At 46.0% G+C, this 144,179-nt stretch overlaps 2 protein-coding genes and 3 pseudogenes across 2 annotated transcripts; 2 read left to right on the top strand and 3 right to left on the bottom strand.

Moving 5' to 3' along the window:
* Positions 1-886: 886 nt before the first annotated feature.
* LOC133628647 (post-GPI attachment to proteins factor 3-like) lies at positions 887-2,625 on the bottom strand (annotated as a pseudogene).
* An 11,934-nt stretch (positions 2,626-14,559) lies between these two features.
* Positions 14,560-16,170, bottom strand: LOC133628648 (migration and invasion enhancer 1-like). The gene is given in 5 exon segments (XM_062017056.1): positions 14,560-14,964; positions 15,106-15,194; positions 15,794-15,889; positions 15,891-15,969; positions 16,140-16,170. Coding segments are annotated over 5 exon segments (429 nt in total). The 3' UTR covers positions 14,560-14,830.
* Positions 16,171-27,177: 11,007 nt separating this feature from the next.
* Positions 27,178-30,397, top strand: LOC133628532 (growth factor receptor-bound protein 7-like). Its single transcript, XM_062016830.1, has 14 exons — positions 27,178-27,317; positions 27,440-27,581; positions 27,668-27,824; positions 27,916-28,037; positions 28,142-28,219; positions 28,427-28,564; positions 28,666-28,776; positions 28,913-29,011; positions 29,263-29,343; positions 29,427-29,543; positions 29,636-29,696; positions 29,803-29,890; positions 30,080-30,173; positions 30,251-30,397. The coding sequence occupies exons 1-14, from the start codon at positions 27,181-27,183 to the stop codon at positions 30,395-30,397; spliced, it is 1,572 nt and encodes a 523-aa protein (XP_061872814.1). The 5' UTR covers positions 27,178-27,180.
* An 879-nt stretch (positions 30,398-31,276) lies between these two features.
* Positions 31,277-35,355, top strand: LOC133628668 (retinol dehydrogenase 8-like; annotated as a pseudogene).
* A 1,851-nt stretch (positions 35,356-37,206) lies between these two features.
* Positions 37,207-102,999, bottom strand: LOC133628521 (zinc finger protein Aiolos-like; annotated as a pseudogene).
* Between the last annotated feature and the right edge of the window lie 41,180 nt (positions 103,000-144,179).

Genomic DNA, 144,179 nt, shown 5'->3' on the forward strand with positions numbered 1-144,179 from the left:
GCAAACCTCTGAAGGCAACCGAGGGGGAGGGGAAATGGGGACAACCCATGATGGAGGGGGAGTCCAAGGGCACGCGGAGGGGTCCAGAGGGGCTCAAGGAGTGAGGAGAGTGACATGGCAAGGAGCCCCCAGCTCCCCCATTTCAAGAGGGGAGATGCTGGCACCTCCAATTTCGGGGGGGGGGGGGGCACTGAGCACCCTCATTTAAAGGAGAGGCACCCAACACCCCATGGGAAATGGAGAGGGGTTCACCCAGCACCTTGATGGGGGCACCTAGCACCCATTGATTTTAAGGAGGGGAAATCCCCAGCACCCATGCGTTGAGTGTCCCTGAGAACCTTGACTTCAAGGGGGGGGACCCAGCATCCCATGGGAAACAGAGAAAGGGACACCCAAGCACCTGAGGAGGATGATGGGGGTACCCAGCACCCACAGATTTTGGAGGGAGGACTCCCAACCCCCCTGTTTTAAGATGGGGGGAGGCACTGAGCACAGCAGGGAACAAAGAGGGGCCTTGAGCATCCAGATTTCAAGGGGAAGGGGAAGTTCCAGCATCCCATGGGAAACAGAGGGGGCACCCAACATCCATAGATTTTTGGGAGAGGGACCTAAAACCCCCAGTTTCAAGATGGGGGGCCCTAAGTCCCCTAATTTCAAATGGGAGGGAGTCCAGTACCCCATGGGAAACAGTAAGGAGAGAATCTATCACTCCATGGGAGATGGAGAGCACTCAGCACCCACAGATTTTTTGGGGGGACCCCCAGCACCCCCCATTTCAAGGAGAGGGATCCCAGCACCGCATGGACAAGGTGTGTGGGGAGGTTCCAGCATGCCACAGGAGATAGAGAAGGGAGTACCCAGAAGCCCACAGGGATGATGGAGGCACTCAGCACCCACTGATTTTGCCCCTCCCTGCTCCCAGCCCTGTTTTTTGGGAGGGCACAGACCTGTAGAAGAGCACGGTGAGGGGCATGGTGCCCAGGTGCCAGAGCGTGTGGGCATCCAGCACCCAGAGCAGTGGTGGGAAGTCAAGCAGCTCAAGCAGCGCCAGCGCTTGCAGCAGCCCCACGCCCACACTGTACTTCCACGCGTGGGGCAGGCAGTGGGGCAGGAGGCAGCGCAGGCACCAGCGCAGCCAGCAATCTGTGTTCAGCAGCCCTGCGGGGAGGGGACATGCAGGGGTGGGACACAGGGGTGGGGTGAAGTCCCTCAGGAGTGGGGAGTGACCCCCTGGGCATGGAGCAGGCAGCAGTGCAGGCATCAGTGCAGCCAGCAGCCCATGTTCGGTATCTTGGGGGGGGGGGGGCAGGGACCCACGGGTGTAAGGTGAGCCCCGCAGGAGTGGGGAGAAACCCTGGAGTGTGGAGAGAGTAGCTGCCCATGGGGAGAGCACCCAGGTATGGGGTCAGCCCCTGACTGGTGGAGTGAGCCCCTGAGAGACTCCCATCCATGGGCTGAGCCTCTTACCCATAGGGACAGTTCCCCCACCTGTGGGGAGACAATCCCAACAATGGGGTGAGCCCCTAACCTGTGGGGCCAACTCCCCACTACTCATGGGGTGAGTCCCTGAACATGGGGACAGGCCCTCACCCTTGGGGAGAGACCCCCCCCCCTATAGAGAAAGCCCTCAGCCATGAGGAGAGGCCCCCTACCCATGGGGCCAAGCTCTCACCCATGGGGTGAGTTCTCCAACCCTCACCTCATCCATGGCCACATCAGCATAGGGCAAGCCCCAAACCCATTAAGTGAGCCCCTCCACCCATGAGGAAAGGCCCCCAACTATAGGGTGAGTTCCCCCAACCCGTGGGAAGAGCCCTCCACCCATGGGGCCAGCCCCTCAACTCCCCTTGGGCTCTGCCTCACTCATGGCTGCATTGGCATGGAGTGAGCCCCCCACTCCTGGGGTGCCCTCTCAAGCCCCCTCCCCCACCCATGGCCACGTTGGTTGCCATGTTGTAGCCGTAGTCAAAGCGCACGAGGCTCAGGTAGGAGATGTGGGCGGCGAGCACCAGCAGCAGCAGCGTCTGCAGCACCCCAATTAAGGTTGGGCGCTACAGCCCCAGCGTCCTGTGGGTGGGAGGGCACTCGTGGGTATAGGGACAGGTGCCCCATAACTCTCAGCCCCATGGTGTTCTACCCCACAGCTCACATCCCCACAGTGCTGCCTCACCTGACACAGCACAAGTAGAGGGAGTGCAGGATAACAGCTGAGGTGCAGAAATAGTCCAGTTTCTGTGAGGTGAAGGAGATGGGGGGGGGGGGGGGGGCATTAGGCAGCGTGAGGTGCCCCCACAAGCTCCCCTGGGACAGTTCTGGGGGGTAGAAAGTGCCCAACTTCGGGGCCCCTCCCTCATCCACCAGAAGGGCCACTGTGGGGCATAGCACCTTGTGGCAACCTCCCAGCCACCCAATGGCCACCCATAGCCTCCCTCCATGGCCCCCATGGTTACCCACAGCCACCCACAGTCATCCCATGGCCACCCCCATGCCCACACTGGGCATCCCATGGCCACTCTGGCCCTCTGTGGCCACTGTAAGGCCCCCATGGGCCCCTGTAGCCACCCCCATCCCCATACTCACCCCATGCCCAATGGTGGTGCCCACCTTGCTGTGGAACTGGGGCATGCAGTGCCCACCCTGGGCATCCCATGGCCACTCCCAGCCCCCATAGCCACCTCCATCCCCCTGTGCCCCATGGCAGTGCCCACTTGCCATGGAACTGGGACACATCATGCCCACCACAGGCATAGAGCCACACAGTCACCCACATGCACTCAGGCGCAGTTGTCATGGCAAGTCCAGCCTGGGAGGGTACTAACTGCCCTAGTGTCTCCCAGTACCCCTCTGGCCATCCTCTTTGCCTCCCAGTCTGGTTGCAAGTCTTCCCAGTGCCTCCCCATCCCCTCCCAGTCCACCCCAGTTGATTCCAATCCCTCCTCATCCCTTCCCACTCTGGCCCCAGTTCCTCGCAGTGTCTCTCTCTCTCTCCATCCCCTCCCAGCACAGCCTCAGTGCTTTTTAGTACCTCCCAGTCCATCTCCAGTCTCTCCCAACCCAGCCCTAGTGCTTCCCCAATCCCTTCCAGTGCATCCCAGTCCATCCTCATTCCCTCCCAGCGTCTCTCCAGTCCCTCCTTATCTCTTCCCCAGTCAGGCCCCATCCCTTCCCTAAACAGCTCCTCCGCTGCGTGGGCGGGGCCTCAGGGATGGGCGAGGCCTCTGATTGGGCGGGTCCGTCGCTGCAGCCAATGGGCGCGGGAGGGCGGTATCTGTTAGGCCCACGTAGAGCGGCTGTTAGGCCTAGAAGTGCTGTAGTGCTGCTCCTGAGTAGTTCTGGTGCTCGTAGTGGCTTAGGCACTCCCAGTACAGCGGCTCCCGGTCTCCCTGAGAGCCTCGGGCCGGGCCCGGCGCCGCTGCCGCCCCCAGCAGCAGTGCGGTCCGCGCCGCCCCGCCAGCCGCCATCGCTGCCCGGCCCCGCCACTTCCGACACACCCCGGAAACGGAGGGGGGGGGGGGGGGCGCGCAAAGGGCATTATGAGATACAGCGCCTCCGCCGGCCGTGGGGATGATGTGATACAGTCCCCCAGTGCTGGAGGCTCATGGCATATGTCCCCCTGCGACAGGCCCTACGCAGAGACTCATGGGATATATTCCTTTACCGAGCACCCTCTGTAGAGGTTCGTGGGGTATATTCCCCTTACCACATTGGCAGGATATATCCCCTCCTCTGTGCACATCATAGCCCGGGGGCCTGCCGGTCCTTGGGGATGGACATGTGGCGACCCCGGCGTGCAGTGGGGCCCGGAGCCAGCATGGCCTGGCCTGCCTCCACCTCGGTCATGCGGGAGTCTGGTCTGGGGCCATGCGATGAGCACCTCGAGGTGGCCAAAGCCAGGGTATGGGGGGCATGTGGTGGTCCAGTCCCTCTGGGCTTTCCCCTAGGGTGGCCATCGTCTTGGCTTGGGGTGGCAGTGATGGGCTGGTTACCTGCTCCTGTCCCCATGGAGCCATCACCCCTATGCAAACATGAGTCCCCCTCCAGCACTGGGGGTCCCTTCCCCACTCCCCCTGGGGAGCTGTGGGTAGCCATGGTGGCACGAGTGGATGGATCTGTGGTGGGGGGGACTAGCCTCACGCAGGGATCTTGTCCTGGTCCCACAGCTCCTGTTCTGTTTAGCTGGGGGGGTCACTGTCAGGGGCTGGATGCTTCTGGGGGACCCCACGTTTCAACCTGTCTGTGCACCCAGGATGGCAGATGAAAGTGCACCTGTAGTTTGTGCCCAGGCTGTGGGACAAATGCCAGCCGTGGGCCACCTTGTTGAGGAACCACTGAATGTTGCCAGCCTGTCCCCATGCCCCAAGGCTGTCCTCATACCCCAGGACCTCACTTGTGTCATGTACCCTCCTGCAACTGTCCCCTGTGTCCCCAGACCCCAGAGGGGCATCACCATCCCAGTGACAGTCCCAGTCCCAGGGGGTGAGGGGATGGGAGTTCCTTCCCCCCCTCAACCAGGTGACCCCACAGCAGAGCATCTGCAACCCCCTCCCCAGCAGCCAGTGCAGCCCCCCTGGGATAGGGGAGAGGGGGGAGCACTGTGGGAAGGAGCACTGGAGAGGTGAAAGCACCGGGATGGGGGAACACTGGGACTGGGAGCATCAGGGAGGAGGGAGCACTGTAGTGGGGGAGCACCAGGGCAGGAGATGGACCGGGACTGGGGCACCAGGGTGGGGGAGCACTGGGGTAGGAGAGGGACTGGGGGCAGTGTGGGAGAGCACCAGGGTGGGGGAGCACTGGGGCAGGAGAGGGACAGGGGAACTCTGAAACAGGGGGAGCACCAGGACGGGGGAACACCAGGGAGTGGGGGCCACCGGGGAGGGGGAGCACAGGAGAGGGGATAACATGGGAACTATGTTATAACTGCGGGACCTGAGGCTGTTTAGTCTGGAGAAGAGGAGACTGAGGGAGGATCTCATTAATATTTACAAGTATATAAATGGTTGTGGTAGTTTGAGCCTGGCTGGATGCCAGGTGCCCACCACACCGCTCTATCCCCCACCTCCTCAGCAAGCCAGGGAAGGGGAGAAAATAAGATGGGAGTCTCGTGGGTTGAGATAAAAGCAGTTTAATAAAGAAGCAGCAAAGCCACGCACGCAGGAAGCGAAGCAAAAAGCAGATAAAGTTGTTACTCTCTACTTCCCATCAGCAGCGATGTCCGGCCACCTCCCGAGAAGCAGGGCTTCAGTACACGTAGCGGTTGCTTTGGGAAGGCCAGAAATGAATCTCGCCTCCCCTTCCTGCTCCTCTCCCCCAGTTTATATTACTGAACTGACGTCATATGTTATGGAATATCTCCTTGGTCAGCCTGGGTCAGCTATTCTGGCCATGGTCCCTCCCAAGATTGTGCCCACCCAGAGCTATTGGTGAAGGTGGGGGAAGGAATGCTGGAGGGACAGCCCTGATGCTGTGTGAGCAGTCATCCTAATATTGATACCAACAGTAAGCACAGCACTGCAAGAGCTGCTGTGGAAAATTACTACCATCCGAGACCCACTACAATGGTGGATGTCAGGAGGTTGGGACATCCCTTTTTTCTATTGTATCTAGCAACAGGACAAGGGATAATGGGATGAAGCTGGAATACAAAAAGTTCCATTTAAACATAAGAAAAAACTATTTCACTGTTCAGGTGAAGGAGCCCTGGACCAGGCTGCCCAGGGAGGGTGTGGAGGCTCCTTCCTTGGAGGGCTTCAAGACCCGCCTGGACATGTTCCTGTGTGACCTGATGTAGGTGGGAGCTGCTTCTGCAGGGGGGTTGGACTAGATGATCTCTAAAGGTCCCTTCCAACCTCCACCATTCTATGATTCTATGAACACCGTGGAGGGGAGAGCACCGGGACGAGGGAGAACCGGGTCAGGAGGGGGACTGGGGGAGCACTGGGACTGGGAGCACCGTGGGGGGAAGCACTAGGACAGGGGAGTACTGGAGCAGGAGAGAGATAGAGACTTGGGGAGCGCTCAGACTGGGAGCACTGGGGAGGCGGGAGCGCGCGGGGAGGGGGGTGTGGGGGGAGCGGCGGTACGCCCTCCCCCCGGGGCCAGTGCCGGCCGGGAACGCGGCGCGTCCCCGCGAGGTGGAGCCCAGGAGAGGCGGAAAGCGGAGACTCCGCACCGCAAACTTCGTCGGAGCGTCTGGCGGGGCCATGGACCGCGGCCCGCGCTGAGCACCATGATCCCCGCCAGAGGCTGCCTCTGCTCCGGCCTGCTGCTCGCCACCCTCTGCTCCCCTGTCGCCTCCGAAGGTAAGTCGGAGCGGACCGGTACGGCGCGGGGAAACACCGGCAACCGGGAGGACACCGGGCCCAAGGAACGCCCCCTCGGCGGCGGTGGGACTTTGCGCAGTTTTGTACGGGAGTGACCGGCACTGGAGGGGAGCGGGGGACACCGGGGAAGAGGAGGCGCGAACGAGGGGGGAGGGGAAACACTGGTAGGGGACCGGGGAGAGGAGACCCGAGGGGGCACCAGGCTATGGGGTTCAGTGTGCCCCGACGGGGGCTGCTCGGTTGAAAGTGACGGGATCGTGTGTTCCTACCGGTCCGTCTCGCCCGTTTAGTTTGCCCTGGTTTTCCAACTGCGATCTACTGCTTCCGCCCCCCCCTCCAGGCCCCGACTCCTCGGTCAGAAGCTGTCGGGGTCCCCATCCCCACGGTGTCCCTCTCTCCCCACTCATCCCCTGCAGTGACCAAGAGCATCTTCCACGGGTGCCCACGCTGCAAGGGCAGCCCACGGACTGTTGCCACGAGCTGGCCCCAAGCACTCTGACTGCCTGGTGCACCCCGGGCATGGGGAGGGGGGGGTCACCCCGGGAGGAAACAGGGCAGGAGGACAGCCCAGAGAGTGATGGGCATTGGGCCAAGGCCAATTATGAGGTTGCCCAAGGGCAAGTGCTAGGTCCTGCACTTCACAGAATCATAGAATGGTAGGGTTGGAAGGGACCTTTAGAGATCATCTAGTCCAATCCCCTGAGAAGCAGGTCAACCTAGATCAGGTCACATAGGAATGTGTCCAGGCGGGTTTGGAAACCTCCTGAGAAGGAGCCTCCACATTCTCCCTGGGCAGCCTGGGCCAGGGTCCCTCACCATCACAGTGAAATAGTTTTTCAGTGAAATAGTTTCCAAACCCACCTGGACATGTTCCTGTGCCCCCTGATCGAGGGGAACCTGCTTTAGCAGGGAGTTGGGCTGGATGAGCTCTGGAGGTTCCTTCCAACCCCCACCATTCTGTGAATCTTGCATTTTTACCCTCCCTATAAGCAGCTCCTGCCCCTTATACCATGGCAGCTGAAGCCAGGAGGGACAGAGGGATATGCTAGTGTCCCCTGGGGCAGTACCAAAGAGGAGGAAACCATACAGAAGACAAAGGGAGCAGAAAACAAAAACAACCCCCCCCCCCCAAAAAAAACAAAAAAACCAAACCCCCATGTACAAGTATCAACTATACATCTGGGTGTGGGAGATGGCTGTGAGAGGAGCCCATCTGCTTAGTGCCTGTCCAGGGTGGAGGAGGGAGGGAGGGCAGCAACAGGAGCACAGTGTTGCCTGGGATCCACCCCCCACAACGGGTGGGTGGACTCTGTCCGTCATCCCCGGGGCTCTCTGCTCACCCCTCCAGGAGGTTGCAGGAGGCGACGAACTCCTGACCACGCAGGAACTGCTCGCAGGTCCTCACTGGGTCAGGCTGGGGCCCCAGCAGTGCCCTTGGGTGCAGAGGTGGAAGCAGACCAGTCCCTCACTCTCTGGGGGGAGGTCCCATGAACAACAGGGGGTCCAATCAGCAATAATTGAGTCCCACCACCTCCATGTTCCCCCTCACCCTCCCCACACCAGATACCCCTTATCGCACTGCTCATAGGGTTTGTTGTGGGTCTGGAAGAGGCGCTGGCGGAGGTTACAGAAGATGCTGCCCCAGGGCACCTTCTGGAGGAAGCAGAGCTGGGGGTTGTGGTGCACTGGCATCATCCCACTGTGGAGGAATTTCTAACTGATAAAGGCCACAGCCTGGTAACAGCGAACAACCCATGCTTTGACACCTGTGAACAGTGAATAACCCATGCTTTGAGAACTAACGTGTGGATTGTCCTTGAGCAGCTCTGGACTGTGAGAAAAGAAGAAGAAAGAATGCCTACATGATAACAAGCTCGAGCAAGGAGGAGGCTGAAGCAGTATGTGAAACCACAAGGCTTATCATAGAAAAGTGCAGCTGGCTTTTAGAGAAAGGACCAATTAGAAGTAGTGTAAACATGCTAGCTTTGCTGCTGATTATAAAACTCTGATGCTTGTTAGTAAAATTGGAGTTATGACCTAACCATATTGGTGTCTGTCATTTCTCCGGTGGTGCTCTCTCCGACATCTCACTGCTGATCTGCAGTGTCTGCAGCCCCAGTGCCCGCACTGACAGCTCTTGCAGCGTCAGCGAGTAGGCACTGCTGTCGAGACACCCCCTTACGGCCCCCTCCAGATCATCCCGTCCCCCCTCCCCAACTTGTGTCCTCCTCCATGTCCCCACATCCCCCCCGTGTCCTCTTCCATGTCCCTATCTCCACTCACTTGTGCAGCACACAGCTCCAGATTATCTGAGATGCTCCTCACATCCCTGTGTCCCCCTTCATGTCTCCATGTTCCTCCTCCATGTCCCTATGTACCCCCTATGTCCCTGTGTCCCTGTCTGTGTCCCCACATCCCCTTCCATGTCCCCACATGCTCCTTCATGTCCCCATCCCCACTCACTTGTGCAGCACACAGCCCTGGATGATCCCCCATGTCTCCCCTCCATGTCCCTATGTCCCTCCTCTGTATTCCCACACCCTCCCCATATCCTTATGCCCCCCCCATGTCCCCACATATCTCTCTGTGTCTCATTCCCCCCCCACATCTCCCTCATGTCCCTATCCCCGCTCACTTGTGTAACACAGCCCCAGATAACCCCAGACCTCCCTCATGTCCCTGTGTCCCACTCTATGTCCCTGCATGTGTCCCCCCTCCATGACCCCGTCCCTTCTCACTTGTGCAGCACATGGCCCTGGATGACCCCAGACCCCCCTCATGTCCCTGTGTCATCCCCTCCCATGTCCTTGTGTCTTCTCCATGTCCCCGTCCCCTCTCACTTGTGCAGCACACGGCCCCGGATGACCCGCAGGTTCTGGAAGACTCCCAGGTCCCTGGTAGCCAGGTGGCCATGCAGCAATGTACAGGTAGCCTGTGGCAACCCCAGTGTCACCACCTCGTGTTCCCCCACCTCACCCAAAGCCCCCAGCCCCCCCTTTCCCCCCTTCTTCCCCCCAGTCCCTCATCTCCCCCTTCCCACACCTGTCAGCTCCTCCAGGCTCTCAAATATCCACAGCAGTTTGAGGTCCAAGGGCAGTGTGTTGGTGCTGGGATCTCTGCCAGGGACAGGAGGAAGGGGTTTAGGGGGGAGTTCCAGTACCCACCCACATTCTGGAGGGGGGAAAATAAGGCACTTACCCTGCAAAGGTCTTGGGCAGGAAGGCTAAGCTGCCGAAGATCTTGTACAGCTAGCAAAATGCTGGATGTTGGTGGCATTCACTGCATGGACATCCTTCAGGAAATCCACTCCAAGCCCATAGCATACTGCGGGGGGAGGGTGGATAGCAGGACTGGGGGGCTCTGCCAGGACTCCTCCATCTTCCCCCAGAAACACTTGCTGCCTTCACCCTGCCAGTTACAGAAGGATCGGACCTCACAACCAGGGGATAACCAACACTCCCCTCCACCCAGGGGTAACAAGTCCCCTCCCCCACACACCCCTGGAATCCCCAGATGCCACTCCCCCACCCCCCCCAGGTGCTGGGAGGGCCACTAACCCTCTGGGCAGGGCTTGGTGCACTTCTCAAACTTCTGGACATTGTGAACTGTGACTTCTTGGCGGTTCTGAGGGCAGACAAGGGTGCTGGACCCCACCTCCGTAGCAAGGTAGTTATCTGAGGGGGGGGCAAAGGGAGAGTCAGGGCCACAGTGGCTCATCCCCCTCCCTCAGCGAGTGCTCACAGGAGCACTGGCTGATGCAGCTGGCACTGAAAGTCTAACGGCCATCGCAGTTGGGCACCGACTTGAAGATGTCAGAGTTGTAGATGACAAAGGGGAAACAGTGCAGCTCACAGATCCCACTGGGGTTGAAGTTCAGGCATGCCTGGAGGGGGAAGGTTGGTGTGAGATGCCCCATCCCAGAATCCCAGACTGGTGGGGGTTGGAAGGACCTTCCAAAGCTTCTGCATCCCAACCGCCTGCCAAAGCAGGTTCTCCTTGATCAGGGGGCACAGGAACATGTCTAGGTGGGTTTGGAAACCTCCCGAGAAGGAGCCTCCACATCCTCCCTGGGCAGCCTGGGCCAGGGTCCCTCACCACAGCATCAAACCAGTTTAAGTGAAAATTTTTGTGTTCCAGCTTGGGCCTGTTACCCCTTGTCCTGTCGCTGGCCACCACAGAACAAACACTGGCCCCATCCTCTGGGCACCCACCCTTTAGGGATTTCTCAGCACTGATAAGATCCCCCCTCAGCCTTCTCCAGACTAAACAGCCCCACGTCCCGCAGCTTTTCCTCATAAGGAAGATGCTCCAGTCCCCTGATCATCTTGGTGGCTCTGCGCTGGCCTCTCTCCAGCACTTCCCTGTCCCTCTTGAGCTGGAGAGCCCAGAACTGGACACAGGACTCCAGATGAGGCCTCACCAGGGCAGAGTAGAGGGGGATGAGAATCTCCCTCAACCTGCTGGCCACACTCTTCTTGATGCATCCCAGGATGCCATTGGCTTTTTTGTGCCACGAGGGCACACTGCTCCCTCAAGATTAGTTTATTATCAACCAGCACTCCCAGGTCTCTCTCTGCAGAGCTGCTCTCCAGCAGTTCAACCCCCAGCCTGTACTGCTGCGTGGGGTTGTTCCTCCCCAGGTGCAGGACTCTGCACTTGTCCTTGTGTCATGGTTTGGCCCAGCTAGCACAGAAGCACCATGACAGTCTCTCGCTCGGTGCCCCTTATCCACCCCCACCCTCGTTAGGATGGCAGAGGCCCCAGCAAAATGGGAGGAAAAAGATAAGCAAGGTTGTTGTGGATTGAGACAAGGGCAGGGAGGGCTCGCTACCAATTACGGTTCCAGGCAAAACAGACTCCAGTACTCGACTGAGAGAGGAAAGTAGGAAAGTTTATTCTACAAGAAACAGAACGGAATAAAAGCAAAAAGAGAGCAGGATGATGAGAAAATGACAACTAGCACTTTAAGATCTACCTCCCTCATCCCTCCTTTCTTCCCGGGCCCAGCTCACTGCTCCCCATATCTCTACCTCCTCCCCCCTCAACGGCTCAGGGGGGCAGGGAATGGGGAATGTGGTCAGTCTCTCACAGATGGGCTCTGCTGCTTCTGTCTTCTCAGATGAGGACGACTCCTGGCATTCTTCCCCTGCTCCAACACGGTGTTCCTCCCCCGGGACACAGTCCTTAACGAACTTCTCTGGTGTGGGTTCTTCCCAGTAGCTGCAGCTTCTGCCTATACAGGGTCCCTCACACGGGACACAGTCCTTGGTGAACATCTCTGGTGTGGATTCTTTGCCATGGTTGCAGTTTCTGCAGTTAGAGGGTCCCTCTCAGGACAAGACCTCTTCTGGGCATAAGTTTAATGAGCTGCTTTGTCATGGGTTCCTTCCCACAGTTACAGCCTCTGTGGGCATGGGGTCCCTCCATCAGGACACTGCCTCCTCTGGCCATAGTTTTAATGAAGAAAATCACTGCCCCTGACTCAGGGCCTATTAACGAAGTGATTGGGTCCCTTCCTCCGGCCACGGCCTCCTCTGGCCATAGTCACTGCCCCTGGCTCAGGGTTCTTAGCAAAATAAGTCTCTGCTCTTGATGTGGGGTCTTTAGCAAAATGCAAACAAATCTCAGCTTCACCAGTTCTCTCCATAGAATGCAGGGGAGTCTCTGCTCCAGCACACCTCCTCCTCTCTTTCCCCACTGACCTTGGAGTCCGCATGGTTGTTTCTCTCACTCTTCCCACTACTTGCACCACCACCAGCCAGAGAAGAAGGGATGGAAGAAGGAAGGAACAGGAATGTTCTGGTTTAGCAAGGAGCAGCTTTTGCTTGGTAACAGAGGGAGTGGGTTGCAGTGAAGACCCGGTAAAGAGTTTTTGGACTCTCCCCTGGCTCCTGGGTTCAGACCCACCTCCAGCCCAGCTGGGCCAATCTGGCGCCTCTGCGATCACTATTTAGGGGACAGGAATTTGAAGTGCTGGCAGGAGGTGTATGAGTGATACAAGATGGAGGTGACCACGCAGACCCTACAGTCAGAGAAGGAGGAAGGAAGGAGAAGCAGTAGACCAGAGACCCCTCTGCAAGCCGTAGCGAGAATGCAAGCTGTGCCCCTGCAACCTATGGAGACCCACGGCAGGACCGAGAGTTACCAGCAGCTCCGTGTGAGTGAGCCCGGACGGGCGAGGGATCGTGTGGGGAGGCAGCCATGGCGCAGGCCGTGCTGGAGAGCCTGCGCGCCGCAGAGCAGCCCCACACGAGAGGCAGAGAGGAGCTGCAGCCTTTGGGATAAATGCGCATCGGAGCAGCCCGTGCAGGGCTGCCGTGTGTGTGAGGTACCCCACGGACTTGCAGGGAGGATGGGTGCGGAGCCCACCTGCCCTGAGGAGGGACAAATGGCAGAAGCTAATGGGAATAGACTGACTGAAACCCCCACTCCCTGACCCTCTGGGCTGTTCAGGGGGGAGGAGGTAAAAAACACCGGGATCAGGGCTCTGAGCCCGGGAAGAGGAGAGGAGTGGCAAGAAGATGTTCTTAAAAAGGATGGTCGGACTCTTCATTGTTGTACCACTCTGTGTTGTTTTATTTTTGTTATGTTTTGGGGTTTTAAGGTTATGTTTGAGTTGGTGTTCCATTAAATTATTTTCTGTTTTCTTCCCCAAGCTGAGTAGCCTGGTCTGTTTTGTCCTGAACCTTAAGCGGCAATTAAGCTCTCCCTGCCCTTTGGCAATCCTCAGGTCATTGGTACTTGAGGCTAATCGTGGTATTTTGTTCCCTGATGGGCCTAAACCAGGACAAGGAAGAAGCCTCCTCTTCCAGCTTCTTAAAAAGTGATAGTGGAGGCATCTAATTGGCTCAGCCCCAGAAGTGAGTCTGGCTCAGAGCTGGGGAGAGTGTGGAGCAACTTCTTACAGGAGCCATCTTTACAGCCCCTTCTCCCTTACCAGAAACAGCTTCATGTCACACCATGACACCTTGTTGAACCTCATGAGGTTCCTTTCTGCCCAACTCTCAAGCCAGTCAAGATCCTGCTGAATGGCAGCACAACCTTCTGGGGAATCAACCAGTCCTCCCAGTTTGGTGTCATCGGTGAACTTGCTGAGGGTATCCTCAGTCCCCTCATCCATGTGGTTGATGAATATGGCAAATAAGATGCCCAAGAACCAACTCCTATGGAACTCCACTGGCCACAGGCCTTCAACTCAATTCTGTGCCATTAGAATCAAGGAATCACAGAATCATTTGGTTGGAAAAGACCTTTAAAATTACCAAGTCCACTCCCTGCCCTCACAGTGCCCAGCCCACCACTAACCCATGGCCCTCAGCACCGCAGCTCCATGGCTTTGCAATAGCTCCATGGCTTTGCAATAGCTCCATGGCTTTGCAATAGCTCCAGGGATGGGGACTCCCCCACCTCCCTGGGCAGCCTGGGACAAGGGCTGACAACCCTCTCAAGGAAAAAGTTCTTCCTCAGCTCCGATCTAAACCTCCCCTGGGGCAACTTGAGCCCATTTCCTCTTGTCCTGTCACTAGTTACCAGGGAGCAGAGACCAAGCCCCACCTCACCACAACCTCCTGTCACGGAGTTGCAGAATGCTCATGTCTCCCCTCAGCCTCTTCTCCAGGCTGAACACTCCCATTCCCTCAGCTGTTCCCCATCAGACTTGTGCTCCAGCCCCTTCCCCAGCTCCACTGCCCGGCTCTGGCCAGGCTCCAGCCCTTCAGTGTCCCTCTGGCAGTGAGGGGCCCAACACTGAACACAACCCTTGAGCTGCAGCCTCACCAGGGCCCAGTACAGGGGGACACTCACTGCCCTGGGCCTGCTGCCACACTGGGGCTGACACAGGCCAGGATGCCCTTGGCCTTCTTGGCCACCTGGGCACACTGCTGGCTCATGTTCAGACACTGTTGACCAACACTCCCAGGCCCTTTCCCTCCAAGCAATTTTCCAGCCACACAAGCCTGTAGCATTACATGGGGTTGATGTGGCCCAAGAGCAGGCCCCAGCCCTTGCCCTTGTTAAACCTCATTCTGTTGCCCTCAGCCTGTCCAGGTCCCTTTGAAGAGCCTTCCTGTCTTCACACAGATCTACACACCCACCCAGCTTGGTGTCATCTGCAAATTTACTGAGGGTGCACTCAATTCCCTCATCCAGACCATTGATGGAGGTGTTAAATAAAACACTGAGCCCTAGGAACACCACTGGTGACTGTCCACCAACTGGAGTTAACTTCATTCTCCACCACTCTGGGCCCAGCCATCAGCCAGTGCTCCTCACTCTGACGCAAAGTCTGTCCATCCAAGCCAGGGCAGCCAGTTATGGGCATAAATCACAGCCACAGCTCCAGGAATCTCCTCCAAGCAGAACCACAGGCCTGAATCATGGCCACATCATGGCTGCAAGTCCAGGAACTCCCCACCAGCTCATGGGATTTAGGAGGAAGAGGGGAGTGTGAGGCTGTGCTGGTGCTCAGACACAGGTGAGGGGTGTGAAATGGAGATGTTGAGGGAAAAAAGTCACTCCCAGAGAAGCTCAGAGGGTAAATGAACCTCCCCAGGGGGCCTTGTACTCACATCCTTCTCATAGGGAAAACCTCCATTCTCCAGCTTGGAGAAGACCAGCTGCCCATTGATCTCGATCTCAAAAGCACCTTAAAAGCATATGGGGCTGAGCTGTGCCCCCACCCCACAGGCTGCCCCCAACTCCCCCCAAGCATCGAGGAGGCGGAAACCTGGTAGATCCCCCACCCCTAGGCTCTTCACCCCTGCACAAAGCACACCCAGGCCCTTACCCATGCCCCTTGGCCTGGACTCGATCTCGAGGTACTCCTTCACAGCGCTCGCCAACTCCTGGTACGTGGGCTCAAAGCCACAGGGCTCACTGGGGGGTGGTGGGGGAGAAAGAGTGAGTGCTGAGTCTGTGTTAGGAGAGGGGAAAGCCCCCAGCAGCACCCTGAGTCCACACACCCTTCCTCCCCTCCCTCAAATCTGTCTCAAGGTGAGGAACCCCCCAGCACTCATTTCCCCCCCCCCCCCCCCGCTGCTGGCTGTACCTCCACATCCCTCACAACAGCCCCCCATCCCCAAAATCCTCCTAACCCACTCGCACTCCTCCCCACAAGCTCCCCGGCTCCTATGTTACCCCAGCCCCTCTCTAGCCCATTCCCCTACGACCCCTTCACTCCTCAGCCCACCCCTCCATCCCTCCCCAGGCACCTGAAAGCCCCTTGAGTGCCCCGTACACCCCATCCCAGTTCCCCCAGTTTCTGCCCCCGGCACCCCACTACTTCTGCCTAGCACCCTCCCACATCCTCTAGATCCCTCCCACCCCCTCCTCGGTCTCTCACACTCCCCCGGTCCCTCCCAGTCCAGAAGGGCCCCTCGCCCCCCGCCCCATTCACCCGGATTCTTCGTCTCCGTCCCCGCCGCGATGCCTCGCAGGCGGCGGAACGGCACCCGGGAAAGGATCCTGGGCCTCACCAGTAGTCCACCACGATGCGGACCCTCTGCTGGGTCTCAGCTTCATCACCACGATCCCAGTGCCGCCACGCATGACCACCGGTGCCACCACTCGCTGCCACTTCCAGGTACGGCCACGTAACACGGCACTTCCGCCCGCGCCTCTTGTCTGCTCCGGACGGGCCGCGCGGTGTCACCTTGTGGCGGGAGGACCGTACAAGCTGCTGGGATGGCCTTCGCCTGTCGTGTCCCAACGGATCCGCACCGACCCCCGCGAACCTGCGCCCACCGCCGTGGAATCCGTACCGACCCCCGCGGACAGGCACCTACCCCCGTGGGACCCGCATCGACCCCCACAGAACCGTACCGATTCCCGAGGTACCCGCACCGATACCCATGGGACCCGCACTGACCCCCCATGGACCTGCACAAACTCCCACGTACTCGTGTTAGCATTACTGTATATGGAAAGTTAGAAGTAGTTAGGCTAAGGTCTGTATCGAGGCCTAGTGAGCAGTGTGGGATGTTGATGTAACCTAGCAGTCTAGGGAACTAGTGGGGCATGCTGAGCTTGTGCATTCTTGCTTAAACAAAGCAAAGAGATTAGTGAAGAATACTGAAGGCTGAATCTTGTTTTTCTCAAAGAAATCGTTATCTCGAATGTTTACCTGTTTGTTATCTATGGAAATTTCTTGTTGTGGATTCAGATAAGCATAGTCTCAAGTAACTACATGAAAGAGCACAACATAATCCTAAAGTCTAAGAAAACTGGTAAACATCACGGGGACCTGATGAAGTAATCATTTGTGGAAAGTATATAAACTCTGTGAAATTTTCTGTTAGTGGGGGCTCTGACTTTGGACACTAGTCCTCAGGTCCCTAGGGCCCTCAATAAAGCACCGCATAAAACGACCTCGGTTGTTTTGTGTTTTCCTTCGGGAACGGGCAGCAGTTTTCTGGCGACCGCGGCAGGACTCCGAAGGTGGCTGGGGCGGTTCGCGTGCTGATTTACTCCACGCCGGCACCGAGAGATTCTCGGGGAGTCATCGGTTCGTGCCCGACCCCCGCACCTGGCGGACGACTGCTATAAGGTAAGCTCATAGGTGCTTTATTTTCTGGTATGGGTGCCTGCTCATAAGACGAGGCAGCGATCCTCGCTGAGTTGGGCTAAGACGTCTTGGTGGATGCCTAGGCGCCGGCTGTAAGACGCGGCGAAAGCTGTGCAGGTCCGGCACTTGCCCCTCGCGGCGTCGAGAAGTGGCAAGTTGGTTTGGTACTGGTTATTGGTTTTGTGGTTTTTGTTTGTATCGTTACAGTGTTTGTGTTTGCTGTTATTTTGTCTGCTGTTATTTTGTTTCGTGAATACTTGAAATGATGCCGCTTAAAACTTTTAAGCCGTTAGTTCAGTCTAATAGTAAAATCCCAGGAAACACCCCATTAGGATGTTTGCTGGGAAGATGGAGGAGTGCTGGATTTTATCAGGATTTGAATAAGGGTAAAACGATAAACTATTGTAATCATTGGTGGCCTTTATATGAGTCAGAAGGGGGACCTGCGTGGCCCCTAAACGGTACGGTCGATCCGGGTATTATATCGCCTTTGATGCAGTATTTACGGGACAATGAGAAATGGGATGAGATCCCGTATTTGGATTTGTTTTATTATTTAGGGCGAAAACTGGATTGGCAGAAGGAATGTGGTATTTTAGTTTTGGAAACAAAGGAATTAGGGTGTAGTGAATGTAAGAAGAGATCTATGTGTGTTAAGTGTTTAGCTGCCTCCTCTGGTCCAGAGGAAGATTTATCGTTATTAGTTGCTCATAGTGGACAGGGTCCCTCTGCTCCACCCTATGTTCCACCTCAGATGGAACAGGATAGTGAGGACGATGATAATGAGGAGGAAGAAGAGGATGAAGATGAGGACACCAGGAACTTGGATAAAATGTTAGAAGTTGCGTGGAAGGTTTATAATAGTAGGGGAAAAAGAATCAGCTAAGCGGCAACAAGCAGGTATACTGGCTGTAATTCAACAATCAGGAGGACAAAGGGGCCGAGGTCCTGGTAGGGGAGGCTCTGCCCAAGGAAGAGGTGGTTATGGTCAGGGAAGAGGGGGATTTCGAATGGGAAACCTTAACCAAGGAAAGCTAGGTTCTAATCAGTGTGCTTTTTGTCGACAGATAGGACATTGGAAAAATGAATGTCCTGTGAAAAATGGAATGGGGGGTGGCACCGGGACAATGGGTAGTTATCCTATGCCTCAGGCAGATGTCGCCTAAGCCCTGGTTTTGGGGAATTACCAAAATCAGAGCTGACTAGAGCAAGGGTTAAAGGTAAGGTTAGAAATAAATGGTAAAGAACAGGAATTCACAGTTGATACAGGAGCTACTTATTCAGTTCTCAACAAAAGACTGGGAACAATAAGTGATACCACCGTACAGGTGGTAGGGGCTGTGGGTCAGCTGGAAGAAAGACCATTTTTGCAGCCTCTAAATTTGAAATTTGGGGGAAAGGAATTGGATCATCAATTTTTTGTATATGCCCAATTGTCCCAAGCCCCTGTTTGGAAGGGATTTATTGTCTTTGTTAAACGTGAAAATAATATTTGAAAATGGGAGAGTAAAATTGGAGATTCCAAATGAAGAAATTGGGAAAATTTTTGTAATAAAGGAAATAGAACTTACTCCCATTCCAGAAGAAATAGATCAGGCAGTTGTACCCTGGGTATGGGAAACAGGGACCCCAGGAAAGTCAAAAGCTGCCCAGCCTGTTGTTGTAGAACAGGAGAAAAAAAAAAAAGAAAGAAAAAAAAAAAAAAAAGGAGCCCAGCCGGTTAGGGTTAGACAATATCCAATTAAGTTGGAGGCTAGGAAAGGAGTGGCTCCACTGATCACCCAATTTGTGATTCAAGGAATTTTACAGGAATGTGAATCTGAGTATAACACTCCTATTTTTCCTGTAAGTAAGCCTAATGGTAAATATAGGCTAGTGCAAGATTTAAGGGCCATAAATGAAATTGTAAAGGACATTCACCCAGTGGTTGCTAACCCTTATACTCTGTTAACATCTGTGTTGGAAAGGTTTAAATGGTTTACAGTAATTGATTTGAAAGATGCCTTCTTCTGCATCCCGCTGGCATTACCAAGTAGGAAGTATTTTGCATTTGAATGGGAAGATCCAAATTCGGGAAGGAAGAAACAACTGACATGGACATGGCTTCCGCAGGGTTTCAAAAACAGCCCCACTATTTTTGGAAATCAATTAGCCAAAGAGTTGGAGGAATGGAAGACCGAACAGGTAAGAGAATCTCCATTCTCTTATGTGATTTTGCAGTATGTGGATGATATTCTGTTGGCAACTGAGGAAAAGGAAGTTTGCCTGAAGCTTACAATTGCCTTACTGAATATGCTGGGACAAGCAGGATATCGAGTATCTAAGGAAAAGGCCCAGCTCCTCAAAGAGAGTGTTCTTTATTTGGGATGTGAATTAATGCAAGGTCAGAGACGATTGGGCACAAACAGAATTGAGGCAATATGTGCCATACCCCTTCCAAGGAATCATCAGGAACTGAGATCATTTTTAGGAATGACTGGTTGATGTAGACTGTGGATTCTAAATTTTGGATTGTTAGCCAAACCCTTGTATGAGGCTTTGAAGGAGCCCCAATTGGAATGGAGTCCACAAAGGAAAAGAGCCTTTCAGGAGCTAAAACAAGCTCTGAAAGAAGCGCCTGCCTTAGGCTTGCCGGACTTAAATAAGGATTTTCAGCTTTATGTAAATGAAAGGCAGAATCTGGCTCTGGGAGTGTTGACCCAGAAAATAGGGTCATGGAAACGCCCAGTGGGATATTTTTCAAAACAACTGGACAATGTTAGTGCTGGTTGGCCGTCATGCTTGAGGGCAGTTACGGCCACAGTGATCCTCATACAGGAAGCCCGAAAACTGACTTTGGGAAGGAAAATGGAGGTCTTTGTGCCCCATATGGTCTTGGCTGTCCTGGAACAAAAGGGGGGTCACTGGTTATCATCCAGCAGAATGTTACAATATCAAGCTATATTAAGAGAACAAGATGATGTGGAATTTAAGATAACTAACCATATCAACCCAGCAGAATTTCTTCACAGCAAACAGGAAGAAGGGGAGCTGGTTCATGATTGTGTAGAAACAATTGAACAGGTGTATGCGAGCCGAGCAGACCTAAAGGACACACCGTTAGAAGATTCAGATTGGGATCTCTTTACCGATGGATCCAGCTTTGTGGAAAATGGAACCAGATCGGAAGTTCTCACCCTGTTGGATGCGGTACATAAACCAGAAAAGGTAGCAGTAATGCACATCAGGGGACATCGTAAAGAAGAAGGAAAGATATATCGAGGGAATGAACTAGCAGACATCACTGCTAAAGAAGCTGCTCGACAGGTTTGGACTCAGATGGCTTTAATACCAACCAAGGTGAGCCCTGTTTCTTGTTATATGATTCGGGGACCGAGCTATTCTGCTGATGATGAGAAATTGGCGACATATCTAAAGGCCCAGAAGAATGCAATTGGATGGTATGTAACGACAATGGGACAAGTGGTGGTGCCCAAAAATGTTATGAAGTCCATATTAGAGACTGAACACAATAAATGCCATTGGGGAGCAGAGGTGTTGGTAAAATTTTTGAAAAAGGAAATAATTTCCAACCAAATGTTAATGCTGGCGAAAAGGGTGAATGCCATGTGCCCAGTTTGTTTAAAGAATAATCCTATTGTAAGGAAACAGGTGCAGTTGGGAAAATTACAAATAGGACCAGAGCCTGGAGATTATTGGCAGGTTGACTTTTCAGATCTTCCAAGGGCTCAGGGACTTAAATACCTGTTGGTGTATGTGTGCACCTTTTCGGGGTGGCCAGAAGCCTTCCCTTGTAGAACAAACCAAGCAAAGGAAGTGGTGAAAACATTGTTGAAAGAAATAATACCTAGATTTGGAGTACCACTGGGATTATCATCAGATAGAGGCCCACATTTTGTGGCAGGGATAGTTCAGGAGGTGGCTAGGACGTTAGACATTACCTGGAATTTACACACTCCATGGAGACCCCAGTCTAGTGGTCAAGTAGAAAGGATGAATCAAACATTGAAAAATCAGATCAAAAAGATATGTCAGGAAGCCAAACTTCAGTGGCCCCAAGCTTTGCCGTTAGTGTTACTTAGGATTAGGATAAAACCTAGGGAAAGGATAGGAGTAGGTGCGTACGAGATACTGTACGGCAAGCCTTATCATGCCACCGTGTTAAAAGGAGACCCGCATGTATTGGGAGACCAGGTGATTTTAACTATGTTATGTTGCTCAATAGAGTTCTCAACGCCTTACGGGGTGCCCTTCAATGGAATTGGCTGCTCCTGCTGGAAAATCCAGTGCATGATATTCAACCGGGAGATCAGGTCTATGTGAAGAATTGGTTCACAGACTCACTGAGAGAGACATGGGACGGTCCCCATCAAGTGATCTTGACAACTTTCACAGCCATAAAGGTAGTGGGAATCGACGCTTGGATCCACTACACTCGAGTCAAGAAGGTTCCAACCGAATGGGAAACCCAAGTGGTATCCCCCACTCGAATGATATTTCGAGCCAAACAGCATTCTTAACTGTTGTACTGTTGATATTATTGAAAATGGTATCGGTCAATGGATTTGTATTTGTCACTGTTACAGAGCCTGTGGTTACTGTTATGGAAGGGATGGATGTCAATTTAACCTGTGACATTACTGATGACCAAGGAGCTGGAGCCGAGGAAATAATTGCGATTTGGAAACAAGGACAAACCAGATTGACTGCAAGTATTGTTACTGTTTGGAATAAGGATACCCAAAAAAGGAAGTGTTACCTTGCAATTGACTAATTTAACGTTAGGAGAAGCAGGAGTATACATGTGTTTGGTGTTAATTCGGGAAATTTTGATTATAAGCGAATAGATTTGAGAGTGGTACCTTGGTCCCCGATTCAGTGGGGAGTAGAAGTAATACCAAAATAGCTTCAATGGATATGTGGGATGGCCCACCCTTGAGGATAAAACTGCACTTTTACTTCACAAAGAGAATGTGAAGCCCCGGTTCAAGTTAAATGGTGGAAAATGGGACCTCAAGGATTGTGGGACAGGATCGAGCAAGGAATCAGTTGGTGGAATGTGGGGAACAGAGGGATAGGATGGCTGAATTATACTCAACCTCTGTTGGGTAAGGTGGATGGACAATATCTATGTGTAGTTGTATGTGGACCCTACTCTAATTATGGAAAAAGAAATGTGCAGGGCCGACCTCATTTGAATCAAGGAATTAGGGCCACACAAGGGGTGTATCAGGCCAACGAAGGGAAAATAGTTATTTTAACATGTAAAGTGAATCCCAGAATGAGTTTTTCAGATTTTGGGTGGCGGTTTGGAGATAGCAGTATACAGCCTGGAAGGAAATATCGGATAGAGAAGAGGTTAGGCGGCACCATAGTATTAATAATAAATGACGTACAGTCAGATGATGAAGGGATGTATTGGTGTTGGATAGCCAAAGATGCGTGGTGGGCCCACTCTAGGATGTTAGTATCATTAATTAGAGGCAAATATAGCCGAAGGAGAATACGGGATCTAGGAAATGGGACAATAAACTTCCATCGAGATGAAGGACAGGAAAACTTAGTGGTCGGGTTGATTAGAGATTTTGGAATGATTCAGAATGTATCTAAGATTACAGCATGTTTGCCACTAGCTTAGGCTGCAGGTGAACCTATACCCTGGGGAATTATTCCAATAACAACCATGCCAGAAACCTCTGTTAATTTTACTTGGAACTGCAAGCAAGTATCAATAAAGTATGAAGAGTGGATAAATGGGTGTTTAATAAAGGGGGATTTAACGGAAAAAGAGTGTAGATCATTGCCGGAGTATTATAGATGGGTTAGAACAGGTCCTTATGGGAGAGGTGGCAATATTAAAGGTCGCTGTACAGTAGATAGTACTCTTCCAATAATTGGATATTGGTGTAGTAGCACAAAAATAAAAGTTGAAAAGATTAGGAATGAAGAGATCTGCCAGAATGTTACACAACAACAAACTTTCGAGGATGAATGGGACACAGTATGGGGACCTGGTTTGTTGGAATTATATAGTTACCTAGGTCCAGTACAATGGTGTATACAATGGACAGGGGAGAAAGATCAGACTCACGATAGTGTGATGGCTACATACACTTCCGTGAGACCATCCAGAGATCAGAAAGAAATATGGAACTGTACGAAAGTTTTTACTTGTGACTCTCCAGAGAGTCAGATAGGTTTAGTCCCTGTTAGAGTTCTGCTGAAATGGGGGTGTGAATGTCGGGGATACAATCATACGATTAAAGACTAAATAAAGGGAGATGTACATGAGAAAGGGATGTATGGAAAAAGGGTCATTAGTTGCAAATCCACTACAATCAGAAGTCCAGGAAACTTAGTTTGGGTTATGGGTCATGGGCAATGGACCACCCATTTACCAGTTGATGGTCCAGTAACTCAAATAACATTGGGAGTTCCCACATTATGCCCATTTTGGAGACAATTATAGCTCGGAAGAAAAGGGAAATAGGTGATGATATCAAGGTAGAAGATGAGTGGCATGAACCAAGTGATGGAGTAAAATTTGGCTGGGCTTTAGAGTCTTTGTTTGCACAGGTTGCATCTTACCGTAATAGGGAAATGTTGTATAAGCTACTGGGCCAGACTAAAAGATTAGCAGCAGCCACCAAGAAAGGGTTTAAGGATATGAATTTGCAGCTACAGGCAACTAGCAGAATGACTTTGCAGAATAGAATGGCCTTAGATATGTTGCTGCTGCGGGAACATGGGGTCTGTGGTTACCTGAGCAAAAGAATTGATCACTGCTGTATCCATATTCCAAACATGACAATCGAAGTAGAAAAAGATATTTTAAAATTGGAAAAGGTTGAAACCGAAGCCAAAGAAATTGAAAAAGAAGCTCAACATAATTGGATAGGAGCAATATTTGATTCATTGGGGCTCCAGGTCTCTGGGTGGATTTCCTCAGTCATCCAATATATAATTATGTTTGTTATACTATTGATGATAATTTATATAGTTTACAAGTGTATTTTAGGAACCATTACCAGAGAAAAGCTCAACACCTGCAGATTAATGAATGCGATGACCAGAAATGGAACTGGAAATGGGTCTCCTCCTCCATCATATAAGGAAACCACTACTTGAGACACGGACAATAAAGACAGATGATGTTGAGCATCCTTGCAAGATAGAAGAATGCTCAAAAGGGGGGACTTGTTAGCATTACTGTATATGGAAAGTTAGAAGTAGTTAGGCTAAGGTCTGTATCGAGGCCTAGTGAGCAGTGTGGGATGTTGATGTAACCTAGCAGTCTAGGGAACTAGTGGGGCATGCTGAGCTTGTGCATTCTTGCTTAAACAAAGCAAAGAGATTAGTGAAGAATACTGAAGGCTGAATCTTGTTTTTCTCAAAGAAATCGTTATCTCGAATGTTTACCTGTTTGTTATCTATGGAAATTTCTTGTTGTGGATTCAGATAAGCATAGTCTCAAGTAACTACATGAAAGAGCACAACATAATCCTAAAGTCTAAGAAAACTGGTAAACATCACGGGGACCTGATGAAGTAATCATTTGTGGAAAGTATATAAACTCTGTGAAATTTTCTGTTAGTGGGGGCTCTGACTTTGGACACTAGTCCTCAGGTCCCTAGGGCCCTCAATAAAGCACCGCATAAAACGACCTCGGTTGTTTTGTGTTTTCCTTCGGGAACGGGCAGCACTCGTACCAACCCCCGTGGGACCCGTAGGACCCATACTGGCCCCCACAGGACTCGCACCGAGCTCTGTGGGGCTACATCCTGACCCCTGCAGCAGTTCTATAGTTCTCTGAGGATCCCCACAGACCCCCGCTGACCACCCCTAATGCCCTCATGGGAGTCCCATAGGGCCTTGGGTTCTCCCCAGACCCCAGGGGATCACCCACAATCCCTCTGGAGACTTTATGGCCTTATGGGATGGCAAGCACCCCCTGGGGATGTTCACCTGGGACTCCACCCTCTGTCCTCCAAGGGACTCCCACATGTCCTACTGAGGCCCTCCATCCCACAGCCCCCCCCTTCCCCCCAGGGGATTCTCATGTCACTCCAGACCCAGGGGTTATGGCCCCATCCCCCTGACGTGGAGGGGTTTCCTAGGAGAGCCTAAACCCAAACCCCACAACAACCCACGCTGATGTGGGGTTGTGTGCCGGACCTCCACCCCCAGGACCACCGTGGGAGGCCCTCAGTCACTCCCCACCTCTGCCCCCCAACTTTGTCCAGTCCTGGGGTCACCCCAGTGCATTGTGGAAGACTCCCCATCACCCCCTCTGAGTTGATGGACTGGGGTTTTGGGGGTGCTGTCCTGCCATGATGTCAGATGGGGGCGGGGGCAGGTACGGGTAGATAAAGGCGGGGAGAACAGGAATCCCTGGTCTGTCCGGCGGGATGCAGCAGGCGTCTCCAGGTAGGAACTGGGCTGGGCCACGGGCTTCCTCGTGCTGGGGGGTTACCATCCTACTGACGGGACCTTGAGACCCCTCACAGCTGCCCTTGTGCCTTTTCCCTTCCTCCTAGCTCTTCCTCCTCCTCCTCTGCTGTCCTGCCATGGCTCAGCCTCACCACCACACCCCTGGCCCTGTGGCCACCATGGCCCCGGGAGCCTCAGCCCAACACTTTGGTGCCCACTGGGACCCCTGCCCACAGCTGGAGGCCCTGGGAACCCATCCCTTAGCCCTGGTAGCCCTGTGACCCCATCTTGTAGCCCTGGTCAGTCTAGGATCCTGTCCTATAGTTCTGATTGCCCTGGGACCCTGTCCTTTATCCCTGATGGCCCTATGATCCTGTCTCCTAATCCTGGTGGTCCTGGGACCCCATCCTATAGCTCTGGTGGCCCTGGGACTGTGTCCCCTAAACCCAGTAGCTCCAGTCCCCCTGTTCCATGACCCTGGTGGCCCTTGCCCCCTTGTCCCAGGGCCCCATAACTCTGAGGCCTTGGTCCCTCTGTCTCAGACCCCAGGGACACCCTGTCTCATCTCTCATTGTGGCCACCACAATAGGGCTGGCACTGGGGTGACCTGAGGCCATGGTAGTGGGACTGCAGGTTGGTGGCAGGGCTGTGCTACCATCCTATGGCCCCAGGGGGTCCTCATCAACCCCCTCCAGTGTCCCCTGCATGGGTTGCGGTGGCCCTGCACCGTGAGCAGCATCACCCCTGTGCCCCATGGCCATCTTCTGTGTCCACCAGCTTGTCCAGGGCCCTAGTCCCTCGGGCACAACTGGGTCCACAGTGGTGGGACAGACAGGGTAAGGACAGGAATGAGATGGGGAGGGTGGTGGCAGCCATCATATGGTGGCATTGGTCCTGCCTGGCCATGGACTTAGACCCTGAGCTGGCCCAAAGTTGGGGCCAGTGGATGAATGATTAACCTGGGCCTGGGAATGGAAGGGCCAACAGGCGTGATGTGCATGTTATGTGTGCCATGTACCCTGTCCTGGCCCGGCCCAGGGGACTGAACTGTGCCATGCCATAGTAAGGCTGTCTCAGTGCTGTGCACATCCCTCATCCCTCTCATTAACTATTTTGGGGCTAAAACCAGAGCCCTATGCCCTGTGAGCCCCGTGACACTACGTGGCCCCTGGTCCCGTGCCCCAGTAGCCACAGCAGGGCGAGAGGGGGAATCGGTGGCATGGGGGGTGGCTGTGCCAGCAGGTGGACTAATGGCGGTTCCCATAGTGGGTGCCAGCTCTCTTGCCCCTGGCCTGCTGGTGTGGCCGCCCTGGATGCCAGTGCGATGAGGTGGAGCTGGGAGTGGCCACCAGAACTGGTTTGGCCGGACCTGAGGAAATGTCTGGGCTGAGCCCCCGCCATACTCCACCACGCTCCGCTTCCTGCTCCTGCTGGAAGTGCAAACTGGGTCATGTTTGCACTGAGGGATTCTCAGATGTCTTGTAGGGGGCTGTGCTCCTGCCCCTCAGCTCCTGCATTGGGGATGGGGCCTCCCAGGCCCCCTGCCCCTTGGTAGCCACCTTGGTAGCCCAGGTGGGCCGGTGCTGAGTCATGCCACCAGACGCTGACTCACCACTTGTCTGGGTGCCAGCAAAACACCATTGGGGATGGTGCCAAGGGTGGGCAGCTCCCAGCAGTGCCCTGGAACTGGCTGCTTGCGCCACCATGTTGGTGGCTGGTGGCCTGTGGCCCACGTGGAGCCTGGAACAGCATCCTATGGGTGCTCCCCACATATGGCCACAGCCCCCCTGGCCTCGCTAGCCCCAGGGATGAGGATCCAGAGCCTCGAGGGGTTCAGGATCTACTTTTTTCCCCCCTCCAGATGACACCATGGACAGGGGAGCTCAGCAGAGCAGCCTCCGGGAGCCCCCCAGACCAGAAAAGGACAGGGTTCCCAGCGAGCAGGATGGGGGCGAGGGACCACCTGAGGTCAAGCACTCCCAACCCCTCTTCATCCACGGTAGCAGGTAGGTAGGAGTCTGGGTGCTGAGGGTCTCAGAGGTTTGTGGCGAGGTTCCAGTGGATTGGAGGGAGGGGGCAGAGGCGTGGGGCCCTGGTGCTGGGGGTCTGAGCTCCTCTCTGCCCACAGCCAACTGGTGCTGGAGAAGGAACCGCACTCCTTGTCACTGCCCACCATCCCCAACCCCTTCCCCGAGCTCTGCAGCCCCTCCAACTCGCCCATCCTCAGCAGCCCAGCCCTAGGCCAGGGGGCCTGCGAAGGCACCTCTCACGTGAGTCAGGGAGATGGGAGGACATGACAAAGGAGTTCCGGGGATGGGTGAGGGGCCCCGACTCCCACCCTGGTGCCCATCGGCAGGTGGTGAAGGTGTTTGGCGAGGACGGCATGTGCCACCTGCTGGAGGCCTTGGCAGGGACGACGGCGCGGGAGCTCTGCAAGATGCTGGTGTGGCGCATGCGGGTGCTGGCGGATCACAGCTGGGCCCTGGTTGAGCTGCACCAGCACCTGGCCCTGGGTGAGCTGCCAGCTTGGCATGGTGTAGCGTGGCTACCAGCCTCCCCCGGGGCCACCCTGCTGAGCCCTCCCATGCCCCCCTACCCCTGCAGAGCGGTGTCTGGAGGACCATGAATTGGTGGTGGAGGTGCAGAGCTCTTGGCCTCCCAGTGCCGACAGCTGCTTCGTCTTCCGCAAGAACTTTGCCAAGTATGAGCTCTTCAAGAGCAGCGCAGTACGTGACTGCCAAGGGGATGGCCCACAGGGACCTGGGTGGACTATAGGGTCCCTGAGTATGCCATGGGTCTCCCCTGACCCCCCTTCTTCCCCCCACCCCAGCAGTCCCTCTTCCCCGAGATGATGGTGTCCAGCTGCCTGGATGTGAATAAGAGCATGGCACACTCCGAGCTCATCCAGGTATGGGGTCACCATGCCTGGCTGTGCTGTGGGGATCCTGCTGTGCCATGGGGATCCCAATATGCTGTGAGGTCCCTATTGTGCTGTGGAGATCGCACTATGCCATTGGGCCATGGCATCCCCACCATGCTGTGGGGTTCTGCCATGTCATGGGGACCCACCGTGCCACGGGGATCCCTCTGTGCCCCTCAACCCCTCCTCCCCCAGAACTTCCTCAACTCTGGGAGCTGCCCTGAGGTCCAGGGCTTCCTGCAGCTGCAGGAGCCCGGGCACAAGCTCTGGAAGCGCTTCCACTTCTCCCTGCGCCGCTCAGGCCTCTACTATTCTACCAAGGGCACCTCCAAGGTGAGGGACGTGGGTACACGGCATGGGGTGCCCCAGGCTCCCCCCCATTGTCTGCCCACTCCCTCCAGCTCTCCCCCTGATGCCTGCCCATATCCCTCCAGGACCCCCGGCACCTCCAGTACTTTGCTGACCTCACCGAGTCCAACATCTACTACGTGATGCAGGGCAAGAAGCTCTATGGGACACCCACTGAATTTGGGTTCTGCATCAAGGTGGGGATGGCCCTGCCTGGTTTGGGGGATGGGGAAGATGATCCCTCTGTCTCCCCTCCCCACACCAAGGGGGGAGTCTTTGCCCCCCAAATGCCACCCAGGGCTGCCCCATGAAGGCTCCGGCCTATCCCTGCAGCCCTCCAAGGCACAGAGTGGCACAAAGGGCCTGAAGCTGCTCTGTAGTGAGGATGAGCAGAGCCTGAGCTGCTGGATGGCGGCATTTCGCCTCTTCAAGGTGAGGGAATGGGGTGGATAATGGGGAGATGGAGGGGGATGCTGGGTGGTGTGTGGGGATACTTGGTGGTGTTGAAGGATACTGGGTGACGCTGGGGGAATGTCTCCATCCCTCTGCTGGAAAAGCCATTGGATGGGTGTCCCTGTATCCATGTGAGGTGGATGTAGGGATCCCTGTCCCCATGCCAGGTGGGTGCTCCCCCACCCCATGTGGGACAGAGGCCTACCCAGCTGCCGATCTGTCCCCCTCAGTATGGAATGCAGCTCTACCGCAACTACCAGCAAACACAAGCGTGGTTGAACCAGCCCCCCTGGATCGGCCCCATCCCCCTGGTGAGTACCCCCTCAGCCCCCAACCCCTCTGCAACCCCCCTGTCCCATGGAGGACTCCTCAGTCAGCCTCCAATCCCCCTCAGCGAAGCATCTTTGACAACACGCTGGTGGCCATGGACTTCTCAGGGTGCATGGGACGGGTGATTGAGAACCCCAGCGAGGTGCTGAGTGTGGCGCTGGAGGAGGCACAGGCCTGGAAGGTGAGTTGGGGGAGATGAGATGCTGGGGAGAGGATCTGACCACTTCCCCAAAACCCATCCTAACCCCTCTTCTCCTTGCTTTACATGACCAGAAGAAGCCAACACACCGGTACAGCTTGCCAGCCGCCTGCCACAGCTCCCTGCTCAGCACTGGTGAGGATGAGGGGAGTCCCTATACCAAGGACCAAGGGTGGGAGGATCACTCTACACTGCGTAGGGGGTCTTCGTCCCCAATCCTGACCCCACTCCCTCCCCACAGACATCCATTGCACTCAGCCCTGGTTCCACGGGTGCATCTCCCGGGAGGAGACACAGCAGCTCATCGGCCGTCAGGGCCTGGTGGATGGGTACGGGACCCTGGCAGGGTGGGGAATGGGGTCCCTGGAGCACATGGGGGGGATATGGGACCCTGGGGGGGTGGCGGTGGTGGGGGGGTGTGGTCCCTGATGCACATGGAGGGGTACTTGGCACCTCAGGGGGGTCAGAGGGGGCCCAGGGCCAGTAGTGACTGCTCCCCCATCCCCTGGGGCTCTCAGAGTCTTCCTGGTGCGAGAGAGTCAGCGCAACCCCAAAGGCTTCGTCCTGTCCCTGTGCCATCTGCAGAGAGTCAAACACTATCTCATCTTGCCCGTGAGTACTGGGGGTACAGGAGGGTGCTGGGGGGGGATGCCAGGGGGTGCCAGAGGTGACCCGCATCCCCTTGGCAGAGTGAGGAGGAGGGTCACCTCTACTTCACCATGGACGATGGGCAAACTCGCTTCGCTGACCTCATCCAGCTCGTGGAGTTCCACCAGATCAACCGTGGCATCTTGCCCTGCAAGCTGCGACACTACTGCACCTGCGTGGCACTCTGAGCCTGGCACAGCCTGACATGGCATGGCTCAGTGCAGCCTGGCACCACTGACAGAGTTTGGCGCAGCCTGGCACAGCTGGTACAGCATAGCTCAGAACAGCCCAGCATGACTAGCACAGCTGATACAGCACAAATGGCACCACTGGTGTGGTTTGGCAAAGCCTGGCACTGCCAATATGGCATGGCTCAACACAGCCAGCATGACTAGCACGGCACAACTTTGCACAGCCCAGCACCATCAGCACAGGTTAGCTTAGCACAGCCTGTCAATGCTAAAATAGCATGGCTTGGCACAGCCTGGCATCACCAGCACTGTTTGGCCTCCACCACCTGCTCTGTGCCCCAGGTGCTGTCTCTACCCCCAGGGTCCCCACACTCAAGCACTTTCTCCCCCAGCCCCCAGTGTCCCTGGGGTGGTTGGCACTCCTCACTCCCAGGCCAGGCAAGCTTGGGAGAGGAGGTCTCCAGGACCCCGGGGGGAGAGGGGTGAGGGGGGCACCCACCGCCATGGTTCCCCACAAGGCCAGTTCAACTGTGACCTGTTTTATACTGTGCAAATAAAGGTTATTTTTCAGAGCTCCTGCAGAGCTGCCTCTAAAGAGACAGTGGGGAGGGGAGGGGCTGGTCCCACAGTTTCCCCCTCCGCAGCATCCCCACATCCTGCTGTGTCCCTGCAGTGCCCTGTGGGTGACACAAAGGCCACCCTGTGAGCAGCGGTACCACGTGCGGCTCAGCCACGTGGCCTCGGCAAATCCCCGCGGGAGTGGGGTGGGATTAACAGTGAGGGGGAGGGGGGATTAAAAGCCTGGATTTGGGAGGCTGGGGCTGGGTGAGCTGCTATTAAAAGCAGGGGGCCAGGGAGGGAGGCTGTAGCTATGCCATGGCTCCCAAGGTGGTGCTGGTCACTGGCTGCTTCTTGGTCTGGCACTGGTCATCCAGCTGGTGCTGGACAAGCAGTGCTGCTTCTGAGGTGAGGGGGGAGGGTTATCCCCCACTCCCAATTCCCGGGGGAAACCCTGGGGAGGGGTGGGGCTGAGCTACCTCCACCCACAGCCATTGCCACCATGAGGAACGTGGGCAGGAGCAGGATGCTGGTGGTGGCGGTGGGGCCAGTGCTGGGCTGGATGCTGGAGATAAGGAACTGGATGTGTGTGACAAGGGCTCGGTCTGGGCCTGCCTTGACAGTATCCCCAGGTGCCATTGTCAACATCCTGGGTGAGCCTTGGGAGCTCCTAGGGAAACCCTGAGTGAGAACTGGGGACCCTCCATACCAGGGCCACCTCTTGCAACAGTGATTTTGCCTGGGCCAGGTTTTGGTAGCCGGGGCGGGGGGGGGGGGAATGTGCACTTCTTTAAACAAAGATCTGCCAGAAGCTTCCCCTGTAGCTGACAGGGCTAATGCCAGACAATTCTAAGATGGACCCACAGCTGATCCAGGCCTGGCCAATTAGTGACTGAGGTAACACCCCTGTGATTAATGTATTTGAGAACGGGAAGAAGTTGCTGTGCAGTTGTTAAACTGCAGCAGCTACAAGGAGTGAGAATGTGAAAATATTGCCGCAGACACCAAGGTCAGTGGAGAAGGAGGGGGAGGAGGGTGCTTAGGCCCTGACAGAAAGGCTCCCCTGTGACCTGTGGTGCAGTCCATGGTGAGGCAGCTGTGCCCCTGCAGCTTATGGAGGCCAGTGGGGAGCAGAGACCCACTTGCAGCCTGTGGAGGACCCCACGCCAGAGAGGGTGGATGCCTGAAGGAGGCTGTGACTCCATGGGAAGCTCACCCTGGAGAAAGTTCCTGGCAGGACCTGGGAGTCTGTGGGGAGAGAGGAGCCCATACCAGAGCAGGTTTGCTGTCAGGACTTGTGATCCTGTGGGGGGCCCAGGCTGGAGCAGTTGGTACCTGAAGGACTGTTCTCCCAGTGGATGACCCATGTCAGAGCAGTTCATGAGGAGCTGCAACCCATGGGAAGGACCCAGGCTGGAGAAGTTGGTGAGGGACTGTCTCCCATGGGGAGGGACCCCACACTGTAGCAGTGGGCAGTGTGAGGAGGCCTCTCCCTGAGAAGAAGCAGTGTCAAAGTCCATCTGTAATGAACTGACCATAACCCCCATCCCCTGTGCTGCTGGGAGGGAAGGAAGGGAAGAGGGAGGGGTAGGTGTTTTAAGGTTTGGTTTTATTTCTCATTTCCCTGTTCTATTCTGATGATTCATTAATAAATCAAACCTTTTTTCTCTCCAACTTGAGTCTGTTTTGCCCGTGATGCTAATTGCTGAGTGATCTCTCTGTCCTTATCTCAACACACAAACCTCTCATTATATTTCTCTCTCCCCTGTCCATTTTAAAAGGGGGAATGATAGAACAACTTGGTGGCCACCTGACACCCAGCCAGGGCTAAATCACCACAACTAGAGATTCCCTGACCACATGCACTGGGGACACTCCATGCCAGGGTCATCCTACACCAGGGCTTGGGACACCCTGAGAACTGGGGACTGTCTATGTCAAGCCTGTCCCATGCTGGGAACCCTCTATGCCAGGGCCACCTCTGCACCAGGAACCCCTGACCACATGCACCAGGGACCTTCCATGCCAGGGACATCCCACACCAAGACTGGGGGCACCCTGTGTACCAGGGACAGCCCACTTCTGGGGTATGCCACACTGGAGACCCTCCGAGCATCGGGGACCCTCTGAGCAGAGGGCATGTGAGCCCCCCCCCCCAAGGGATGCCCACTGATGCCCCGTGCCTGCAGTCAGCAATGCCGAGGTGGGCATGGTGGAGCCCCTGGAGTACTGGGGCCTGGCAGCCATGCAGAACATCGTGGACACCAACTTCTTTGGCCTCGTCTGCCTGGTCAAGGTGATGCCGTGAAGAAGCCAGTCAGGACTCAATAGCCAATGTGACTATTAAGCAGGTATTCTTTATTGCAGCACTGGGGAACACGGGGGCTTTCTCCACCAAACGTGCCCACATCAGCCTTTGGATTTTCAGCTTATATTTACAGAAAACATGAATATTCATCACATTTCCAGGAAAGGGCCCGCCCATAGTCCTGTCTCGGTCCACCCAAGTTACGCCTCTGTCTTATTTCTTTCGGTGTCCTCTCGCTTCCTTCAGTGGTCATTAGGGATCGCTGTTGGATTAAGATCCAAACTTTCCTTGCGATGTATCTTTACTCCTGGGTCCTTGGACAAGATGAAAACTGGCCTAAAAGCTCTGCCATCCCAGATAACAGTTTTGTTTAGGGCTAGGCAGGCCTTGTAATTATCAGTGATGTACAATGTCCAAATGTTCAAGTGTAGAACTAACGCAATAGCTTCACCATAATAATTTTGTTTATGCACATACCAGTCTTGAAACTATCAGTGCTGAGCAATAATAATTTTGTTACAAGAAATAGCTGTGTCTTTCTAACAGCTCTGTTTGTGGGCTTACAAGACTAGCAATTTCATAGAACTATATGTGTGATTTTCTAACTAATATTGCAAGTTTTGATAAGCAAGCTTCCGTAACCTAAACTTTTCTACCTATGAATCAAAGGAGATTCTGCCTCACATGAAGTGCTGCTGTGGGGGCCACATCATGATCATCATCAGCATCATGGACCTGCAGGGTATGAGGAGGGGGGATGGGGCACCTCAGTGGGACCAGCCCTCGCTCCCCCAGCCCTGACTGAGACTCCCCCACCCACCCAGGCATCGTCTTCAATACACCACTTCCAAGTTCGCAGTGGAGGGTTTCTGCAAGAGTCTGGTGGTGCAGGCATTGTGCTTCAACATGGCTGGAGGGGCTACTGGCTGGTGTCCCCCCTTGGGCCAGACGGAGTTGGGGGGTGCCGGGGGTCCCCAGCACCCTGTCTCCTGGGGCAGGATCAGCCTGGTGGAGCCGGGGCCGGTGATGACGGAGTCTGAGACAAAGCTGTATGAGGAGGCCAAACGCACCGACTACTCGTGGACTGACCCCAAGACGGCCAACATCTTCACCAACCTCTACGTGCGCAACTCCAGGGACGTCTTCGCCAGCCAGGGACAGACCCCTGAGGATGTAGGGGTGGCCTCTCCTCAACCTCTTCACCCCCTTGGTAGCCCCTGAGCTACCTGGAGAAGCTTCAATTAGGCCTAAGGAGAAGCAGTGCTCCCCCAGGTCCTGCTCTGACAGCACCTTTCTCCCTGAGCTCCATCCTGATGGAGCTCAGCCTGGGTGGGAACAGGGTTGGGGATGGATGGGGAGGGGATGGAATGAGGTATGATAGGTATGGAATAAGTTGGAATGGGAACGGGGAATGGATGGGAATGGAGATGGGATGGAAATGGGATGGAGATGGGGTGAGCATGGGATGGGATGGGATGGGATGGGATGGGATGGGATGGGATGGGATGGGAATGGGGTGGAGAGGGGATGGGATGGAAATGAGGTGGGGATGAGGTGAGGATGGGATGGAGAGGGGATAGGATGGAAATGGATATGGAGTGGGGATAGGGTGGGGATGGGATGGAGACAGGGATGAGAATGGGGATGAGATGGGATGGGAAGGGTTTGGGACTGGCTGAAGATAGGATGAGAATGGTAAGGAGGTGGGATGAGAATGGGAATGGAGATGGGGCTGGGACAGATGGAGATGGAATTGGGGATGGAGATACAGATGGGCTGCAGACAGGATGGAAAGGAGATGAGTGTGAGGATGAGGACAGGAAGGGGACAGTGTCATCCCTCTGCCTGGTGCAGCACACACTACGGGTGATCGAGGCAGCACGGCCACCCTTCCGACACCTACACGGCCCACATGCCGATGACCGCCCTGAAACATGCGGACCCCAGTGGGGCCCTGCTCACCAATGCCTTCTACAAGCTGTTGTTCAAGTACGACACGGTGCTGCAGCTCAGCCTCCGTGCCATCCACCTGCTCTGCTGGAAGGCGCGGAAGATGAAGGTGGATGCTCGGCTCCTGGGCTTCAAATAAGCCCCCGTGGCCCCCCCACACCACAGCCCAGACACTGACTCAGCTCGGGGGGAGATCAGAGGGGTGTGTGAGGAGGGGGGGGTGAGTGGAGCTGAGATCCAAGTGGGGTTTCGCTTCCTGCTCCCAGCCTGAAATAGCAACTGTCACTGCTGTATTAAAATTGGGAGTGGTATTTTTTAAGCAGCCCCAGGTGAAAAAGCTGAGCGACTTCTTCCGAGAGTGCAGCATCCATGACAAAACTGGGAAAAGCTGGCAGCTGCTCCTGTGCCTGCCTGCCCCCCACTCCTTAGGGGCACCCAGCCCACTTCCCCACCCCGGCACGTGGCACTCCAAGGCTCTGGTCCCAGTTGTCCCACTGCTGTGGGCTTGGAAATGCCACGTGGTGGGGGGCTTTGGCACAATGGACAGTGGCAATCCCACTCTTGGCATGGAGCCTCATGGCACTGGTGGGCTGCAGGGAGCTGGGCCTGTTCAGCCTGGAGAAAAGAAGGCTGAGAGGGGGATCTCGTTAACACTTACAAGTACCTAAAGGGTGAATGTCAGAAGGATGGGGCCAATCTTTTTTCTGTGGTGGCCAGTGACAGGACAAGGGGTAACAGGCACAAGCTGGAACATAGGTTGTTCCACTTGAACGGGAGGAGAAACTTGTTTGTTGTTGAGGTGAGGGACCCCAGCACAGGTTGCCCAGGGAAGGTGTGGAGTCTCCTTGGGATGTTTCCAAACCCATCTGGACACATTCCTGTGCCCCCTGATCAAGGGGAACCTGCTTTAGCAGGGAGTTGGGCTGGATGAGCTTTGGAGGTCCCTTCCAACCCCTACCATTCTGGGATTCTGATTTTAGGGCACTATGTCCAGCTGCAGTGCAGGGTGCAGGAGGTGATGCAGGGACAGGAGCAGGGTGCAAGGGGTGCATGGTGTGTTTGGGGAGTGCAGAGGGGCTGCAGGGAGCAGTGCAGTGCTCGTGGGTTGCATGGTGCAGGCTGGGTGCAGGGCTACTGGGTACAGGGCTCATGGTGGGTGCAGGTGCTGGCATGCTGAGAGGACCCCAACAGCCTGTGCTGCCCCAGGAGTTTCCCTCCAGCTCAGGGGGGTGATGGCAGGGAGGAGGGGGCAGCACATGCTCCCCTGGGCTGGGACCAGGGTGCTGGTGTGTGGGCACCTGGCGTGACTGCACCCAGGAGGTGAGAGCAGGGGGAACCACAGGAGGCCTGGCATGATTCAACCCCCAAGGCCATTTCTCAGAAGCCTTCCTGGCTCCCACCTTGCTTCATGCTGCCAAGGAGGCCCAAGACAGTGGCTGCAGGGATGCACATGTGGCAGGGATGGGGGAGCCCCAGTGCAGCTCCCCCCTCAAGCCCCTGCCAGGACCTCCCAGCCCCATGTGTGAGGGGCTGGATGGCAGCCACAGCAACATGCAGATGCCTGTGCAACACGTGGGCCCTCTCCCCTGGGCCCAGCTGTTTCCAGGCACCTTGGGGACAGGATGGGGTGTTGGGGGGGAGAGGAAATATTTTTGTGTTATCCCCACTTCTTGCATGAGTTAATGGCACAGTGGGGCTGTGGCAACAGCGCAGCACCTGTGGGACATGCAGGAGTGACATCAGAGATGCAGCCTCCTCCTTTGCTGCAGTTTCTGCAGATTTGACTAACTTTCTCCACTCCAAGGGGCAGGGAGCAACAAGGCGGGGGGGTGGGGGCAGCTGTGCCTAAGCCCTCTGGCATGGAGCTACAGGCCTGGGAAATGAGGCTGAGTGTCTGAAAACTGGCGTAGAAAAATAGGCAAGAAATTTCTTGATACTAATTAAAACCAAACCAAGCCTCCCCCTCTGACCTCGGAATCCCTTAGTCCTTTTATTTGAGGATCACTCTGTGCTCTCCTCGTGCTATGTGCAAGGAGAACTCGTATCGATCGTGGCTGTGGTACCTGCAGATGTTACACTCAAAGGGGTTGTGGAAGCCGTGGCAGCCCATGTGGATGGTGAACATCACGTAATCCAAGAAGTGGACACAACAATGGTTGCAACGATAGATCGCAATGGTTTCCCCTTCCTTGTTGATTACCTTGAAGGCATCCTGGGGCATATGGCGGGGGCTTGATTATGTCATAGGGCCTGGGGAAATCCTTCAGGGCCTGGAGGCCGTTGTGGGCTGGAGTGGGGATGGGTTGGCTCTGCTGGAAGATGGGATTCTGATGCTCCTTGTGGTTGCTGTCAGTGTCTGTGGAGTCTTGGCCGCTGTTGTTGGGGGAAAGGCCTCAGTTGGAAGACAGACTTTTGTCCCTGAGGTGGCCGTGGCTCTTGTTGGCATCCTGCGAGGTGCCGTTGGGCACCACGTTGGTGTGGGTCAGTGGGATGGGGTACAGGCTGCTGCCGACCGGCACCATTTCAGAGGTAAGAGCCAGTGGTGTCTGCACAAGAGGGCGCAAGGCCTCAGCCCTGAGGTAGGTGATGGTGTTGTTTATGGCCTGGTCCATCATGTGCCCTTGCATTATGTCGCTCACCTTTTCATACAGAAAGTTGGAGTTGTAATTAACATCAAAACTATGTTGTTTCTCACCTGCAAGAGAGGAGAGGTGTTCAATTACCTGAGTGAGTACAAAAGTACTTAAACTCTGCCATGCCTTTGCTAAATGGCAGTAGTCTCTGGAAAATCAAGAGATGTGAAATATTCTGTGCAGAAAGAGGCTGTTCATATACACAATAAGATTTTGGGTGCGGTTTTGGGAGGAGGCTGTTATTTACTTTTCAAAGTCCAGCCTTGGAAGCAAGAATGTTATATAGGAGATGGTGAGGATACTTAGTGGACAAATTATCATTATTTTTTTTAAGTTATTCTAGGATGCAAGGGGAAAAATATTGTCAAAGCTTCCATAGATTCACTTCTCTCATCTTTTTTTCCTATGAAAAGGTAAATAATCATTAATGAAAATACTTGTAAAAGAGCTACTGGATAATGAAGCAAAATCCTCCATGTTTAGTACCAAGACTGCAACCCTTCATTCTGGACATGTCCCCCAAGAAACATACCCCTCTTCAATAGAAAAAGCAGAGGAGTGTTGTAGACATCCGGGTTGTAACGCAAGAGGTGGAGGGTACAGAAGAGGTGGGCACGGGGTGGAGTGAAAGGAGGTGCTTGTGTTAGCAGATAAAAGCACATGGTGTAAACAATTAGTTGGAATAAAGCATCATCCATACTGTGTATGTAAGTGATCTTGTCCCCTCAGCGGGGGTGGGCTGAGTGATCCGTGCGGGCGGCCTGGTGATGTTGCCGGTAGCGGCAACAGAGGAGTGCTGGCTGAGATCTGATGCACTGGTCATCACTTTGACCTATCTGAGAAAGTCTTTTGTATGTCCTAAGCCACCAAAGTCAATTTTCCCCACTGTCCTCTGACAACTACAGCTTCCTCCCCACCAAGCCTGGTTTCTTGGAAGTCTACACAGGATTTCAGATGACCTAAGGCGGCCAGCTAGGTATGGATGTTGAGAAGAAACATTTAGGGTCACTAGATACAGGGATAGTAAAATAGGAGTGAGGCATATTCCTTACTTGGTGTGCTGGGGCTTGGAAAGCTTGAAACTAGACAGAACCTCTATGCCAGGAACAGGGAAGAAAGAAAACCATCCCCCAAAAGGCCTAAAGTTGCTTTTTTTTGTGAGTATCTAGAAATAAGTAACTGAATTCTGTGTTTACAGAATTACAGAATCACCGAATAATGGAGGTTGGAAAGGCCCTCCAGAGCTCATCCAGCCCAACCCCCTGCTAAAGCAGATTCCCCTCAATCAGGGGGCACAGGAACATGTCCAGATGGGTTTGGAAACCTCCTGAGAAGGAGCCTCCATACCCTCCCTGGGCAGCCTGTGCCAGGGTCCCTCACCTCAACATCAAACGAGTTTTTCCTCCTGTTCAAGTGGAAATCCCTGTGTTCCAGCTTGTGCCTGTTATCCCTTGTCCTGTCACTGGTCACCACAGAAAAAAGATTGGCCCCATCCTTCTGACATTCACCCTTTAGGTACTTGTAAGTGTTAATGAGATACCCCCTCAGCCTTCTTTTCTCCAGGGTGAACAGTCCCAGTTCCCGCAGCCTGTCCTCCTAAGGAAGATGCTCGAGTCCTCTGATCATCTTGGTAGCCCCGTGTTGTCCTCTCTCCAGTAGTTCCTTGTCTCTCTTGAGCTGGGGAGCCCAGAATTGGACACAGGACTCTGGATGAGGCCTCACCAGGGCAGAGTAGAGGGGGAGTAGAACCTCCCTCGACTTGCTGGACACACTCTTTTTAAAGCACCCCAGGACACCATTGGCCTTCTTGGTCATGAGGGCACATTGCTGGCTCGTGTTTAATTACATAAAGCACAAAATCATTCATAGCTTTAAAAAAAAAATAATGGACCAAGCCAAAATTTTCATGTGCAAGTGACTTGGAAACATAGATCCACTCATCTCTTACTTACAGTAACTTGGATAGTGCAGATGTTTATCAGTCACCTGTCAACACCATGACTCAATGTGTATGAAACTGCAGAGGCATATTTCTCTTTTAAAACACCCCAAAAGTTAGCGAACCACAAGAATGTAACTGCTTCCAACCCTCAGCAAAACTCACTATCCAGCTTCACACAGAAGGAAACAATACAACATAGCACATTTGTATGACTCACAAAAGCTCAGACAATCAAAAAATCTGAACAAATTTGACACTAAAAAGAAATAAAAGCAATGAAAACACAAATAGCCAGTGACCCCCTCTAAATGTTGGATCAGGATTCACTGTCACAAGGTGAGGCACAAAAAATGTAATCTATGATTGCTGAGGCTGTCACGGTGTTCATCATTCTGGTGGCTTTTTAGCTCTGAAAAGAGCAGCTCTGTCCCATGGAATGCAAATGTCCAAATGCTCTTCTGACACACATGAACATGTCACATTGCTGCACAGTTTGAAAAAGCCACATCAGATGCGGACTCCTTATACGAGAGGGCAGGAAAACAGGCTGCAAAACAGAGTGTGACATTTCTAAGATACTTTGGGAGGAACAGGTATTGCAGAAAGAGTGACTTCTCTCTCCCCATGGTCCCAGTTGACACCCCAAGGAAAGCACATGTCCAAATCTGATGCTTGCATTTATAGATATATCCAGAACACTGAGCTATGGCCCTGCGTTGCATTGATTGTTTGAGTTTTTTCCTCCTCAGTTAAGTGCAGTAAAACTTTCCATGAAAGATTTACAGATTACTTCATTCAAAATAAGCAGCAATCAGGCAGGAAAAAAATTGGTATCAAGGATTTAGAAAAAGGGAAAAGAGCCTATGAGGAGCAGGGATGGGTAAGATAGACCATGCCATTCTCTCTGCAGGCACTATCAGATCCTTCTGAGTTCCTCTGCTATTGGTATCAGGCAAAGTGCCACCAAATTATTGAAAAAGGAGAAGCTTTGAAGGGGGGTCTGGTGCAGAGGTTAAAATTCAACTATATAGCTTGCTGATCTACAGCCTTGTTTGAGACCCAGGGCTGTGCACACGACTAGCTACTGGAAATTAAAATGTGAAAAAAGAAAGCGAGGCAGACTCCTGGTGCTTGTATGAATCTCTGTGAACTCCTCAAATAATAATGAAGGTTGTTTTTTTTTTCTTTCCCCTAATCAATAGACTCCATTCACAGAAATGAGGCAAACAAAGATGCTTTGTTAGCAGACATCTCTATACCTTTTACCCAACAAAATGAAAAATCAGCGGCTGTTGTGCAAACATTGTTTCCCAAGAAATCACCAAGCTGCCCTGGCAGATCTGTACTCCTACACATCCAGTCACAGAAGTCAAATCAAAGTTGGACAGACTGCTCTCACAAACATACTTCCCAGGGATGAAAGAGACCGAGTGAGTAATTCTTTCACACATTACTTAATGTCGTGGTTTGGCCCAGCTAGCAAAGAAGCAGTGAGCTGGGCTCAGGAAGAAAGGAGGGATGGAGGAGGGAGATCTTAAAGTTCTGGTTGTAATTTTCTTATCATCCTACTCCCTTTTTGCTTTTATTCTGTTCTGTTTCTTGTAGAATAAACTTTCCTACTTTCCTCTCTCAGTCAAATACTGGAGTCTGTTTTGCCCAGAACCGTAATTGACAGTGAGCCCTCCCTGCCCTTGTCTCAATCCACAACAACCTTGCTTATCTTTTTACTCCCATTTCTCTGGGCCTCCGCCATCCTAACAAGGGTGGGGGTGAATGGGGGCACCGAGCGAGAGACTGTCATGGTGCTGCTGTGCTAGCTGTGCCAAACCATGACATTGATAATCTTTAGTTTTATGTTATCAGCTTGAGACGGATGTTTCAAATAAGCAAAGGTATTGTACTATAGGTTACCAACTTGCACATATTTAACTGTTGTAGATGAAAAGGGTTTTTGTTCTTACTAATAAATTTCTGAGGCATTGAGCTTTTTTGTTTTGACATGTTGCTTGCTAGCCTGTCCAGCACAAAGGCTCTTTCACTCTTCATCTCTGCCTTGATGTGCCTTGCCTCCACGCTTGCTAGTTTGAAAAATGTGAAAAGGAAAAAAAAACCCAACAAAAACAACATGTAGGTGAAAAGGGAAAAAAAAAGATAAAAAAGAAAAAAAAACCCCAAAGAGATGAATGGTTTAATCTCTGGAGTTTGCCACACTAATTGGGAAGAAACAGTTTGGAGAGCTGCTGTAAACTTGTTTTGCTTTTTCTGTCATTCTTGTTCTTTGCATCTTGGGCACCAGCTACGGTCAGTGGAACTAAGCAGAAAAACACACACTGATCTTGCAGTCCTGAACTCATGCAAGGAGAGCACAAACCATACAAACCCAGTATCTTTATTAGCAAGAGGAAGTGTAAAATAAACTGGCTGGAAGGTCAGGTTACAAAATGTCAATGGAGACAGAATCTCTGTGCACCTGTCTTTTTGATACTGAGTAAGACTGTGCGACACCTGCAGACTGACACAATGCTTCCAGTCTCCAGTGTAAGACATCAGGCCCTCTTGCTACATTGTTTTAGGGATCAATCAGACATCATGTCTTCTGAACTATTCACTGAAAAATATAGAAGTGTCTCCTTAAAATCAACATAATACTGCCTTGCAAGATTCTAACACTTCTAACTCATTTTTTCCCACATCATTATCACTTCATTTTTTTTCCTAAATGCTACAGTTAAAATTAATTAAGAATGTTTTTTCTTTGGCATTAGCATTAGGTGTTTTAAAGCTCATTACAACCTCTAGAATTTCTAATTTTAGGAAAAGTACATGTGCCTTACAGCTACTCCCTTGAGACCAGGCCACTGGCTGTTTGGAGGATCTCAGCACTCTCCAGAGCTCTCCCCTGTCCGTGCTACCCCACTGTTTCACGGAAATGGCTGTGGGCTCTCACCTCGTTGAGGCTGCACAGGCTTTCAAGCTGGATCAGCCACATTGAAGGACTGTCACCTCATATCACTACTGCCAGACTAATACTGAATATAACTGCTGTGACTTACCCCTCCCTCCCAATTTGCTCTCGCCTGAAGAACAAGTATCAATAGTGGGGCTTGTGTACTAAAATGTGGCACTCAAAGTTTCAGCAATAGGGACCACAGGGGTGCATTTTAAGAGACTGCTCATGAGTTGATATTCAAGTAAAATGAAGACAAGGAAGGGTGATTTGCTTTCACCATGCCAGAATCCTAGCTGTTGTATTATTGTATCATAGCACTAGCATACCTAAAACAGGAAATATAAGCTACATAAGAGAGAAGTAGTGCTAGAGGCAAATGATCAAGCACTCCAGTAGCTCTCTGGTCCCGTCAAATGAAATTTTATTAAGCACTGGACTTAAACTACAGTTTGCTAATACAGCAGGTGATAAAAATGCAGCATCATCCTTCCATAGCTTAGCGTGCAGCATTTCCCTACACATGCAAACGTCAGTCACTCCTTACTTTTTTATTATTGCAGTTATTGATACCATAGGAGTTTCAGTCAGCACCAACCATGACTCACCAAACCTCAGCCAGAACTATTTGTTACTGTTTGTTCAGCACTTTGAAAATGTGAAGTGCCTCAGAAGCACTCAATGTCACAAATACCTGCTATGAGTATGACTCAGGGTAGATGGGACAGTGGGGTTCACCTCAGCACTACCCTAGTGCTGTTTCATCAGGCTGCAACCCTGTGACATACATGATAATCAGATCCACAGCCTTAAAGGCAATAACATATGGCTTTTCTAGGCTGATTTTTATTCCAAATTAGTATGTATAGAGACTCACATAAATGTAGTCACTGACTGCTCAAATGCACCTGCTTCCAACACAGAATACCAAGACACTACCTAACAGTTTACATAGAGTGACAAAACATCAGATTATGTTGAAACTCTAAGGGAAAGTTAGACAGGCAGGACATCCGCTCAAGTTAATTCTTGAGCATAATTTTACGAGATTTTTAATTTCAGAACTTCTGTTTAACTCTCAGAGTTAAACATGACAGATGCTTTTGTGTATGCATATGTCATAAAGCCTGTTACATCAGCCTGCTCACTGCACAACAGAGTAAGGACTCTCTTACCCACACAGTTGTCATCATGTATCAACAGGTCTTCACTCTGGTTTGCAGGCCTGGCTTGTGATCATGTCTGTAGGATCTCTGCATCATAATCATATTGCTAAATGCAATTATTAAAGGGCTTTGGTTAACATTGTCACCTCTAAAGATAATTCTACATTTTAGTTTTCATCTCTGAAAACTCAGTTTAGCCTTTTCTATGAAAAAAAAATCAATTTGGAATTCACAATCAAGACTAGGAAGCTCTAGGTCTTAAAAAAAATATTGTTTGTTTGGGTTTTTTAAGGCTTCATAGAAAAAGAATGGGAACCTGAATTCTGAGACTGTAGCCTCAGCTCTGCTACAAATTCATTGTATAATCCTTTGGGATTCCCTGACTCTGAATGGGAGCAGTAATTCTTTCCTGACTTACTGGTGTACTGTGTGACATAAATCACACAAGTTCATTTCAGGATTTGAAACATTCAGGTGAAGCAAGCTCAGAGATTATGGCAGTTATGTTTTTCACCAAAGTGTGTTCAGAACTGCAGCACTGAGACCGCAAAAAGGAAACTGAGAACAACTCTGTTTTGATCCATTTTTACCTTTAGCCTTTTTCAAAGACAGTCCTATACTTAGAGAAGTCTCTTAACTCTCACTACCTCCTTAGCTGATCTACTGGGGATCTTTGGGATGTCACTCCCATTCCATGCTCTAGATTCATGCCACTTTGCAAATTCTGATTCTGACCAACACTTTTTATTCTAAAAAAAAGGAAGCACCAAACGGACTAAGACATGTGAACAACTGTTGTCCACAACCATGAGTATCCATTCATCTAATAAAATAAGCCACATAATAGCATCAATGTAGGAAATAAAGAAGCCAGAAAACTACAGGCTGGTCAGCCTCACCTCCATCCCTGGAAAGGTGATGGAACAACTCATCCTCAATGTCATCACTAAAAATATGAAGGAAAAGATGGTTATCAGGGGGAGTCAACATGGATTCACCAAGGGGAAATTCTGTCTGACCAACCTGATAGCCTTCTATGAGTGCATAACCGACTGGCTAGATGAGGAGAGAGCAGTAGATGTCATCTACCTTGACTACAGCAAGACTTTTGACACTGTCTCCGATAACAACCTCATCAGAAAGCTCAGGCAGTGTGGCTTGGATGAGTGGACGGTGAGGTCAATCAGAGATTGAGCACACTCTGGCTCTTGTAGAACCAGGGGAACTAAGATTAATCAATTTATACCTGGCTTCTTGTTCAAGTCACCTCAGCTCTGTGCCTGTAGAGAGTTTTGTGGAGACTTGGCTAGAGGAAAGAGGACATGATAGAATACAGCTGGTTAGGCAGTAAGCATTAAGCGATAAGATATTGGACCCTTGCTCAAGGACGTGAGAGTAAGAGAGTTGTATGATAACAGGATGAGAAAACAGGAACTTAGTTTGGGTTGAGCAGCCACAAGCATCCGAAGTATGTTGAAACGGGGGGGGGGGGGGGGTTGCATCTAACTGGGAACCAATGATGAGCTTAGCTTTTGCAATATGTATGAGCCTGATTATTGTATCTATAAAAGAGTTGTATCTTTGCAAATAAAGTTGAGACTTGTTGCACTACAGGGTGGGCTTGTCTCCCATCGTCTTCAGCATGTGCCTCCATTCCTTCCATCTATAAAATGGATGAGCACCCTATCAGTCTTGAGAAAAGCCACAAGAAAACAAATTGGTGTTTGTTGAGCATGTTAATACATTCAGATGAAAGGCACTGCATGACAGAGAGGTGTTAACTGGCAATAGTATCATGCTCCCCTGGATTCTGCTCCTCGAGCTGTCCCAACAGCTCAGGACAGGAATGGGAGCAAGTCCCAGCAAAGCACATCTTCACACTACCACTTGAATTCAGAGCCTGCTGGCATAGCTGTCTCAACTCACTGGAGAATACCAAGGAGCTGGTTTGTACAAGCAGGTATAGAGGCTGGCAGTTTCTGAGAGCATGCATCTGTGACGGTGGGTTTCCCTGTGCCCTCCTTCTGCACCGAGAACAGAGATGGTCCCATCAGCACGGCAGGCAGAGTGAGTGGTCACTGCTCTCTGTCAACTCTTCACAACTAGATCAGCTGAGCAAACTTTTCTGACTATTTTCCACATCTAGTGTCCTAATGACACATATCTAAAAGACATGAAGTGTCTTTGAAGTCACTTACCAGAATGTGTCCTTAAGTGATCTGTTAGCGCATTCCTCCTTTGGCAGGCATGTAGTATGTAGTTTAATGTGGCGGAGGAGGTTACCCTTCTGAATAAAGGAAGCTCCACACTGATTACACTGGAATGGTCGTTCACCTTAAAATGACATAAGAAAGGATATTTAATGGTTATGTGGGTATCATGCTACCCTCGTGCCCTTCCCTTTTTGGAAGAGGAAAGAATGAGATAGTGGATCGATGTCTTTCTATAGAAACACAGGCAGCCCTTCCGTTGACTTCAGTGGGAGTTACACACAGCCCTGGTGTCAGAGCTTCTTGTAACACATGCACAACTATGGAAAACACTACATAGTTTTTCCATGGAAATAAGTGTTCTGGAAGAGGTTGATTCCAATGAGCTAGTAACTTTTAGGAAAAAAAATAAAGACTGATTTTAAGGCAAGTCGAAAGCTAAGATGCTCATTGGTTGATTGCCAAAGGATAGCACAGAGAGAAATACATACATAGAGTGAAAATGGCAGCACAAAACTAATCTAACTTGTGTTTTGTGGTTGAAATACTTAAATTATATAGTGCTTTTCATCCAAAATTCTTAAAATGCCTGACAAACATATTTTTTACTAACATTCAATCCTGATAATAAGGTGGGTAAAGTGAGGCACAGAAAAGTGAGCAACTTGCTATAGATCACATGTGACGTCAACGACAGAACACACAAATCCTGATTCTGGAACCCTTTTTTAAAAATGAGTAGTCTAGGTCACAAATTATTATCCTTTCAGTATTCAGCTCTTACAAGCATAATATAGGGATATAATATAGGGCTATGCTTATGAACCATCAAGACATTGAGGCTAATGCAGGCTAATGCATAGACATCACAGTTCATTTTTCCACTAGCTGGCCTGACGTCGTCATATGAACCAGGATGTCTTTCCAGTTTAATGATTTCGTATTTGTTATATTCTCTAGGACAGATGTAAAGCATTTCAGATTCTTCTGGGCTTTCCACAGGCTCTGAATTTAAAGCACTCTCCTCTCTTTCAATGTATTCACCTTTCACTTTAACCACATCATCTGCAGGTAAAAAAATGCACAGAAGTGAAAAAAATTGCTCATTTGGGGCACAATTTTTATCTTAGGAAAAAAACTCACAAAAAATTACACAAAGTTCCATTAGCAATCTTCCTAAAAGTTTTACTTAAACACCCAAAGATGAAGAAATGCAGTTCAGACATGAATCCTCACGGGTCATGTATCATTAAGATACTCACAGTGAGATAACTTTTAAAAATATTCACCTGCCTGCTAATTACCTTTGATGGATAGTTTCCTTCTATGGTTTATAAAAGTATAATACAGTAAAAATTTCTCCTGAAATTACAGTGTACTATTCAGGATTCAAAAGAAAAGACTTATTCCCACAACTCACAATTAGCCTGTAGAAATTAGTGCCTCAGGCTACTCCTGTGAATTGAAAACACAGAAAGACTCAAATGAAAAAGGAAACTTATATCTTCCCGTGAGACTGCTGGTGCTTGAAATCTGCTTAAAAAATATGTCTGATCCAGTATAAGACTTCCAGTGCTCCCATGGCATAGATACTCTACAGTTCAGCCTAATCAATAATCCTAATTTTCACTTGCAAGTTGTGATTTTTATCCAAAGATCTCAAATATGTGAGGAGCATCTGGTAATCTTGATACCTGTATCATAAGGTTACTATGTGAGTAAAAGTATGAGAGGCAGGGTAAAGATTTCCTGTAACTGTATCCTAGAAATGTTAAAAGCTTTGTCCAAAATCATGTTGCTAGTACCCAATGACTCCTGAAGATCAGCATTCACAGCCTTTATGTAGGTCCCTGGACCTGCAGCCATGTCCAGAGGAAAGCAAAGAGATCGCCTTAAATAAATATCATTTCACAGCAAGAGGAGAAGGTAACAAGTAGCTAAAAATGTAATAACAATAATTCTCCCATGTAAAAAGATAAGCAAATTGGTCATACTACATAAACAGCTGATGATTTAAATCAAATTATGTGTTGTTGCATTTCCTTTCCACTCTTAACTCCAGCATTACCAGCACTTGCATGAAAGTCCTTCTGGATGGACAGGATAGCTTCTTTCTGCTTAAAGCTGACTTTTTTATCTAGACAAGAGATAGGCTATGGCTGACACCTGAGTTACACCTCAAGCTGCCAAGTGAAAAAAGTATTAAAGAGGTAAAAGACATAGTTTCCTGTTTTAAAGTATTATTTTCATTGCCACCCGCTCCTCCCTGAAACTGAAGGTCAGACAGTTAAATATGGCACTGAATCACTTGTCCTTTCTCCAAAGTACAGAACATGGACTGCTGAATATGTATTAGCTCTGCTTCTGAGTAATAAACCACATCAAATGCCGAGAACAAACAATGGGTGACAGCAAAAATGAGGTGGCAACATAAAAGCAGCACTGAAAAATAAAGATCTGGCAACCAATATTTTCATGAAATCAAAATGTTCAACTATATTTTAGTGAGAAAAGCCCTTCTCTATCCCAAGTGTTTGCACTAAGCCCAGCCAATCTATCTTTCTTCCAGTTGAAGTAAGGTGGAAGAAACAAGTGGGTGACAATTTCCTTATCCTACGCAAGAATCCACAGCAGTGTGGAAAATTGAGTTCTTCTGGTGGTCTCCCAGCATGATGATATCCACAGAAGGATGGTTTGTTTCCTCACATTGTGGGACACTTATCTTCCTGTGGGACTACTGGTGCTCTGCTTCACATCCTGGGGATTCCTACTCTCACTGAAACAGTTTCCCCTGCAGGGACCTTCTGCTGCTAGCTTCATGTCTGAGGGTGCAATAGTGACCCTGCTATCAAGATTCCTTCAATCAGAAAAAAATATTACCAGTTGCTGAAAGCAGCTTTCAACAGAAACTCTCTTCCAAAAAAAAAGGGAGTTTTTTGGTTGGCTGGTTGGTTAGTTGGGTTTTTTCCCTTCTCAGAAGGAGGCAGTTCCAAAATAATGTGTTACACTCTGTACAGCATGGTAAAAGGAAGTACACATTGCAGCTGCACCTTGTTGGTACTTTCAGATACAATTTTAATTCCCACTTTCTACTTAATGTCTCACCTTTTGTATGCATCAAATGCAATTGCTGAGCAGTGGAGGACTAGTAACCTTCCAACTGAGACTTCTCTATTGTTTTCTACTGTTTCTCAGCACAAGTTCATGGCTCACAGCTTTTCGCTCTTATGGAGTTACGTCAGTGTTAATGGAGTGTAGCATGAACACTGGTTTGAGTTCTTCATGCACTTGCTGACTGGCACAAACTGGGCAAACCATCCTATGGTTCCATGGTGGAAAATAATTACCTGTGCATTTTCCATATTGCATGCTGACTGCTTCTGTTTTCCTCCACTAAGAAAGAAGGATGCACACAAATTCTGATCAAGGCTTTTCCACCATTGCCTCCCCCCAACAAACATCCCTCCACTCCAGCTTGCCAGCGATGTCCCACCAAAGCTTGGGTGCTCTTCTGTTTGCATGTAGGCATCTGAAGAACCTCAATGGAAAAGTTCACCTTCTGATGCTTGAGAACAACAGACAGCAGAAGGCACTACAGAAGAGACTCTTATTTTTTAACCAAATAAGTGTTAGGAGGTTTGGATTTTTTTCTGTCCTAACACACACCTGTTATTGCTCAGAGTCTAATCTGCCTTCCTGACAGCAATACAGAAGAAAGCTTTGGTACAAAGCAGGCTGAGGAAAAGATGTCTTAGGGCAGGTCAACTTGAAGTTAACCAAGTAGTTGCAGAGGTTTGAGGCAAACAAAGTCCTTTTTCAGCTCCAGTTTTTGCTCTGCATACTGGCACACACAGGGAACACTGTGAGATCAGGAAATTGGCAGCCGTGTGGAAAAATTTATAGCTGTCACTTAAAAATCATATTAATATATTTTAATGAGATTAGGGAGTCTCCAGGCATTAACCAAGAGGAAGGCAGATGTAACTTCAAGTAGAAGAGGGAAATTTATCAGAGGAAAGCCATGATTATCCCTAACAACACTAACAAAGTTGAAAAAAGAAGTGCTACCATCTCTTCTATACTTCGAAACATAAAGGGATTGTAAGAGGAAAAAAGAATACATGATGTCCAGCTCAGGTAACTATTTTTTCTTGAGGAAGTTCATGAAGGTAATATACACTGCAGAAAAAAATGTTGTCAATTTTACACAACAAAGTACCCGTGTGATGCGTTAAGGCTGATGCACATGGTTTCATTTCCTGGGGAGATGATTACAAGATGAAAGACATACTCCAGAGCAATATTTTTGTTTCACCTGAAATACTCTAAAAACAATGGGTTCTGGAAAATATCCAAAATAAAGCTGTGGTGGTAACTTCAGACTGAGTCACCATATGAACAGTGCTTGTAGCTGTTCTTAGAAAAGGCATGAATAAAAATGGTAACAAACAATTAAAACAAGTTGAGTGTTATCTTAGTGATTTTCTCCAAGAGGAAGTCTCAGGAGGAAAAGCCCCTAGTTGCTATATTTAATCCAAGACCTCAGCATCAAAGAGAAAGAAAAGAACATAAGTTTTGTAATGTTGTTAAGCAAAGTTTCTCAGTAGTGTTATGAAAAGCACAAAGAATAAAAGCCAGAAGCTATTAAAGACAACAGTACAGAAGGGTGATGTTGCTCAAGTGTTTTACAAGGAGTGGGGTCATAATCTTGAAATCCTCAGCACATGCAAAAAGTCAACTGGGTAACAAAGAAACTTAATCATCTTAATGTGGCGTTTTAATGATGCTGCTGATTTGCTATGCCAATTCAGAGATAATGAGCCCCTAATACTACAGATGTTCAGCCAGACTAAAGAAAAAAAATTAAAAAGAAAAGCTTTTCTTGTATGCCATTTCCTAACTATCCAATTAAACAAATTGTGAAAGCATATAGTTTACCAGGTTTTGACAGCTGTTAATGCCAAAGAACAAGAAAGGAGTCAATATGTGTGAGTATATCAGGGTTCTTGTGACTACCTGGACTTTGACAGGTATTAACTGATGATTCATCACCGAGATCTCCACGACTATCCCCAGAAAAAGCAGCCTAAACCTAAAACCTAGAACATGCATACTAGAGTTGGTCCCCTCTCAGAATGCGAGATTCCTTTACCTGAAACAGAATAGAGAACGTCAGTGGAGTTTCCAAGTTAAAGTCAGAATCCTGCATGTTTATGAAAAACTCCTCTACAATGGAATTAATGCACTGTAGGGGAAGATAGGCCATGAATTAAAAAAAAATCCATATTCCCTGGTGAAGAAAGGGAAGTTTGCAGTAAATTATAAACTGAGGAAAAAGGTGTGGTTTTTTTTAAAAAAAATCAATGCTAAACCTAAGATTTTTCCTTAAATAACAAGAAGAAAACAATTACACACAACATACATAAATATATATGAAAAGTCTGGAGACTGTAAGTAATGGGGGATTATAAAATGTGAAGTGACACAACAGCAAAATTATATTTATTTTATAACATAGGCAACACAGTCAGAGATCAGACAATTTTTCTTGTTCTCTGTCTTCTACAGCCCTGCATCCTACAGCAGGGATGCTTTTATGAGATCATTGTTTGCCAACAAAGGAAGAAGCAGTCACCTGGAAGCAGCATCAGCTTTCAGTCAGACAGCAATGGCAACAGTGGCCAATACCATGCGCTCCCTCCTACTGTGCCTATGCTACAAGACTTGTCCCACTTGGGTGTCCCCATGGCCGAGGTGCCCTTTTTGTGTAACTACAGGCCAAACCAGATTCTTTGTCACTAAAAATCCCAAGTACCACATTCAGCACTTTCATTCTATAATGCCTTGGAAATCCAGAGATTTCACTTACTGAAAATTATTATTTGGACATATTGGCATTGATTTTATTTTATCTTTTATTTTATCTTTCAGTATTTTCTCAGTACTGTTGTTCGGTATCCATCTTTGTACAAAAAAACAAGCACCTACTTTGTTTAGATACTACATAAAGCATGCTTAAGTGGTAATTCCTAAATGAACTTAAAATAGGAAAGAAACTTTCACAATTCCCCTTTGTGGAGTGCATGCTCTATGGTAATAAGCTGCCTTGTTTTTATTGTGACTTTAAACAAAAATAGAAACAAATTTAAATGCAGCACTGAGAATTGGAAAGGAATTAGTTGTGTTTCAACTAAAAAAAACCCCAAAACCTAGGCATCATTTTCCAAGTACTCAGATGTGTATTTTCTACTTCATTAATACCAGTGTCTTTCTATTATTAAAACAAAGTATAATTTATCTAGTTGTACAATTAATTACAACACCATTACAAAATCAAACGACACATACCATCTCCAAGCTCATATGAGCCAGGAAACTTGAAGTACATAACTGGTTCTTAAAGCACCTCATCCAAATACAAGGGTTTTTCTTATAAAGATGTTCATCCCCATGCAAAGTCTGTCTCAGGTGAATTTTGTGTTATTTATGACACCTGCTAACATTATCCTTTCCAATCTTAATATTTTTAGTCTTCCTCTTAAAAAGAAATCAATCAAACAACAAAACAGAAAAATATGAAACTGTCTGAGTTCTTCCATTCCATTACAGTTAAGATAACATCACTCGCAGAAACCATTTCTAAAATTACAATTCCTAAAGTCCAGAAAGCCAGATACCATCACAACCGTTAAATCAGACTTCAATTAGATGGTTAATCAGAGAACATCTGGACCAACAGTCAGACTGAAAAAGGCCACATGTTAAATTCAGATAATCGCCTTCATTAGGTCTATCAGTGGACCCATTACTAATATGACCACTCAGGCACAAGCATCTCTGGTCAACTGCTTCTTTAAATGAATTCCAGATCTGGGAAGCTGAACATATACTTTCATTTAGCCTTTCTTAATGCATCCCCCAAAAGTCATTCTTACAAGGCAATATGTTCCTGTGTATGATACTAGAAAAATATGAAGAGAAAATAGAATAATATCATAGAATCATAGAATGGTAGGGATTGGAAACGACCTTTAGAGATCATCTAGTCCAATCCCTCTGCAGAAGCAGGTCCCACCTAGATCAGGTCACACAGGAACATGTCCAGGTGGGTCTTGAAGACCTCCAAGGAAGGAGACTCCACAACCCCTCTGGGCAGCCTGTTCCACTGCTCCGTCACCCTCACAGTGAAATAGTTTTTTCCTATGTTTAAGTGGAACTTTTTGTGTTCCAGCTTCATCCCATTACCCCTTGTCCTGTTGCTAGCTACAACAGCCCCAGTTCCCGTAGCCTTTCCTCGTATGAAAGATGTTCCAGTCCCCTGATCATCTTGGTGGCCCTGCGCTGGACTCTCTCCAGAAGTTCTCTGTCCCTCTTGAGCTGAGGAGCCCAGAACTGGACACAGTACTCCAGATGAGGCCTCAGCAGATATGGCAGAGCAGAGGGGGAGAAGAACCTCCCTTGACCTACTGGCCACACTCTTCTTGATGCATCCCAGGATGCCATTAGCCTTCTTGGCCAGAAGGGCACATTGCTGGCTCATGGTTAGTTTATAATCAATCAGAGTGCTGGTTGACAAGTGCCAGTAAGACCTGCCTGGACATGTTCCTATGCGATCTGATCTAGGTTGACCTGCTTCTGCAGGGGGGGTGGGCTAAATGATCTATAAAGGTCCCTTCCAACCCTACCATTCTATGATTCTATGATTCTATGAGTGTTACTTTCTGCAGACCAAATATAAAAGGCTCCACCAAACTAGAGTTAGCCACCATTTAGTTTGGACCAGGCTTGAACTTCAGCTCAAAGGCTCAGAATAAGTCCCCACGATGAGCGTCACCCCTTAATCATGCAAGATGCACAGAAAAACATATAGTCCAAGAAACTAGAAGATTACTACTTACTATGAATGCTTGAGGAAACATGGAAAAAACAGACATAATTGTACTGAAGCAAAACACATTACAGACATATGAAGGCAGTGGAAAGCAGACTATCAATTGTTGAATCTCCCTTTATGAGTCAGTGGCTGCATGTTCCTACAGTGGTTTTCAGCAGACAGCACAGATACCATGGGCTTGGATCGGATCATGCAGGGATTAAGGATTAAGGAAAAGGAATTTCCTGTGATGAAGGTTATCATCATTGGTGTATTGTGCATATACCGAAGAGGAACTGCTCACTTGCAAAAGGGGCAGATCATGAGAATACCACGATTAGCATTTATGAGAAGCACACAAACATTTTTCATGATTTCTCTTTTAAACAGACAGAAGCAGTCCCCCGAGGACAAAACATTAATAAAGCATTTAATGAGGAACAAGGGAAAGATGAATCACCAACGGAATGGTTAGAAAGGTTAAGAAAAAGTTTACAAATGTATTCTGGAATAGATCCAAATACAGTGGCTGGGACTGCCCTCCTTAGAACACAATTTGTAGCAAAATCTTGGGGGGATATAAGAAGAAAATTGGAAAAATTAGAGGACTGGCAAAATAGAGGGTTAGAGGAATTACTTAGAGAAGCTCAAAAAGTCTACATAAGGAGGGACGAAGAAAAGCAAAAAGCAAAAGCAAAAATCTTTGTAGCAGCCATAAGAGAGAGTAAGGAAACTGAAATCTCATCTGGGGAGAAAGGGAAAAAGAAAATAGAGATGACATCCCGGGGATGACCTTCTAGAGAGAGGTCTGGTATTCCCATCTGTTACTACTGTAACAAGAAGGGGCATATTCAGAAGAACTGTAGAAAACGGGAACAAGATGAAAAAATGTTTAAAGAAGAATAGGGGAGTCAGGGGCTATATTTGTTGGGGACTTCAACATCAACAGAGCCCTTGATAAAATTACTAATAGGTCCCCATAAGGAAGAAGTTTTATTTTTAGTTGATATGGGTGCTGAAAAGTCAACCATCCAAAAGCTCCCAAAAGGGATAGAAAAAGAGAAAAATGATATGTCAGTAATTGGGGCAAAAGGAGAACCCTTTAAAGTGTCCATTCTAAAAGATGTAGAAATAGATATATTCCCTGTGGTGGCAAATCCTTATACTCTGTTGAGTAATATTTCTCCAAAATATACTTGGTATAGTGTGATAGATTTAAAAGATGCATTTTGGGCTTCTCCTTTGGACGAGGGGTCCAGAGATTAGTTTGCTTTTGAATGGGAGGATCCTGAGAGAGGACGAAAGCAACAAATAAGATGGACCGTGCTGCCACAGGGGTTTACGGAATCACCGTAAATTATTGCAGTATGTAGATGATCTATTAGTGGCAGGGGAAACTGAGGAAGAGACCCGAAAGGCTACCATTGTCATGGTTTGACATGATAGCCTTTTCTGGTAAGGGGGAAGGGGCTGTAAAGATGGCTCCTGTAAGAAGTTGCTCGCAATTCTCCCCAGCTCTGAGCCAGACCCACTTCTGGGGCTGAGCCAATTAGACGCCTCCACGATCACTTTTTTGAGAAGAAGCCGGAAGGGGAGGTTTCTTCCTCCATCTTCTTTCTTTCTTCTGCCCCTTCTTCCTTCTTCTGGCTGGTGGTGGTGCAAGGAGTAGGAACGATGAGAGAAACAACCATGCGGACTCCAAGGTCAGTGATGAAAGAGAGGAGGAGATGTGCTGGAACAGAGACTCCCCTGCATTCTATGGAGAGAACTGGTGAAGCTGAGATTTATTTTCATTTCTTTAAAGACCCCGCATCAGCGGTAGAGACTCATTTTGCTAAAGCTGACCCCGGACCAGGGGCAGTGATTCACTTCATTAAAGGCCCCGAGCCAGGGACAGTGACTATGGCCGGAGCAGGCCTTGTCCCGAGAGAGGGACCCTGCAAATGCAGAAACTGCAACTGTAGTGAAGAATCCAAGCCAGAGATATTCACCAAGGACTGTGTCCCGTGTGAGGGACCCTGTATCGGCAGAAGCTGCAGCTACTGGGAACAACCCACACCAGAGAAGTTTGTTAAGGACTGTGTTCCGGGGGAGGAACCACGTGTTGGAGCAGGGGAAGAATGCCAGGAGTCGACCTCATCTGAGAAGACAGAAGCGGCAGAGCCCATCTGTGAGAGACTGACCACATTCCCCACTCCCTGCCCCCCTGAGCCGTTGTGGGGGGAGGAGGTAGAGATATCGGGAGCAGTGAGCTGGGCCCGGGAAGAAAGGAGGGATGGGGGAGGGAGATCTTAAAGTGCTGGTTGTAATTTTCTCATCATCCTACTCCCTTTTTTTTTTTTTTTGATTTTATTCTGTTCTGTTTCTTGTAGAATAAACTTTCCTACTTTCCTCTCTAAGTCGAGTACTAGAGTCTGTTTTGCCCAGAATCATAATTGGCAGTGAGCCCTCCCTGCCCTTGTCTCAATCCACAACAACCTTGCTTATCTTTTTTTACTCCCATTTTGCTGGGGCCTCCGCCATCCTAACGAGGGTGGGGGTGAATGGGGGCACCAAGCGAGAGACTGTTGTGGTGCTGCTGTGCTAGCTGGGCCAAACCACGACAACCATAAAGTGATTAAACTTTTTGGGAGAGAGAGGATTGAAAGTGTCCAGGTAAAAATTACAATTTGTAGAACAAGAAGTAAAATACCTAGGACATTGGCTAAGTAGAGGAAGAAAAAAATTAGACCCTGAACGAGTATCTGGAATTTTATCTTTAAGAGCACCAAAAACAAAATAGAAATTCAGCAGATATTAGGATTGTTAGGATATTGCAGACCATGGCTTGAAAATTATAGTGAGAAAGTAAAATTTTTATATAACAAATTAACTAACAAACAACTTAAGTGGCTTGCAGAAGATGACCAGAGATTTGAGGAAATAAAAAGTGCATTAATACAAGCACCTGTACTGAGTCTCCCAGACTTGGAGAAATCTTTTTATCTTTTTGTAAATACCTCAAATCAAACAGCATATGGAGTCTTCACTCAGGACTGGGCAGGAACCAAAAAGCCTGTGGGATATTGCTCTAAACTACTTGACCTGGTAAGCAGAGGATGGCTCGCTTGTCTCCAAGCCCTAGTCGCGACGGCTTTATTAATAGAAGAAGCCAGGAAAATTACCTTTAGTGCACCCTTAAAGGTGTACACCCCACATAATGTTAGGACAGTTTTACAACAAAAAGCAGAAAAATGGTTAACGGATTGTCAGATTTTAAAATATGAAGCAATATTAATAGATTCCCCTGACCTAGAATTAAAAGTAACATCTGCACAGAGTCAAGCATAATTTTTATTTGGAGAACCATTGGAGGAACTACAACACAATTGTTTAGAAATAATTGAGACCCAAACAAAAGTTAGACCTGACTTAAGAGATACTGAACTAAAAGAAGGGGAAATACTGTTCATTGACCGATCTTCTCGAATGGTGGAGGGAAAGAGAAAATAAAGGGTTAGACATAGTAAAGTCAGGACCCTTGAGCCCAACATGGTCAGCTCAAGCTTGTGAATTGTATGCCCTTTATAGGGCCTTAGAATTATTGAAAGGAAAGAGTGGGACTATATTCACAGACTCTAAATATGCATATGGGATAGTAAATACTTTTGGAAAAATTTGGGAAGAAAGAGGCTTAATTAATATCCAAGGGAAGAATTTAATACATCAAGAATTAATAATAAAAATCCTAAAAACTTTAAGGGAACCAAAGGAAATAGCCATAGTAAGAGGACACCAAAAAAGATTAGATTACCGAACCAGAGGAAATAACTTAGCAGATAAGGAGGCTCAGGAAGCAGCTCTCAGGACTCAGACGATTAAAGTCTGTGTAGTACAAACTAAGAGAGGCAACAATGAAAAGGAACAAGAACAAAGAGAAAAGAAATTTACCCCTGAGGAATTAAATAAGTTAGAGAAAATAGGGGCCAAATTAGAACAAGGGAAATGGATGTTACCTGATGAGCAAGAAATGTTGTCAAAAGCCCTTGCTAGACAGATTATGGAATGCTTACATGCATAAACGCATTGGGGTACAAAAGCGTTAAGTGATCACTTTCTTAAACAATTTGGCTGTATTGGAATTTTTGAAATAACAAAGCAAATTACATGGGGTTGCTTAACGTGTCAAAAGATAAATAAGAAAATATTTCAACAAGTAGCAACTGGAGGAAGAAAACCAGTTATAGACCTTTTGAAAGAGTACAAGTTGATTTTACAGAATTACCCAAGGTGAGAAGGGTAAAATACTTACTAGTAATAGTGGATCAATAAACACAATGGGTAGAGGCTTACCCTGTGGCACGAGCCACGGCACAGATGGTAGTAAAAATTTATGCCAATCATTAGGTATCCAGTGGGAATACCATACTCCTTGGCACCCACAGAGTTTGGGAAAAGTAGAAAGGATGAATCAAACAATAAAACAACAGTTAGCTAAATTGATGATTGACACCCAAATGTCCTGGACAAAGTGCTCGCCATTGGCACTTTTGAACATAAGAACTAAACCCCACAGTGAAACTGTATTATCACCATATGAAATGTTATATGGCATGCCCTATTCCCAAGGGATGCCTCTAGAGAACAATGTAATTGAGGATCAAACTATCCAGAAATATGTGGCAACCATTGGAAAAAGATTAAAATAATTAAGAGAAATTGGAATGTTAGCCCAGACTCCACCGCTTGGATTTGCAATTCACCAATTAGAACTTTATTAAGTTCTAATAAAAGCATGGAAGGAAGAAACCTTATCTCCTCTCTGGGAGGGACCTTTTCTTGTTTTATTAACTACAGAGATGGCTGTGAGAACTGTTGAAAAGGAATGGAACCACGTTTTGCGAGTAAAAGGTCCAGTGAAAGAATGGAAAGTCGCATCTGAGCCTGGAGAGACTAAATTGACCCTCAGACAATCTCGAAAGAGCATGCAACAAAGGAGACTTTGTGAAAGTAACTGAGAGTGGTGGTAAGATCATTTTGTGAAAAATTCCCTCCCTCAACACCTAAGTACACTTTGAAGATAGAGTGCTATTACAATAAGGTAGGGAGAAACTCCACACAAGTTTAAAGGATTGTTAGGCCACATGTTAGAAACTGAACTAAATAAAACTAGGAAACCCCTTTAATACTGAAGTTTGGTAAAATCCATATGAGACTCGTTTAGCATTATCCATACGAGACCCCTGAAGAATATCCCTGCTGCCATGAAGATGAATAACCCTGCTGCTGGAAGCATCCCAGTAGGCGGTGGAGGCAGAGGAGTAAAAAGGTGGGGTTTGATTTTGTTTGTATGGATCAACCTAATCCTACATGGAGTTTCAGCCGATTCGTGCTCCAAATGCTACCAACAAGTGGCATTAAACAAATCGCACATGTACCTGTACAACGATGGGACTCGATTTTAAAAAATGACTGGTGGGATAATTTATTTGGCGGTGCTTGGTGGAAGAAATTAGGATTTATGATATTGTGTTCAATGTTAAGCTTATCGTTTTTACCTTGTATGATCCCGTGTTTGATTAGACTGATCCACTCTATAGTCCAAGGCATGCAAATTACTGCTATGCCCATAGATCCTGAAAAAGCAACAAGCGGTAAAACCAATCCTTTGATGATATTAAAATTAAAGGAAGATCCAAAATTGGTATTGATCAAACAAGTATTCATTCAGTTAGAAGCTAAAACACGAATCAATAGTATCAAAAAGAAAATGGGGGATTGTGAAATGTGTTCCCCTGATTAGTGTCAATGTGGATCAATGAATATGGATGGTAATTTTTAGTAGCTTTATTTGTTCTTGTGTAACTTGTTCTTGCTTTTCATAAGAGCAGCTTGACAGGTGTCTTGGAAGACTAGCTTGAACCAGGTTTTGATAAGGAGGGTGTTTCTGCTTCTTGTAATGGCAGCTTGGCAGGTGTTTTGGTGAGATTAGCTTGAACCAGTTTTGCGAAGATATACACATAGAGGTCGCCTGGGGGACCTCCATGTGAAGACTACTGACTTCCTCCAACGACCATCTAAAGAGGGTGAAAAAGACCCCCAAGATGGAACAAAGCATGTGCAAGAAGGAGACAACCCCTTCCCAGAAATGATTAACATTTCACAGCCCCTTCGAGGAAAAGTCATGAATACGTATAAGGCCTATCCTACTTAATGTGAACTCGGGATGTGACGGGGTGTGCATCTTGATAAAGCAGAGGCTCTCAGCACACCCAGCACTGTTTGCTTGCTCTTATTCATTCAATAAATTCCAAAATTTAATTGGAATCCTGTTTGAGGATACTTCATTTATCACATTCTCCAAGGCGAGTAGCCTGGTCTGTTTTGTCCTGAACCTTAAGCAGCAATTAAGGTTTCCCTGCCCTTTGGCAATCCTCAGGTACTTGAGGCTAATCGTGATCTTTTGTTCCCTGATGGGCCTAAAGGACATCTACAGTGAAAATCAAAGACTAGAGCACTGTGCTACTGAGTACTCACTTTATAATGAATGAACTCTCTAATGGTAAGCCAGCATATCAGAGTGAAATAATGATTTATTGATATTTATGGAATTATCTTTGCAATGTAAATTTTCAGTATTTGCACTCCAGAAAAAATTGTAAAGAGACTTTAAGTTATCAGTAGCAATATAAAAAAATTAATGATGTAGTAGAGCAATATCAATGGAAATGTTGTCTCACAAGCATTTAAGTTGTACCTGACTTAAATGTATGGAAAGTGTCTGAGAAATGGCACTGAAGCTGAAGGACAGTCAAGGAATGGAAAAGAAAGACTTGCTCAATGCCATGACCCTGTGGGAAGGTGGGAAGCTAGAATAAGTCCTCTTGGATGATCAGTATGAAGTGGTTTGTGAAAGAAACCCTGTCCTGGCTTCTGGTAGCCACAGCTTGACTAGGAGGAGAGAAGTGCAGGGATGTCAGGAAAGCAGAGCGAGTGTGAGCGGAAATGGCATAAGGGCTGCATATATAGCTGAAATGTGGTTGTGAATATTTTATGTGCTATGGGATCTGAAAGAGAGATCAGATGCCTTGGATGTAGAAGAGGCTCAAGTGCTTCATATGTTCTGTGGAGAAAAATCTTAAACTTCTCTTTTTAGGGTAAGCAGAGCAGAACTCGTGCTTAAGCTAGCATCTAAACCACAGGCATCTATACTAACCTACTCTCTACCGACTATAAATGGAGTCCTGCTAAGAAGCAGCTCCTCTGGGGACATGAGGCATTTCATTCTAAGCCAGACACCCAAATTTGGTCAGAAAACCTGCATGCTCTCTCCATCCACTGTGTTGTGGTTTGGCCCAGCTAGCACAGAAGCACCATGACAGTCTCATTAGGATGGCAGAGGCCCCAGAGAAATGACAGGAAAAAGATAAGCAAGGTTGTTGTGGATTGAGACAAGGGCAGGGAGGGCTCGCTGCCAATTACGGTTCCAGGCAAAAACAGACTCTAGTACTCGACTTAGAGAGGAAAGTAGGAAAGTTTATTTTACTACCTACAAGAAACAGAATGGAATAAAAGCAAAAAGGGAGTAGGATGATGAGAAAATTACAACCAGCACTTTAAGATCTCCCTACCCCATCCCTCCTTTCTTCCCAGGCTCAGTTCACTGCTCCCAATATCTCTACCTCCTCCCCTCTCAGGGGGGCAGGGAATGGGAGATGTGGCCAGTCTCTCACAGATGGGCTCTGCCACTTCTCTCTTCTCAAATGAGGAAGACACCTGGCATTCTTCCCCTGCTCCGACATGGGGTCCCTCCCCCAGGACACAATCCTTAACGAACTTCTCTGGTGTGAGTTCTTCCCATCAGCTGCAGCATCTGCCCATACAGGGTCCCTCACACGGGACGCAGTCCTTAGTGAATATCTCTGGTGTGGATTCTTTGCCATGGTTGCAGTTTCTGCAGTTACAGGGTCCCTCCCTCGGGACAAGGCCTCTTCTGGGCATAAGTTTAATGAGAGCTGCTTTGTCGTGGGTTCCTCCTCACAGTTACAGCTTCTGTGAATATTGTGTCTCTTCCATGGGACACAGCCTCCTCTGGCCATAGTGATACAGAGTCTCTCCCTCGGGGGACAGCCTCCTGCAGCCATAGTTACTGCCCCTGGCTCAGGGTTCTTAGCAAAATGAGCCTCCGCCCCGATATGGGATTTCCAGCAAAATGAGTCTCTGCCCCTGATACGGGGTCATTATTAAAATGAGTCTCTACTGCTGATGTGGGATCTTTAAAGAAATACAAACAAATCTCAGCTTCACCAGCTCAACACAGTCAAGAAAGGTCAGACACCAGTACAGCTCTAGATACAGGTGCTATAGATACCTAAGTGAGATTAATTCCCCCTCCTCATGGACTTTTTTGCTAATGCAGCACTCCCTTGAGGGTTTTATGTTGATTTGTACTTTGTTAATAAACAGATTTAAGTTTAATCATCAATAATGCAAAAGTTAAACATCTGAACGTTTCATTTTAGCCCAAAATAAAGTCATCACATTTATGTTACAGGGAACATCAGACGCTACTCGGGCAACCAAAATAGACAATTCTTTAGTGATTTACTTGATTCCTGTGATATGTAAATGCTACCTCAGAATTACTAACCAAAGCTACAGGCATAATTTGTCTTGACACTGCTGTACTGCCATGGACATGCAGTACTTGAGGCAACATGAAACTGGTAAAACACTGTATGTCTCTTCCCCAGTGTACATATACCACATCCTCCACTAGGCAGCATTTTTCACTGTTTGTGGTTGAGAGCTGGCATAAATGAACAGGCTCAGCTCACTGGCAGGAATGTTTATTAATGCTGTGATTTCAGTTGATGAGCTTCTAAATCAAGGAAGAAATTAAAAATCTCTTGCTCTGCCCCTATGTCATACACACATATACAATTCCTGAACTCTGAGGGCCTGTAAGACTGACAAGTCCAGGAGCTGCTTTTTTAATCTATGAAGAGGGTCTACTAGTTTTTAAAAATATCCAGAAATATGCATTTTATGTAGGACCTCTTAAATAGAAATTAGTACATATTGTTTAAATATTTTATTCATACCTGTGTCTTCTTTCAGAGTTGTGTAGAAAGGGTTTGCTATTTAAATTAAACAATAAACATGGTAAACTGACCAACCTTCTGTTCACCCACAGTTTAAAGTACAGTATTACTGCTACAGTCTAAATTCTACAGGGCTGAGTTATCATATGAATTTGAGGTAATTTGTCCTTTCAAAAAAATCTTTAAAATTGCCAAGTTGTTTTTCAGGTGTCAGAGTAGCTTAACAACATTAATTAAAAGTGCAGTCCTAACACCTGCATTTGTCATACACAAGCTACTTTGAAGAGTTTGTATGCCACCATACACATTAAAAGAGCTCACCCTGTGCAAATGCTTTTTCATCTTGCTGTTCATATTTCATAAAATGCATGTGAGGTTCCCTGACAGAAAACAGTTGCTCCTCCTTTAGAGCAGGGTGAAATATTCTAAACTGTAATGATATCAGTATTCCTTTTACAGACAAACCATAATCCAGAATAAACTTTCTAATCACTCTTGTAGCATAATCAGGGGAATAAAAACCCAATATAACTGATTCAGACTCCATGTTACCTCCTGCTTCTTCATTAGACTGATTGTGTTCCTTCATATCTTTCTCATTATCCACACTTTCCATTTCCTGGGATTTGTTCAGGTTACAATCTGTCAAAACCTCCTGTCTTTCTGAAAACAAACCAACCTAAACTATTTATGCTCCAAGAATATTTCCAGGTGATTAGCTCAAAGCATCTGCAGACCCTCAATGTTACTCACAATGTCCCCAATGTTCTTCCTAGAGTTGCACCTGTTGCAGTTTGGTTGAATGGATTTTTTTCCCAAAGTCACAGACAAGCTCTCAGGCAGGGGCACACACCTTTCATTAAATCTTATGGTTTTGCTCAGATTTAGGTCTTTTGGAAGTTGTTCTAAATGCCAACGATACAGGAATAAACCCCAGAATACGTAACTTTGTATCTCATATATTTTAACTGCAGCTCACAGGTGGGCAAGTCAGCTCTTCAGAGCTTGGAAAAGGAACCACAGCTCTACTTTGTTCATTTGGGCAAAATAGTAATCACCCTGGCCCCTAGCCAGGAAACTACTCAAGCACATTTAATCGGAGCCTCTCTGAACCCTGTTGCACTTCTCTGCTTATTTCACACACAGCTTTTTAAACATCAACATTATCAGAAAGTTTTCCGTCCCAGCAGTATGTAGCAGAAATCCAGGCCTCTCTTCTCTGAATTAAAGCTCCATTTTTAAGTACAATGACATTTATTTAGGTAAGTTTTTCAGATAAATCCTCTTTCATAAAACCCATAATACATATTTCTGTATGTGTCAGATCAATATTTTGTTTTAAAAACTACCAGTGTTTTCTTTCAACAATCCTGTGAAGTTTTAAAGTTCACAGCAACATTGTACCATTGCTGATAGAATTGTTTAACTTATTAACGGTTGGATAGTAAAAAACCCAATCTTTCTCAAGTTAAACATTACACTGTATCTGAAAAAATTGGGGCATTTTTGCTTTATCAATAAAGTAAAACACTCATCCAACTCACACAAGGGGTTCGTTTTCATAATTTCAGAAATGCAATCAAGCAAAAGAATCACATTATTCTTGCTTCCCTAATCAAGACATTCGGCTTTCTTCTGAAAACATTTCCTTTCCTCTCATACAGTCTTTTTTTTAGCTTTTAGCATCATTTTCCAATATTATATTGAAGTGCCATAGTTTTATTTCAATTCTAGAATTTATTTTTTGCTTTTAATGCCCATCTTTGTGACTGATATTCAGTGTCCCATGAATCTGAGGATGCTGCAATTCTTATGCTTTTCTCCATTTAAATTTAAAATTTCAAGAAAGAGTGAAAGAACATGACATGAGCAGCACAGTACCTGCACCCAAGGGCTGTTCCTGAGAATTACTTAGGTCCATTCCTGCCTGTGAATCTGCAAAAGGCAGAACAACAGTCAGAGTTGCTTCTTATTTAGAACCATTCAAGACAGTTATTGTAATCTTAGAAATTCCCCTTTTATGATTGAAAGCAAAATTAAAAAAGTAAAATTTTCATAGAAACAAATCACAAATAATTACGGTTGGTTGCTCAACTTCTTTGTATCTCAAGCACTGCCATGTGCCCAGGAAAAGGATTAAGTCTCAATCTCTAACTTCAAAAAATTCTAGAAGAGAATAACTTACACTTTTGTGTTTTTTTGCACCCTGTGAGCACAGCATAGTGGCGGTGACTCTATACGAAGCTAATTTCCACAAAGTACAAGATATTTATACATTCCTTTTTGAATACAAAGAGGAAACCCTGTCATCCTCACAAGATCTACCTGGTTTTCACATGAATGCAAGTCCAACTCCGAGTGAGAAATTCTGACAGGGATCAAATGTCAGGAATTTTTGAAGAATTTGTCCTGATTTCCAAAAGCACTGAGCACTCAGCAGACTGTTCTGAAGAAAATCTAAGTTGTGAGTGTTTACATCTTCCACTCCAATGCTCAAATTTAGGCCAGCGAGTTTAATTGGAGGCACGGACTTGACCTGTCCAATTAAGTCTTTACTCAATGCCTTACTGCTTTGACATTTCATTGATAGTTCATTTTTTTAACAGCACCATGGCTATCTGCTTCCTTCTTCCTGTCTTTCCTCTAGCTTTCCCCCCTTCTTTTTGTTTTTTCTATACACCAGAAAATCATTTATCATCTTTCAACATGATGTAGAGCTTTATACTAACATATGCTAATAAACCTTATACCAACTTATCACAATAGTATAAAGCTTATTTTTCAGACGGGACAAAATTCACACACAAGCTGAAAAAAAGTCGTGCTTATCTCCTTACACAATACCCCCGGGGTCCTCCAACTTCCTAGAAGGCAGAATCCCGTTCTGCGAGGGGACAAGTGATATCTGAAGTTGTGCAAAGATCAGGGGTGAGAAAGCCTCAGGACTTATCAGCCTTCATCTCCCAAGGCCCCAAAGACCATCACCGACTATCACCGGGAGACAGCATGCAAAAGAAAGGAAGAAAAGACCTAATTTACATGCGAAATCGGGGACAGGTTGTGTCTTTGTCTAGGCACATATGTCATCATATAAGACATATGTATGACAAATATAAGTCAAGCAAGTTGCCGAGTCGGGGGGGGGGGGGGGGGGGGGGGGGCGCACGTTTGTGGTGGAGCGATCCCCCGTGCGCCCGGCACCGAATAAACATACCTTCTTTATAACTCTTTGAGTTATAGAGTTTGATTCCGCAAGTCACTAGGACACCCGCTCTTGCTCTTGTGATGGCCGGTGATTCAAAAATAGTCCCACCATATTTGGCAACCAGCTAGCCAAAGATCTCGAATCATGGGAAGCCCCATCTGAAGAAGGGAAACTCCTGCAGCATGTGGACGATATATTGATCGCTACCAAAACAAAGGATGCCTGTCTAACCTGGACGGTGAGTCCAGGTTAGATCTTATCTTCAGATATTGCTTGGCCCCTTGCAGAACCGGTTTCTGCCCTCAAGGAAGTTGGAGGACCCCGGAGGTATTGTGTGAGGAGATAAGCGTGACCTTTTACAGCTTGTGTGAATTTTGTTGGAGGAAGTTGGAGGACCCCGGAGGTATTGTGTGAGGAGATAAGCGTGACCTTTTACAGCTTGTGTGAATTTTGTCCTGTCTGAAAAATAAGCTTTATACTATTGCGATAAGTTAGTCTAAGGTTTATTAGCACATGTTAGTGTAAAGCTCTACATCAATCCCCTCTTTTTCTATAAAATTAGTAAATTCTTTTACTATTCGTGCAGAGATTCCTTATCGGGCACTCTATCAAAGTACTTGTTCGACTCAAGCTTATGTCTTAGCTGGTGTTTCTTCCAGCTTGAGTAAGTATCTCCAGTGCTCTGACAGCACTGGAGAAAACATTTGATACTGATGGTGAATAGTAAAATTGTAATTATTATCAGAATTGTTGCCACGAAAAGTTGATGTATCATCTTGAGTTACCTGGTGAAAAATTCTTATTTGCTTCCACATATCTTCTAAATCTGTTTCAATTTCCTTTTCTTGATTAATATATGCACAGCAGTTCTGGTTTATTACCATGCACACTCCTCCTTCTTTAGCCAGTATTAGGTCTAGTGCCATGCGGTTCTGTCGGACCACATTGCTTAAGGAAGAGACTTCGTCTGTATCCTTTGAATGGCATCCCTGGTATCATTTTGGAATGCCTCTATGATAGCTGATATATTGATTATAGCCTTTTCTAATTCACTTACCCCTAACCATCGAGCAAAGCTGTGAAAGGCGGTTGGTCTTTCAACCAAGGGATTTGGTTCCCTTGTATGTCTCCTCCAGGAAGTTCTCAATATGCCTGGGGGTGGGTTTGAGTATTTGAATACCTGGCTTTGGGGTATTAAATATCCCAGAGTGCATTCTCCAGTCCACCTTCTTGGTAGCGCCTTTCTAGCTTTCCCATCTCCACACAACCACCATAGTCCCTTTGGGATGCAATCAAATGTATAGTTTCCTACTAATCCTGTGATTACTGGTGGTGGGCATCCTCGTGGAATTGTATAATTCTTGCAGTGGTTTCCCTTACAAGTGTTAAAACATAGACTCCAATCTGAAGCTGTGTAATTTATATTGAAGTTTCCTAAGTCTGGGGCACCCGCATCACTTCTGGAAATAATTATGGCCTTCCCCAGACTCTGTATTTCAAACTTAAGATTGCTATTATCATCAATTATATTATCTTTGCAGCTATGTAATTGAGTCGGAATGTTTGACATCATAATAGCTGTACCCCAACACAGAGTCTGTCCATCAGGGAGTTTTACTGGGGTTTGACCAGGTAAACATGCTTTTGCCCCTTTCCATTGAATATTTTCTCCTGTAGGCGTTGTGGAATTATTTAAAGGACTATAGGGCCAGCTCCAGTTCGCATATGCCACTGGAATGCCAAAAAGGGGCATCTCCATGTTACTCCTGGGAAGTGCTGTACATATCCAGCAGTTGGATATGTTTAAGGCCTGCCCAGTTTCCTGCGAAATCTGCACATATACATTGTCTTTCCAGGCAGCAAGGGTCCCTAGGAAAAACACTATTAAACAGATCAAATGAATAAAGTTACTCCTCATTCTGTTGTCTCCGCAGTTTCGGTTTCAATGGTCCTTGAGATTCAGATATCCATTGTCCTCCTGGAGGACAGGAATCACTCCATTCACGTTAGAAACATCATCTCTCCACATTTGTTGAAAAGCTGTGTACATTGGTAGACATTTTAGTTGGAGGGTTGATGCTGTTGGACAGATGTGAGATATCATCATGGAGAGATGATCCCTGAATTCCAACCATGACCGATGGTTGTGCTGGTGACTCTTGTCTGTGTGTCTACCATAAGTCAAATGGTGAATTAAGGCTTATTAGAAGAGCTGAAGAGAGTGGGTAAGGGAGTAGTTTAAAACTGTGTCATAAATTGAGACCACAATGGATCATAATCCAATTATAATTTTATTAATTGTAGCAAGTAGAATATGAGCAAAGACAGCGCTGGACGACAGGGGAGTCTGCGCTCCGCCAACTGCCGTACTGATCAGTTCAAACAGTCCCTTTTTTATACATTTTAGTCCGTGGCCGTGAAGCACTGTAGGTACTCTGCGCATTCTTTAGTTGCTGTGAAGGGGGTCATTTTCTGCCTTCCTGTGGTTGTTGAGTGAGGAGTCTTCCTCTTTTGTTCCTCAGAACATCCTGTAGTTATCTTTGAGCAGTATCTCTTTTGCTTGCATAGGTGGTATTGGTATGTAAAGGCAGCTACACACAAGTGATGTCTGGCAGCTGTTTGCATATGCAATTTTCCTGTCTTTTGTTGTCTGACCTTTTACATTGAGCTTAACATAAATCTCAATAAACAATACCTTAATTCATAGTTTCTTACAATCCCCCCTTTTTCTTTTATCCTATTATTGTTTATTAGACGCTATTTTCATTTTCGGCACTGCAGGTAAACCTTTTTTCACAATTTCGACACTTATCATAACACTCGCAATACAATCCCTTACAGTTACAATCATAGTTTTCACGTGGCATATCACATTCACAGTAATTCTCGTCATCTTCATCTTCATTAGTATATAATTTGTCTCAGCTCTCGTAGTTAGAATGAGTAGTTTAGCTATGTCAAATCACTCCTTAACAAAATGTAAAATATAGCATAATATGCATGGTCCAAATATAAGCCCCAGGATCAACATAATAAACGGTCCTGCTAAAGCAGACAACAAAGTGGTTAGCCAAGGTGAAACGTTAAACCAGTTTTCATACCATGATCTGCCCGCCTCACGATCTTTTTTACGTTGATCTAACCTTTTCCGAAGTTCAGACATTGTGTCTTGGACGACTCCCGTATGGTCAGCAAAAGAACAGCATTCTTCATTGAGAGCTACACATAGCCCTCCTTCCTTTAAGAACAATAGGTCTAATCCTCTTCTGTTTTGCAACATTACTTCTGATAAAGACTTTACTGAGGTGGCTAAACTTTGAATAGGTTGTTCTATTTTTTGCTAAATCCTCATCTACAGCCATTTGCAAACTTTGTAATTCCTGACCTTTTACTAGGGAAGCTATACCTGTACCTGCTCCAACTCCGCCAGCTATCAGCAGTGTAGCTAAGGTTACTACTGCAATTGGCTCTCGTTTTTGTCTGTTCAGGTCTCCTTCAAAGTGGCGTAGCACCTCCTCAGAAGTGTGATAGATCAGACGAGGAACTATAATCACCTGTACGCAAAACTGAGATTGATTAAACACATTTAGGGATAGACAAGGCGTTACTCCGATGTCTGAACAAACCCATTTAGCTCCTGGTGTTGGGATAGCCCATTTGTCATTTTGATCCTTGTGTCTCTCTATATTGGTGTTAGTGACTGTTTGGTTGCACAGAGGCTGATACTTTTCGGGCACTGTACCTATACATTTTCCTTGACCTGTTATGAATTGAATAGTAATCCCTTGCGTATGGTTCCTCTGGTCATCCCATGGACATTCTCGTGGGTTTGAACCATTAGACCATTGAATCCTACCTGGTTTTCCAATTGCTTCAAAATACGGTGGTCTGACATTATAACATAACCAACATTCCTTAGTTAAATTTGGTTTGCTTTCATTAAGGGCACGATAAGAGGCTTGCATTAGGTCCCATAAGGGGTCCTTGGATTCTGACAACCCTGCATCCCTGGATAAGGAAAATTCAGTCACCGTGTCATAGTTGTTTCCAAAAAAGAGTTTAGAGAAGTGGTTGCAACGCTTATGGGGGCAACCTTTTCTTCAGAGAAAGTGAGTGGATTCAGGGCCAGATTTGGTCCTACTGGCAAAGGGTCATGAGGAAGCTTTTCTTTGGTTATCCTAAAGAAACTTCCCCCATCTGTTCCTGGTTCCCAATATCTAATTCCCCAGATACGGCCAGTTAACCATGTGTCATCTTGGGGATCTTTAACTTTTATTTCTAGTCTCCAACACGTTTTCGGGGGTCCACAATCCCCGTATACTCCTCCGTTATATTCATGTTTAGGTTTATTACATCCAGGGGGTCCCCAAGTGATTTCTAAATTCTTATCTGAGCCGGTTTCCCAGTCTGAAGCTATGGTTTCACATCCCCAATAACCACAGTAATAATGCCCAGGGTAGTTACAATAACTTTTTCCAGGGTTTGATGCTGGGCATACGAACCATGCCTTGCATTGTGCTTGTTTTCTAGCTATTTGTCTATCAGGGGTGTCACATATAGTCCCTCGACAACCCATTTCAAAAGGTATTAGTGAAAATAAATGTACAGTAAAATTCCAATTTTCCTCCCAAAGCGCTTAGATTTTGTATGATCTTACTCTCTTCCAGATAATATATTTTCCAGAGCATCGGTTCATGAGGGTTTCCATTTACTTGGATTATTACTAAGAACAACACTAACGGTATACCAAGATAAAGGGTATTTATCAATTTTGCTAATTTAAGTATGTTTTTACCAGTCCTGGGGAAGTTTGACCATTGCTGCTTTTGCGTCCCACTGTTCTGGTTCTTTTCTCCACAGTTTGTTCCTCCTCTGCCTCGCCCGTCGACTCGGTTGCTTCGAGCCACGGGGTGTACCATCTTCTCGGCAGCAAGGGAACTCTTCAGGAGAACAGCTGTTTTGGGCTTTCTGCCTGTTTACATAGGCTTCCCACTTCGCAGCTTTAACTAATGGGACAAAGCAAGACACAGTTAGCACTTCCCTTCTGCACTTTATAGCTAGGATTTCAGCTACAGAGGGGACTGATTCGTTGAAATGGTAACAATAATATTGAGAGTGGCAAAGATTTCCCACCACTCATGGGATTTTTGAGTAATTTCTTGTTTAGACTCTAATTGTTTTAATTTCCACTCAGTGAGAGTTCTTTGGATTCATTAACACTGTGTACAAACTCCTATTGGAGGGTGTTCACATTCACAGTGGGTCCACCATTTATCCTGGCATACCTTACTCCTAAAACAAGTAAATGGATAACGATTACAGTTCAAAGATTATAATTCAAATCATTAAGCCCAATTCATATACTCTGAGTGCATATATTATTTACATCGGTATATCCTCTATATTCAATATTTTATAGTTGCATAAGTTTAGTAATTTACTTCAGCACACTTTGTACGCTTCCATATATAATAGATAAACAAAGAAATAATTATTGCAAATGTAAACAACAATACACACTTTATACCAAAAGGTAACACAACAAAATAATCAAATAAAGTCTCTGTCATTACGTTATCTTTTCAGGGTTATCTTGGTGTCACCTGGAGTACTGATTACTTTCCAGTGGGGTCTTGTTACCGGGCCTTTAATATGACTGGCATGAGTCCATCCACGCTCAGCAGTCCGGACAGCTGTTTCTGTTGTAAGCAAAACAAGATAAGGTCCCTCCCAACTGGGCTTTAGAGTTTCTTCCTTCCACACTTTAATCAATATCCAATCTCCAGGTTTAACATTGTGAATTTTTAAATCCAACGGGGGTCGCTGTACAATCAGTCCACGTTCCCAAAGCTTGTTACGATGCTCTGCTAATTGTGAAACATATTCATTAATCACACGATCTCGAATTAAAACATTTGTTTGTGGACTTTCAATCCTATAGGACATTCCATACACCATTTCAAACGCTGATATTCCTATATCTGCTCGGGGCCTAGTTCTGAGAATTAATAGTGCCATAGGTAGGCACTTAATCCATGATAATTTGGTTTCTATCATTAATTTTAGTCAAGGTAGTTTTGATTTCTCCGTTCATCCTTTCAACCTTTCCCAAACTTTGTGGATGCCATGGTGTATGGTATTCCCACTTAATACCCAAGTTTTCTGTTAGATCCCTAACAATTTTTGACACGAAGTGTGTTCCTCTATCCGAATCAATTACATCAGGTACTCCATATCGAGGTGTAATGTGTTCAAGTAATATCTTAGTAACTTGGTTAGCAGTTGCCTTGGAGGTAGGAAAAGCCTCAACATAATGTGTTAAATGATCCACCATTACTAATAAATATTTATAACGCCCTACCCTAGGTAGTTCAGTAAAATCCACTTGTATATGTGAGAAGGGTCTATATGTTGGGGAACGTCCTCCAAGAGGTTTTCGTCTCATGTTGTTTCGATTAACCCTTTGACAGATCTCGCAGGCTTCTGTGACCGTTTTTGCTATGTTATATACACCTATACATGCAAATTGCCGATTGAAATGATCAACTAACGCCTGGGTTCCCCAGTGTGTTTTATTGTGTATTTTTGAAAATATTTCAAGTGCTATGCCCTTTGGCAAGACTTCTCTCCCATCTGGCAATATATACTTGCCATCCTGTTCCTTAGCTCCCATTTGTTCTAGTTTTTCCTTTTCTACAGGTTCAAAACTCAAATTTTTACTAACAAGTACTTGTTGCATAGTCAAAATCGTATTATAATTGCCTGCCACTCATTTTGCTTCTGTATCAGCTGCATTATTTCCCCTAACCTGATAATTTGTATCTCGCTGGTGTCCCTTTATATGTACAACTGCTATTTTATTTGGCATTTTCAATGCCCCCAGAACTTGCCGAATCAATTCCGGGTGTATCAATTCTTTTCCCTGTGAGTTAACAAATCCTCTTTCCTCCCATATTTTTCCAAAAGTGTGTACTACTCCGAACGCATAGCGTGAGTCTGTATATATAGTTCCATCCTTTTCCTTCAGTGACACTAACGCTTTCCACAATGCATACAGCTCACAGGCTTGAGCCGACCAGCTGGCACTCAGGGGGCCTGATTCTATTGTCTTAAATTCTCCTTTTTCCAACTTAACGATGGCATATCCGGACAATCGTTTACCTTCCACTATTCGTGATGACCCATCTATAAATAATACTTCTCCATATTGTAGTTCTTCATCTTCTAAGTCTGGCCTAATGCGTGTTTGCTGTTCAATTGTTTGAAAACAATTGTGCAATAGTTCATTACCTTCTCCTGGGTACAAAAATTCCGCAGGGTTAACCACTCCAATAGTTTTCAAAGATAGTTTAGGGGATTCTATAAGTATCCCCTCATACTTTAATAATCGGCTATCTGTAAGCCATTTCTCTGCTTTTTGTTGTAACACTCCCCTGATGTTATGAGGCGCATATAGGACAACTTCTCCATTAAAGGTAATGCGATTTGTTTCCTCAAGTAATAAGGCAGCAGCAACAATGATTTGTAAGCAGCTCGGCCAACCCCTGCTCACAGGGTCTAACAGCTTTGATAGGTATGCCACCGGTTTCTTTTGTCCGGCCCATTCCTGAGTTAATACTCCGAATGCTGTTCCTTCATGTATGTTAACAAATAAATGGAACGGCCGCTTTAAATCTGGTAGGCTTAAAACCGGTGCTTGACTTAGCTCCCTTTTGAGGCTGGCAAACTGCTCTTGATCCTGAGGGGTCCATTTAGGTATTCTGTCTTTAGACAGTTGTTCATATAAGAATTTAACTTTAAAGCTATAGTTCTCTATCCATTGCCTACAATACCCAAATAGCCCTAATGCCTGTTGAATTTGTCTCTTAGTAACAGGCATAGGTAATTCCAGAATTCCTTTAATGCGCTCTGGATCCAGTATCTTTTTTCCGTTAAACAAATAATGTCCCAAATATTTCACTTTTTCCTCCACAAATTGTAACTTTTCTCGTGATACCCGTAGTCCCTTTTGTGCAAGAAAGTTTAGGAGTCGAATGCTTTCTTTTCTTACATCTTCCTTATTATTCCCTGCTATGAGCAGATCATCTACATATTGTAACAGCACGTTTCCTGTTTTTACCTGGTATTCCTTTAAGAGCTCTTCCAGGGCCTGTCCAAACAGATTAGGAGACTCAGTGAACCCTTGGGGGAGCACGGTCCATCTCAATTGCTGTCTACGGCCTGTTTCTATGTCTTCCCATTCGAAGGCAAAATAATCACGGCATTCTTCTGCCAGTGGACAGGCCCAAAAGGCATCCTTTGAATCAACCACACTATACCAGGAGTTATGGGGTCCTAGCTTGCTTAGCAATGTATATGGATTTGCTACTACAGGGAACCGGGTGATAGTTCTTTTGTTTATTTCCCTTAAATCATGTAAGAGCCGATATTTCCCATTAGGTTTCTTTACAGGCAGAATGGGGGTGTTAAAGGGTGACATACAAGGCTCTAAGATTCCTTGTGCTAATAATCGATCAATTTCTGGTTTTAATCCTCTCCGTCCTTCTAGGGATATGGGATATTGTTTTACCCTCACAGGTATGTGGGGTTCAGAAATTTGGATTTTAATCGGTGGGATTTCCAATCTACTAATTGTGTCCGGAGAGTACCAGACATCGGGGTTAATTTGTTTTTGATCATCCATGGTCAAAGGATAAGCAGACACTGTTAGCTCTTGATTTTTTACTTTAATTTCTAATTGCAATTCAACAATTAAATCTCGTCCTAGCAGATTAAATTCTGCTTCAGGGACGAGTAAGAGTTCACCCATTCCAAATTTATTTTCAGTTTCGAATACCACATTTTTTTTTTTGATTTTACTTACTTTAAAGGGTTCTCCTTTTGCCCCAATTACTTGTACTTTTTCAGGGGAAACTTTACATCCCTCAGGTATTTGTCTAATAGTCGATTTCTCAGCCCCAGTGTCTACTAAAAAGGTGAACTCTTGTTTATGGGGACCTATTTTTAATTTTATCAAGGGCTCATGATGACTCTGGTCCCCTAAAATATAGAGCCCCTGACTCTCCTATTCCGCTTTCGATATTTCCTCATCCCTAATCCTTTCTCTGCAATTCCTCTTTATATGTCCCTTCTTTCCACAATAAAAACAACATCTCTGTTCCTTCTTTACTACTACATTCCCTTGTTTCGTTCCAGCAGCAGTTTGTCTTTTACGATCCTCTCTGACCGCTGCTACCATCATTTTCACTTGCCGCTTGCTGCTCTCCTCCTCTCGCCTTACATAGACTTTCTGGGCTTCCCTCAATAATTCATCCAACCCTCTCACTTGCCAGTCTTCTAACTTTTCAATCTTCTTTCTGATATCTTCCCATGATTTTGCTGCAAACTGAGTTTTGAGGAGTGCTTGCCCTTCGTCAGGATTTACCCTGGAATACAGCTGAAGGGCTTTCCTCAGTTGTTCTAACCACTCAGTAGGGCTCTCATTTTTCTTTTGCATTTCATTAAATGCTTTATTGATATTCTGGCCTTGGAGTGGCCATTTAATATTTGCTTTAGGTCCCTGGGCATGTTGCCAGCTCCAGTGGGGGAGTGGACGCCCTGAGGACCTTTGGAGGGGCTGTGGGAGCAGGAGGTAAAGTCTAGCTCCCGGTCTTTTTAGCCACACTTCCGCATATTGACTTTCTTCCGGGTTAAGGGGTTTTTTATTATTAACCCAGAGATTTAATTGTTGTCTTATCCAATCTTCTTCTGGCCCGCAGACTAGCCAAAAGGCATTTTCAGAAATCTTCTTCCCTCCCCATATCTTAGTACAGTATTCTATCATTTTTTTGCTTATCTTTCCCTAAGGTTCCAGGGAAATATCTCCAATTATCTAAGATATATGCCAGAGAGGTATTCTTAGGTACAGCAGGTACCCTTCCCATGGGTGTCGAAGGCTTGCTGCCCTTCGCCCCCATCTTCTGGATTATCCACAAACACACACTCACTCACTCCCCTTGTTCCTGGCCCAGTCCCTCGCGGGAGATGGGAAACGCAGTACTTAAAGGTCCACACTCGCTTGGTTCAGTATATCGAACCTCTCATTCGTTATAATCCAGGATACCCAATCCCGCCCGAACGGATAACCCGCGAACCAATTTTCGCAATATACTTACGCGTCCCTGCGTCTTCGTCCGGACTCCCGTGCACAGAATTTTTATGGGATTTTACCGGTTTCCCCTTTGCTCATTATTCTAGAATTTAGGTTCGTCGGTAAGGTTGAGGTAGGCTGTCAGTCGCGGGGCCGCGGATTGCCGCAGGGCGCCTCCCCGGAGGACTGAAGCTCACCGTTCCTTATCCGAGTCACGGCACCAAGAAATTGTCATAAATTGAGACCACAACGGATCATAATCCAATTATAATTTTATTAATTGTAGCAAGTAGAATATGAGCAAAGACAGCGCTGGACGACAGGGGAGTCTGCGCTCCGCCAACTGCCGTACTGATCAGTTCAAACAGTCCCTTTTTTATACATTTTAGTCCGTGGCCGTGAAGCACTGTAGGTACTCTGCGCATTCTTTAGTTGCTGTGAAGGGGGTCGTTTTCTGCCTTCCTGTGGTTGTTGAGTGAGGAGTCTTCCTCTTTTGTTCCTCAGAACATCCTGTAGTTATCTTTGAGCAGTATCTCTTTTGCTTGCATAGGTGGTATTGGTATGTAAAGGCAGCTACACACAAGTGATGTCTGGCAGCTGTTTGCATATGCAATTTTCCTGTCTTTTGTTGTCTGACCTTTTACATTGAGCTTAACATAAATCTCAATAAACAATACCTTAATTCATAGTTTCTTACAAACTGTATGTTAGACTAACTATATCTTGCTGCCTGAAGTGGTGTCATTGCAATTCTTGGAGATGGTGAACAGTTTTAAAGAATCAAAGTAAAATTAATCAATGAAACTGTCAAGATTTATTCTGGTCCCACAATGTTGAAGAGCTGCCAAAAGTGTTTGCCCTTAAGGCATATAATGTAGTGTAGTGGGTCTGGGGTGGTGGTGATTTTCCACAGCAGCTCTTGCAGTGTTGTGCTTACTGTTGGTATTGATAGCACATCAGTGTTATGACTACTGCTTGCACATCATCAGGGCTGTCCCTCCAGCATTCCTTCCCCCACCTTCACCAATAGCTGTGGGTGGGCACGATCTTGGGAGGGACCATGGCCAGGACAACTGACCCAGGCTGACCAAGGCGATATTCCATACCATATGATGTCAGCTCAGTAATTTAAACGGGGAGAGGAGCAGGAAGGGGGGACAAGATTCATTTCTGGCCTTCCAAAAGCAACCGTTACATGTACTAACCCCCTCCTTCTCAGGAGATGGCCGGACATCTCTGCTGATGGGAAGTAGAGAGTAACATCTTTCTTTGCTTTTGCTTCGTTTCTCACGTGTGTGGCTTTGCTGCTTCTTTATTAAACCGCTTTTATCTAAACCCACGAGACTCTCATCTTATTTTCTTCCCTTCCCTGGCTTGCTGAGGACAGGCATGATAGAGCGGCATGGTGGGCACCTGGCATCCAGCCAGGGTCAAATCACCACGAGTAACCTGCACCTTTGTTATGAAAACTATCATATTTTCTTGTAGTTTTTTCCTTAGAGAATACCAAAACATTTGTTCTGGTTAAGATCTGTCGGGAGTTTTGTGGAGACTTGGCTAGAGAAAAGAGGACATGATAGAATACAGCTGGTTAGGCAGTAAGCACTAAGCGATAAGCTATTGGACTCCTGCTCAAGGCCGTGAGAGCAAGAGAGCTGTATGATAACAGGATGAAAAAGCAGGAGCTTAGTTTGGGTTAAGCAGCCACAAGTATCTGGAGTTTGTTGAAACAAGGGCGAGATTTGCACCTAACTGGGAACCAATGATGAGCTTAGCTTTTGCAATATGTATGAGCCTGATTATTGTATCTATAAAAGAGTTGTATCTTTGCAAATAAAGTTGAGACTTGTTGCACTACAGGGTGGGCTTGTCTCCCGTCGTCTTCAGCAAAGATCTCTCTTACTTCTGATTTCACAGGAGGAGGGGCTTTTTGAGCACCAAACCATACCTATTTTTTATAGCTTTGGGTTTTTTTTGCCTTTCTTCAGTGTTCATTCTGTTTATTACTGTGGTTGTTTTGCCAGGTATCCATCAATTCATCATATCACTCCCCCTCTTAAACTGGACAGGAGAAAGAGAGAAATATGATGATTTGTGAGTTAAGGATGGAGAGATCGCTCAGCAATTAGTGTCACGGGCAAAACAAACTCAACTTGGGGAAGAAAAAGGTTTGATTTATTAAAGGAACAATGAGAACAGGGAGATGAGAAATAAAACTGATTCTTAAAACATCTCTCCCTACCCCCCTTCTTCCCAGGACTCTCCTTCCCTCCCTCCCCAGCAGCATGGGGGATGGGGGTTACATCATGGGGGATGGTCAGTTCATTACAGATGCACTTTGCCACTGCTTCTTCTCAGGGGGAGGTCTCCTCACATTTTTCACTGCTACAGTGTGGGGTCCTTCCCCATGGGAGACAGTCCCTCACAAACTTCTCTAGTGTGGGTCCTTCCCATGGGCTACAGTCGCTCATGAACTTCTCCAGCATGGGGCCTCCCACAGGGGCAGCTCCTCACACACTGCCCCAGCGTGGGTCATCCATCAGGAGAAGTGAGTCCCTCACAGGATCACGTGATCACCTGTGTGAGTCCCTCACAGGATCACAAGTCCCGACAGCAAACCTGCTCTGGCATGGGCTCCTCTCTGTCAGCTACAGGGGAAGCTTCTGCCAGGTCTTTTGTTTAAAGAAGCTACCCCTGTAGCTGCCCCCGCTAACAAAAAAACTGGCCGAAGCAAAACCACTACAATTACATACTGTACTGTAATCATAGAATCATAGAATGGTAGGAGTTGGAAGGGACCTTTAGAGATCATCTAGTCCAACCCCCCTGCAGAAGCAGGTTCACCTAGATCAGGTCACATAGGAACATGTCCAGGCAGGTCATGAAGACCTCCAAGGAAGGAGACTCCACAAATCCCCCGGGCAGCCTGTTCCACTGCTCTGTCACTTTCACGGTGAAATAGTTTTTTCTTATGTTTAAGTGGAACTTTTTGTGTTCCAGCTTCATCCCATTACCCCTTGTCCTGTTACTATCTACTATAGAAGAGAGGGATGTCCCAACCTCCTGACACTCACCCTTTGGATATTTATAGATGTGTCGTGGTTTAGGCCCATCAGAGAACAAAGACCACGATTAGCCTCGAGTACCGAAGTGACTGTGACTTGCGGAATCAAACTCTATAACTCAAAGAGTTATAAAGAAGGTATGTTTATTCGGCGCCGGGCGCACGGGGGGGGGGGGGGGTGGATCGCTCCACCACAAACGTGGGCCCCCCCCCCCCCCCGACTCGTGCCCCCCCCCCCCCCCCCCCATGTCATATGATGACATTATCGCCTAGACAAAGACACAACCTGTCCCCGATTTCGCATGTAAATTAGGTCTTTTCTTCCTTTCATTTGTGTGATGTCTCCCGGTGATGGCCTTTGGGGCCTTGGGAGATGAAGGCTGATAAGTCCTGAGGCTTTCTCACCCCTGATCTTCAGATATCGCTTGGCCCCTCGCAGAACCAGTTTCTGCCCTCAAGGAAGTTGGAGGACCCCGGAGGTATTGTGCGAGAGATAAGCGTGACCTTTTACAGCTTGTGTGAATTTTGTCCTGTCTGAAAAATAAGCTTTATACTATTGTGATAAGTTAGTATAAGGTTTATTAGCACATGTTAGTGTAAAGCTCTACATCAATCCCCCCTTTTTCTATAAAATTAGTAAATTCTTTTACTATTCGTGCAGAGATTCCTTATCGGGCACTCTATCAAAGTACTTGTTCGACTCAAGCTTATGTCTTAGCTGGTGTTTCTTCCAGCTTGAGTAAGTATCTCCAGTGCTCTGACAGCACTGGAGAAAACATTTGATACTGATGGTGAATAGTAAAATTGTAATTATTACCAGAATTGTTGCCACGAAAAGTTGATGTATCATCTTGAGTTACCTGGTGAAAAATTCTTATTTGCTTCCACATATCTTCTAAATCTGTTTCAATTTCCTTTTCTTGATTAATATATGCACAGCAGCTCTGGTTTATTACCATGCACACTCCTCCTTCTTTAGCCAGTATTAGGTCTAGTGCCATGCGGTTCTGTTGGACCACATTGCTTAAGGAAGAGACTTCCGTCTGTATCCTTTGAATGGCATCCCTGGTATCATTTTGGAATGCCTCTATGATAGCTGATATATTGATTATAGCCTTTTCTAATTCACTTACCCCTAACCATCGAGCAAAGCTGTGAAAGGCGGTTGGTCTTTCAACCAAGGGATTTGGTTCCCTTGTATGTCTCCTCCAGGAAGTTCTCAATATGCCTGGGGGTGGGTTTGAGTATTTGAATACCTGGCTTTGGGGTATTAAATATCCCAGAGTGCATTCTCCAGTCCACCTTCTTGGTAGCGCCTTTCTAGCTTTCCCATCTCCACACAACCACCATAGTCCCTTTGGGATGCAATCAAATGTATAGTTTCCTACTAATCCTGCGATTACTGGTGGTGGGCATCCTCGTGGAATTGTATAATTCTTGCAGTGGTTTCCCTTACAAGTGTTAAAACATAGACTCCAATCTGAAGCTGTGTAATTTATATTGAAGTTTCCTAAGTCTGGGGCACCCGCATCACTTCTGGAAATAATTATGGCCTTCCCCAGACTCTGTATTTCAAACTTAAGATTGCTATTATCATCAATTATATTATCTTTGCAGCTATGTAATTGAGTCGGAATGTTTGACATCATAATAGCTGTACCCCAACACAGAGTCTGTCCATCAGGGAGTTTTGCTGGGGTTTGACCAGGTAAACATGCTTTTGCCCCTTTCCATTGAATATTTTCTCCTGTAGGCGTTGTGGAATTATTTAAAGGACTATAGGGCCAGCTCCAGTTCGCATATGCCACTGGAATGCCAAAAAGGGGCATCTCCATGTTACTCCTGGGAAGTGCTGTACATATCCAGCAACTGGATATGTTTAAGGCCTGCCCAGTTTCCTGCGAAATCTCCACATATACATTGTCTTTCCAGGCAGCAAGGGTCCCTAGGAAAAACACTATTAAACAGATCAAATGAATAAATTTACTCCTCATTCTGTTGTCTCCACAGTTTCGGTTTCAATGGTCCTTGAGATTCAGATATCCATTGTCTTCCTGGAGCTTTCTTTATCCGTGAGTGATGAATCCATGCATTTTGCTCCGTGATTTTAACCGCAGTGTATGTTGTAAGGATAACTTGGAACGGACCTTCCCACTGAGGCTCCAAAGTTTTCTCTGCAAGAGACTTAACATAGATATAATCTCCAGGTTGAATGTTATGTACCGGTGCATCAAGTCCCCTACTCCTTGTTCCAGCTATATATTTTCCAATTTTGTTTAGTTGTTTGCTCAATGCTATCATGTAGGAAGCCATGATTTCATCTCCTGCCTGTGCAGATATTCCTCGCTGGATCATATAGGGTCGCCCGTATAGAATTTCGAAAGGGCTGAGTCCTTCCTTGGCTCTTGGTTTAGTTCGAATACGTAATAGAGCCAAAGGTAGGGCCTGAGGCCATGTTAAGTTGGCCTCTTGTCCCAATTTCACAATTTGTTGCTTAATCAAATGATTCATTTTTTCGACCTGTCCACTTGATTGAGGTCGGTATGGGGTATGGAGCTGCCAATCTATACCCAAACACCGACTAATTTGCTGCACTATTTTAGAGATGAAATGTGGCCCCCTATCCGAGGACATGGTTGCTGGTACTCCAAAACGTGGTATTATTTCTTGTGTTAATATTCTTGTTACTTCCCGCGCTTTTACTGTCCTCATGGGAAATGTCTCTGGCCAACCTGAAAAGGTGTCAGTTAACACCAACAGGTACCGGTACCCCCCTTTCCTTGGGAGTTCTGAAAAATCAATTTGCCATTGCTGCCCAGGCCCATTTCCCCTACCAATTTGGCCCATTTCCGGTTTAGGAGTATTCTTTGGATTAGTTTGGAGGCAAAGATCGCATTGACGAGTTACTTGTTTTACAGTACTATATAAATTCCTAGCTATAATTTGCCTGATTAGATGTCTGTGCAAAGCCTCAGCCCCCCAGTGTCCCTTTTTGTGTTCTTCCCTCACTAAAGGCTGTGGAGGAGTGGTTAAGGGAGAATGGACACGGATCCCGGGGTATAATGTTAGGCCTGATGGGGCAAGGCAATCTGAGTTCTAGTTATATGAATTTAATGTACAATCAAGACCAGAGTCAGAGCCATGGTTAAAGCAGTTGCTGTCACGTAGTCAGCGCAGACAGCAGGCCGCTTTCTGCTCCTTCAAGGTCGGGCTGTTTTCAGCTAACAGCTAACAGCTCAAGGTGGAAAACAACTTTGGAGAGAAACAAGATGGGAAAATGTGAGGGAGCTTGCTTATCGCAGAAACCGCAAGTAGGATGAACACAAGAATGTAATCTATTAGCTGCTGTTGCTGAGCTAGCTTTGAAGCTGCTGGATATAAGTTAGAGCCTGCTCTGAATAAAGGGAAGATTTCTGCTATCACTCACATTGAGTAGGACTGATTTCTTCCCACCCAGCTGAGAATCGGACCCTGGGTTGATCGCCGCATGAAGTAGGCTTGGAGCTGGTTGTTCAGGCTTCGAGCCTGGGTGTTTCAGGCTTCGAGCCTTGGTGTTTCAGGCTTTGAGCCTGGGTGTTTCAGACTTAGAGTCTGGTTTCAGACTTAGAGTCTGGTTTCAGGCTTCGAGCCTGGGTTTTTCAGACTTAGAGTCTGGGTTGCAGACTTCGAGTCTGGTTTTTCAGGCCAAGAGCCGAAAACTTCGCGGCAAAAGGCCATAGTAAGTAAGTGGGAATGACTAACTTTCCTTGTGGGGTAATGGCCCATCCTTCCTCATTAAATGTGCCCTCTAGATCTGTGATCAATTTCCTATCCTCTTTAGTATAGTTTGGCTTACCTTCAAGGGAGATTTGTCCATCTGAATTGTCCCTCAAACCTTACCTCTCCTTTTGCAGCCTGTTTCGCCTCTCTGTCCGCCAGCTCATTTCCTCTTTCCAACTCTGAGCTTACTTTTTGGTGCGCCCTCATATGCATAATAGTCACTTTCTCAGGGAGTTGTATGGCATTAAGTAGTTTCAAAATTTCTTCCGCGTATTTGATGTGCTTCCCTTGAGAAGTTAAAAGGCCTCTTTCCTTCCAAATTGCTCCATGAGCATGGACAACTCCAAAGGCATACTTGGAGTCTGTATAAATGTTAATAGCTCTGCCTCGTGCTAACTCCAAAGCACGAGTAAGGGCAATTATTTCTGCCTTTTGTGCAGAGGTTCCTGTAGGTAGTGATCTCGATTCTATTACATCTTGACTGGTCGTGACTGCATATCTGGTGTATCTTCTCCCTTGCAGGACATAGCTGCTTCCATCTGTAAATCAGCTTTCCACGTTGTCCAGAGGGATCTCCTTCAGGTCCAGGCGACTTGAATATACTGCTTCGATGGTTTCTAAGCAATCATGCTGCACTGGTTCTCCTGAATTTCCACTAAGAAAGGAAGATGGATTGATAATGTTAGTAACCACAATTTCCACATCATCCTGTTCCACTATTATGGCTTGATATTTTAGGAACCTTTGGGGAGAGAGCCAATGACCCCCTTTTGCTTCTAAAACTGCCGATACTGTGTGAGACACCAGCACTGTCATCTTCTGGCCCAGAGTAAATTTCCGGGCCTCTTGAATGTTTATCACAACAGCTGCAACTGCTCGCAAACATCCAGGCCAGCCTTTTGCTGTTGCATCCAGCTGTTTGGAAAAATAAGCAACTGCCTGACGATATGGGCCCAAATCCTGAGCCAATATTCCCAGGGCAATCCCTTGTCTTTCATGTGAGAAGAGAAAAAATGGTTTACTCATATCTGGAAGTCCTAAGGCTGGGGCAGACATCAGAGCCTTCTTTAGCTGATTAAAGGTCCGTACAGCTTCTTTATTCCATTGTAGAAATTTTTGCTCTGTGTTTACCATTGCATATAGAGGCTTAACCAGTAGTCCATAATTATAGATCCACAACCTACACCACCCAGTCATCCCCAAAAAGGTTTGCAGTTCCTTTACTGTTTGTGGCCTGGGTGTTTGACAGATGGCTTCTTTCCTAGCTTGTCCCAATGTCCTTTGTCCGGCACTAATTTCATGGCCCAAATAGATCACTTTCTATTGGACTGTCTGGGCCTTTTTCTTGGATACTCGATACCCCTGGAGCCCCAAAAAATTTAAAAGACTCACCGTCCAGGTTAGACAGGCATCCTTTGTTTTGGTAGCGATCAATATATCGTCCACATACTGCAGGAGTTTCCCTTCTTCAGATGGGGCTTCCCATGATTCGAGATCTTTGGCTAGCTGGTTGCCAAATATGGTGGGACTATTTTTGAATCCTTGAGGCAGCACCGTCCAAGTAAGCTGAGTTTTACGTCCACTTTTAGGACTTTCCCATTCGAATGCAAATACTTTCTGGCTGGCTTCATGGAGAGGGAGGCAAAAGAAGGCATCCTTTAAATCTAGAACAGTAAACCAGGTTAAGTTGGGTGTTAACACAGTTAACAGGGTGTAAGGATTTGCTACCACGGGGTAGAGGTCCTCAGTTATTCTATTCAATGCCCGCAAATCTTGGACTATTCAATAAGACCCATCCGGCTTGCGGACTGGTAATATGGGAGTGTTAAAGCTGGACTCACACTCTCTTAAAAGTCCTAACTGTAAGAATTTTTCTGTTATCGGTTTAATCCCCTCCCTGTCCTCCCTCCTCAAGGGATACTGTTTAGTCCTTACCGGCTGTTGTCCTTTAAGTTTTACCTCCACTGGTAGGGCATTCTTTGCCCTTCCGGGTACATCTGTGGCCCATACTCCTGGATATACTTGGTTCATGATGTCTTCGTTACTGTTTCCTTCTGTATTGATATTAGTTAGTAACAGGCTCATGATTTGTATATAATTTTGATCATTCACCTCCAAGCTAATGTGACCATTTTCAAATTTAATCGTGGCTTGCAACTGCTCCAGCAAATCTCTTCCCAAAAGAGCTTTTGGGGCATTGGGCATATACAAAAACCTGTGAATTCTTACTTGCTTTCCCAATTTGTACTTTACGGGTTCAAAAAAGTATGACTTTTCACATTGGCCAGTGGCTCCCATCACCATAACATAATCATTACTTAGCGGCAACAGTTCTTGATTTAAGACCGAAAACGTCGCCCCTGTATCTATTAGGAATTCCACTTGTTTTTCATTTTTCCCTAGCTTTAGTGTAACCAGTGGATCTGCCAGGGTAGACTCCCCAGGTCCCCATCAATCGTCCTCCTTTAAGTGGGCTATTGCAGGTCTCCCTCTTCGTCCATCGTAGCTCCCCTTGAACCCCTTGGGGCATTCTTTTTTCCAGTGTCCCTTTTTTTTTACAGTACGCACACTGATCCCTATCCAATCTCAGTGTCTCTCTTCTTTGTGGTCTCTGTTCCAGAGCTGTCACAGTTGCTATTATTCTTTGTTCCATTCTCCTGTCCTTGTCACTTTCCCTATTCCCAAAGACCTTCCATGCTTCTTCGATTAACCTTTCTATATCCTGCACGTCTGCCCCTCTTAATTTTTGCAGTTTTCTTTGGATATCATCACATGACTGGCCTATGAACAAGGATATTAGCTGTTGCTGGCCTACTTCGGCCGACGGGTCCAGAGGAGTATATTTACGCATAGCAAGTCTTATTCTGTCAAATTCTGAAGGGGTTTCAAAAGGGCCTTGTCTTACGGCATATAGCATTGACCAATTTATAGTTTTAGGAATCGCATTTTCCAACCCATACTTTATCCACTGTTGATATTGTTGCAACTGCTGATAATCGTCACGATCATTTGGATCCCACCCTGGGTCTGTCAAAGGTATACACTGATCAACTGTCCGTCCCAATAATGTCCCTTCCGTAATTTGGGCCTGTACTTGTGTATTCAATACCAACAGCCTTTCTGTTTCGGTTAGTGCATCCAACATAGCATCTATGTCTCTCCAGTCTGGATCTAAAGTTTTAAGAATCATATCAAACCTTTTAGTGATGCCTATAGGGTCCTCTCGGTAATCTCTTACTGTTTCCTTCCAGGAATCTAAGTCATTAATGGTAAAAGGAACCTTTATTTTTGTGGGCCCCATTGGGCTCATCTCCTGTCTCAGTGGGGCTTGAATTATTGGACCCACTTTACTCCGAGTCCTTGATGTAATGGGGCTGAATCCAGGGCCTTGTGGCTTTTTTTTCACTGTTCCTTTGTCTGGTGGTGTTCCCATATTTACAGTCCTGTCTGGTCTCACAGAAGGACCAGGACCCATTGCAGGGCCAGATAAAGTTCCTCTGTCATTCATATTTATACTCATTGTTGGAGGAGGGCCCTGGTTGCCAGTAGGCACGCCCATATTCACTGTCCCCTGAGGACCCGTATATTCCATTCTCATTTTCTCTTTTATTACTTCTGCCCCCCCTTTCATTAGGAGAGGGCATGGAGGGAGGTATATAGCCTTCTAGGCTTTCTAAATCATTTGCCTGATACACCTTATCTCTATTGGTGCAGCGTTGTCCAACACTACAGGATGAACAGCACCTTTTTAGTTTTCCCCTGTTTTCTTGTTCTAGGGCCGGTACCAGGGGATCTTGGGGAGGAGTTAACCCACAAGCCTGCTGCCACTCTGGGTAATTTCTCAGAGTGAAAAACATATCTACATAAGAAGCCTCATCCCATTTTCCTTCCCTCCTTAAAAACAACATTAACTGTAGGAGGGTATTATAATTCAGAGTTCCATTTTGAGGCCACTCCTCCCCATCGTCTAATTTATAGAGCGGCCACCATTGGTTGCAGTATTTTATAAGTGTTTTTTTACTTTCTGTACCCCTAGTCCCCACAAGATCTTTCCAATGTGCCAATATGCATCCTAATGGACTTTTCTCGGCTCTCACACTCTGAGAGTTTCCCATTATTTTCCTATATTCTCAAATTACTCTTTGTAACTCTTTCTCTGAAATGTTTCTCAAAATAGGTAATCCCAACCCCCAACCACAAAACACGGTTGTAATCTCAGCTATGTGTTCTTCACACTCTGGACACCAGCACAAATGCTTATCGTAGTCACCACCCCTTCCAATGCTATTACAGTTATATATTCTAGCAAAAAGTACGCTTCAGTTTTACCCACCCAGCATGTTCCAAACGGGGCGTTTCAAACAGGGAATTTCTAATGGGGGCAGTGGATGGAGTTCTTGCTTCTCCGCTGTATAATTTACACACAAAAGTTAAGTATATTCCCTGATATTTATATACTCCGGATCCTCCTGTTTGGGGCGGGATCCTCTCCCCATCCCCCCAGGGCACTATAAAGACTCTAAAGTCCAGCCAAATTTTACTCCATCTCTTGGTTCATGCCACTCATCTTCTACCTTGATATCATCACCTATTTCCCTTTTCTTCTGAGCTATCCTTGTTTCTAATTTAGATTGTCTCCAAAATGGGCATAATGTGGGAACTCCCAATGTTATTTGAGTTACTGGACCATCAATTGGTAAATGGGTGGTCCATTGCCCATGACCCATAACCCAAACTAAGTTTCCTGGACTTCTGATTGTGATGGATTTTACAATTAATGACCCTTTTCCCATACATCCCTTTCTCATGTACATCTCCCTTTATTTTGTCTTTAATCGTATGATTGTATCCCCGACATTCACACCCCCATTTCAGCAGAACTCTAACAGGGACTAAACCTATCTGACTCTCTGGGGAGTCACAAGTAAAAACTTTCGTACAGTTCCATATTTCTTTCTGATCTCTGGATGGTCTCACGGAAGTGTATGTAGCCATCACACTATCGTGAGTCTGATCTTTCTCCCCTGTCCATTGTATACACCATTGTACTGGACCTAGGTAACTATATAATTCCAACAAACCAGGTCCCCATACTGTGTCCCATTCATCCTCCAAAGTTTGTCCCATTCTGGCAGATCTCTTCATTCCTAATCTTTTCAACTTTTATTTTTGTGCTACTACACCAATATCCAATTATTGGAATAGTACTATCTACTGTACAGCGACCTTTAATATTGCCACCTCTCCCATAAGGACCTGTTCTAACCCATCTATAATACCCCGGCAATGATCTACACTCTTTTTCCGTTAAATCCCCCTTTATTAAACACCCATTTATCCACTCTTCATACTTTATTGATACTTGCCTGCAATTCCAAGTAAAATTAACAGAGGTTTCTGGCATGGTTGTTATTGGAATAATTCCCCAGGGTATAGGTTCACCTGCAGCCTGAGGTAGTGGCAAACATGCTGTAATCTTAGATACATTCTGAATCATTCCAAAATCTCTAATCAACCCGACCACTAAGTTTTCCCATCCTTCATCTCGATGGAAGTTTATTGTCCCATTTCCTAGATCCTGCACTCTCCTTCGGCTATATTTGCCTCTAATTAATGATACTAACATCCTAGAGTGGGCCCACCACGCATCTTTGGCTATCCAACACCAATACATCCCTTCATCATCTGACTGTATGTCATTTATTATTAATACTATGGTGCCGCCTAACCTCTTCTTTATCCGATATTTCCTTCCAGGCTGTATACTGCTATCTCCAAACCACCACCCAAAATCTGAAAAACTCATTCTGGGATTCACTTTACATGTTAAAATAACTATTTTCCCTTCGTTGGCCTGATACACCCCTTGTGTGGCCCTAATTCCTTGATTCAAATGAGGTTGGCCCTGCACATTTCTTTTTCCATTATTAGAGTAGGGTCCACATACAACTACACATAGATATTGTCCATCCATCTTACCCAACAGAGGTTGAGTATAATTCAGCCATCCTATCCCTCTGTTCCCCACATTCCACCAACTGATTCCTTCCTCGATCCTGTCCCACAATCCTTGAGGTCCCATTTTCCACCATTTAACTTGAACCAGGGCTTCACATTCTCTTTGTGAAGTAAAAGTGCAGTTTTATCCTCAAGGGTGGGCCATCCCACATATCCATTGAAGCTATTTTGGTATTACTTCTACTCCCTACTGAATCGGGGACCAAGGTACCACTCTCAAATCTATTCGCTTATAATCAAAGTTTTCCCGAATTAACACCAAACACATGTATACTCCTGCTTCTCCTAATGTTAAATTAGTCAATTGCAAGGTAACACTTCCTTTTTGGGTATCCTTATTCCAAACAGTAACAATACTTGCAGTCAATCTGGTTTGTCCTAGTTTCCAAATCGCAATTATTTCCTTGGCTCCAGCTCCCTGGTCATCAGTAATGTCACAGGTTAAATTGACATCCATCCCTTCCATAACAGTAACCACAGGTTCTGTAACAGTGACAAATACAAATCCATTGACCAATACCATTTTCAATAATATCAACAGTACAATAGTTAAGAATGCTGTTTGGCTCGAAATATCATTCGAGTGGGGGATGCCACTTGGGTTTCCCATTCGGTTGGAACCTTCTTGACTCGAGTGTAGTGGATCCAAGCGTCGATTCCCGCTACCTTTATGGCTGTGAAAGTTGTCAAGATCACTTGATGGGGACCGTCCCATGTCTCTCTCAGTGGGTCTGTGAACCAATTCTTCACATAGACCTGATCTCCCGGTTGAATATCATGCACTGGATTTTCCAGTGGGAGCGGCCAATTCCATTGAAGGGCACCCCGTAAGGCGTTGAGAACTCTATTGAGCGACATAACATAGTTAAAAATCACCTGGTCTCCCGATACATGCGGGTCTCCTTTTAACACAGTGGCATGATAAGGCTTGCCGTACAGTATCTCATACGGACTTACTCCTATCCTTTCCCTAGGTTTTATCCTAATCCTAAGTAACGCTAACGGCAAAGCTTGGGGCCACTGAAGTTTGGCCTCCTGACATATCTTTTTGATCTGATTTTTCAATGTTTGGTTCATCCTTTCTACTTGACCACTAGACTGGGGTCTCCATGGAGTGTGTAAATTCCAGGTAATGTCTAACGTCCTAGCCACCTCCTGAACTATCCCTGCCACAAAATGTGGGCCTCTATCTGATGATAATCCCAGTGGTACTCCAAAACTAGGTATTATTTCTTTCAACAAAGTTTTCACCACTTCCTTTGCTTGGTTTGTTCTACAAGGGAAGGCTTCTGGCCACCCCGAAAAGGTGCACACATACACCAACAGGTATTTAAGTCCCTGAGCCCTTGGAAGTTCTGAAAAGTCGACCTGCCAATAATCTCCAGGCTCTGGTCCTATTTGTAATTGTCCCAACTGCACCTGTTTCCTTACAATAGGATTATTCTTTAAACAAACTGGGCACATGGCATTCACCCTTTTCGCCAGCGTTAACATTTGGTTGGAAATTATTTCCTTTTTCAAAAATTTTACCAACACCTCTGCTCCCCAATGGCATTTATTGTGTTCGGTCTCTAATATAGACTTCATAACATTTTTGGGCACCACCACTTGTCCCATTGTCGTTACATACCATCTAATTGCATTCTTCTGGGCCTTTAGATATGTCGCCAATTTCTCATCATCGGCAGAATAGCTCGGTTCCCGAATCATATAACGAGAAACAGGGCTCACCTTGGTTGGTATTAAAGCCATCTGAGTCCAAACCTGTCGAGCAGCTTCTTTAGCAGTGATGTCTGCTAGTTCATTCCCTCGATATATCTTTTCTTCTTCTTTACGATGTCCCCTGATGTGCATTACTGCTACCTTTTCTGGTTTATGTACCGCATCCAACAGGGCGAGAACTTCCGATCTATGTTTTATCATAGTCCCTTGTGAGTTTAACAGTCCCCGTTCCTTCCACAAGGCACCATGAACATATACAACTCCAAAGGCATATTTCGAGTCAGTCCATACATTTACCTTCTTTCCAGTACTCAAAATTAATGCCCTGGTAAGTCCAATTATCTCTGCCTTTTGAGCAGATGTCCCAGGGACTAAAGCCTTTGCTTCAATCACTTGTGCAGCTGTGACCACCGCATATCCCGCATACCTGGTTCCATTTTCCACAAAGCTGGATCCATCGGTAAAGAGATCCCAATCTGAATCTTCTAACGGTGTGTCCTTTAGGTCTGCTCGGCTCGCATACACCTGTTCAATTGTTTCTACACAATCATGAACCAGCTCCCCTTCTTCCTGTTTGCTGTGAAGAAATTCTGCTGGGTTGACATGGTTAGTTATCTTAAGTTCCACATCATCTTGTTCTCTTAATATAGCTTGATATTGTAACATTCTGCTGGATGATAACCAGTGACCTTCCCTTTTGTTCCAAGACAGCCAAGACCATATGGGGCACAAAGACCTCCATTTTCCTTCCCAAAGTCAGTTTTCGGGCTTCCTGTATGAGGATCACTGTGGCCGTAACTATCCTCAAGCATGACGGCCAACCAGCACTAACATTGTCCAGTTGTTTTGAAAAATATCCCACTGGGCGTTTCCATGACCCTATTTTCTGGGTCAACACTCCCAGAGCCAGATTCTGCCTTTCATTTACATAAAGCTGAAAATCCTTATTTAAGTCCGGCAACCCTAAGGCAGGTGCTGCTTTCAGAGCTTGTTTTAGCTCCTGAAAGGCTCTTTTCCTTTGTGGACTCCATTCCAATTGGGGCTCCTTCAAAGCCTCATACAAGGGTTTGGCTAACAATCCGAAATTTAGAATCCACAGTCTACACCAAACAATCATTCCTAAAAATGATCTCAGTTCCTGATGATTCCTTGGAAGGGGTATGGCACATATTGCCTCAATTCTGTTTGTGCCCAATCGTCTCTGACCTTGCATTAATTCACATCCCAAATAAAGAACACTCTCTTTGAGGAGCTGGGCCTTTTCCTTAGATACTCGATATCCTGCTTGTCCCAGCATTTTCAGTAAGGCAATTGTAAGCTTCAGGCAAACTTCCTTTTCCTCAGTTGCCAACAGAATATCATCCACATACTGCAAAATCACATAAGAGAATGGAGATTCTCTTACCTGTTCGGTCTTCCATTCCTCCAATTCTTTGGCTAATTGATTTCCGAAAATAGTGGGGCTGTTTTTGAAACCCTGTGGAAGCCGTGTCCATGTCAGTTGCTTCTTCCTTCCCGAATTTGGATCTTCCCATTCAAATGCAAAATACTTCCTACTTGGTAATGTCAGCGGGATGCAGAAGAAGGCATCTTTCAAATCAATTACTGTAAACCATTTAAACCTTTCCGACACAGATGTTAACAGAGTATAAGGGTTAGCAACCACTGGGTGAATGTCCTTTACAATTTCATTTATGGCCCTTAAATCTTGCACTAGCCTATATTTACCATTAGGCTTACTTACAGGAAAAATAGGAGTGTTATACTCAGATTCACATTCCTGTAAAATTCCTTGAATCACAAATTGGGTTATCAGTGGAGCCACTCCTTTCCTAGCCTCCAACTTAATTGGATATTGTCTAACCCTAACCGGCTGGGCTCCTTTTTTTTTTTTTTTTTTTTTTTTTTCCTGTTCTACAACAACAGGCTGGGCAGCTTTTGACTTTCCTGGGGTCCCTGTTTCCCATACCCAGGGTACAACTGCCTGATCTATTTCTTCTGGAATGGGAGTAGGTTCTATTTCCTTTATTACAAAAATTTTCCCAATTTCTTCATTTGGAATCTCCAATTTTACTCTCCCATTTTCAAATATTATTTTCACGTTTAACAAAGACAATAAATCCCTTCCAAACAGGGGCTTGGGACAATTGGGCATATAAAAAAATTGATGATCCAATTCCTTCCCCCCAAATTTCAAATTTAGAGGCTGCAAAAATGGTCTTTCTTCCAGCTGACCCATAGCCCCTACCACCTGTACGGTGGTATCACTTATTGGTCCCAGTCTTTTGTTGAGAACTGAATAAGTAGCTCCTGTATCAACTGTGAATTCCTGTTCTTTACCATTTATTTCTAACCTTACCTTAGCCTAACTACTTCTAACTTTCCATATACAGTAATGCTAACACCTACACGGGATTCTGTCGTGCGCCAGACGTCTCTGCGCGACTTACCGATCGCCCCGACCGCGGTCCCTTTCCCTCTTTCACATACCTTGTCCGCAGGATAGATGGTCGTTGTCTGCTCCCGCAGTGAGCGGCTGGGAGCGGAGTTCCTCCGAAGAAAAAGACTCGGGCCGCGGCTAGGACGTCCGTTCCTCAGTTGCTCTTGCAGTCGAGCAGAGCGCGTCCCATCTGGGGTGCCAAAATGACTTGCGGAATCAGACTCTATAACTCAAAGAGTTATAAAGAAGCTATGTTTATTCGGCGCCGGGTGCACGGGGGATCGCTCCACCACAAACGTGCGCCCCCGACTCGGCAACTTGCTTGACTTATATTTGTTACAAAGTTACAAAATCATATGATGACATTATCCGCCTAGACAAAGACACAACCTGTCCCCGATTTCGCATGTAAATTAGGTCTTTTCTTCCTTTCATTTGCGTGCTGTCTCCCGGTGATGGCCGGTGATGGTCTTTGGGGCCTTGGGAGATGAAGGCTGATAAGTCCTGAGGCTTTCTCACCCCTGATCTTCAGATATCGCTCGGCCCCTTGCAGAACCGGTTTCTGCCCTCAAGGAAGTTGGAGGACCCCGGAGGTATTGTGTGAGGAGATAAGCGTGACCTTTTACAGCTTGTGTGAATTTTGTCCTGTCTGAAAAGTAAGCTTTATACTATTGCAATAAGTTAGTATAAGGTTTATTAGCACATGTTAGTATAAAGCTCTACATCACTAGCTAGTAGGCACACCTGACAGATACAATGTTTGGCTTTTTATTCCCTATCCAGACCGCAAGGTCCCTCCCTCGTTTCCCCATTGATTAGGTACTCCAAGGTTTACAACTCAGGGGATGTCTGATTTTTGTATATTATCACCCATTCCCCACAGTCCTGAGATTTAAAACTCTAGTTAACATTGCAAACAAACAGATAACAGTCTTATGGTCAGTCCACTGATTTACATTACACAGAGGCAGATACCAGTCGGAATTCCTTGTCTTAATTTCCTTCTAATTCTGCAAAAGCAACATCAATATTTCTCACAAATTCCCCTTTTTTTTTTTTTTTTTTTTTACACATTTGTTGCTTTTTGCAATGACTCTTCTAGGTTAGACAACATTATTTCAGTTATTTTTTAACAATAACTCTTCTTGATATTCTTCCTGCTCCTTAAGGAGAAGCATTGTCTCATGGTAGGGAGGCGGGTCTAAGGGCATTTGTTTAGATATCACTGTTTCAATTAATCTTTGTACAAGCCCCCTAACACATGGGATTATACAGCATCCAACTGCCGTTAATATCCCTGCAACTACTATCAGAGAGGTAACCACAAATATTACCATTTCTTTCCATTTCCCAAACCATGATTCCAACCATCCCATAATAGTTATCTATCCCTGAATTCTCAGTCAATTCCTCTGCTAATGTAGTAAGTCCCTGTAATGCTCTCATTATGGTTCCATCTGGTGCTGTATTGTTTGGTATGAAAGTGCAACATTTGTCTCCTAACATTACACAGACCCCTCATTTTTCTGCCAATATCATATCTAGAGCTATTCTGTTCTCCCATGCCATTCTGCTAGTGGCATCTAGTTGTTCTGCGATTCCTCTGATTGCATCTCTGGTATAATTTACAAACCTCTGCTGATTGTAATAAATATAGTTTATCCAATCCACATTCTTATTTATCTTTACCCACCAAAATAGGGAGGATTCAAACCCTGCTGCTATTTGATTTAATGCTTTATATTTATCAGGTACCCCCCTGGGAACTCAAACTGAATCAATATAGATCCTGTCATCAAATGATACCCCCAAATTTCTTTTCATTCTTTTCCCCAAAATACATGATTCTCTTTCAAATGCCAGGGTAAATGGAATGGTCAATTGAACAGGGGCACATGTGCTTTTCCAATTTGGAGGGAGCACGGGTCACAGGATTTTTCCTCCACAATACCACCACATATCTGCCCTGGGGATACTCACAGCAAGAGTAATTTCCTGCTTTATCCTCAGTCACGTTCAGTGACTCAGTGCACATTTCCAGGTCTCCGAGATACCCGGTAGCCCATCCACCCTGTCGTGAGAGACAAGCTGTGTGGTTACCGGTCACTGTAGAGAAAACAGGAGGTACTTTGATGTCTTTACTCTGCAGAGCAGAGAATAACAGTGCTCAAAAGCTCTCTTTTCCCCATGCAGTCTTTTCTTGGTATAGGGCAGTCCTACATCTCGTTCCCTGTGGTTCTTTACTCCATCCTAATGGAAAGGGAACCACTTGTGCAGTAGGTCTTCCTGAGGCACATGCATAGCAATTACTATGATTCAGGCTTTACACTGTATATTTAAACCCATTCAATCCAGGCATTTGCATCTCCATATCCTGCTTCAGTCTCAAATGTTTACGTTAAATTCTTTACTTCAGTTATAGTTACAATCTTTGGGTCATTTGGTGGGTCTCATGGTTTTATTTTAGGTAATTTAGTAGGAGTTGCTATCCTTTGGCTCAGTCCCCTCTTTGATTTCTACACTACAATCCTGAATCCCTTCCATTTATATCTGCTCCAAGTTCATAGGTTCTATTTGACAAGCATTAAACTGTATAGTTTGTGGAGCCTCCCTGTTAGTGAAAGGAAAAAAATTGAACCAAAATGGCGTCAGAAACTGCAGGGTAAAACTAAGGACATTACTTCCCCCCCACGCTATCAGGGTGACCTGGGTTGGGACTTGTTTGGGGTTGTTTGGCTCGTTTGGGCATGTCTGGACATGTTGGGGTTTGTTTTGGTATGGCTGGGGCTTGTATCGAATGGAACTGCTCAGGTGTGCTGGGATTTTCCACTCTCCTTCCCCACACTATTGATGTGCAGATGTGCTGGAATTTTCCGCTCTCCTCCCCTCTCTATATAAACCCTCCCCGCCGCCGGGGCCTCGTGGTCGCCTCCTCTATCTCCTGTGTGAGGTATGAGGTGGCCCGGAGCTCCGAAATAAAGCCACCTCATGCGTTTGCAGCAAGCTGGTCTCTCGTCTTCCTTGGGGTGATCGCCGTCCAGTACTCAGAGCGAAAGTTCCGAATAGGGAGGCTTTCATTAGTTACATTTATCCATAGTTTAACCGAATACTACTTTGTCCCCATGATGCTGTCCCCTGGATTTCCAACAAACAATAGCCCATAATTACAATGATCTCCCTCATTTTCAACAATTAATGACATTTCTGCTACCACCACCTCATCAGTTAGTAACATTATTGAGTGTCCTTGTTTCCATTGGATTCTTATTGCTTCGTTAGTTTAAGACACAAGGGGTTTGTAGTCTGACATATGTGCCACTGTCCATCCTCGAGTGGAGAGTCCCATTAGTCCTCTGAGTCTGATGTAATAAGTCCAGCCTTTTTTTAGCCGTTCTTACTGCTGTCTCAGTGGTCAGTAACACCTGGAACAGGCCTTCCCATTCGGGTTGCAGTTTGGTTCCTTTTCAGGACTTGATCAAGATCTGCCCTTCAGGCTGGATGGTGTGGGCTGCAAACTCAAGAGGTGGTGTTTGGGCCAAAAGCCTTTTTTTTTTTTTCTGAGGAAAGAAAAAATAAAACCCCAGTATCTAATTCTTTTAATAAACATTTTTGGTTTAAAGGGCCTTAGGCCAGGTTCTCTCCTTCCCGGGGGTTATGTTCATCTTTTCCTTCTCACAGTTGTAAGGTTCTGTTTAAAGCATATAATTCACATGTCTGGGCTGACCAGGTATTTGGTGGTTGCCCTGCTTCTTTTGGCTCTTGACTCATTTCTTCAATAATTGCATAGCCATTATGCCTTTTGCCTTGAATTACTCTCAAGGGCCTGTATGTAAAGGTATTTCTTTCAATTCAGGTCACACTGACACTCTATTATATCTTAAACAATTGTGTTCAAAGTTTTCACATGTCATGACTCCCTTCCATAGGGAAGTGGATGGATTAAGGCATGGGCTGGTAATCAAGATTAAAGTTGAGAATGCTGTCTTTTATATCAATATTCTAAAATGGGTTAGCCACCTTTCAGCTTTTTGAGTTCAAATAGTTTTCACTTATTGGGAGGTATTTATTACTAATATCACTCCAAACGTTAGTTTTCTGCTTTCCTCTACTAAGAGGGCAGTGGCAGCTTTTGCCTGTACACATTCTGGTCATTCCCTCAATATGGGATCCAGAAGGTTGGATATGTATGTTCTATTGGTTGTCATTCACCCCCCCATTGTTGAGTTAACACTCCCTTATCTACTGTGACAAACAAAACAAGCGGTTTACCTAAGGATGACAGTGCTAACACAGGAGTGGTGATTACACTTTGTTTTGATTCCTGGATTAGCTTTTCTTCTCCTTCTGTCCAAGTAAAAACATTTGGCTCTTCATTTAGCAATTTTGAATCTAACCCATTTGTTTTCTGTGCATAAAAGTTTACCCACAGAGGGCCATAGTCAGTTAATCACAAACATTTTCTTAATTCCTTTTTGTTTATTTGTTGGCAAGAAGGGCAATTCCACAACTCCCTTTATTCTCTCTGAATTCATTCTGTGTTTCTCTTCACAAATAAAATGTTCAAAATATCTAACTTCCTTTTTGACAGATTGCAATTTGGATTTTGATACTTCTTGCTCTCCTAAAAAGTTTAATAATCAACAAAACAAACAAACAAACAAAAAATCTGTGGCTTCTTTTACCACACTGTTTTCTTTGCCCAAAATTAAAAAGTCAACAATATACTGAAGTAAAATAACATAAGAAGAAGGACTCTCAGATTTATTTGTTCTTATATTCTTTCTTAATCTTAATAACATCAGTTTAAACATAAGGAAACAAAATCTCTCTCCTTTAATTCCCGAGAGTTTTATTTGTTGATAACTTTGTCCCATAGGGTATAAAGTTTAATGAGATTCTGGCAGCTCCCGTGCCAACCAAGAGGATCACCTCTTCTTCCTGGGATCCCACCTTCAGATTTATCAAGGGCTCCCAATGGGACTTCTAATTATGAAACTCCAGAGCTCTCCATTCAGTATCTTCAAAAGACAGTGATGACATCACCTTTTCTTTTTCCTTCGACTTGGGGCATTCTCTCTCAAAGTGCCCCACTTCCCCACACTTAAAACATCCCGCTGGGGAGGAAACATGTACATTGCCTGCCCAGGCTGTCCTTTACCTTCCCCCAACATTTCTTCCCCTGACTCCTTTCGTGCCTCTTTCTTTGTTCCATTCAATACACTCCTGTCTTGCTTCACATTCCAATCACACATATCAAATTTCCAACCCTTATCCGACAAACTCTATCCATTTGCTCAACTTCCATAATCCCAGCCTAAAGTCATTCTGAGGCTAAATTAAAATTTCATCCCACATTCCTGTGAATTATCTTTTCTTTCTCTTCAAACAAAATAAGTTTCACATACATTTCAACATCAACTTTAGATTATACCCTGAACATCAAAAAAAAATAACACACACTGACTTCCTCACACACACATAACATATCAAGGGGTCAAAAACCTTCCACAAAAACTCACTCACTGATTGCAAAACATACAGTGCAGAGACCACTCTGCAGGTGCCTTTAGTTAAGAGCACACATAATTGCTGCAGCTTAATTTTTTTCTTTTTCCTCTAATGTTTATAGTATACAACCTGAACTGCAGCCTTTTTGGCTACAGTCTGATAAGTGTTTAACTTATCAGCAAACAATTTGTTTTGAGATTGCAATATTACAATTTGACTTTACAAATCATATTGTCATTCTATATGAGTGTTTTAGTAACACCTTCTCCTTTTGTTGGAGCTGGTTTCACTATGCTGTTAACAAAATCAATTCCTGTCTTCCCCAGCCCACAAAATCCTTTTCTTTTTCAATAGACAATTTTCATTTTTCTTTTTTTCCTCATTCAGGAACGTTAAGTTGAACTGATACGTTTAGTTTATAAAACAATCCTCTCTGTGACATTACATTTATTTTGTCAAATGACAGGGACAATGAGAAAGACACAGACATCAACAAAAAGACCAGTCCCACTTTACTCTCTACATCAAAATGTCACAGAAAACAAGACAATGCATTCAGCCACCACAAAAAGCCCATTACACTCTGGGCAGCAACAACAAACAAAACAAAATGACAAAACAAAACAACACACGTAATCATTTATATATTATGAAAGTTTTCAGGTGAGCTCACTCGATGTCAATAATTGGATGCTTGGAGGCAACAAAATCTAAGGTCCACAAACACTCATGCTGCCAAAACTTGTTTCCTCATCTCTTTAGACCACATAAAACAACAGTACTGTATCCTGAGTACCCGACACGTCTTCTCAGCTTCCAACATCCTCCCAAAGGACTATCTGGAGGAATGTTCCCAGGACCCTTTTCCTCGTCCCTTTTATTTCCCTCAGGCCTGGCACTTCTATTTCCCATTCTGACTTCCCGAGACTTTTACTGTCACTCTGTGCTTTTGCTTCGTCCTTCTCCATTTGTTTTCCTCGCGGAACAACAGAACCGCGGATCCAGACTCCGCACTCACTTCGTACCTGTGGTACGTCTCAAGCACACACATGCACACAGAAAGTCTCTCAGAATGCCCCATCCAGGTAATACTTAATAGTCAATTTTCTTACCCTGGATACCCGACCACCAAAGTAATACTTAATAGTCACTTTTCTTACCTTGGTCTGTGCACAGAGTTTCCTGGTCGATATGATCATGCCTACTATTCCTATCCCTGTGGTTCACTGGATCTGCCTTCAAAACTTGGTCTCAGGATCCGGTCGGTCTCCTCTGGAACCCCTGTCACGGGACAGTTGAAATCAACGGGACGCGTCTTCCCGTCCTTCAGGGACAGAGGTCCCACAGGAAGACATCTTCATATCCCGGACGAGCCCCCAACTGTGAGAAACAAAACAAGCTTTCTCGCGAAAGACTCAGGTCAGACTCTGCAGTGAAGCACTTTTATTAAGCGTTCTTGCAAGAGCGGGTGTCCTAGCTAGTAGGCACACCTGACAGATACAATGTTTGGCTTTTTATTCCCTATCCAGGCCGCAAGGTCCCTCCCTCGTTTCCCCATTGATTAGGTACTCCAAAGGCTTACAACTTCTACAATCCCCTCAGGGGATGTCTGATACCAGTCGAAATTCCTTGTCTTAATTTCCTTCTAATTCTGCAAAAGCAACATCAATATTTCTCACAATATCAAAATAAAAAACTATATTAAATTCTACAGCAAAGCAGCCTGGTACCAGATGAGGTTATCAAGAACCTGCATAATAGGCTGATGTCTCCAACAAAATAAAGGCAAACTTGGAGAGGGGGAAAAAAGATAACTATCCAACAAAGATTTTTATATCTTTGGTTCTGTTGATTTCTAAACAAAAGCATTCAGCTCCCATTTCTTAATAATGAGACTAAAAGAGTTACATCATGCATGTAGTTCCTATCACCCTTAACTAGCTGTTACCAAAGAGAAGCAAGAAAAAACCTCAAAACCCCACTCTTAATGATCCAAGGGATCCAGCAGTGGCCTGAGCTCTCTCGGGTGTGGCTCCTGACTGGAGTCAAGTTGGGAAGCTATTAGAAATAGATCCTAAAATTAAATCAGAGCTCCTACCCGTTCATGCAAATTTAGCAGGAATGCAAGCTTTTCAGTGTCTCTTATTAGAGCTAAGCATGTTGCCTTTTGTCATAGTCACAGAATGACAAACAGTTAAAATATTTACTAAATCTCTACTTTTAAAATAAATAAATAAGATCAAGGAACTCCATAGTTATGGCTCTTAATTTGTCTTTGTTTCATTTTATCATACCAGGAAAAGTGTGGTGCAAAGAAGCAAGGAGACCAAATTATACTGTAAATAATGATGAGGGAAGATCAGTATATATACACAGCACATGAACAAAATTCTCTTTAGTATTGATTTGAATTTTACATTGCGATAACACAGATACTTAAATTACACAAACCTTTGTAATTGTGCAAATAATTAAGCTTTAGGCAAGACAATGAAATCCTCATTATTTTGTAATACTTGAACTCAAGTTTAATTGCCTTCAGAAATCCTGTGCAATTGCCCTATTTGAGTGATAAAGCACTGAACTGGTCAAAGCCCCAGGATGCCTGATGGGTAAGGGGAGAGGTATGACTTGGAAACTGCAGCAATTCTGCCTTCCCCAGGGGTTGCCAGGAGGTCTTGAAATGAAGAATTAGAGCCCCTACTGAAAAAAAAGCATTAATCAAACTCTAATCTGAAATAGTTAACTTGTAAACTGTGTCTGCTTGTAGAGTGAAACTTTTTGTGTAAGCTTATCTGAAGTTTTAGGGTCCTTGAATACCAAAGGAGCCAGATGTCCCCATGGCAGATAGATAAGCCTGCAAAAAAACCCCAGTTCTACATCTTTCTCAAAGACAAGGAAGAGGAGAGCCAGAAGTTGACCAAAGAATACTGTGAAGACTCAAGGATAAAATAAACAAATACCAGAAGACCCTAATAGACTTAGTATGCATGCAGGACTAGGTGAACACAAATGTAAATGATTTCTTGGAAAACTAGTGAATATCTGAACTACCTCTCAGGAATGTAATGCATAATCATATATCTTCTGTATATATACTTCTCATCTTGTTCCATATGGCATGCGTGTCTGGCAGAAGGATCCCTGTGCATCCAGTGCTGCATTAAAGAATACCTGCTTAATAACAACTCCATTGTTATTGAGTCTTTATTTTGGAATCCTTACATAGTTGCACCTAACTTCCCAATCTCAGTGTAAAATGTTAGAAAGCAAGGGGGTTTGGAAACTCCAACTTTGAATCACTATGCCACTGCTTCAAACTAGAGAATTCTGCATCTATTCCTGTATAACTACCTTGTTTTAGAAACCATCTTGCCCCAGAGGTCTCCTGAGCATGGTCACTCCACTAAGAATGCATTGGTATGGTGCAGCACCCCTAAACAGCCATCCTGCTCAGAGACCCTCTAAATCACATCTATGGGGTCCTTTGCCAGTGAACAGTACTGCCCGAAGCACAACAGCCCAGCAGAACCTGTCCCTCAGATGCTCATCTACTTCATGCTGAGATGGACTCTGCCTGTTTAGATACATTTTGTTGAGCATAACAGGTTCCTGTTCATACCATGCTGCTGGGCAGTGCAACCATTCTGAAGAGATAAGAACAACGACACAGCGTGTAACATTTCTCTTTTTTATTGAGAAATATCCCAGTCTTTCTATCACTTTCAAGTCTCCAACATCCACTCTTTATGCTATTTGTCTCAAGCAACTTCTTACAGCCTTAGCAGTCTCTTAATGTTTAACCTCAGCTCTCTTTCCCAAGTGAAGTATTTTAAGTCAGATCCTTCACCTAAGTGTACTAGGAGGAGATGGTCTAGGAAGCTTCCATCCCTGAATATGTACAAATAAGACCACATTTCTACCTAATGATCAGAAAAGCACAACACTTAAAGAACACGTTACTTTTCCCAAGCTTCAAAGAGATCCATGGACTATGGAGCATGGAAAGAAGACACTTGTCTTGTGCTTGTTGCAGCTGATGCATGATGTTCACTTACAAAGCAGAAATAAAATTCATGTGCTTTTGAAACTGTCTGGTTTAGGCCCATCAAGGAACAAAAGACCACGATTAGTCTCAAGTACCGAAGAGGAAGAGCAGGGAGAGCTTAATTGCCGCTTAAGGTTCAGGACAAAACAGACCAGGCTACTCAGCTTGGGGAAGAAAACAGAAAATAATTTAATGCAACATCAACAAAAACATAACCTTAAAATCCCAAAACATAACAAAAATAAAACAACACAGAGTGGTACAACAATGAAGAGTCCGACCAGCCTTTTTAAGAATACCTTCTTGCCACATCTCCCCTCTTCCCAGGCTCAGAGCCCTGATCCCGGTGTTTTTACCTCCTCCCCCCTGAATGGCTCAGGGGGGCAGGTAGTGGGGGTTTCAGTCAGTCTATTCCCAATAGCTTCTGCCATTTGTCCCTCCTCAGGGCAGGTGGGCTCCGCACCTGTCCTCCCTGCAAGTCTGTGGGGTACCTCACACACACGGCAGCCCTGCACGGGCTGCTCCGACGCGCATTTATCCCAAAGGCTGCAGCTCCTCTCTGCCTCTCGTGTGGGTCTGCTCTGTGACACGCAGGCTCTCCAGCACGGCCTGCTCCATGGCCATCTCCCCACACAGTCCCTCGCCCGTCCGGGCTCACTCACATGGAGCTGCTGGTAACTCAGTTCTGCCATGGGTCTCCATAGGTTGCAGGGGTACAGCTTGTATTCTCGCTACGGCTTGTGGAGGGGTCTCTGGTCTATTGCTTCTCCTTCCGTCCTCCTTCTCTGGCTGAAGTGTCTGCGTGGTCGCCTCCATCTTGTATCACTCTTACACCTGCCAGCACTTCAAATTCCTGTCCCCTAAATAGTGATTGCAGATTGCGCCAGACTGGCCCAGCCGGGCTGGAGGTGGGTCTGAACCCAGGAGCCAGGGGAGAGTCCACAAACTCTTTACTGGGTCTTCACTGCAACCCGCTCCCCCTGTTACTAAGCCAAAAGCTGCTCCTTGCTAAACCAGGACAGAAATCAATCCTTAGTCATTCTCTGTTATACACCAATAGCCAAAGTGATCAAGAATATTCAAATAGCATGTCAAAAAAACCCCAAAACTAGAAAAAAGTCATCTCTTTTTTCTATGATATCTAGCAATGGGACAAGGGGTAATGGGATGAAGCTGGAACACAAAAAGTTCCTTTTAAATATATGAAAAAACGATTTCACTGTGAGGGTGATGGAGCAGTGGAACAGGCTGCCCAGAGGGGTTGTGGAATCTTCTTCCTTGGAGGTCTTCAAGACCCACCTGAACATGTTCCTATGCAACCTGATCTAGGTGGATCTATGGCATTTTAATAACTAATTGTATTACTGCTTTACCCTGGTTGTGTGCCAGAAGGAAAGAAACAGCCTACCTGCATTTTAACCTCCCTAAAATGGATGCTGTTCAAATAAATGAGAATATCTTTTTATCATGGACACAGCTATAGCCAACAGGACAGGAGGAACGTATTGAATTATTATAACTTTACCTGTTTGCCTCCAAAGTGAAAACCAGAATATTGCCTTTATACTGCCAGCTGTAGTTTTCAACCCAACAACACTGTGAAGGGGACACCTTTGGAAATCCCAGCTGCTTAGTCCTTCTCTCACAGCACATGGAGCAAATACAGCTTGTTTCCTTGTCTTTGAGCTGCCGAAAGAGGCACAAGAAAATCACACAACAAATCTTGGCCCCTGCCCTAAGGTAGTTCCCCACATCTTTATCCCTGAATGCTTGCAGCAGAGTCAGTGCTTTTGCTGTGTACAGCAGTCAACCTCCCTCACCCCAGCACAGCTTTCATCTTCAGTCCACGTTGTACTATTAAGGAGAGAAAGTCAATCTAATTTCCCCACTGAATGGCCTTCTTCAGCATTTACAGACTCAGCGGCTTCCAGAAGGCACTTGACCAAATAAACTGCAGGGTCCCTAACACTTTGCTGCTCTTAAGCAATGAAAGAAAGGAAAAAAAATGAACCAAAATGGCGTCAGAAACTGCAGGGTAAAACTGAGGACATTACTCCCCCCCACGCTATCAGGGTGACCTGGGTTGGGGCTTGTTTGGGTTTTGGCTCGTTTGGGTATGTCTGGATATGTTGGGGTTTGTTTTGGTATGGTTGGGGTTTGTATCGAATGGAACTGCGCAGGTGTGCTGGGATTTTCCACTCTCCTTCCCCACACTATTGATGTGCAGATGTGCTGGAATTTTCCGTTCTCCTCCCCTTTTCTATATAAACCCTCCCGCCGGGGCCTCGAGGTCGCCTCCTCTATCTCCGGTGTGAGGTATGAGGTGGCCCGGAGCTCCGAAATAAAGCCACCTCGTGCGTTTGCAGCAAGCTGGTCTCTCGTCTTCCTTGAGGTGATCGCCGTCCGGTACTCAGAGAGAAAGTTCCGAATAGGGAAGCATTCAGCACCATATAATGTTTGAAATGACATAGGCATTCAAAGTGCACATGTAATTTTGGGAATAAATCCTGATCAGCAGTGCATAACTAAGTATAACATTTTTCTCAAAACTTTCTAAAACCAGCAAGAATATCTTCTAGTAATTCAACATGTTCATCCCAGTACAGCAAATAAAAATGATAGTGTGAGGTCATAGAATCGTAAGGGTTGCAAGGGACCTTTAGAGATCATCTAGTCCAACCCCCCTGCAGAAGCAGATCAACCTAGATCAGATCGCATAGGAACATGTCCATGTGGGTCTTGAAGACCTCCAAGGAAGGAGACTCCACAACCTCCCTGGGCAGCTTGTTCCACTGCTCCGTCACCTGAACAGTGAAATATTTTTTTCTTATATTTAAGTGAAACTTTTTGTGTTTCAGTTTCATTCCATTACCCCTTGCTGTGGAGGAGTGGTTAAGGGAGAATGGACATGGACCCCAGGGTATAATGTTGGGCCCCACGGGGCAAGGCAATCTGAGTTCTAGTTATATGAATGTAATGCACAATCAAGACCAGAGTCAGAACCATGGTTAAAACAGTTGCTGTCACGTAGTCAGTGCAGACAGCAGGCCGCTTTCTGCTCCTTCAAGGTCGGGCTGTTTTCAGCTAACGAGCTAATAGCTCAAGGTCGGGCTGTTTTCAGCTAACGAGCTAACAGTCCAAGGTGGAAAACAACTACGGGGGGAAAAACAAGATGGGAAAATGTGAGGGAGCTTGCTTATCGCAGAAACTGCAAGTAGGATGAACATAAGAATGTAATCTATTAGCTGCTGTTGCTGAGCTAGCTTTGAAGCTGCTGGATATAAGTTAGAGCCTGCTCTGAATAAAGGGAAGATTTCTGCTATCACTCACATTGAGTAGGACTGATTTCTTCCCACCCAGCTGAGAATCGGACCCTGGGTTGATCGCCACATGAAGTAGGCTTCGAGCCTGGGTTTTTTCAGGCTTTGTGCCTGGGTTTCAGGCTTCGTGCCTGGGTTTTTCAGGCTTCGTGCCTGGGTTTCAGGCTTTGTGCCTGGGTTTCAGGCTTCGTGCCTGGGTTTCAGGCCTTCGTGCCTGGGTTTTTCAGGCTTCGTGCCTGGGTTTCAGGCTTCGTGCCTGGGTTTCAGGCTTTGTGCCTGGGTTTCAGGCTTTGAGCCTGGGTTTTTCAGGCTTCGTGCCTGGGTTTCAGGCTTCGAGCCTGGGTTTTTCAGGCCAAGAGACGAAAACTTCGCGGCATATGGCGCCCAAACAGGGACCATCACTGGGTGTTACCGGGTAAGGAGCCTGCCTGCGGGGAGCTGAGACTTGAAAATCCGGAGGCAGAGGCAGTCGTCGGAGGAAGCCTGCCGGATCCCAAGCAGAGGTTGCTGTACCCAGGGGAGTGACTACAGGTTGCGGTGAGACGAGGATCCGACAACATGGAAAAGGAGGTAGCACTCTCACTTTTACATCGCTTTTTAGAAAAGCGGGGGGTGGACTTAAAATTGACCAATTTATCTGGTCTACTTGTACATGGTAATTGTAAAGGCTTTTTTAAAGACTCTGAGAAATATTTTGATGAGGAGGAGTGGAGAGCATATGGGACTTGTCTTTGGGACTTGATTATAGATGAAGATAAGACTGCTCGGAAACCGATGAAACCATGGAGAGAAGTAATTAACTGTTTGAAAAAGTATAAGTTGGAAAAGGATTTGGCCGCTGCTGTAACTCAGCGGCTTGATATGCCTGAGACTGTAGCCGAGCCAACAGCTGGACTGTTTGGTATCAGGACTAATTATGTCTCACCTCCGTTTTCTGGTGAGTGGCGAGAAATTGGAAACCTTCTCTGGGAAGCCACTATTAGTGGTGATAAGGACAATAGTAAAATCAGTAAAAATTTAGGTCTCGTTTGGAGAGACGTGCTAAATACTTTAAAAGAAATGCCTGCAGCCCAGGCGTTGACCGTTGCGCCGAGGCTGAAGGAGACAGACAAGGGAACGGACAGGTTCCTGCAGGAAGTATTGAAGAAACTGGAGCGACAAGGGACCATCGAGACACAGCCTGTCGCCACTGAAAGCCAGCCCGGTGCGCAGCCCGTCGCTGAGCGGGGCGTGCTGAGAAAAAAAAAAAAGAAAAGAAAAAAAAAAAAAAAAAAAAAGAGTTCTTCTCTACACAAGAGTTTTTACAAAGTCAGAGAGGCGAAGGGGCTTCGGAGCAGAGCCCCCGCGGGACAGCTGCTTCCCATTCGAGCCCAACCCGCCGAGTTACCCCTGGGACGACTTGCAGGGGAATGCCAAGTGGGCGGAGTCGGGCGGGGGTGCAGCGCAGGATGATCAGAGGAGAGTGGGGGAGCGCGACCCCGTGTTAGACTGGGCACCATCGGGCACGCGAGGGGGGACAAAGAAAACACAGGAGGGACTAATACCGACTGCGCCGCCGGCGCCGGGGACGGCACGGAGTGAGCCAGACCCCCCCCGCCCCTTCCATCCGCAGCCGCCGCCGCGCAGCCGCTTCCCGCGCCCGGTCAGTGTCTCCGGAGCCCCCCCCACACCGCGCGCCGACATCACCGGCCCCAGCCCTCATGGACCGCTGGGCTCGTCCTTTCCATCCTCAGTCCCTTGCCTCAACGAGTGTAAAAACTGTCGGTCGTGATGTTATGCATTTTGCTGTAAATGTGATGATGAATACTGGTTTTCTTACAGTGGAAACTTTCTAAGGTGTTTTAGGTGTCAGGAACAGAACATTTTGACATTGAGAAGCTAAAAGGTGGTTTGTGTTTTAGACTCATTGGTGAAGGATTTTTTTTTTATCAGAAGTAAAAAAAAAAGGATTTTGTCATACTGTTGATGCTTCAAATGATTGTGGTAAATGGTTTTAGGCAATTTCAACAAACCAAGCAAAACATGTGGGTTACACTGGCCAAAGCAATCAATCAGTCTACAATATGTTTATCAATGGCCACTCCAGATAATCCTTTTTCTACCTGTTTGGTGGGAGTTCCATCAGATGTGGCACAATGGCCTATACCAAATGCATTAAAAACAAATCCCTTAGTTAAGGGTAATGGCAAAGTTGACAGCTGGGATTTGATCATTTCATGGTTGCCAATAATGACAACAGAGCCACAGGAGTTAGAATTATTGGGATCTATAAAGATGGATTTTTGTGTTATGTTTAATTTTACCAGCAATACTAAAACATTTGGGACAGAATGTGGATCCCATCCTGGGCGTGTATAAGAACACAACATCTTGGTGCAATTATACTTCACCAAAAAGATCCAGGTCTAGTCTTGTGCTTATACAGTTACCAAAGGGAATTTTTCTGGTCTGTGGGGACCAGGCATGGCCTGGGATACCCTCGAGATTACAAAGGGGACCCCGCAGTTTGGGACAACTGACGATCTTGATGCCTAATCAAACAATGATTTAGAAACATCATTGTCCAAAACAATTTGTGCATACATTTACTGGTGAATGTGATGACCATGTTACCTTTGGTCTCCCTCAGCAATAATAGCAACTAGTATATTTGCTCCAGGTGTAAGAATATCTGCTTTATTAACTCAGCTATGCAAATTAGGATGCTGGCTTAGCAAACAAAGTAACCAAACCTCAATGACATTAGAAGGCTTGATTAGTGATGTAAGTAGTATTAGACATGCACTTGTGTATCATTACATGGATGATATCCTCATTGCTCAGGAGGAGGCATTTACTGTAGATCAAGAGAGAGATCTAGAAACCATGTTATTTAGGGAAACTAACTTTGTTTGTTCCTCAACAGCAGGACTGGTTAAAAATTACCAAGTTACAGAAAACAAGAAACATCCACAACTTAAAAGGAGATTGTGATGGTAAAGTACAATTGTGGTCCATTACGGTGAATGTATTTGCTCCAGCATTTGTACCTGGGTTTTTAAGGAGTTTACAGTTTTAAGGAGGTCTGAATGAGGCAGAAGTTAGTTGTTTGTGGAAAGTGAGTGCAAGGGCTGTAAAGGGCAGAAGGATTCGAGTTAATTGTGAATTACTGCTGTAATGGAAAAGGTCATGTTCGTTAAACAAATCATGAAAGAATAGTTGTGCAAGGAACCGTTTAAAGTCATTGTAAAAGTCTTGTAAAACTTTAACCGTAAAGTTTCTACAATGTGAACAGGTGCAGTTGGCTAAGGTGCTTATAGGAGGCACAATAGGTTGCACATGAGCTGATAAGAGCCAAGAGAAGAGTTCATGAGTGGGCCGCTAGAGGAAGACTACTGACTTCATCCCAGCGACCACCCTACGACCACCAGGAGGCAGAAGAAGACCCCCTAGTAACAAGACGGGCACATGCGCAGAGTACAACAGGGAGCGACGCACCCGACCGATAAGGACTGTATAAAAGAACTCTGATACAGGGGGGGGGGAGGGGTCGCTCGCCGTCGGTGAGAGCAGAGTCTCCCGGCCGCCCAGTGCTGTTTTGCTTATTTGCCGCCTGCTTAATAAGTTTGATCTATGAGTCACTTAAATTGGCCTGTGAACTTTATCACAGCAACTTATAACACTGCTTGTAACATAGAGGAGCATTTTATGGAGAATTATTGCCCATAAGCAAAGACTTTGTAAATATAGTGGGAGTGACTGGCCAACAGAAAAGGACATTCTTTTGTGAACCTCTCAAATACAAATTGGGGAAACAAATTGGAATACACAAATTTTTATATGTTGCAGACGCTCCTAAATCCCTGCTGGGATGAGATTTATTAGAACAATTAGAAGCCTAAATAAAATTTAAACAAGGGGAGATATTATTTAAAATAAAAAAATCAACTAATTGATATCCTGAGCCTGAATAAAATAACTCCTGCTAAAACTACTGGAGTAACAACAGTCTTTAAAGAAACTACTAATCAGGTATATCCAGGAGTATGGGCTTCAGGAATTCCAGGAAGGAGTAAAAATGATACCCTGATAGTGATTGAGCTTAAGGAAGGTGCCACCCCTGTTCGAAAGAAACAGTATCCATTGAGATTGGAAGATCAAAAAGGAATAGAAAATCAAATTAAATATTTTATAAAACATGGACTCTTGGTAGAATGCCAATCAGAATTTGAGTCCTGCGAGATCTCAGAGCAATAAACAATATTGCTAAAGACATACATCTGGTGGTACCTAACGCTTACACCCTGCTTACAAAAGTTAGGGAGAATCAGATCTGGTTTACAGTGTTAGACTTGAAAGATGCTGCAGGAAACTGTGAGAAGACTCTGTAGTATTAGAGGGGCAGAGGTGGAGAAAGACAGAGGATTCCACAATCAGGTGCAAGCCTCCAGTGATTCTAACATGCCTTGGACCCTGGTTACCAAAAAAAAAAAAAAAGGACAAAGGCTCGTCTTCAAAGCCCTCCTTCGGAGTGCCCACTACAAACAAGTATGACGCACTGGCGAAAAGGGACTTTGATGAGGAAGTTCCAAAAGGGGAAAACCCATCAAACGACCGACCAAACAACCCATCAGCTGCTCCACCTGCGGCAGTTTGTGCAGCAGTTCGCACAGGCAGGGTGAGCAAGGTGGATGTACAGGGAACAACCCCGCGGCCCTTTTGGAGAAGCAGAAGTCAGAGAAGTGCCCCAGCTTCAGCTTCAACCTAGCAAAATGGTGAGCACTCACCTAAGGACTAAAGCCAGGGCTCAGGTGGACAAAACCCTGGTAAAGGTCAATGCATCCACCCAGACTGAGCTGGCTAGTAGAGAAGCTTTGGTCCAGGTGGAATGCAGGGAGTATTTAGACTGCTTAGAGACCTATGCCTCTGAGGCAAAAATGTGTCATAGGTGCCCTCAAGTTCAAGAACTGCAGCGCCTGGTGAAAGAGCAGCAGGAAACTGTGAGTAGACTCTGTAGTATTAGAGGGGAAGAAGTGGAGATAGATGGAGACTTCCACAATCAGGTGCAAGCCTCCAGTGAATCCAATAAGTGATGGACCCTAGTTACAAAAAAAAAGAAAGGCAAAGGCTCATCTTCAAAGCCCTCCTTCCAGAGTGCCCAATACAAATAAGTATGAGGCACTGGCGACAAGGGACTTTGATGAGCAGACTCCAAAAGGGAAAAACCCACTAAACAATCCATCAGTTGCTCCACCTGCAGTAGGTAATGGACATCGCAAGAAGAGGTGACAGGTGCTTGTTGTGAGTGACTCACTGCTAAGGGGCACTGAGAGACCCATCTGTGGAGCAGGTAGGGAGTCAAGAGAGGTGTGCTGCCTGCCTGGGGCCAAGATCAGGGATGTGGCCGAGAGAGTGCCACGGCTCATCAGGGATGCAGGCCTACTTGTGTACCCCCTACTTGTGTTCCATGTAGGTATGAATGATGTTATGAGGCATGACATCTCCAGGATTCAGATGGATTTTAAATCCTCGGGAGAACAGGTAAAATGTAGAGGGGCTCAGGTATTTTCTACTCTGTCCTCTTCACTACAGATAAAGGAGGAGTTTGTAATGGAAAAATCAGCCAAGTGAACTCCTGACTGAGAGGCTGGTGATGGCGGGAAGGCTTTGGGTTCTTTGACAATGGATCCTTCCTTGGGAACTACAGCTTGACAGGACAGGATGGGATTCATTTCTCCCATAAGGGCACTGGAATATTTGGGAGTAGGCTTGCAAATTTGATAAAGAGTTCTTTAAACTAAGGGACTTGGGAGGTGGGGGGAGAAGCAAGACAACAAGCTGTCCCCTCTAGCTGGGAAACAGGGCAGGACAGGGAATGCAATGGTAAGTGCCCTTCATCTGCACACTGGGCTGAGATACAGAAGGCTGATCACCCTGAGAAAGAGCCAAACCAGGGAGGAACCTCCTGCACCCACCCAGGGGAACCTGTGTGTTTGAGTAAGCCCCTGCGCTGCCTCTACACCAATGCACGCATCCTGGGGAATAAGCAGGAGGAATTGGAGATGTGGGTGCGAATGCAGGGCTCTGACCTCATTGTGGTCACAGAGATGTGGTGGGACAGCTGCCATGACTGGAGCACAGCCATGGAGGATTATGTATTGTTCAGAAAAGACAGACTGACAAGGCGTGGAGGTGGAGTTGCTCTCTATGTGAGAGAGCAATTAATGTGTATGGAACTGTGCCTGGATGGGGATGAGGAGCAGGTAGATTGCTTATGGGTAAAAATTAATGGACAGGGCAAGGCAGGTGATATTGTTGTAGGAGTTTGCTACAGGCCACCTGATCAGGAGGAGGATGTGGATGAGGCCTTCTACGAAGAGCTGAGAGCTGCCTCACGATCACAGTCCCTGATCCTCATGGGGGTCTTCAACCACCCTGATATTTGCTGGGATAGCCACACAGCGAAGTACACGCAGTCCAGGAGGTTCCTACAGACTGTTGACGACAACTTCCTGTCGTAGATGATCGAGGAACAAGGAGGGGTGTACTGCTGGACCTGGTACTGACGAATAGAGAGGACCTGGTTGGGGATGTGAAGGTTGGAGGTAACCTTGGTTGCAGTGACCATGAGATGATAGAGTTCAAGATCCTGTGTGGAAGGGGCAGAACACAAAGCAGGACCGTGACCCTGGATTTCAGACAAGCCGACTTTGACCTCTTCAAAGATTTACTTGGATGGATCTCATGGTATATGATTCTAGATGGTAGAAGTGCCAATGAGAGCTGGTCAATCTTCAGGCACCACTTCCACCAAATCCAGGATCAGTGTGTCCCAATGTGCAAGAAAGGAGGAAAAGGAGGTAGGAGGCCTCCATGGATGAGCAAAGATCTGCTGGGACAACTCAGGCAGAAAGCAGCCATCTATGAGAGGTGGAAACAGGGGCTGACTTATTAGGAAGACTAGAGCCCTTCTAGAATTAAATTTAGCCAGGGATGTTAAGGACAGCAATAAGGCATTTTTCATATACATCAGCAGCGGAAGGATGGTGAGGGGTAATGTAGGCCTCCTGTTAAATGCTGAGGGTGCCCTGGTGTCTGAGGATGCAGAGAAGGCCGAAGTACTGAATGCCTTCTTTGCTTCAGTCTTTACGGCCAAGGCTGACCCTCGGGAAGCCCAGTCCAGCAAGGATAACAGGATGGCAAGGACAGCAGAGGACTTGCCCTGGGTGGAAGAGGAAGAGGTTAAAGACTTGTTGGCCAAGCTTAAGGCTCATAAGTCAATGGGTCCTGATGGGATGCATCCTAGAGTGCTGAGAGAGCTGGCTGATGTGATTGCTAAGCCTCTCTCCATAATTTTTTAACAATCATGGAGGACAGGCGAGGTGCCTGAGGACTGGAGAGAGGCCAATGTCACTCCAGTCTTCAAAAAGGGCAGGAAGGACGACCCAGGAAACTACAGGCCGGTCAGCCTCACCTCCATCCCTGGAAAAGTGATGGAACAACTCATCCTGAATTGTCGGAGTCGACGGGAGACAAGCCCACCCTGTAGTGCAACAAGTCTCAACTTTATTTGCAAAGATACAACTCTTTTATAGATACAATAATCAGGCTCATACATATTGCAAAAGCTAAGCTCATCATTGGTTCCCAGTTAGATGCAAACCCCCCCTTTTTCAACATACTTTGGATGCTTGTGGCTACTCAACCCAAACTAAGTCCCTGTTTTCTCATCCTGTTATCATACAACTCTCTTACTCTCATGTCCTTGAGCAAGGGTCCAATATCTTATCGCTTAATGCTTACTGCCTAACCAGCTGTATTTTATCATGTCCTCTTTCCTCTAGCCAAGTCTCCACAAATCGCCCCACACTGAATGTTATCACTGAACATATGAAGGATAAGATGGTTATCGGGGGAGTCAACATGGCTTCACCAAGGGGAAATCCTGTTTGACTAATTTTATATCCTTCTATGAGTGCATAACCAGCTGGCTAGATGAGGGGAGAGCAGTGGATGTCATCTACCTTGACTTCAGCAAGGCTTTTGACACTGTCTCCCACAACATCCTCATCAGAAAACTCAGGCAGCGTGGCTTGGATCAGTGGACGGTGAGGTGGATCGAGAGCTGGCTGAATGACAGAGCCCAGAGGGTGGTGATCAGTGACACAGAGTCAAGTTGGAGGCCTGTGGCCAGTGGAGTTCCACAGGGATCGATTCTGGGGCCAGTCTTATTAAACACCTTCATCAGCGACCTGTATGAGGGGACTGAGGGTACCCTCAGCAAGTTCGCTGATGACACCAAACTGGGAGGACTGGGTGATTCCCCTGAAGGCTGTGCTGCCATTCAGCGGGATCTCGACCAGCTTGAGAGTTGGGCAGACAGGAACCTCATCAGCTTCAACAAGGACAAATGCAGAGTCCTGCATCTAGAAAGGAACAACCCCATGCACCAGTACAGGCTGGGGGTTGACCTGCTGGAGAGCAGCTCTGCAGAGAGAGACCTGGGAGGCCTTATTGATAATAAACTAAATATGAGTCAGCAATGTGCCCTCGTGGCCAAGAAGGCCAATGGCATTCTGGGATGCATCAAGAAGAGTGTGGCCCGCAGGTCGAGGGAGGTTCTTCTCCCTCTCTACTCTTCCCTGGTGAGGCCTCATCTGGAGGACTGTGTCCAGTTCTGGGCTCCTCAGTTCAAGAGGGACAGGGAAGTGCTGGAGAGACTCCAGCGCAGGGTCACCAAGATGATCAGGGGTATAGAACATCTTTCATATGAGGAAAGGCTGCGGGAACTGGGGCTGTTAGGTCCAGGAAAGAGGAGATTGAGGGGTGATGTTATTAACATTTATAAATATCTAAAGGGTGGGTGTCAGGAGGTTGGGACATCCCTCTTTTCTATAGTAGATAATAACAGGACAAAGGGTAATGGGATGAAGCTGGAACACAAAATGTTCCACTTAAACATAAGAAAAAACTATTTTACTGTGAGGGTGACAGAGCAGTGGAACAGGCTGCCCAGAGGGGTTGTGGAGTCTCCTTCCTTGGAGGTCTTCAAGACCCACCTGGATATGTTCCTATGCGACCTAATCTAGATGAACCCGCTTCTGCAGGGGGGTTGGACTAGATGATCTCTAAAGGTCCCTTCCAACCCTTACCGTTCTATGATTCTATGATTCATTTTTGGTCTTCCAAAGCAACCGTTATGCATACCGAAGCCCTGCTTCTGGGAGGTGGCCGGACATCACTGTTGATGGGAAGTAGAGAGTAACATCTTTATTTGCTTTTACTTCGCTTCTCGTGAGCACGGCTTCTTTATTAAACTGCTTTTATCTCAACCCACAAGACTCTCATCTTATTTTCTCCCCTTCCCTGGCTTACTGAGGAGGTGGGTGATAGAGTGATGTGGTGGGCACCTGGCATCCAGCCAGGGTCAAACTACCACAATGGTTCACCTTGAGAGTTACAGTAAATCCTGCAGCCCCATATTTCCTATTGTGTTAAACAGATCCCTCTGTAGCCTATCAGCCAGCACAGTGCTATCCTACTAGAAGCTTTCTTGTGGGAGCTATCTGCAACCGGTTTTATTTTGCCTGCTCGGCTCCTGTTCCTGTGACATATGGTTCACTGAGAATTAAAGGAAGGTCCATAGCTACAGCTTTACTACTGTGATAGAAAGTTCGCAGGGTAGCCTATGAGCCTACACAGTACTACCTTCCTAACAGCTTTCTTGTGGGAGCTATCTCTAACTGTATGCATTTTGCCTGTTCCTATTGAAAATACATGGTGCTTCTCAGAGATATACGGTTCACCGTAATACAGGCAAGCCCACAGCCAGAGCTTTCCAAGACTGTTAGACAGCTCCCAGGGTAGCCTAGCAGTCAGCAAAGTGCTACCTTAATAGCTGCTTTCCGTTGGATTCCACCCCTTGCCTCTCTGAACCATGTTTTTAAGAATTATCATAGAGATCCACACTTATCACACAACTTCCACAGTTTTCAACAAAAAAAAGAATTCACCACATCCAAAATGAAAAATAATAAAATCACAACACCAAATGAAAGTGGACAATTTACATACAAGCACCCCCTCGTCTCTTCATCCCAATAAAACAAACCAAGAGTCTCTACAATTATTCCCTTCTAACATTGTTCAGTCCATGTTTTGCCCATTGCTGCTTCCAATTAAAATCCTTATCTTAAACTTTTCACTATCCTCGTGCCCCACTTTTGGCACCAAAAAGACTGTGGTGTTTTTTCCAGGCTTCCACCAAGTCATAATGTCACTTCCCCTCCTAAACTAGACAGGAGAGAGAGAGAAATATATCGAGCAGTTTGTGAGTTGAACTAAGGATGGAGAGATCACTCAGCAATTAGCATCACGGGCAAAACACACTCAACTTGGGTATAAAAAAGGTTTGATTTATAAAAAGAACAATAGGAACAGGGAGTTGAGAAATAAAACTGAATTTTAAAACACCTTCCGCCAACCCCTCCTCTTCCTGGGACTCCCCTTCCTTCCCCCACAGCGGCGCAGGGGATGGGGGAAGGGGGTTTCAGTCATTTCATTACAGAAGGACTTTGCTGCTGCTTCTTCTCAAAGGGAGATGTCCTCACTCTTCCCACTGCTACAGTGTGGGGTCCCTCCCCATGGGAGACAGTCCCCCACAAACTTGGGCCTACCATGGTTGTATATCCTCATACACTGCCCCAACGTGGGTCATCCACAAGGAGAACTGTTTTTCAGATACAGACTGCTTCAGCGTGGGTCCCTCACAGCATCACAAGTCCTGACAACAAACCCTCTCTGGCATGGGCTCCTCTCTTCCCACGGGCTTCCAGATCCTACCAGGAACTTGCTTCAGAGTGAGCTTCCTGCGGAGTCACAGCCTCCTTCAGGCATCAGCCCGCTCTGGCGTGGGGTCCTCCACAGGCTGCAAGTGGAACTCTGCTTCCTGGTGGTACTCCATGGACTGCAGGGGGACAACCTGGCTCACCATGGTCCTCACCACAGGTGACAGGGGAATCTTTCTTTCAGGGCCTAAGCACCCTCCTCCCCCTCCTTCTCCGCTGACCTTAGTGTCTGCAGAGATGTTTTCACCTTCTCACACCCTGTTGCTGCTGCAGTTTACCAACTGCACAACAACTTCATCTTCTCAAATATGTTATAAACAGAGGCGTTACCCCCATCACTAATTGGCCAGGCCTGGGTTGATATGCGGAACAAACTCTATAACACAGTTAAAGGGTTATAAAGCAGGTATGTATTACTCCGACAGGTACGAGGGAGATAACTTGCACACACTATTGTCTAACGAGCAGCTACTTGTAGTATATAGGTAGGAGTATACAGAAGCACCTACTACATATTTGTAACCTATCCCTGCTTCGTATTATAATGTGTTCTCTTCGAGCTTATGCTTGCGCAGTTCCTCCTGATGGTCATGGGCAGGGATCTCAAGGATGAGGAAACCCTCATCTTCCCCGTGAACTCCCCCTGAACTTCATCTGTGCACAGGTGCAGTTCCATCCTGGTTGATTTCTAGGCCACAGAGCAGGATGGAGCCAGCTTTATGTTTCTCAACTTCTTCTTATCTGCAAATGTCTGTACATCAGCTCCTTTGTTATCAGCATTCAGGGTCTTCAAGGCCTTTCCTGATGAATGGTTTGAATTCCAGTGAGCTAAGTTTTTCTTATTATGGTGTTGGTTTACAATGAACTGAGTCCTTCTAACTTAGGTTTCTTTCCCTCCTGATATATGTCTGCTTTTGCTCATCAATTCCCCTGTCTTTTAATTTTAATTTACCAAATGCATATCTATCTCTCGATGTGAAATTGGATGATATTTTACTTGAAAATTTCTTTTTAGTGCATTCTCATGGGCACTAGACATGGAAGTCAAAATTGTTAGTCATTGATGCATTCTGCAATTCCAAATAAACAGCGCAGCAAAGAAAACAAAGCTAACTAAAACTACCATCAAAAGGACAATAATGGGGTGACACAACTTATTTAGAATGCCAATCACAGTAGGGGACCATCCAAACAGCACATCCCACCAATGGTGGTTCGCATCTTCTCTTACTCGTTTCAGGACCCTGTTTATTTCCTCTTTGTCATAGTGGACTGTTATCGGGGTCTTTTTCCCATTTTCGTGGACCTCATTCAAAATTTGATCAAATCCTGATGTTTCATTAATTGTTTCACCAATGTAAGATCCATTCCGATAGGCACAGGTGATAATTTGTGAAACACTGTATAATTGGATTTTATCAGCTGATGGGATATGACTGGTGCTAAGTAAGAAAAGTCACACCCAACAATCTTAAAATTATAAATACAGAAATTAGAATTATTCTTACTATCCATAATTATCTTATCTATTACTATGGAGGTACAAGCAGTTCTCAAACACACACAACCTTGGCCAATATATACAAGTACGGTCTTCTGCTTAGCATCTGGATGGATCTCAAAGTGACAAATGCTTTGCTTGGTGTTGAGGTAGACGTCTTGAGCATCGATTATATTACTTTCACAAATAAATCCTTGTTGCTCTCAAGTAATGCAAGACTCTAAATTTACAGTTTGCCATTTCCCATTCACCATTCGTGCCCATGTTCTGTGTTCAGAAGGACAGAGCACAGTTCTATCATGGTTTAATCCTAATATAATAATGGGGTGGATTATGTATATTGAAGCATTACATATAGTCAACACAAAGGCTGTGGCCGTATCAGTGATGGGGTCATAGGTAAAACTCACCAGAGTCCGCCAGGATTGGAGCTCACTCTAAGTCAGTGGCACTGTGCCAAATCACTTTCCGGATTTCGGTGAAGAAAGTACCTTCACCACCTTCTCGTATAAAGGTAGCCACTGACTGCATCCATAATTGTGCCTGTATACAACTGAGGGTCAAAGAAATGTTGTCTTGGACCACATCAAGTGTGTTCACTATCAATTCATAGTCCTGCTCCTCCACCTTTTCCCACTTTGGTAACACTTTTGATAAAAGCCACTGGCTAGTTCCTAAAGCTGATAGAGAAGATTGCAAAGGTTGTCATAATCTTGTCAAATCACTAGTTGCGGTGGCCAATCTATTCATTAATATTTCCAAATCAATTCCATTGAGGACCCCCAATCCCATCCTTAATACATCAGTTAGGTCTCTCCGCATTTGGCCCTTAAAGAGCACTTTTTTTTTTGCAGTCAGGTTGTCCAGCCCTCAAAAGATATTTTTAGGAAGGGAGAGCATGCTGGCTGAATGCCAGAAACATTGATTTGCATTAGCATCTCAACACGTTTAAGAGACCATTCTGAGTTGAACAACATTTGTTGTTGACTTATATTTTCGATCACATACAGTCCCGTTTCAAAGGTCTTTTTTTCTAGCATTATGTCAATTTTTACTTTATAGTGCAGTGCCTGTCCTTCTGATCCTTGCTATAGGCATATGACCAAGGCTGGTTCGGTTAGCTTAAAATTAAACCAACACACTAGGCTCTCTAGGCACACCACTCCAAGTTTGTCACCATTCTCACACTGATCATAGTGTCCCCTGAAACCGTGGTTTCATCATCCTCATGATATGTTTGACACATATCTCATTCCCCATTTTTCCCCATAACCGGGCAATCTCGTCTCCGTTATCTCTGTCCCACTGATTTTCTTGGTATACCTCATTCCCGTGAGAAACCACTGTAGCTAGTCTTGTTTTCGAATTCACATTTCCCATCATCACAATACGATTCTTCTGAGCATGATTCCAAGGCGAGTCCTTAGGCTCTCGGTTGCAGGTGAGGGAGAAGATACTAAACCATATTAACAGCTTAAATTTATCATTAATAATTTTTAAAGTAAGCTTTTAAAATTATGAAAACCTTTGCCGGAGTTGGAGTTTTAATGGTCTAGTCTCTGTTACCTCCCAAGTTATGGGCAATGATGCGTTTACTCATATACTTCTATAGGGCTTCATCTCCCCAATGAGTCTTTCTATGTTCAGCCATGATTTTAGCCTAAAGTAATGTGCTAGGCACTGCTAATTTCCCTTGTGGTGTTTTAACTCAACCATTTTTTCCTTCTAAATCCCTAATAGATTTTTGGTCTTCTTTCGAATAGTTAGGAATTTGATTGATTTGGATTTTTCCGTCTGGAATCAAAGACTCTGCCATACCCTTTTCAGACATCCTCTTTGCTTCCCTGTCTGCCTTGGAATTGCCTACCTCTTGTGCAGTTGTTCCCTTTTGGTGAGCTTTGCAATGCATAATTGCTACTTTCTCTGGTAACTGTACAGCTGCCAACAGTTTGAGAATTTCCTTTGCGTGATTTATATGCTTCCCTTGGATGGATGAGTCCTCTTTCTCTCCAGATGGCTCTGTGGGCGTGAACTACTCCAAAGGCATATTTGGAATCTGTCCAAAAGTCAATCTTGTCTTTAGCAAGCTCTAAGGCTATTATTTCTGCCTTTTGTGCAGAGGTGCCTGAGGCAAGGGGCCCAGACTCTATTACCTTGTCTGTAGTGGTACCCTGCTTTGCACTGACCATTTTTGACAAAGCTGCTGCTGTCTGTATACCATGTGTCCTCAGCATCCTCCAGCGGTTGTTCCTTCAGGTCCGATTGGCTGGAGTAGACCACTTCAATGGTTTCCAGGCAATCATGAGCCACTGTTTCCCCTGCAACTCCACTAAGGAAAGATGCTGGATTGACAATGTTAGTTACTGTTACCTCGAAATTGCCCTCCGGTCCAGGCCAAGGTCCTGAGCCAGTATTCCCAGTGCAATTCCTTGCTTCTCATGAGAGAATAACCAAAGGGTTTCGTAGGGTCTGGTAAGCCTAGGACCAGTGCCTGTATTAGCTCTCACTTTAATTTGTGAAAAGCCTGTTTTTTTCTTATGTTTAAATGGAACTTTTTGTGTTCCAGCTTCATCCCATTACCCTTTGTCTTGTTGCTAGATATCATAGAAAAAAAGGAATGCCCCAACCTCCTGACGCCTGTATCCCCTGCTTTCCTAACCTGATAGAGAGGTCCCAGGGTAGCCTATCAGCCAGCACAGTGCTATCTTCCTAGCAGTTATCCTGTGCAACCTAACTCCATTCTTATGTGTTTTTGCTGCTCCTATTGAAAAATACAGGGTGCTGCTCAGATATATATGATTCACCCTGAGACTTACAGGAAAGCCCACAGCCCCAGCATTCCTACTCTTTTAGAGAAGTCCCTGGGTATTCTATCAACCAGCACAGTGCTACTTTCCAAACATCTTTCCTGTATGAGTTATCTCCAACCTTATTCTTTTTGCCTGCTCCTTTTGTAAAATACAGGGTGCTGCTCAGACACATTGTCATGGTTTGACATGACAGCCATTTCTGGTAAGGGGGAAGGGGCTGTAAAGATGGCTTCTGTAAGAAGTTGCTCCAAACTCTCCCCATTTCTGAGCCAGACCCAGACAACAAACCTGCTCTGTTGTGGGTTCCTCTCTTCCCATGGGCTCCCAGGTCCTGCCAGGACCTTGCTCCAGGGTGAACTTCCCACCAAATCACAGCCTCCTTCAGGCATCAGCCCGCTCTGGTGTGGGGTCCTCCACAGGCTGTGAGTGGATCTCTGCTTCCCAGTGTTCCTCCATGGACTGCAGGGGTCAACCTGCCTCACCATGGCCCTCACCACAGGTGACAGGGGAGTCTTTCTTTCAGGGCCTAAGCACCCACCTCTTCCTCCTTCTCGGTTGACCTTAGATGTTTTCACCTTCTCACACCCTGTTGCTGCTGCAGTTTACCAACTGCACAACAACTTCATCTTCTCAAATACATTTTTCACAGAGGCATTACCCCCATCACTAATTGGCCAGGTGGGGGTCAGGTGCCGGGTCCAGCTTAGAATTGACTTGCCCTAGCCCTATCAGCTATAGGGGAAGATTCAGGTAGATCTTCATTTAAAGAAGCTACCCCTGTAGCTCACCTTGCTACCAAGGAACCTGGCTCAGGCAAAACCACTACAGGGAGCTATCTCCAACCATATGCTTTTTGACTGCTGGGCTCCTATTGAAAATACAGGGTGCTGCTCAGAGACTGTTGTTCACTGTGAGAGTTAAAGGAAAGCCCGGAGTCCCAGCTTTCCTACTCTGCTAGAGAGGTCCCAGGGTAACCTATCAGCCAGCACAGCACTACCTTCCTAGCAGCTTTCCATTTGGAGGTATCTCCAACTGTATGCATTTTGCCTGCTTGGCTCTTATTGAAAATACAGGGTGCTGCTAAGAAACACATGGTTCACCCTGAGAGGTATGGGAAAGCCCACAGCCCCAGCTTTCCTACACTGTTAGATAGGTTCCAGGGTAGCCTATCAGCCAGCACAGTGCTATCTTCCCAGCAGCTTTCCTGTGGGAGCTATCTCCAACCGTATGCATTTTGCCTGCTTGGCTCCTACTGAAAATGCAGGGTGCTGCTCAGGGACATACAGTTCATCCTGAGAGTTACACAAAAGCCTGCAGAAAGAGCTTTCCTACTCTGTTAGACAGGTCTCAGGATAGTGTATCAGCCAGCACACTGGTACTTTCCTAGCAGCTTTCTGGTAGGAGCTATCTCCAACTGTATGCATTTTGCCTGCTCCTATTGAAAAATACAGGGTGCTGATCAGAGACATACGGTTCACCCTGAGAGTTACAGGAAAGTCCATATCTCCAGCTTTCCTACTCTGTTAGACAGTTCCCAGGGTAGTCTATCAGCCAGCACAGTGCTATCTTCCTAAAAGTTTTCCTGTAAGAGCTATCTCACACCGTATGCATTTGGCCTGCTCCTTTTGAAAAATACAGGGTGCTGCTCAGACATATACGGTTCACCCTGAGACTTACAGGAAAGCCCACAGTTCCAGTTTTCCTACTTTATTAGAGATTTTACAGGGTAACCTATCAGCCAGCATAGTGCTATCTTCCTAGCAGCTTTCTTGTGGGAGCATCTCCAACCGTATGCATTTGGACTGCTTAGCTCCTATTGAAAATAGAGGGTGCTGCTTAGAGACATATGGTTCACGGTAGGATTTGCAGCAAAACACATCCCAGGTTTCCTACTTTGTTAGAGAGATCCCAGGGTAGCCTTTCAGCCCACACAGTCATACATTCCTAACAACTTTTTTGTGGGAGCTATCTCCAACCGTATGCATTTTGCCTGCTCGGCTCTGTTGCATTAAAAGGGGACAGAGTGATTTTGCATAAAATAACCCCCCTTACATTCTAACTCTCCTCACTGAGGTGGGAGGTTAGGTGCGACTGATTTTAAATTCTGAGTGATGCCCAATTTGCCATGACCATTTCAGGCACATTCACCTCCTGTGAACTATCATGACTCTGCGTTCACTGATAGTGGACTGCACCTTCAGTCCAGTCATGCTCATGAACTAGCACAGTCAGACTCCAGGGTTCAGTCCCGTTCAGTGTGAAACAATGTTGAGTGGCTACTTAAACAGTGCAATTTTATTAATTCAACAGTGATACAGGTTCTTATGGATTGCTGGTGATAGTGACTATCTGCAATGGATAGCACGTGCAGAAAATATATATATAAGCAATACAGCATGCAAAGTTACAAAATACAGCCTGGCTATAAAAAATTAAAGAGGAATTGCTCAGTTTAAGTCTCACTCAAGGTGTCCCAAGGTGGGAAGGAAGAGAGGCTGATCCCCTGGGTCAGAGGCAGTCTGTGAGGGAGCTTACCTGACTTGTTTGTGATGGCGTCTTCCCCCAACACCGTGCTTTTCTTTAACCATTTTGTACCTTTTTTCACCTTCAAGGTGGAGTTTGAGTGATTTTAGTAATAAATACTTTTCTTATGTTTGGTGTAAAATTTTCTCGCCTAAAAATTAAAGGTACAGCTTACAAACAATTCAGGACTGGTCGCACCTTGGAGGCAGGTAGCCTTTGTGATGGAGGTGTGTTTTAGTATTAAAATGACATTAAAATGTGCAAAGTTCGCACTAAGGACAGCATTTTGTCAAGATTTGATGGATCATTGGCTCCGGCTACCAAAAGTGCTGTTTATCAGTTCTAGAGGACCATCTCGTTCCCATGTATCATCACAGAGTCTGACCACAGAACCTCCACTCTGCTCCATGGTATTTTCAGGGAATTGCTGTGTTGTGGATTCCTCACATATCAGCAGCAGCTGTATCCACCCTGTAAGCTTTCTTGATTTTATACCTTTTCTTAATTTGTGAACAATGCTGATTTTTAATATAAGAAGTTTTAATATAGGTTTTAATTTCCAGGCCACTTAAGTAATTATGCCACATATTCCACCCAGTGACTATAGTCACTCAAGCTCCACTATATTTGAGGCTGATTGGGAATAATACAGGTGTTCTCATGGTGAGAGTTGTTAAGTAAAAATAAATTTTTGGGAGCTAGCAAGCAAGTTAAGTTCTTCATCGTAAACCAAAGTTTAAGATCCAAAGCAACTGTCAAAACAAGGCACAATATATTAAGTATTAGCAAAAAAAACAACAGGATGTAGCATCTTATTAAAGAGTCCTGTAGCTGTTGGTGACCATCCAAAAAGGATGTCCCACTGTCATGGTTTAGCGAGGAGCAGCTTTCGCTTGGTAACAGGGGGATGGGGCTGCAGTGCAGACCCAGTAAAGAGTTCTCAGACTTTCCCCTGGCTCTTGGGTTCAGACCCACCTCCAGCCCAGCTGGGCCAATCTGGCACCTCTGTGATCACTATTTAAGGAAGGGAATTTGAAGTGCTTGGGAGGAGGTGTAAGAGCAATACAAGATGGAGGCGACCATGTGGAACCCACAGTCAGAGAAGGCAGAAGGAAGGAGGAGAGCTGGACTGGAGACTCCTCTGCAACTCGTGGTGAGAACACAGGCTGTGCCCCTGCAACCCATGGAGGGCAATGGCGGGACTGAGAGCCATCAGCAGCTCCAGGTGAGTGCGCCCGGATGGACAAGAGACTGTGTGAAGAGGTGGCCATGGCGCAGGCCACAGAGCAGACTCACATGAGAGGCAGAGAGGAGCTGCAGCCTTTGGGATGAACGCACGTTGGAGTGGCCTGTGCAGGGCTGCCAGGTGTGTGAGGTATCCCGCGGAGGAGCAGAGAGGATCGGTGAGGAGCCCACCTGCCCTGAGGAGAGGCAAACGGCAGAAGCTATCAGGAATAGACTGATTGAAACCCCTATTCCCTCCCCCGATGAGCCGTTCAGTGGGGGAGGAGAAAAATACACCGGGATCAGGACTTTCAGCCCTGGAAGAAGGGAGGAGTGGGAAGAAGGTGATCTTGACTGATAGTACTCTTCATCACTGTACCACATTGTATCATTGTGTTGTTTTGTGTTTGTTATGTTTTGAGGTTTTATGGTTATGTTTTAGTTGATAGTGGATTAAATTATTTTCTGTTTTCTTCTCTAAGTCGAGTAGCCTGGTCTGTTTTGTCTGGGACCATACGCGGCAATTAAGCCCTCTCTGCCCTATACGAATTCTCAAGTCTTTGGTATTTGAGTCTAATCATGGTCTTTTGTCCCTTGATGGGCCTAAACGATTACATCTACCATCGATGTTCTCCATCTTTCTTGACTCTTTCCAGCACTCAATATATCTCTTTGACATTGTGATAGACAGTAATTAGAATCTTTCATCCATTTTCTTGGGCCTCTTTCATCAATCACTTCAAGTCATCATGTTGTAGCAACTTTTTAATCAATGTAATGTTCATTCCAATAGGGACAATCAGTAAATTGTGAGTCAGTGTGTAGTTACATTTTAGCAGTTGGTGAGATGTAACAGGAGTTGAATAATTGAAATCACATCCAAGAATGTTAGTAAAGTTACAAACACAAAGATTCCAATGATTATTAATGTCTACTGCTATGCCATCTATGAATAAAAGAATACAGGAAGATCTCATGCACACACAACCATTCCAAATATGTACAAGCACAGTGTTTGGGGTATCACCAGGATGTATCTCAAAATAATATTTTGGTTGCTGTCAAGACAAATGTCTTGAGCTTTGAGGATATTACTCTCACAAATAAAACCTTGTTGTTCCCTTGTAATGCATGCATCAACATCAACAGTTTGCCATTTATTCCCATTCTTTTGTGCCCACACCCTCTGCTCAATTGGATAGAGTATAGTTCCATTGTGATTCAATTCCAGTGCAATGATTCATAGAATCATAGAATGGTAGGGATTGGAAGGGACCTTTAGAGATCATCTAGTTCAACCCCCCTGCAGAAGCAGATCCACCTAGATCAGGTCGCATAGGAACATGTCCAGGCGGGTCTTCAAGACTTCCAAGGAAGGAGACTCCACAACCCCCCTGGGCAGCCTGTGCCACTGCTCCGTCACCCTCATGGTGAAATAATTTTTTCTGATATTTAAATGGAACTTTTTGTGTTCCAGCTTCATCCCATTACCCCTTGTCCTGTTGCTAGCTGCAATAGAAAAAAGGGATGCCTCAACCTCCTGACATTCACCCTTTAGATATTTATAAATATTAATAAGATCCCCCCTCAGTCTTCTCTTTTCTAGACTAAACAGCCCCAGTTCCCACAGCCTTTCCTCATATGAAAGATGTTCCAGTCCCCTGATCATCTTGGTAGCCATGCGCTGGACTCTCTCCAGCACTTCCCTGTCCCTCTTGAGCTGAGGAGCCCAGAACTGGACACAGGACTCCAGATGAGGCCTCACCAGGGCAGAGTAGAGAGGGAGAAGAACCTCCCTTGACCTGTTGGCTACACTCTTCTTGATGCATCCCAGGATGCCATTGGCCTTCTTGTCCATGAGGGCACATTGCTGACTCATATTTAGTTTATTATCAATCAGGACTCCCAGGTCTCTCTCTGCAGAGCTGCTCTTCAACAGTTCGACCCCCAGCCTGTACTGGTGCATGGGGTTGTTCCTTCCCAGATGCAGGACTTTGCACTTGTCCTTGTTGAAGCTGATGAGGTTCCTCTCTACCCAACTCTCAAGACAATCAAGAACCCGCTGAATGGCAGCAACAGCCTTCTGGGGAATCAACCAGTCCTCCCAGTTTGGTGTCATCAGGGAACTTGCTGAGGGTACCCTCAGTCCCCTCATCCAGGTCACTGATGAAGATGTTGAAGAAGACTGGCCCCAGAACCGATCCCTGTGCAACTTCACTGGCTATAGGTCTTCAACTAGATTCCATCCCAGAATGGCTTCAAGCTTAGTAATTTGCAGCGAGTTATCCTAACCTCACTTTTCTGGGGAATATATTTCATCCCCTTGTATGACAAGAGTAGAGAGATTGAAATCCCTTTTATTTTGTGGTGTTCCAATGCTTGCAATATATCTTAACAATGCCTTGTTCCAAGAATCAACATTAAAGACTGTGGTGTGAAGGGATACATTCTTAGATCCATTTTTTAGGATTTCAGTGTGATCACTGCCAGACAGTTCAAATACAGTGGGTGGAACTGAGTCTGTATGGTCAGGTCAGGCTCAATTATGTCTCTCTGAAATTCAAAGTGCAATGCTATTTTATGCCATTGCCAATGACAAGTTACAAAAGTAGGTTCCGTGAGAGTAAAATTAAGTCAGCAATCCCACTGATCAGTGATACAATACTTTGTTGTTATTGGGCGTGGGTTCCTGGGGTGAGATATCCCTATTCTTGTGGCTTTCTCATAGGTTGAGCCATTGACCATTCTACATCCTATATAGATTTCTCTTCCTACCTTATCTCTCAGGGATGAATACCAACCATTCCAGGTCCACTCATGTTTTGAAAACACCCTGTTGTCATATATGACCACAGTGGCCAGAGTTAGTTTTTCCTCAGATGTTCCTTTCCTTGTACTGTATCTAATAAAAGACTGAGATCATGGTCGCTTGGGATCTTTTTGACCACAAATCAAGTGGAACTGTATTGGTAAGATCAAACACAATATAATGGATGGATTCAAGTTTTGAATTAATCATTGCAAAACTTGGGTCTGCAAGTAATCATATACATTAGAAATACTGTTACGGCTAGGATGAATAGCAAGATTCCCTGGATGCACTCAAGGTCAGCATAAGCCGATGCATCCTTACATGTGCAGTTCATCTAGGACTCCTGTGAACACAAAAGGAAAGAAACATGTTTGGTCTTATTTGACCGACGGGGTTAAGATAAGGTGAGATCCACCGGATACTGATTCGGGGTATCTTTCCTGAACAACCTTTGGCTCCCCATGCATAGGGATTTTGGGGAGTAACTAGTACCATTGGTACCATTCCAATTTGAGGCATTTTTACCAGCACAGGCTGTCCTGGTATTCTCCCAGTTTAGTATGTATTTTCAGAGCAATGATTGTAGCTTATTCACAGAAAGCTTTCATTTTGGGACAACCATCTCCACTCCATCTGTTGTTTAACTGATAGATGGCATTGGGCAGTTGCAGATGCCATCCAGACTCTTGAGTTTTTGCAAAGCGCTTAACCAATCCATTGGTGCGCTCAAAAATGCCATTAGCCTGGGGATAGTAGGGAGTGTGGAGTACCCACCAAATCCCTTCCTCCTTGGCCCAATCTGGTGCCACTGTAGCTGTACAGTGTGAACCACTATCACTTTGGATTTCCTCAGGAAGAGGAAGTGTGCTGAACCACCCCTTAAGGGCCTTTACTGTGTTCTCCCTTGTAGCTGATTCTACACTAGTGGCCATAGGCGAGGCCAGAGATGGTTTCCACTCCTACCAGGATATACCTCTTTTTACCTGAGGGTTTCAAGGGCCCGATATAATCAATTTGCCAGGAATGCCATAATGTTTTCTTGTCCCGAATGTGTAAGGGAGATGCCATACTGGGATGATCTTTACTGATTCGCAAGCGACATTGTGAACAGGCAGTTACTACTTGTTCACACAGTTTAACTGACACAGGCCATCCATGAACTAGATCTTCCCAATATAAATCTGCCCATCCAGTGTGGCCATGCTTAATGTGTAACCATTCCAGTAAGCGTTCCCATTCCTGATCATCATCTACGATGTCCATTTGTTGCATCTGTGTGAGGCTATCCACCTGTTGATTGAACTGAGCAGTGACTGAGTTTGAACGATCATGTCATTTTACCCAAACAATATGCAACACTCTCTGTTGTCCTATTTCCAGTAGTTGCTTCCTACTATTGTTTTCCCAGACTGGGACCCTGTTCACCTGCCATCACCAACCTCCCTGTTCACCCTGACCTATTCATTCAGTGGCTCCTTTAAAAACAGCATATGAGTCAGTGTAAATGTGACTAGCCCCATGCTGTGCAGCCAGTAGGACTGCTCTAAGTTCCCCCACCTGTGCACTACCTTCACCTGTTTCAGATACTCTTTCTCCTGTAGCTACTTCCAGTGCTACAGCTTTGTATTTTTACTTATTGTTCTCCCAATTAGATGATGCATCTGTAAACCAAACTCCTTAAAGATCACTGCCCTTCTTCAGAAAAGATGCTTCTCAAATTGGAGATGGATTGTTTGGTGGAGATTGGAACAATAGGGTACTATCTATACCCTTTTGTAGCTTGGATACTTTAGCACTGCCTTCAGAGATTTGACATTATTTCATTAATGCCTTCTAAGTAAGCATACCACTTCCAAACTGTGGGTTTCTGGGCAATGTCTGCAGGGGATGCTGTTCCTTTATGGACCATTGTCAGAGACCAGCTCTTTCCAGGACGATGAAGGACAGGCGGACCACTGCTCTTAGGGCAAGTGATAGTTTATTACTTCTTCATAGGCTCTTTTATAGTCAGTACATATCGCAAAGATCATCGGTTCACATCAACAAACAATATGAATATGTGCAGTTTCTATATGCTACAAAACAAGTATTATTTTACAAAATTTATGATGTTGTTTACCACATACCTTTAATGCATGTTCCGTGACTACAAGACATCTGGTACTGTTACTATCGCTTACTCTAAACACAGAATGTGCTTGGTAAAACCAGGGCTTTGTTCTCATGAAACCAACCCTTTCAGGCAGGTTCTTAGAAAAGATTAACCCTTACCAGGCAAATCCTTTCGAAGGCCATTCTACCCTTTCAGGCAGAGTGGTCTCATCATTTCACCCTTTTTCTTTTATTGCATGTGAATTGTAGCAGGAACATGTTGTGTAGTCATTAGTTGTAATTTTTTAATTTTTATACTTGTTTGTTTTAACATATCATATATTGTACGGAACATGCAAGGCAACGCTACAATCAATACCACTATACATAAAGCTGCTCCTATAAGGCCATAGATTCCTTTATAAAATGAAGATAGTGATGGAAAAGAAGCCTTTAATATGCTAACAAAATCGTGAGCACGTTGGGCAAGAGGTAATTGCAATTTTTCTACATTTTGTAAGGAGAGAATTTCTCCATGCAATTGTTTTAGGTTAATTGAAGAGTTAGCATTATTCCATATTCCTGACAAATGTTTTTGTATCTTAGGCCAATCATAACAAGATTGGTTCCATTGAACTGGTGTCACACAGATGGCTTTATATGCCGCATGACATGACAGTGATTCTTTGATGGCTAAAGCTTGAATTTCTTGACCCATAAGATTAACTGTGTCATATAACGCATTTAATTTTCTTTCAATCTTATCATCCCATAATGCTTGTTCTTTCAAAGTATCAATCATAGTTTCAGAAATGTTGTTTATATATTGCGCAGTTTGAATGCTAGTAGTTAAAGATATGGCAGCCATGGTAGTAACTGATATGGCAGTTATTATCGCAAGAACTCCTGCTATTATCATACCTACAATTCGTTTTTGACGCATAAGTGCTTGAGTCACAATAGTTAGCACTTCAGAGCCTTCATTAGCATACCAATCATGTGTTAAATTGACGGGTAAAAACACATATGGTGGTTGTTTTAACATAACAAAATTCAAAATAGAAGAGTTAACACAATTAGATAAAACACAATTTGTACAATTTACAGAGTGATCTGTTGTATTTATAATTAGTGTAAATCCACTCAAAAATACATAAGGTTCTGGTACACATGCTTGAAACCAAATCTCAGTATTATTAGTAATTCGATGCATTGTAATACCAGATAAGGATGGTTGCCAAGTTATATTGGCTGCTCGAAAAACAGCTCGATCCATCGCTCCTACTGCTTTCCAAATTTGAGTAAATAGAGTAATGTTATTCATTGTCCATATTCCTTGATACAATCCAGCAAGTCGTTGCGAAGGACGCCAGTCACATAGATTGGTCATATTATTACAAGTAAGATTAAGTGCGTGACATAATTTCCAATCAGGGAGTGATGTGCTTATTCTTTTTCGATTACAAAGAGGAATGTTAGCAGGAAAATGTGCTGGATATATTACACTAAAATTTGGATATAACATTTGAGCAGACCAATGTGTTCCATTATAGTTTTGGAAATCATTCCGGGCTAATTGGGTAACCATAATACATCCATCGGTATCGTTTTTACTGAAACATATTGGTTTGGTAGTGGAATCAAACAAACCAGAATAATTGTATGGTACAGAGAATCTAACAAGATGAGACAAATCTTCTGGTCCTAAAAAACTAGTGTCATTTGTATACACCGGAATATCAATCAGTTCATCCCATGTTACAGGATGAAGTAAAGGAGGAAATGTAATGAATGCCCAATATTGTGTCGCAGAAACTCCCTTGTGTAACATCCATATTATGCTAAGCCAGTAGGCAAAGATTTGCAATGATGACCAGTAATCAAGATTTTGTTGTTGTTGTCGAGGTTGTCGTGGTGTCAGCATTAGGCGTTGAAACCTCTTTCAGAGCTTGCCTATTTTCGTTTTTGGCATGTCGAACACAGCGTTCCGGAATCCACCGAGGTACAGGCTCATCTGTTGGGAAAATACAAACATACCCTCTTCCTCATAATAAAAACTGGGTCAGGGCCTCTCATAGATCCATCGATAGGATCTTTCCACAACACTGCAGGTTTCTGCTGAGCTGGGGATTGCCAATGACGATCAGCAGCTGAAAGGCCAGCTGCATCGAGAGTAAAAAAGTTTAAAACAAAAAGAGCATGATTTAACAAAGACAAAGGAGTGTCCTTAATCCCCCATGTCCCCGTTTTTAATTTCTTTAGTTGTGTTTTCAGAGTAAGATTAAAGCGTTCAATCATGCCTTGACCCTGTGGATTATAAGGAATCCCTGTTTTATGTATGATAGAAAAATGAGCACAAAATTTTGCAAATTTAGCACTAGTATATGCTGGGCCATTGTCTGTCTTGATAGTCTTTGGTATACCTAATATTGAAAAGCAGTGTAATAAGTGTGAGATCACTTGTGCGGCTGATTCTCCCGATAAAGGAGTAGCTACTGCAAAATGAGAAAAAGTATCAAGGGTTACATGGATATAAGAGAGGCGGCCAAAAGAAGGATAATGAGTAACATCCATCTGCCAGAGATCATTAGGTAAAAGACCTCGAGGATTAACTCCATAATGAGGAATTGGTAAAAAAGAAACACACGAAGAACATGTTCGAACAATTTCTCTGGCTTGTTCTCGAGAGATATGGCACATACGTTGTAGAGTAGCTGCAGGTAAGTGATGCAGAGAGTGCAAACGCTGGGCTTCTGCAACAGTAGCAACAGTAAAACGAGTTAACAAATCAGCCTGATTGTTGCCGTGACTCAAAGGTCCAGGTAATTTAGAGTGACTACGAATGTGTCCTACAAAAAGAGGTGCATCTCTTATTATTAAGAGAGATTGAATCAAACCAAAATATCATTGTATAAAAGAAACTTTAGAAGCTATGACAGGAACTGTTTCTAAAAATTGTAATGAAGTGACAATGTAACGACTGTCAGAATAGATATTCAAAGGTTCAGAAAATTTCAACAGTGCTTGATAAATAGCATACAACTCAGTCATTTGTGCAGAAACATTCTCTAATTTCCAAACATAATGATCTGTAGGGGTATACAAAACTGCTTGTCCATTAGATGATCCATCTGTAAAAACAGTCAATGCTCCTGTTATAGGAGCTCCTTTAACAACCCTAGGAAAAGCTAAAGAATGATAGGTAGCAAAACTAAGAATTTTATCAGAAGGAAACTTTTGTGTTATTTCTCCAGGAAAAGCAGCTAAAGCTATAGCAAAATCGTCTACAGTGGCGATCAGCCAAGTAATTTGAGCAGGTGTGTATGGAATTCCAATTACTGCTGGTTCTCTCCCAAGATGAGTAATACATAACTTTCGTCCTTGTTTAATTCGTTCTGCTATCTTTTGAGGGTACGAAACAAGAACTCCTTTTGCAGAGTGAGATCCATGTACCCAACATAGAACATCGTCTTGATACAAGACTCCTGTAGGAGTCATTACTGTAGGCAAGATATATAAAGAGAAAGACTTTGTGATGTCTACATATTGTAATTGAGCATTTTCTATGGCTTTTTCAACCAATCGAAGAGCTTGTTTTCCCTCTTCTGTTAACTTGCGAGGAGAAGTAGGATCAGGGTTTCCCTCAAGTATTTTAAAAAGAGGATGCAAATCGGCTGTTGTTAACTTAAGAAAAGATCTGAGCCAATTAATGTCTCCCAAAAGTTTCTGAAAATCATTCAGAGTTGTCAAAGAATTTGTTCGTATGGCAATTTTTTTGTGGCATAAAAGATTTAGGATATAGTTGAAACCCCAAATATTGAAAAGGATATGATTTTTGTACTTTTTCTTGTGCTATTTTCAAACCATGTTTAGTTAACATCTGTCCAATATGAGCATAAGCATGTTGCAACTTATCGATAGATGAGGCTGCTAAAAGAATATCATCCATATAATGGATACAAAGAACATCAGGAAATTGTTGTCTAGTCGCTTTTATACTTTCATGAACAAATTTTTGACAAAGAGTAGGACTATTAGCCATTCCTTGGGGCAATACTTTCCATTGATAGCGTTCCATAGGTTCACTAAAATTTATGGATGGAATGCTAAAAGCAAATCGACATTTGTCATCTGGATGTAAGGGGATAGTGTAAAAACAATCTTTTAAGTCAATAATTATTTTTTCAAAATTTTGAGGAATGGCAATAGGACTGGGTAAACCAGGTTGTAACGCTCCCATGGTACACATTGTTTTATTAACTTCTCTCAAATCCTGGAGAAGTCGCCATTTCCCCGACTTCTTTTTTATAACAAAAATAGGTGAATTCCATGGTGATGTAGAAGGTTCTATATGACCTAATTGCAATTGTTCAGCTACTAATTGACGAGCAGCTTGCAACTTTTCTTTAGTTAAAGGCCATTGATCAACCCAAACAGGTTGATCTGATTTCCAACAGATTTTATCTGCATACATAGTTACTGATAAATTTATCAAACTAACTGCTAGGCGTATAGAGGTATGCACCCATTTGTGTCAAGATGTCTCGGCCCCAGAGGTTAAGAGGTAAGCTTTCTAGTACATATGGTTGAATGGTATCAGAGTGTCCCTCATTATCCGTCCAATTTAAAATCTTACAGCTTTGAAGAGGCAAATTTGCAACCCCAATTCCTTTTAGATCAGCTGAGGCATGCTGTAAAGGCCATTCTTTTGGCCATTGTTTTAAAGTCATTACCGATACATCTGCTCCGGTGTCCAAGAGTCCCGTAAAAACTCTATCGTTAATAGTTAACTGAAGTTCAGGTCTCTGATGATTGATGGGCTGTAAAAGATAAACGTCAGTAGATCCAAAACCGCCTGTTCCCTGAATGCGGGAATCAGCTTTTCCTATAGATGAAACATAAGGAATTAAAAGCAACTGTGCAATCTTTGTTCCTGCAGGTAGATTAAAGACAGAAGTTTCAGATTGTAACATAACTTTTAACTCTCCTTCATAATCACAATCAATTAGGCCTGGTATAACTCGCAATCCTTTCATGCTCAGACTGCTTCGTCCCAAGACCAAACCGCATGTTCCTGCAGGTAACGGGCCATATATCCCTGTTGGGATAGCTTGTGCCCCCATCTCAGGTGTTAATACGAAGTGGGAGGAGGAACACAGGTCCAGTCCGGCACTGTGACTGGTGGCTCGGTGGAGTTGTGAAATGGATTGTTTAGCTGGTGCTCTGAGGTTTGCACCTGCACAGGATACATCCCCTGTTTGTTTGGACGGGCCCGGGGCAAGCCCATTGAGAAGTTTCCCGGCTGTATCAAAGAATTTCCGTTCTTATCATATTTAGATCGGCATTCATTAGCCCAATGATTACCCTTTTCGCATTTCGGACATAAACCTGGATTTTTTCCATTATTATTTGGAATCTTTTTATTAGGACATTGACGTACTTGATGTCCCATTTGACCGCAATGAAAACAACTACCAGGGGGGCCTGCAACTCGTCTGTTTTTCTTAAATTGCATTGCTGCCAAAACTTGTTCAACAGGTTTGCCTTGTTGTGCTGCAGCAGTCACAATGCCTTGAATATACCCAGAACTAACATCAGAACATAATTTGATATAGTCATTTAAGGTTGCTTTATTTTTCCAGGGTCTTAAAATAGATTGACAAATATTATTAGCATTTTCAAAGGCTAATTCTTTAACTAAAATCATAGCTGAATCAGTATCTTGTATGAGCCTAGATGAAGTTTGTAACAAACGAGATACAAAATCATGATAAGGTTCGTCTGGTCCCTGTCGGACTTTAGTTAATTCTTCCCTAGAAGTTCCATGTCTAGGTAATCCCTTCCAGGCTTTTAAGCCAATTTCTCTAATGGCATCATATGCTGCGGCAGGATAAGCTAGTTGTTGTGCTAAATCAACATGCGGTCCTGTACCAGCCAACATTTCATGAGTAATTCCTTGCTGGCGAAAATGTGTTTTTTGAGAATAATCATAACAAGAATCTACAAAATCCGTGAGCCATAGCAAATATTCTCCTCCTGTTAGGGTAGCTTTAGCTAAACCTTTCCAGTCCCAAGGAGGAAGGACCTCAGCTGCAATTGTTTCTAAAATAGCAGTAGTATATGGTGCGGTTGCACCATATTGAGCAGCAGCTGTTTTTAATTCTTTAAGATTGGAAAAAGGAATAGCAATATGAGTAGCAATTCTAAGGTTAGCCTGATTAGGATGGGGAGTATATGTTATAGGATATGCATGCAACATCTTAGAAAATCCGCCAACGTCTTCTCCTTGTTGTCTAGCCTGCATCAAAGTTAATTGTAAAGGAGAATGGGGTGACAATTGATGATAAATATCAGGCGGAGGAGGGCGCTTACCAGCTTCTATTGCTGGCAAAACTATAGGTTCTCTTTTTTGGTGTTTTTTAGGCACAAAAGGTGCTTGAACAAAAATCTCATCACTATCGTGGTGATATTGAGCAGCCTCTTTTTCTAATTCAGCTTCCTCATCGGAAGATAATTCTTCAGATAATTCTATAGTTTTCAAGGTACTTTTGCTTTGTTTTAATGGTCGGCATTTTTTACCTCCCATATTTGAGTACATAAGAAAGGGATTTTTAAAATTAGATTCCTGAATATCTTTTTGTTCATTATTGATTATTGCTGGATATTCAGGTGGAGCAGAGGGTTGTGAACCGGGATTAGTAAGAGCAGAAGGTTTTAAACCTGAATCCGCTGAACGAGATCGAGGACGTGTTTGTCGTTGCCATTTATCATATTCAGTATCACCTTGTAAACATTCTTTAATTAAAGTCCATAAAGGAAAAGCATCTATAGGGATCTTATCAGGGCCGTTAGCAGCATAATAGCCTTTAATGTTTTCACCGACCCTATTCCATGTTTCTAAATTAATAGTGCCTTTATTCGGAAACCAAGGACACACAGTGTCTATAAATTCTAAAAATCCACCCACTTGCTTGGTGGTTACAGATATATTTCGACTTTTTAACAATGTCTTGACCATAGCTACAAACAGCTGTCTTTCCGTACTATGTACATGTCCCATATTTTAAATTGTAAATGCTGAATATGAGGGAGCCCTACCGTTGAGTCACGAGGTTCAGTCTGGACCCCCTTGCTTTCTAAGACACCTTATAGAAAGGGCTTAGGTGCGGCTGGATCCAGACTTAGTCTCAGACTTGGTCAACGGAAAATCTAAGACACAAAAGGGATTTTTGTTTTTATTTTACTGAGATAAATTTCTACTTTCTTATATTTTACACCTTCCTAGTAGTTCTGCCCCCCTTTATTTCCCCTTATCCTTACCGCGGTTCTGTTGATTCGGAGGCAGCTCACCCTGGTCAAAGGCAACCGAGTTTCCCGGGTTTCGGCACCATTTGTCAGAGACCAGCTCTTTCCAGGACGATGAAGGACAGGCGGACCACTGCTCTTAGGGCAAGTGATAGTTTATTACTTCTTCATAGGCTCTTTTATAGTCAGTACATATCGCAAAGATCATCGGTTCACATCAACAAACAATATGAATATGTGCAGTTTCTATATGCTACAAAACAATCAAGTATTATTTTACAAAATTTATGATGTTGTTTACCACATACCTTTAATGCATGTTCCGTGACTACAAGACATCTGGTACTGTTACTATCGCTTACTCTAAACACAGAATGTGCTTGGTAAAACCAGGGCTTTGTTCTCATGAAACCAACCCTTTCAGGCAGGTTCTTAGAAAAGATTAACCCTTACCAGGCAAATCCTTTCGAAGGCCATTCTACCCTTTCAGGCAGAGTGGTCTCATCAGACCATATCCAGGATGCGGAAAGGCCCCTGAATGATCACACTCTGTTGTCTCCTTATTTGTTCTGCTTGTTTCAATGCTCGCACCAGGGACAGCAAACCCTTCTCAAGATCTGAATATCTCTTTTCAGTATCATTAAAGGAGTGAGAGCTAAATTCCAGTGGTCTCTCTGGACCTGCTGGTCCCTTCTGCCATAAGTTACAGTGAGAACCATGTTCACTGAACTCCCATTCTACATGGATAGGGTCGGTTGGGTGTATAGGACCAAGTTGTTGGAATAGCCTTAACTCCTTTATTAATGACTCTAGTGCATTAGTATGCTGGTCGGTCCATTCCCATGATTCTCCTTTTTTGAGCAAGCTGTAAAGGAGACGAGCAATGATGGAAAAGCCAGGGATGTGTTTACGCCAATAAACCTAGAGCTCCCAAGACTTGTAGCTCCTTCACACTGAATGGATTTTGCCCCTCTTCAATCCTTTTCAGAGTATCCTGAGGCACAGAAGCAGCTCGTTTAAACCACCAGACACCCGGGAATTTAACTTCCTGTGCAGATCCCTGACACTCTGATTCTGGAATTTCCAACTGAAATTCTAAGTAATGTTTATCAGATGATTTCCATAGTGTCTTTTATACTCTCTTGTTCCTCTCCCCCTATCAGGATATCATCAATGTATTGGTATACTGCACATTCAGGGGAAACAGGAATCTCTGCTAAAACTTTAGCCAGAGCATTGTGAGCAATAGTGGGGGAATGCTTGTATCACTGTGGAAGTTGGTTGAAAGTATACTGGGTTCCTCTCCATGTAAATGTGAACTACATTTTGTCCTGCTCTCGGAGTGGGATCGTGAAAAACATATCTTTAATATCTAAGGCAATCATCCAAGAATGGGCAGCTCCTTGTATCATTGCCAGGACCTCAACTGAATTGGCATTTAAGTGTCGATAATCTACTGTGAAACGCCACTGTCCAGTGCGTTTCTTTACTGGCCATACTGGTGAATTACAAGATGAATGAGTCCTTTCAGTGATGCCTCTTTTTTCCAATTCTGTTACCACCCCGTCAAGCCCTGTGAGGGCTACTGCAGGCAGTGGATATTGTTGCCGCTACTGGCAACATCACCAGGCCGCCCGCACAGACCACTACATACTCAGTAAGAATGATGCTTTATTCCAAATAATTGATTGTGCCACGTGCTTTCATATGCTAACACAAGCACCTCCTTTCACTCCACCCTGTACCCATCTCTTCTGTACTCTCTGCCTCTCACGTTACAGCCCAAGATCTTCCCGGCGCTTACAACATCTCCCCCTCCCTAAGCTTGAGGACTCCAGCATCATGTGACACAGGCTGATACATAATGTGTCTGCCCAGCACACGTGCTACCTGAGCCAATTGCAGGAAGATATAAACAGGTGCTGGTCATGTTCCACTTCACTGCCCAATCTCGCCAATAGTTGAGTGACCTCAGCTGGATCTACGTCGTGGCAAGCGCTCTGAAGAACATGTCAACCTGCAAAAGAAACTCAGTAGACCGTTAGACGAAAGGGCATAAGGATGGTTGAGTCCATTCCCGACAGTTGCCATGCACGCTGTCTTACCCATCTAATCATGGCCACGCATACTCGAGTCCAAAATGGCGTGGCCACCTTTTCGTGGCTCTGATAGATCCAATGCAGGATGGTGAGACGACAACTACCATCAAGTTGCTCAAGGAATCCATGCACTCCTCGTGGAATCAAATGGATAGAGGCGACCAACGGCTGGCCTGGTTGCCATCTGGTCAAGGCATGACTCGGTACACGGTTAATAATGTTTGTCAGTAATTTTTAAACGACAATTTTTAAACGCTGATTTTTAAAGAGCGGTAAACAAAGCAGAGGCAAGGCTCTTTTATTGGCTGTGCGGCCAATTGAGGTAATCCGGGGGTTCCTGGAGCACGGGGAGTGGAGGATAAGCAAGGAGAGCCGCCAGGACCAGACAGCTCTCGTGAGGGGGACGGTCTTGCTGGGAGGCGGAGCCACAGCAACCGCGGGGGATTTAATCGTCCCCCAGGGAGCGTGAGTGACCAGGAGTATGGCAAACAGGGCTGGCAAACAGGGAGTGATGCGGCACCCAGGAGTGGCGTGGCAGTTTGCACAGACAGGGCGAGCAGGGAGAATGGGCATGGAACAACCCCAAGGCCTGTTTAGAGAAGCAGAAGTCAGAGAAGTGCCCCAGCTTCAGCTTCAACCTAGCAAAATGGTGAGCACTCATCTAAGGACTAAAGCCAGGGCTCAGGTGGACAAAACCCAGGTGAAGGTCAATGCATCCACCCAGACTGAGCTGGCTAGTAGAGAAGCTTTGGTCCAGGTGGAATGCAGGGAGTATTTAGACTGCTTAGGGACCTATGCCTCTGAGGCAAAAATGTGTCATAGGTGCCCTCAAGTTCAAGAACTGCAGCGCCTGGTGAAAGAGCAGCAGGAAACTGTGAGTAGGCTCTGTAATATTAGAGGGGAAGAAGTGGAGATAGATGGAGACTTCATCAATCAGGTGCAAGCCTCCAGTGAATCCAATAAGTCATGGACCCTGGTTACAAAAAAAAAAAAAGGCAAAGGCTCATCTTCAAAGCCCTCCTTCCAGAGTGCCCACTACAAATAAGTATGAGGCACTGGCGACAAGGGACTTTGATGAGCAGACTCCAAAAGGGGAAAACCCACTAAACAACCCACCAGCTGCTCCACCTGCAGGAAGAGGTGACAGGTGCTTGTTGTGGGTGACTCACTGCTAAGGGGCACTGAGAGACCCATCTGTGGAGCAGGTAGGGAGTCAAGAGAGGTGTGCTGCCTGTCTGGGGCCAAGATCAGGGATGTGGCCGAGAGAGTGCCACAGCTCATCAGGGATGCAGACCTACTTGTGTATCCCCTACTTGTGTACCCCCTACTTGTGTTCCATGTAGGTACGAATGATGTAATGAAGCATGACATCTCCAGGATTCAGATGGATTTTAATTCCTTGAGCAGGTAAAAGGTAGAGGGACTCAGGTTATTTTCTCCTCTATCCTGTTCACTGTTGATAAAGGAGGAGTTTGTAATGGAAAAATCAGCCAAGTGAACTCCTGACTGAGAGGCTGGTGCCGGCGGGAAGGCTTTGGGTACTTTGACAATGGATCCTTCCTTGGGGACTACAACTTGATAGGACGGGATGGGATTAATCTCTCCTGTAAAGGCATTGGATTATATGGGAGTAGACTAGCAAATTTAATAAAGAGGTCTTTAAATTAAGTGTCATGGTTTGACATGATAGCCTTTTCTGGTAAGGGGGAAGGCGCTGTAAAGATGGCTCCTGTAAGAAGTTGCTCGCAACTCTCCCCAGCTCTGAGCCAGATCCACTTCTGGGGCTGAGCCAATTAGACGCCTCCACGATCACTTTTTAAGAAGAAGCCGGAAGAGGAGGTTTTCTTCCTCCATCTTCTTCCTTCTTCTGACCTTTTTTTTTTTTTTCCTTCTGGCTGGTGGTGGTGCAAGGAGTAGGAACAGTGAGAGAAACAACCATGAGGACTCCAAGGTCAGTGATGAAATAGAGGAGGAGGTGTGCTGGAGCAGAGACTCCCCTGCATTCTATGGAGAGAACTGGTGAAGCTGAGATTTATTTTCATTTCTTTAAAGACCCCGCATCAGCGATAGAAACTCATTTTGATAATGAGCCCATATCAGAGGCAGAGACTCATTTTGCTAAAGCTGGACAGTGATTATGGCCGGAGGAGGCCGTATCCCATGGGGGGGACCCAACCACTTCACTGCAGACCCCGAGTCAGGGACAGTGATTTTCTTCTTTAAAACTATGGCCAGAAGAGGCCGTGTCCTGAGGAAGAGACCCAATATCCACAGCTGTAACTGTGGGGAGGAATCCACGACAAAGCAGCTCATTAAACTTATGCCCAGAAGAGGCCTTGTCCCGAGAGAGGGACCCTGTAACTGCAACCATGGTGAAGAATCCATGCCAGAGATATTCATCAAGGACTGTGTCCCGTGTGAGGGAACCTGTATGGGCAGAAGCTGCAGCTGTTGGGAACAACCCACACCAGAGAAGTTTTTTAAGGACTGTGTTCCAGGGGAGGAACCCTGTGTTGGAGCAGGGGAAGAATGCCAGCAGTCGACCTCATCTGAGAAGACAGAAGCGGGAGAGCCCATCTGTGAGAGACTGACCACATCCCCCACTCCCTGCCCCCTTGAGTCGTTGAGGGGGGAGTAGGTAGAGATATTAGGAGCAGTGAGCTGGGCCCGGGAAGAAAGGAGGGATGGAGGAGGGAGATCTTAAAGTGCTGGTTGTAATTCTCATCATCCTACTCCCTTTTTTCTTTTATTCTGTTCTGTTTCTTGTAGAATAAACTTTCCTACTTTCCTCTCTAAGTCAAGTACTGGAGTCTGTTTTGCCCGGAACTGTAATCGGCAGCGAGCCCTCCCTGCCCTTGTCTCAATCCACAACAACCTTGCTTATCTTTTTACTCCCATTTCGCTGGGGCCTCTGCCATCCTAACGAGGGTGGGGGTGAATGGGGGCACCGAGCGAGACACTGTGGTGGTGCTGCTGTGCTAGCTGGGCCAAACCACGACACTAAGAAACTTGTGGGGTGGGGGGAGAAGCAAAACAGAACAAGCTGTCCAGTCTAGCTGGGAAGCAGGACAGGACAGGGAATTCAATGATAAGTGCCCTTCATCTGCACACTGGGCTGTGATATGGAAGGCTGATCACCCTGAGAAAGAGCCAAACCGGGGAGGAACCTCCTGCACCCACCCAGGGAAACCTGTGTGTTTGAGTAAGCCCCTGCACTGCCTCTACACCAATGCATGCAGCCTGGGGAATAAGCAGGAGGAACTGGAGATGTGGGTGTGGATGCGGGGCTACGACCTCATTGCAATCACAGAGACGTGGTGGGACAGCTGCCATGACTGGAGCACAGCCATGGAGGGTTATGTATTGTTCAGGAAAGACAGACTGACAAGGCGTGGAGGTGGAGTTGCTCTCTATGTGAGAGAGCAATTAATGTGTATGGAAATGTGCCTGGGTGGGGATGAGGAGCGGGCAGAGTGCTTATGGGTAAAAATTAATGGGCAGCGAAAGACAGGTGATATTGTTGTAGGAGTTTGCTACAGGCCACCTGATCAGGAGGAGCACGTGGATGAGGCCTTCTACAAACAGCTGAGAGCTGCCTCACGATCACAGTTCCTGGTCCTCATAGGGGACTTCAACCACTCTGATATTTGCTGGGATAGCCACACAGCCAAGCACACGCAGTCCCAGAGGTTCCTACAGACTGTTGACGACAACTTCCTGTCGCAGATGATGGAGGAACCAACAAGGAGGGGTGTGCTGCTGGACCTAGTACTGACGAATAGAGAGGGCCTGGTTGGGGATGTGAAGGTTGGAGGCAACCTTGGTTGCAGTGACCATGAGATGATAGAGTTCAAGATCCTGTGTGGAAGGGGCAGACTTTTACTTCTTCAAAGATCTACTTGGACGGATCTCATGGGATATGATTCTAGATAGAAGAAGTGCCAATGAGAGCTGGTCAATCTTCAAGCACCATTTCCTCCAAACCCAGGATCAGTGTGTCCCAATGTGCAAGAAAGGAGGAAAAGGAGGTAGGAGGCCTCCATGGATGAGCAAGGATCTGCTGGGACAACTCAGGCAGAAAGCAGCCATCTATGAGAGGTGGAAACAGGGGCTGTCTTCTTGGGAAGAGTATAGGAACATTGTCAGGGCATGCAGGGGTGCAACTAGGAAGACTAGAGCCCTTCCAGAATTAAATTTAGCCGAGGATGTTAAGGACAGTAATAAGACATTTTTCAAGTACCTCAGCAGCAGAAGGATGGTGAGGGGTAATGTGGGCCCAGTGCTAAATGCTGAGGATGCCCTGATGTCTGAGGATGCAGAGAAGGCCGAAGTACTGAATGCCTTCTTTGCTTCATTCTTTACGGCACTTAAACTATGACCCAGGGATCCGTTAGCATTGGATGGGATTATTGTAACCTCTGTATTGTTGATAGTTACATCTATTGCTGTTTCCACATCCACTCCTGCACTTCCTGCAGTGGCTGAGCTGAGGCGATCCAGGCAGCCACTGGTGTCGAAGGGTGTTATTGTGTCATTGAGCTCACCCTTTTTGCGCTCATCCATCTGTTTCCCTTCGGTGTGCAGTATCTGGCCACTTGATAGCGGCGCTCAGTGGCTCTGTGTCCAAATTTGCCACATTTATAGCAATTGTCATTGAACCTGTCGTTGAATCCTGATGTTCTAGTAGAGTGATTTGTCTATACCA

This window comes from Colius striatus, chromosome W (genome assembly GCF_028858725.1).
Source record: "Colius striatus isolate bColStr4 chromosome W, bColStr4.1.hap1, whole genome shotgun sequence".
Classification (NCBI taxonomy): Eukaryota; Metazoa; Chordata; class Aves; order Coliiformes; family Coliidae; genus Colius; species Colius striatus.

Bases quoted from the DNA above. Each gene is read 5' to 3' on its own strand.
- LOC133628532 (XM_062016830.1), top strand. From the start codon at position 27,181: ATGGACAGGGGAGCTCAGCAGAGCAGCCTCCGGGAGCCCCCCAGACCA. The intron at 27,582-27,667 runs GTGAGTCAGGGA...GCCCATCGGCAG, and splicing joins CCTGCGAAGGCACCTCTCAC to GTGGTGAAGGTGTTTGGCGA. The intron at 28,565-28,665 runs GTGAGGGACGTG...ATATCCCTCCAG, and splicing joins CTACCAAGGGCACCTCCAAG to GACCCCCGGCACCTCCAGTA.